The sequence below is a fragment of the Oncorhynchus clarkii genome, chromosome 24 (assembly GCF_045791955.1).
Source record: "Oncorhynchus clarkii lewisi isolate Uvic-CL-2024 chromosome 24, UVic_Ocla_1.0, whole genome shotgun sequence".
NCBI classification, from domain to species: Eukaryota; Metazoa; Chordata; class Actinopteri; order Salmoniformes; family Salmonidae; genus Oncorhynchus; species Oncorhynchus clarkii.
The window spans coordinates 41,424,977-41,550,084 of record NC_092170.1 but is presented as its reverse complement, the minus strand read 5'-3'; the positions used below and the strand labels follow the sequence as shown (position 1 = coordinate 41,550,084).

General features: G+C 46.0%; 2 protein-coding genes across 8 annotated transcripts in view; one reads left to right on the top strand and one right to left on the bottom strand.

Moving 5' to 3' along the window:
- The window catches only part of LOC139383137 (small G protein signaling modulator 2-like), a 121,267-nt gene extending 107,356 nt beyond the window's left edge, over window positions 1-13,911 (top strand). The window contains exons 18-25 of the mRNA XM_071127492.1: window positions 699-1,133; window positions 4,356-4,480; window positions 5,212-5,294; window positions 6,273-6,382; window positions 6,806-6,902; window positions 11,715-11,882; window positions 12,786-13,182; window positions 13,457-13,911. Of these exons, the coding sequence (XP_070983593.1) occupies window positions 699-1,133; window positions 4,356-4,480; window positions 5,212-5,294; window positions 6,273-6,382; window positions 6,806-6,902; window positions 11,715-11,882; window positions 12,786-12,874 (1,107 nt within the window). The 3' untranslated portion in view covers window positions 12,875-13,182; window positions 13,457-13,911. The remainder of the gene's footprint in view (window positions 1-698; window positions 1,134-4,355; window positions 4,481-5,211; window positions 5,295-6,272; window positions 6,383-6,805; window positions 6,903-11,714; window positions 11,883-12,785; window positions 13,183-13,456) is intronic.
- A 9,161-nt stretch (window positions 13,912-23,072) lies between these two features.
- On the bottom strand, window positions 23,073-89,608 carry LOC139383133 (protein-tyrosine sulfotransferase 1). Of its 7 annotated transcripts, XR_011628699.1 has the most exons (7): window positions 89,425-89,608; window positions 66,403-67,511; window positions 49,894-50,092; window positions 25,510-25,560; window positions 24,731-24,903; window positions 24,601-24,684; window positions 23,073-24,291 (listed from the first exon to the last, which is right to left on the bottom strand). XR_011628699.1 is itself a non-coding variant. In XM_071127481.1 (6 exons), exons 2-6 carry the CDS (start codon window positions 67,308-67,310, stop codon window positions 24,250-24,252), a joined length of 1,236 nt encoding a protein of 411 aa, XP_070983582.1. In that variant the 5' UTR covers window positions 67,311-67,511; window positions 89,425-89,608; the 3' UTR covers window positions 23,073-24,249. The 7 variants fall into 7 exon arrangements, 6 of the variants coding, with proteins under 6 accessions (XP_070983582.1, XP_070983583.1, XP_070983581.1 ...); XM_071127481.1 differs by lacking the exon at window positions 24,601-24,684 and having other exon boundaries at window positions 24,736-24,771; XM_071127482.1 differs by lacking the exons at window positions 24,601-24,684; window positions 24,731-24,903.
- Between the last annotated feature and the right edge of the window lie 35,500 nt (window positions 89,609-125,108).

Here is a 125,108-nt window from a genome sequence, read left to right as displayed (position 1 = left end):
TTGATTAATTGGTTGGTTTCCTGGTTGGTTGATTAATTGGTTGGTTGATTGGTTAATTGATTGATTAATTGGTTGGTTGATTGATTGATTGATTGGTTGGTTGGTTGATTGATTGATTAATTGGTTGGTTTCCTGGTTGGTTGATTAATTGGTTGGTTGATTGGTTAATTGATTGATTAATTGGTTGGTTGATTGATTGATTGATTGATTGGTTGGTTGGTTGGTTGGTTGATTGATTGATTGATTGGTTGGTTGATTGATTGGTTGAATAAAGTACATTTTTTAAATCATTATAAAAACACGTGCAAACATTACACATAACTAGAAAGGGTAGTTTTCCTGTTTGTTTTAGCTGTTTATAAAACCCCCAACATCTCTACCCCTCTTCCCTCCTCCTCCCCCCTTCTCCGTCCTCCTCAATCCTCCTGCCTTCTCCCTCCCTTTCCTCCCTCCTCCTCGCCCCTTCTTTATCCTCCTGCCTTCTCCCCCCTTATCCTCCCTCCTCGCCCTTTCTCCGTCCTCCTCAAGTCTTCTGCATTCTCCCCCCTTCCTCCCTCCTCCTCCCCCCTTCTCCGTCCTCCTCAAGCCTCCTGCCTTCTCCCTCCTTTTCCTCCCTCCTCCCCCTTCCTCCCTCCTCCTCCGCCCTTCTCCGTCCTCCCCAACCCTCCTGCTTTCTCCTCCCTCCTCCCTCTTGCCAGGTGTTCATGTCAGTGGATGAGCCCGACGCAGGGGCGGGGGGGCAGGAAACCCCAGGAGGGGGAGGGAGAGACACCCCCGGCCACTCTACAGTGATTCTCCCCACAGTCAGTGGGGCACTAGCTCCTGATGAGCGTCCCCTAGTGGAGTTTGACTCCCCTGACTCCGGCCTCCCATCCTCCCGGAACTACTCTGTCACCTCCGGGCACTCTCAGATTCTCTCCTCTATCAACGATGGACAGAGCACGGAGGAGAAAGGGGGAGCAGGGGAGGAGGGGGGAGCAGGGGAGGAGGCTCGGCCACACTCGTGCAGTGTGACGGAGGAGAAGGGGCGACAGGATTGGTTGAGTGAGGAGATGCTGTGCAGTCAGCTGGATAAGTTGATGACCAATGAGAATGGAGGAGCAGAGGGGATGCCTTCACTCTCCTCCTATACGGTAAGTACTGGACACACACACACACACACACACACACACACACACACACACACACACACACACACACACACACACACACACACACACACACACACACAGCGACAGATACTCAATAAAGACTCCCTGCACTCACAGGGAGCATCATTGAATTGCATATCGAAACACACACGTACTGTTCTGAGTACTGTTCTGAGTACTTTTCTGAGTACTGTTCTGAGTACTGTTCTGGGTACTGTTCAGAGTACTGTTCTGAGTACTGTTCTGAGTACTGTTCTGGGTACTGTTCTGGGTACTGTTCTGAGTACTGTTCTGGATGCTGTTCTGAGTACTGTTCTGAGTACTGTTCTGAGTACTGTTCTGGGTACTGTTCTGGGTACTGTTCTGGGTACTGTTCTGAGTACTGTTCTGAGTACTGTTCTGGGTACTGTTCTGGGTACTGTTCTGGGTACTGTTCTGAGTACTGTTCTGAGTACTGTTCTGAGTACTGTTCTGGGTACTGTTCTGGGTACTGTTCTGAGTACTGTTCTGGATGCTGTTCTGAGTACTGTTCTGAGTACTGTTCTGAGTACTGTTCTGGGTACTGTTCTGGGTACTGTTCTGAGTACTGTTCTGAGTACTGTTCTGAGTACTGTTCTGAGTACTGTTCTGGGTACTGTTCTGGGTACTGTTCTGAGTACTGTTCTGAGTACTGTTCTGGGTACTGTTCTGGGTACTGTTCTGGGTACTGTTCTGGATGCTGTTCTGAGTACTGTTCTGGATGCTGTTCTGGGTACTGTTCTGGATGCTGTTCTGGGTACTGTTCTGAGTACTGTTCTGAGTACTGTTCTGTGTACTGTTCTGAGTACTGTTCTGAGTACTGTTCTGGGTGCTGTTCTGAGTACTGTTCTGAGTACTGTTCTGGGTACTGTTCTGGGTACTGTTCTGAGAACTGTTCTGGGTACTGTTCTGAGTACTGTTCTGAGTACTGTTCTGAGTACTGTTCTGGGTACTGTTCTGAGTACTGTTCTGGATGCTGTTCTGGATGCTGTTCTGAGTACTGTTCTGGATGCTGTTCTGGGTACTGTTCTGGGTACTGTTCTGAGTACTCTTCTGGGTACTGTTCTGAGTACTGTTCTGGGTACTGTTCTGAGTACTGTTCTGAGTACTGTTCTGGGTACTGTTCTGGGTACTGTTCTGAGTACTGTTCTGAGTACTGTTCTGGGTACTGTTCTGAGTAATCAAATCAAATCAAATGTATTTATATAGCCCTTCGTACATCAGCTGATATCTCAAAGTGCTGTACAGAAACCCAGCCTAAAACCCCAAACAGCAAGCAATGCAGGTGTAGAAGCACGGTGGCTAGGAAAAACTCCCTAGAAAGGCCAAAACCTAGGAAGAAACCTAGAGAGGAACCAGGCTATGTGGGGTGGCCAGTCCTCTTCTGGCTGTGCCGGGTGGAGATTATAACAAAACATGGTCAAGATGTTCAAATGTTCATAAATGACCAGCATGGTCGAATAATAATAAGGCAGAATAGTTGAAACTGGAGCAGCAGCACAGTCAGGTGGACTGGGGACAGCAAGGAGTCATCATGTCAGGTATTCCTTGGGCATGGTCCTATGGCTCAGGTCAGTTGAAACTGGAGCAGCAGCACAGCCAGGTGGACTGGGGACAGCAAGGAGTCATCATGTCAGGTAGTCCTGGGGCATGGTCCTAGGGCTCAGGTCCTCCGAGAGAGAGAAAGAGAGAAGGAGAGAATTAGAGAACGCACACTTAGATTCACACAGGACACCGAATAGGACAGGAGAAGTACTCCAGATATAACAAACTGACCCTAGCCCCCCGACACATAAACTACTGCAGCATAAATACTGGAGGCTGAGACAGGAGGGGTCAGGAGACACTGTGGCCCCATCCGAGGACACCCCCGGACAGGGCCAAACAGGAAGGATATAACCCCACCCACTTTGCCAAAGCACAGCCCCCACAACACTAGAGGGATATCTTCAACCACCAACTTACCATCCTGAGACAAGGCTGAGTATAGCCCACAAAGACCTCCGCCACGGCACAACCCAAGGGGGGGGGGAGTACTGTTCTGGGTACTGTTCTGAGTACTGTTCTGGATACTGTTCTGGATGCTGTTCTGGATGCTTTTCTGGGTACTGTTCTGGGTGCTGTTCTGGATGCTGTTCTGGATGCTGTTCTGGGTGCTGTTCTGGATGCTGTTCTGGATGCTGTTCTGGGTACTGTTCTGGATGCTGTTCTGGGTACTGTTCTGGGTACTGTTCTGGGTACTGTTCTGAGTACTGTTCTGGGTACTGTTCTGGGTACTGTTCTGGATGCTGTTCTGGATGCTGTTCTGGGTACTGTTCTGGGTACTTTTCTGGGTACTGTTCTGGATGCTGTTCTGAGTACTGTTCTGGGTACTGTTCTGAGTACTATTCTGGGTACTGTTCTGAGTACTGTTCTGAGTACTGTTCTGGATGCGGTTCTGAGTACTGTTCTAAGTACTGTTCTGAGTACTGTTCTGAGTACTGTTCTGAGTACTGTTCTGGGTACTGTTCTGAGTACTGTTCTGAGTACTGTTCTGGGTACTGTTCTGAGTACTGTTCTGAGTACTGTTCTGGGTACTGTTCTCAATACTGTTCTGGATGCTGTTCTGGATGCTGTTCTGGATGCTGTTCTGGATGCTGTTCTGGGTACTGTTCTGAGTACTGTTCTGAGTACTGTTCTGGATGCGGTTCTGATTACTGTTCTGAGTACTGTTCTGAGTACTGTTCTGGGTACTGTTCTGAGTACTGTTCTGAGTACTGTTCTGGATGCTGTTCTGAGTACTGTTCTGGGTACTGTTCTGAGTACTGTTCTGGGTACTGTTCTGGGTACTGTTCTGAGTACTGTTCTGGGTACTGTTCTGAGTACTGTTCTGGATGCTGTTCTGGGTACTGTTCTGGGTACTGTTCTGGGTACTGTTCTGAGTACTGTTCTGAGTACTGTTCTGAGTACTGTTCTGGGTACTGTTCTGAGTACTGTTCTGGGTACTGTGCTGGGTACTGTTCTGAGTACTGTTCTGAGTACTGTTCTGGGTACTGTTCTGAGTACTGTTCTGGGTACTGTTCTGAGTACTGTTCTGAGTACTGTTCTGGGTACTGCTCTGAAGGCAATTTTACTGCATTGATATTTACTCTTTATGTGAACTGAAACAGATCAAATTGAAGCGTGTGTGTATGTGTGTGTGTGCAGATTGAGCTGTTGGACACAGTGGCTCTGAACCTCCACAGGATAAATAAAGATGTTCAACGCTGTGACCGTAACTACTGCTACTTTACGACCGCTAACCTGGAGAAACTACGCAACATCATGTGCAGGTAAACAAACACATGCACGCACACACACTTTTATCTGCTCACTCGATCGCTCATTATTTCACTCTTTTTCAGCGTCTCTTCTTTGTGTTTCCCTCTTCTTTTCCCCCTCTTCCCCCTTCTTCCCCCCCTCTTCTTTTCCCCCTCTTCCCCCTTCTTCCCCCCCTCTTCTTTTCCCCCTCTTCCCCCTTCTTCCCCCCCTCTTCTTTTCCCCCTCTTCCCCCTTCTTCCCCCCTCTTCTTTTCCCCCTCTTCCTCCTTCTTCCTCCACCTCTTTCCCCCCCTCTTCCTCCACCTCTTTCCCCCCCTCTTCCTCCACCTCTTACCCCTCTTCTTTTCCCCCTCTTACCCCTCTTCCTCCCCCCTTTTTCCCCAATCTTCCTCCACCCTCTTCTTTCCCCCCTCTTACCCCTCTTCTTTCCCCCCTCTTACCCCTCTTCTTTCCCCCCTCTTACCCCTCTTCTTTCCCCCCTCTTACCCCTCTTCTTTCCCCCCTCTTACCCCTCTTCTTTACCCCCTCTTACCCCTCTTCTTTACCCCCTCTTACCCCTCTTCTTTCCCCCTCTTACCCCTCTTCTTTCCCCCCTCTTACCCCTCTTCTTTCCCCCCTCTTACCCCTCTTCTTTCCCCCCTCTTATCCCTCTTCTTTCCCCCCTCTTATCCCTCTTCTTTACCCCCTCTTACCCCTCTTCTTTCTCCCCTCTTCCCCCCTTTTGTTTCCCCATCCTGTCCCAGCTATGTGTGGGATCACCTGGAGATGGGTTATGTCCAGGGGATGTGTGACCTGCTGGCTCCTCTCATGGTCATCCTGGACGATGGTAGGAACCTCAGTCAACATGGAACCTCAGTCAACATGGAACCTCAGTCAACATGGAACCTCAGTCAACATGGCTGCCTCCCAAATGGGGCCCTATTCCCTATACTCTGCACCAGGGCCCTATGAAGCCTGTTAGCCATTTGCCGTTAGCTGTTAGCTAGCAATTAGTAATGATACATTAGCAATTATAGCCATTTGCAATTAGCTTTTGCCCATTAGCCGTTGCATTACACAGTGATCAGTGAGTGAAGGGGAATGTATGTGTCTAGACCTTGGTCACAATATACAGAAAACGTACAGTTCCCCCCCAGAGTGTTGACCCTCGCCTCGCCCCCCCCCCCTCCTCCCTCTCCATGCCTTCCTCCCTCTCCCAGAGTATGTGTTGACCCTCGTCTCGCCCTCCTCCTCCTCCTCCCTCTCCCAGAGTATGTGTTGACCCTCGCCTCGCCCTCCTCCTCCTCCTCCCTCTCCCAGAGTATGTGTTGACCCTCGCCTCACCCTCCTCCTCCTCCTCCTCCCTCTCCCAGAGTATGTGTTGACCCTCGCCTCGCCCCGCCCTCCTCCTCCCTCTCCCAGAGTATGTGTTGACCCTCGCCTCGCCCCCCCCTCCTCCTCCCTCTCCCAGAGTATGTGTTGACCCTCGCCTCGCCCTCCTCCTCCTCCTCCCTCTCCCAGAGTATGTGTTGACCCTCGCCTCGCCCTCCTCCTCCTCCTCCCTCTCCCAGAGTATGTGTTGACCCTCGCCTCGCCCCCCCCCTCCTCCCTCTCCATGCCTTCCTCCCTCTCCCAGAGTATATGTTGACCCTCGCCTCGCACCCCCCCCTCCTCCCTCTCCATGCCTTCCTCCCTCCCCCAGAGTATATGTTGACCCTCGCACCCCCCCTCCTCCCTCTCCATGCCTTCCTCCCTCTCCATGCCTTCCTCCCTCCCCCAGAGTATTTGTTGACCCCCCCCTTCCCTTCCCTTCTTCCTCCCCCAGAGTGCCTGGCGTACAGCTGTTTCACCCAGCTGATGAAGAGGATGAGCCAGAACTTCCCCAACGGCGGAGCCATGGACACACACTTCACCAATATGAGGTCCCTCATACAGGTCTGGTGTTTATTTACTTAACCTTGATTTAACCTTTAGTTAACCGTTAGTTAACCTTTAGTTAACCTTTATTTAACCTTTATTTAACCTTTAGTTAACCGTTAGTTAACCTTTAGTTAACCTTTATTTAACCTTTAGTTAACTAGGGCAAGTCAGTTAAGAACAAATTATTATTTTACAATGACGGCCTAGGAACAGTGAGTTAACTGCCTTGTTTTAGGGGCAACAGATTTTTTGACCTTGTCAGCTCAGGGATTCGATTTAGCAACCTTTCGGTTACTGGCCCAACGCTCTAACCACTAGGCTACCTGCCGCCCTGACTGTGTGTGCGTGTGAGTGCGCGCGTGCTCGCTCTAATGATCCTAACGTGACCCCTAACCTGTGGTCCGCTCTGGTGTGGTGTCTGTTTGATGACGTCATCAGATCCTGGACTCGGAGCTGTTTGAGCTGATGCATCAGAATGGAGACTCCACCCACTTCTATTTCTGCTACCGCTGGTTCCTGTTGGAGTTCAAAAGAGGTATGATATTCTTCAGAAACAACACTTTTCATTCATTTAATTACATTTTGTTGAGGGGGATTTTGAAGCTTTTTTGGCGGTCACTCATCAACATTTCAACCAGAAATTTGACTTCCCTGAATTGGATCCTTTTTGTGTGAACTCCCCGAGGCAGTTCCATTCCTCCTGGGGGGGGGGGGGGCTGCTCCAAGATGACGACGCCGGACAAGAGGATGAAGGAGTGGACTTCTAGTCCGACTCAGGAGGCGTGCACACCATCCACCGCTTCCGAGTATATTACTCACTGCTTCATCCTTGGGAGCAATTTCCAAATGCCTGAAGGTACCACGTTCATCTGTACAAACAATAGTACTCAAGTATAAACACCATGTAACCAGGCGTCATACCGCTCAGGAAGGAGACACGTTCTGTCTCCTAGAGATGAATGTACTTTGGTGCGAAAAGTGCAAATCAATCCCAGAACAACAGCAAAGGACCCTGAGAAGATGCTGGAGGAAACAGGTACAAAAGCATCTATATCCACAGTAATACGAGTCCTATATCGACATAAACTGAAAGGTCGCTCAGCAAGGAAGAAGCCACTGCTCCAAAATCTCCATAAAAAAGCCAGACTACAGTTTGCAACTGCACTTGGGGACAAAGATCGTACTTCTTGGAGAAATGTCCTCTGGTCTGATGAATTAAAATGAACTGTTTGGCCATAATGACCATTGTTATGTTTGGAGGATAAAGGGGGAGGCTTGCAAGCCGAAGAACACCATCCCAACCGTGAAGCACGGGGGTGGCAGCATCATGTTATGGGGTGCTTTGCTGCACGAGGGACTGGTGCACTTCACAAAATAGATGGCATCATGAGGCAGGAAAAGTTTGTGGATATATTGAAGCAAAATCAGTCAGGAAGTTAAAGCTTGGTCGCAAATGGGTCTTCCCAATGGATAATGACCTCAAGCATACTTCTAAAGTTTTGGCAAAATGGCTTAAGGACAACAAAGTCAAGGTATTGGAGTCGCCATCACAAAGCCCTGATCTCAATCACGGAGAAAATTTGTGGGCAGAACTGAAAAAGTGTGTGCGAGCAAGGAGGCCTACAAACCTGACTCAGTTACATCAGCTCTGTCAGGAGGAATGGGCCAAAATTCACCCAACTTATTGTGGGAAGCTTGTGGAAGGCTACCCAAAACATTTGACCCAAGAGAACAATTTAAAGGCAATGCTACCAAATACTAATTAAGTGTATGTACACTTCTGACCCACTGGGAATGTGATGAAAGAAATAAAAGCTGAAATTAAATAAATTACAATTATCTACATAATCTACAATTATTCTGACATTTCACATTCTTAAAATAAAGTGGTGATCCTAACTGACCTAAAACAGGGACTTTTTACTAGGATTAAATGTCAGGAATTGTGAAAAACTTGAGTTTAAATGTATTTGGCTAAGGTGTATATAAACTTCTGACTACAACTGTATGTGAAGTGCCATGCGTTTTACCAACCTTAGTTCTGTCTTCAGTAGGGAGTTTTCTATGATATGAGCCAGGAGTTTTACCAACCTTGGTTCTGTCTTCAGTAGGGAGTTTTATATGATATGAGCCAGGAGTTTTACCAACCTTGGTTCCGTCTTCAGTTTTATATGATATGAGCCAGGAGTTTTACCAACCTTGGTTCTGTCTTCAGTAGGGAGTTTTCTATGATATGAGCCAGGAGTTTTACCAACCTTGGTACTGTCTTCAGTAGGGAGTTTTATATGATATGAGCCAGGAGTTTTATACGATATGAGCCAGTGGTTTTATACGATATGAGCCAGTGGTTTTATACGATATGAGCCAGTGGTTTTATACGATATGAGCCAGTGGTTTTATACGATATGAGCCAGTGGTTTTATACGATATGAGCCAGTGGTTTTATATGATATGAGCCAGGAGTTTTACCAACCTTGGTTCTGTCTTCAGTTTTATATGATATGACCCAGGAGTTTTACCAACCTTGGTTCTGTCTTCAGTAGGGAGTTTTATATGAAATGAGCCAGGAGTTTTACCAACCTTGGTTCTGTCTTCAGTAGGGAGTTTTATATGATATGAGCCAGGAGTTTTACCAACCTTGGTTCTGTCTTCAGTAGGGAGTTTTCTATGATATGAGCCAGGAGTTTTACCAACCTTGGTTCTGTCTTCAGTAGGGAGTTTTCTATGATATGAGCCAGGAGTTTTACCAACCTTGGTTCTGTCTTCAGTTTTATATGATATGAGCCAGGAGTTTTACCAACCTTGGTTCTGTCTTCAGTAGGGAGTTTTCTATGATATGAGCCAGGAGTTTTACCAACCTTGGTTCTGTCTTCAGTAGGGAGTTTTCTATGATATGAGCCAGGAGTTTTACCAACCTTGGTTCTGTCTTCAGTTTTATATGATATGAGCCAGGAGTTTTACCAACCTTGGTTCTGTCTTCAGCAGGTAGTTTTATATGATATGAGCCAGGAGTTTTACCAACCTTGGTTCTGTCTTCAGCAGGTAGTTTGATATGATATGAGCCAGGAGTTTTACCAACCTTGGTTCTGTCTTCAGTAGGGAGTTTTATACGATATGAGCCAGGAGTTTTACCAACCTTGGTTCTGTCTTCAGTAGGGAGTTTGATATGATATGAGCCAGTGGTTTTATACGATATGAGCCAGTGGTTTTATACGATATGAGCCAGTGGTTTTATATGATATGAGCCAGTGGTTTTATACGATATGAGCCAGTGGTTTTATACGATATGAGCCAGTGGTTTTATACGATATGAGCCAGTGGTTTTATATGATATGAGCCAGGAGTTTTATACGATATGAGCCAGTGGTTTTATACGATATGAGCCAGTGGTTTTATACGATATGAGCCAGGGGTTTTATACGATATGAGCCAGTGGTTTTATATGATATGAGCCAGGAGTTTTACCAACCTTGGTTCTGTCTTCAGTTTTATATGATATGAGCCAGGAGTTTTACCAACCTTGGTTCTGTCTTCAGCAGGTAGTTTGATATGATATGAGCCAGTGGTTTTATATGATATGAGCCAGTGGTTTTATACGATATGAGCCAGTGGTTTTATATGATATGAGGCAGTGGTTTTATATGATATGAGCCAGTGGTTTTATATGATATGAGCCAGTGGTTTTAAATGATATGAGCCAGTGGTTTTATATGATATGAGCCAGTGGTTTTATATGATATGAGCCAGTGGTTTTATATGATATGAGCCAGTGGTTTTATATGATATGAGCCAGTGGTTTTATACGATATGAGCCAGTGGTTTTATATGATATGAGCCAGTAGTTTTATACGATATGAGCCAGTGGTTTTATACGATATGAGCCAGTGGTTTTATATGATATGAGCCAGTGGTACACTGTATGACATTTCAGATTGGAGTTGAAATACAATGCAAATAACTGTTTGTGTCCTCTGTGTGTGTGTGTGTATGTGTGTGTGTCCTCTCTGTGTGTGTGCGTCTCCTCTGTGTGTGTGTGTCCTATGTGTGTGTGTGTGTGTGTGTCCTCTGTGTGTGTGTGTGTATGTATGTATGTATGTATGTATGTGTGTGTGTGTGTGTGTGTCCTCTGTGTGTGTGTGTCCTGTCTGTGTGTGTCCTCTGTGTGTGTGTCCTCTGTGTGTGTGTGTCCTCTGTGTGTGTGTGTGTGTGCCCTCTGTGTGTGTGTGTGTGTCCTCTGTGTGTGTGTGTGTGTGTGTGTGTCCTCTGTGTGTGTGTGTGTTTCCTCTGTGTGTGTGTGTGTGTTTCCTCTGTGTGTGTGTGTGTGTGTGTGTGTGTGTGTGTGTGTGTCTCCTCTGTGTGTGTGTGTGTGTGTGTCTCCTCTGTGTGTGTGTCCTGTGTGTCCTCTGTGTGTCCTGTGTCTCCTCTGTGTGTGTGTCTCCTCTGTGTGTGTGTCCTCTGTGTGTGTGTGTGTGTCCTCTGTGTGTGTGTGTGTGTCCTCTGTCTGTGTGTGTCCTCTGTCTGTGTGTGTCCTCTGTGTGTGTGTGTGTGTGTGTGTCCTGTGTGTGTGTGTGTGTGTCCTGTGTGTGTGTGTCCTCTGTGTGTGTATGTTTCCTCTGTGTGTGTGTGTGTGTGTGTGTCTCTTCTGTGTGTGTGTGTGTGTGTGTGTATCCTCTGTGTGTGTGTCCTGTGTGTCCTCTGTGTGTCCTGTGTCTCCTCTGTGTGTGTGTCTCCTCTGTGTGTGTGTTCTCTGTGTGTGTGTGTGTGTCCTCTGTGTGTGTGTGTGTCCTCTGTGTGTGTGTGTGTGTGTCCTCTGTGTGTGTGTGTGTGTGTGTCTTCTGTGTGTGTGTGTGTGTGTCCTCTGTCTGTGTGTGTCCTCTGTCTGTGTGTGTCCTCTGTCTGTGTGTGTCCTCTGTGTGTGTGTGTGTGTGTGTGTGTGTGTGTCCTCTGTGTGTGTGTGTGTCCTCTGTGTGTGTGTGTGTTTCCTGTGTGTGTGTGTGTGTTTCCTCTGTGTGTGTGTGTGTGTGTGTGTCTCCTCTGTGTCTCCTCTGTGTGTGTGTGTGTGTCTCCTCTGTGTGTGTCCTCTGTGTGTGTGCCTCCTCTGTGTGTGTGTGTGTCCTCTGTGTGTGTGTGTGTGTGTGTGTGTCTCTTCTGTGTGTGTGTGTGTGTGTGTCTCCTCTGTGTGTGTGTCCTGTGTGTCCTCTGTGTGTCCTGTGTCTCCTCTGTGTGTGTGTCTCCTCTGTGTGTGTGTCCTCTGTGTGTGTGTGTGTGTCCTCTGTGTGTGTGTGTGTCCTCTGTGTGTGTGTCTCCTCTGTGTGTGTTTGTGGGTGTGTGTGTCTCTCCCCTCCAGAGCTGCTGTACCAGGATGTGTTCTCAGTATGGGAGGTGATCTGGGTGGCCCCTCACATCTCCTCTCAGCACTTCATCCTGTTCCTGGCCCTGGCTCTGGTAGAGGTCTACAGAGAGATCATCAGAGACAATACCATGGACTTCACTGACATCATCACCTTCTTCAACGGTGACTGACTGACAGAGACAGAGACAGAGACAGAGACAGAGACAGAGACAGACAGACAGACAGACAGACAGACAGACAGACAGACAGACAGACAGACAGAGCACTACTTTAGACCAGGGCCCTATAGAACCCTATTCCCTATATATAGTGCACTACTTTAGACCAGGACCCTATAGAACCCTATTCCCTATATATAGTGCACTACTTTAGACCAGGGCCCCATAGAACCCTATTCCCTATATAGTGCACTACTTTAGACCAGGGCCCTATAGAACCCTATTCCCTATATATAGTGCACTACTTTAGACCAGGGCCCTATAGAACCCTATTCCCTATATATAGTGCACTACTTTAGACCAGGGCCCTATAGAACCCTATTCCCTATATAGTGCACTACTTTAGACCAAGTGAAATGTGTTGGGATGGGCCCTATGGCTCTGGTCAAAAGTAGTGCAATATGTAATGATAAAATAAAAACATTTAATTTAACAAGGCAAGTCAGTTTAAGAACAAACTCTTATTTACAATGACGGCCTACACCAGGCCAAACCCGGACGACGCTGGGTCAATTGTGCGCCGTCTCCCACTCACGACCGGTTGTGATACAGCCTGGATACGAACCAGGGTCTGTAGTGACGCCTCTAGCACTGAGATGCAGTGCCTTAGACCGCTGCACCAATCAGGAGCCTCCAACTAGAACATGGTGAAATGTGTTGGGATGGAGCACAAAGGTGGAGGCAAACTGTGTTCACTACAGATATATAGTGTAGAAAACCAGCTCCCTGACTTCCTGTGTGTGTGTGTGTGTGTGTGTGTGTGTGTGTGTGTGTGTGTGTGTGTGTGTGTGTGTGTGTATAAAACCATATCGCTGACTTCCTCTGTGTGTGTGTGTGTGTGTAACAGAGAGGGCAGAACGTCATGACGTGCAGCACATCCTTCAGATCGCCAGAGACCTGGTGCACAAGGTCCAGTCTCTCATCGAGAACAAGTGATGAAGAGGAGGATGAACAGGGCAGGAGGAAGAGGAGAGGTAGAGAGGAGCCAGATACCACCACTCCACCCCTCCACCTGCCCATCCATCCTCTGCATCCAGCACAGCTCACTCCCTCTCTTACCCCTCTTTACACCTCTCAAACCTGTGGAAGAGAGGGAGACGTGGGCCCTCTATCCCTCCAGCCGGACCAGTGAAGGGCGAAGGCTCCAGGTTGACCATCCTGGCCTGGATGAAGGCTCCAGGTTGACCATCCTGGCCTGGATGAAGGCTCCAGGTTGACCATCCTGGCCTGGATGAAGGCTCCAGGTTGACCATCCTGGCCAGGATGAAGGCTCCAGGTTGACCATCCTGGCCAGGATGAAGGCTCCAGGTTGACCATCCTATCCAGGATGAAGGCTCCAGGTTGACCATCCTGGCCTGGATGAAGGCTCCAGGTTGACCATCCTGGCCAGGATGACGGCTCCAGGTTGACCATCCTGGCCAGGATGAAGGCTCCAGGTTGACCATCCTATCCAGGATGAAGGCTCCAGGTTGACCATCCTGGCCAGGATGAAGGCTCCAGGTTGACCATCCTGGCCAGGATGAAGGCTCCAGGTTGACCATCCTGTCCAGGATGAAGGCTCCAGGTTGACCATCCTAGCCTGGATGAAGGAGAGAACAGGGGAAAAGGAGAGGGGTGTTGGCTGGGTCCTGGTTCCAGTGCTAGGTCTGGTCCTGGTTCTGGACCTGGTATTTAGATGTTGTTTACAAGCACCCGGTCACAGAATGCCATGGTTGATTGGTTGCTGTCAGACGTTTGGAGCTGTCTTTATGCTCGTTAGTTGGATCACACTGTGACTGCCCGCATTTTATTATTCTCTACTATTCACCACTATTCACCAGGGGTGGCAGGTAGCCTAGTGGTTAGAGGCAGGTAGCCTAGTGGTTAGAGGCAGGTAGCCTAGTGGTTAGAGGCAGGTAGCCTAGTGGTTAGAGGCAGGTAGCCTAGTGGTTAGAGGCAGGTAGCCTAGTGGTTAGAGGCAGGTAGCCTAGTGGTTAGAGGCAGGTAGCCTAGTGGTTTAGAGGGGTGGCAGGTAGCCTAGTGGTTAGAGGCAGGTAGCCTAGTGGTTAGAGGCAGGTAGCCTAGTGGTTAGAGGCAGGTAGCCTAGTGGTTAGAGGCAGGTAGCCTAGTGGTTAGAGGCAGGTAGCCTAGTGGTTAGAGGCAGGTAGCCTAGTGGTTAGAGGCAGGTAGCCTAGTGGTTAGAGGCAGGTAGCCTAGTGGTTAGAGGCAGGTAGCCTAGTGGTTAGAGGCAGGTAGCTTAGTGGTTAGAGGCAGGTAGCTTAGTGGTTAGAGGCAGGTAGCCTAGTGGTTAGAGGCAGGTAGCCTAGTGGTTAGAGCATTAGGCCACTAACTGAAAGGCTGCTAGATCGAATCCCCGAACTGCCAAGGTAAAAATCTGTTGTTCTGCCCCTGAACAAGGTAGTTTAACCCACTGTTCCCTGGGAGGCTGTCATTGTAAATAATTTGTTCTTAACTGACTTGCCTATTTAAATAAAGTTCTTGATGCACCCATCCCGTTAGCGGGATCATTTCTGTCAACCACCGCTGAATTGCAGAGCGCCAAATTCAAATTAAATTACAAAAAAAAATAGTGCAATATAGCACAGTTTAGCTTGTTGTTAATCCACCTGGCATGTCAGATTTCAATCAAGCTTTTTGGCGAAAGCACAACAAGCGTTTATGTAAGGATATCTCTCTCAGTAGACAAAACATTACAAACAGCTAGCAGCCAAGTAGATTGGTCACGAAAGTCAGAAAAGCAATAAATTAAATCGCTTACCTTTGATGATCTTCAGATGTTTGCACTCACGAGACTCCCAGTTACACAATAAATGTTCCTTTTGTTCCGTAAAGATTATTTTTATATCCAAAATACCTCCATTTGTTTGGCACGTTATGTTCAGAAATCCACAGGCTCGAGCTGTCACGACGGGGCAGACGAAAATTCCAAATAGTATCCGTAATCTTCGTAGAAACATTTCAAACGTTTTTTAATCAATCCTCAGGTTGTTTTTACAATATAAATTGATAATATATCAACCGGGACTGTAGCTTCTTCAATAGGAGAGAGAGAGAAAATGGCTGCTCCAAGCTTTTATTGCTCATAAAAAACACTGCTGGCACCCAGCCATACAATGACTCAATGTGATCTTTCTCGCTAATTTTTCAAAATAAAAGCCTGAAACTATGTCTAAAGACTGTTCATACCATGGGGAAGCAATAGGAAAAGGAATCTGGTTGATATCCCTTTAAATGGAGCGAAGGCAGGCTATGGAGCATGTAGCTTTCAAAATAGAAGCCACTTCCGGGTTGGATTTTCCTCAGGTTTTCGCCTGCAATATCAGTTGTGTTATACTCACAGACAATATTTTGACAGTTTTGGAAACTTTAGAGTGTTTTCTATCCTAATCTGACAATTATATGCATATTCTGGGCCTGAGAAATAGGCAGTTTAATTTGGGTATGTTTTTCATCCAAACATCAAAATACTGCCCCCTACACTCGAGGTTAAAAAAAAAGAAAAAAAAGATCAGTACCCTTCTCCATCATAGAGACCAAAGACCCCATGACCTCTCCGTCACAGAGACCCCCTGACCTCTCCGTCACAGAGACCCCCTGACCTCTCCATCACAGAGACCCCCTGACCTTTCCATCACAGAGACCCCCTGACCTCTCCATCACAGAGACCCCCTGACCTCTCCGTCACAGAGACCCCCTGACCTCTCCGTCACAGAGACCCCCTGACCTCTCCATCACAGAGACCCCCTGACCTTTCCATCACAGAGACCCCCTGACCTCTCCGTCACAGAGACCCCCTGACCTCTCCGTCACAGAGACCCCCTGACCTCTCCGTCACAGAGACCCCCTGACCTCTCCATCACAGAGACCCCCTTACCTCTCCATCACAGAGACCCAAGTATTTGATACCAAATAGTGAGATTGAGATTCCTCTGTGTTGAATTGGACTAGGGGTTAAATGATATACAGTGCCTTGCGAAAGTATTCGCCCCCCTTGAACTTTGCGACCTTTTGCCACATTTCAGGCTTCAAACATAAAGATATAAAACTATTTTTTTTGTGAAGAATCAACAACAAAGAATCAACAATCATGAAGTGGAACGACATTTATTGGATATTTCAAACTTTTTTAACAAAGCACAAACTGAAAAATTGGGCGTGCAAAATTATTCAGCCCCCTTAAGTTAATACTTTGTAGCGCCACCTTTTGCTGCGATTACAGCTGTAAGTCGCTTGGGGAATGTCTCTATCAGTTTTGCACATCGAGAGACTGAATTTTTTTCCCATTCCTCCTTGCAAAACAGCTCGAGCTCAGTGAGGTTGGATGGAGAGCATTTGTGAACAGCAGTTTTCAGTTCTTTCCACATATTCTCGATTGGATTCAGGTCTGGACTTTCACTTGGCCATTCTAACACCTGGATATGTTTATTTTTGAACCATTCCATTGTAGATTTTGCTTTATGTTTTGGATCATTGTCTTGTTGGAAGACAAATCTCCGTCCCAGTCTCAGGTCTTTTGCAGACTCCATTAGGTTTTCTTCCAGAATGGTCCTGTATTTGGCTCCATCCATCTTCCCATCAATTTTAACCATCTTCCCTGTCCCTGCTGAAGAAAAGCAGGCCCAAACCATGATGCTGCCACCACCATGTTTGACAGTGGGGATGGTGTGTTCAGGGTGTTGCTTTTACGCCAAACATAACGTTTTGTATTGTTGCCAAAAAGTTCAATTTTGGTTTCATCTGACCAGAGCACCTTCTTCCACATGTTTGGTGTGTCTCCCAGGTGGCTTGTGGCAAACTTTAACCGACACTTTTTGTGGATATCTTTAAGAAATGGCTTTCTTCTTGCCACTCTTCCATAAAGGCCAGATTTGTGCAATATACGACTGATCGTTGTCCTATGGACAGAGTCTCCCACCTCAGCTGTAGATCTCTGCAGTTCATCCAGAGTGATCATGGGCCTCTTGGCTGCATCTCTGATCAGTCTTCTCCTTGTATGAGCTGAAAGTTTAGAGGGACGGCCAGGTCTTGGTAGATTTGCAGTGGTCTGATACTCCTTCCATTTCAATATTATCGCTTGCACAGTGCTCCTTGGGATGTTTAAAGCTTGGGAAATCTTTTTGTATCCAAATCCGGCTTTAAACTTCTTCACAACAGTATCTCGGACCTGCCTGGTGTGTTCTTTGTTCTTCATGATGCTCTCTGCGCTTTTAACGGACCTCTGAGACTATCACAGTGCAGGTGCATTTATACGGAGACTTGATTACACACAGGTGGATTGTATTTATCATCATTAGTCATTTAGGTCAACATTGGATCATTCAGAGATCCTCACTGAACTTCTGGAGAGAGTTTGCTGCACTGAAAGTAAAGGGGCTGAATAATTTTGCACGCCCAATTTTTCAGTTTTTGATTTGTTAAAAAAGTTTGAAATATCCAATAAATGTCGTTCCACTTCATGATTGTGTCCCACTTGTTGTTGATTCTTCACAAAAAAATACAGTTTTATATCTTTATGTTTGAAGCCTGAAATGTGGCAAAAGGTCGCAAAGTTCAAGGGGGGCGAATACTTTCGCAAGGCACTGTACTGTGTGAAGCTTCATCAAGTCTAACTTTGTTTTAGAGTGACACAACGTTAGTGTCAATGACCGAGCAAGTTAGTAGCCAGAGACTGAGTACAGCACATTATACACTCAGTATGCCAGTTTATTAGGTACAGTGAGTCACGTGGTCGTGGCTTCCTATATAAAGCAGGCAGACAGGCATCAAGACATTCAGTTACTGTGTGATTGAACGTTAAAACGTGCTAAATGAGTGACCTAAGCGAATTTGAGCGTGGCATCGTCGGTGCCAGGCTCACCGGTTCCAGTATCTCAGAAACGGCCTCCTGGGCTTTTCACGCACGACAGTGTCTCAATTTACAGAGAACGGTGGGACAAACAAACAAACATTCAGTCAGCAGCAGTCCTGTGGGTAGAAACCAACTCGTTGATTAGAGAGGTCGAAGGAGAATGGAAAGAACCTTGCAAGATAACTGGTGGGTCACAAATACCGACACAGTACGACAGTGGTGTTCACTGTGTTCCTTTCAGATAAAAACAAGAAGAAGAGGCTCCAGTGGCCATCACCATCACCATCACCAACACTGGACAATTGAGGAGTGGAAAAAAATTGTCTGGTCTGACGAATCCCGAGTCAGGATTTGGTGTAAGCGGCATGATTCCATGGACCGGTCCTGCCTGGTGTCAACGGTACAAGGCTTGTGGTGTACTGGTGTGGGGAATGTTTTCCTGGCTCACGTTACTGTAGGTACCTTGATACCAATTGGTCAACGTTTGAACGACACATTGTATCTGAACATTGTTGTTGACCAGGTACTAGATTCCTAATGAACTGTACCTAATAAACTGTCCACTGAGTGTATAATACCAGGGTGTTAGTAACACAGGGACTGGGTACAGTACAGTATATAATACCAGGGTATTCAGTGCACTACCAGCGGAGGCCTCTAGAGGTCACTAGCTTCCCACACAGGATTCCGTTTAGAGAGGAGCAGAAGAGTTGTGACCAACTTTTAGACCTTTTCATTGAGTATTTGTATGACTAATCAGTCTTGAAACTTCTTGCAAACAAACTATAGTTTTGGCAAGTCGGTTAGGACATCTACTTTGTGCATGACACAAGTCATGGTTCCAACAATTGTTTACAGACAGATTATTTCACTTATAATTCACTGTATCACAATTCCAGTGGGTCAGAAGTTTACATACACTAAGTTGACTGTGTCTTTAAACAGCTTGGAAAATTCCAGAAAATGATGTCATGGCTTTAGAAGCTTCTGATCCTTTGAGTCAATTGGAGGTGTATCTGTGGATGTATTTCAAGGCCAACCTTCAAACTCATTGCCTCTTTGCTTGACATCATGGGAAAATCAAAGAAATCAGCCAAGACCTCATAATATAAATTGTAGACCTCCACAAGTCTGGTTCATCCTTGGGAGCAATTTCCAAACGCCTGAAGGTACCACGTTCATCTGTACAAACAATATAAGTATAAACACCATGGGACCACGCAGCCATCATACCGCTCAGGAAGGAGACATGTTCTGTCTCCTAGAGAGGAATGTGCTTTGGTGCGAAAAGTGCAAATCAATCCCAGAACAACAGCAAAGGGCCCTGTGAAGATGCTGGAGGAAACAGGTACAAAAGTATCTATATCCACAATAAAACGAGTCCTATATCGTCAGAATCTGAAAGACCGCTCAGCAAGAAAGAAGCCACTGCTCCAAAACCGCCATTAAAAAGCCAGACTACGGTTTGCAACTGCACATGGCGACAAAGATCATACTTTTTGGAGAAATGTCCTCTGGTCTGATGAAACAAAAATAGAACTGTTTGGCCATAATGACCATCGTTATGTTTGGAGGAAAAAGGGGGACGCTTGCAAGCCGAAGAACACCATCCCAACCGTGAAGCACGGGGGTGGCAGCATCATGTTGTGGGGGTGCTTTGCTGCAGGAGGGACTGGTGCACTTCACAAAATAGATGGCATCATGAGGATGGAAAATTTTGTGGATCTATTGAAGCAACATCTCAAGACATCAGTCAGGAAGTGAAAATTTGTGGGCAGAACTGGAAAAGCATGTGCGAGCCAGGAGGCCGACTAACTTGACTCAGTTACACCAGCTCTGTCAGGAGGAATGAGCCACAATTCACCCAACTTATTGTGGGAAGCTTGTGGAAGGCTACCCAAAACATTTGACCCAAGTTAAGCAATTTTAAAGGCAATGCTACCAAATACTAATTGAGTGTATGTAAACTTCAGACCCACTGGGAATGTGATGAAAGAAATAAAAGCTGAAATAAATCATTCTCTACTATTATTCTGACATTTCACATTCTTAAAATAAAGTTATGATCCTAACTGACCTAAGACAAGGAATTTTTTACTCAGATTAAATGTCAGGAAATTGTGTGAAACTGCAACTGTTTAAATGCATTTGGCTAAGGTGTATGTAAACTTCCGACTTCAACTGTACATCCTTACAGTTGGCTCCCAATAATAACCTGCCCTCTTACTACCAAAATGGCTGCCATGGAGTGATGGGGTCCATAGAAGACCCTGTGATCACACTGCCCAGTCTTCCTCAATCCTGAGAGGTTGTGGAGAAATCAGCGTTTCAGTATGGAGAGTACACATCACAGGCCAATAGTTGGAAGGAAGGTGTTGTAGTGGAATGCTCCCAAATGGCACCCTATTCCCTGTATAGTGCACTACTTTAGACCAGGGCCCTATAGAACCCTATTCCCTATATATAGTGCACTATTTTAGACCAGGGTCCTATAGAACCCTATTCCCTATATATAGTGCACTACTTTAGACCAGGGCCCTATAGAACCCTATTCCCTATATATAGTGCACTATTTTAGACCAGGGTCCTATAGAACCCTATTCCCTATATATAGTGCACTACTTTAGACCAGAGCCCTATAGAACCCTATTCCCTATATATAGTGCACTACTTTAGACCAGAACCCTATAGAACCCTATTCCCTATATATAGGGCACTACTTTAGACCAGGGCCCTATAGAACCCTATCCCCTATATATAGTGCACTATTTTAGACCAGGGTCCTATAGAACCCTATTCCCTATATAGAGTGCACTACTCTTGACAAGGGCCCTATAGAACCCTATTCCCTATATAGTGCACTACTTTATACCATGGCCCTATAGAACCCTATTCCCTATATATAGTGCACTACTCTTGACAAGGGCCCTGGGCAGTGGTTCTCAAAAAGTTTTCCATTACTGTACCACCAAGTACATTTGGTTCTGCCCAGAGTACCACCTTTATATCAGGAAGCCTACAGGCTCATGAGTCTTCACAAGTACACTCTGTGGACAGGCCAAGTATCCCTGGTTGAGAACCACTGATGAAGAGAATAGGGTTCTTTTTGAACACTCATGGTTAAATTAGATATCTCTCATGGTTTAAGTTTAAAAAAAAAATGTAACCTTTATTTAACAAGGCAAGTCAGTTAAGAACAAATTATTGACAATGACGGCCGAACTCTAACCCGGACGACGCTGGGACAATTGTGCGCCGCCGTATGAGACTCTCAATCACAGCCGGTTGTGATACAGCCTGGAATCGAACCAGGGACTGTAGTGACACCTCTAGCACTACATGTGGTAGTTTCTGATTGAAGTGTGGAGGGGGAAAGTTTAGTAGCCTGGAATCCAAAACTGATTCTGTGATGTTTCACCATTGTTACAATGGTGAGCACAGTGTTTCAGTCTGGTTGAACCAGGCTAGATTTCTTCCAATCAAGATAATGAGTACCAAAGACTGGAAACATCCCCGTCTGTGGTAAGATGATGTGCATTTTCATACCGTATCTCAGACTGTTTACTAGGTGTAAAAATGTTTTAAACAAGAAGTTTAAATATAACTACTGTGCAATTTCTGTTGTTTTGAGAATCTCTGAAGTCTAGTAAAGATGTAAATTAAATATAACAAAAATAAAAAAGTCCAATATTTCTAATGAGGACAGTATATCAGGACATACAGTGGGGCAAAAAACGTATTTAGTCAGCCACCAATTGTGTAAGTTCTCCCACTTAAAAAGATGAGAGAGGCCTGTAATTTTCATCATAGGTACACTTCAACTATGACACACAAAATGATATTTTTTTTCTCCAGAAAATCACATTGTAGGATTTTTAATGAATTTATTCCTCATTTTGTCTGTCATAGTTGAAGTGTACCTATGATGAAAATTACAGGCCTCTCTCATCTTTTTAAGTGGGAGAACTTGCACAATTGGTGGCTGACTAAATACTTTTTTTGCCCCACTGTATAGTGGATTTTAATGGGTTTCTTTTTTGACCTTGTTTTTAGAGATATATAACTCAACGTGTGGAACATTTTGTCACACCTAGTTGACTTGTGTTCTCTCACTTCTGATGAATTAGAAAATACAATTTAATTTAAAAATGATGTTTTGAAAAAAAGCCCAACGTTTGAATTGCAGAGTGTATTGTGTGTAAAACGGATGCATCGTTTGCATTGAATGTAATGTATTACTATAAAAAAAAAATTAAAAACATTGTTCCTTATTATTAAAAGATTTTAATTACTGGAGGCGGCTCATTGTAACTCATTTTCAACATTCAGGTTACGTCCCAACCAGCACCCCGTTCCATATATATATATATATATATATTACACTGACCGTACAAAACATTAAGAACGCCTTCTCTTTCCATGACAATCACCTGGTCAGTCTATGAACCCTTATTGATGTCACCTGTTAAATCCACTTCAGTGTAGATGAAAGGGGGAGGAGACGGGGTTAACAAAGGATTTTTAAGTCTTGAGACATGGATTGTTTATGTGTGTGCCATTCAGAGGGTGAATGGGGCAAGACAACATTTTTAAGCGTCTTTGAAACGGGGTACGGTAGTAGGTGCCTGGTGGCGCACCGGGTTTCAACAGGGTACGGTAGTAGGTGCCTGGTGGCGCACCGGGTTTCAACAGGGTATGGTAGTAGGTGCCTGGTGGCGCACCGGGTTTCAACGGGGTACGGTAGTAGGTGCCTGGTGGCGCACCGGTTTTGAGTGTGTCAAGAACTGCAACGCTGCTGGGTTTTTCACACTCAACAGTTTCCTCTGTGGATCAAGAATGGACCTTCAGCCAGCATGGACCTTCAGCCAGCATGGACCTTCAGCCAGCATGGACCAGCATGGACCTTCAGCCAGCATGGACCTTCAGCCAACATGGACCTTCAGCCAGCATGGACCTTCAGCCAGCATGGACCTTCAGCCAGCATGGACCTTCAGCCAACATGGACCTTCTGCCAGCATGGACCTTCTGCCAGCATGGACCTTCTGCCAGCATGGACCTTCTGCCAGCATGGACCTTCTGCCAGCATGGACCTTCAGCCAGCATGGACCTTCAGCCAGCATGGACCTTCAGCCAACATGGACCAGCATGGACCTTCAGCCAACATGGACCAGCATGGACCTTCAGCCAACATGGACCTTCAGCCAGCATGGACCTTCAGCCAACATGGACCAGCATGGACCTTCAGCCAGCATGGACCAGCATCCCTGCGGAACATTTTCAAGTCCATGACCCGAGAGCTCAATATTAGGAAGGTGTTCCTAATGTTTTGTCCTCTGTTTTATAGTGAACTAATTCATGACAAGAGCCATAACTACATGCTCTATGAAGAAGATACGATGAGACGCTGAGTGCTTTCTCATCCCCCTGCTTGAATGAACACGGTTGCACCAATCACGTTATTATTGAGTTCAAGCTAGCTCTGGGCTAAAGTTTAGGTGACGTTTGTAGTGGCTGTTTACAGTAAACTGAAATATGGATTCCATTCTCCCCTGACCCATAGACTACTTTCAATCTGAGGAACAGTCAAGTTGGCAAATTTGGATTTTCTCCCCTGTCTTCCTCAGCTGAAACCCTGTTCGTTTTTTCTCCCTTCATGGCCGTGGTTTACGACCATTACCTACCACCCTCTTTCATAATTCATCATACCATCTCCGTAAAAAAAAAAAAAAAACACGTTACAAAATGCCATCTTTATCACTGTCAATACTTAACTAGGATCTTGTACATCACAGTACCCATGGAATTGCACGATAGAAAAGGCAAAATGACAAAAACAAAATGAAACATTAAAATAGATATAGCATCTTCGAAAAGCTACATTTCATCTATAAATACTGTACTTTTTTTTTTAGATTTACATTTAAAGTCCACTGTAGTTTCTTACAACAGAATCACAGATTTTTTTTTTTTTATATATATAGCCAGAAGAAAATCATAAAAACTACAAATCCAGATGAGCATGGTGTGACAAGAATAGTGTTGCAAAATTCTGCAAACATTTCCTCAAATTTCAAAAAGTTTTCAGGAAATCCTAGTTGTAGCATTACAGATTTCTTGCTGAACTCCGGAATCTTCCAAATGAGATTTCTGGAAAAAATCTAGGAATCTTTTGAAATTTGCCAGAATTTTGCAGCCCTAGACAAGAAAGAAACATAACATAACATCAACATTTTCTGGTCACCATTTTAGTGACAAAACACATCATTAGTTTACAGTACAACATCGAAGGCCAAAAGAGTTCTCCAAGCCAAGGTGGTCCGGTCCCCCACTGACACAGGCCAACGTGTGTGTGTGTGTGTGTGTGTGTGTGTGTGTGTGTGTGTGTGCGTGTGTGTGATGAAAACGGTTATATCAAGTCGTGTCCATGGAAGAGCACGAAGGTCCCCAAAAGATGATGCTGAGTTTATTGGATATCTTCCTCTGTCCATCGCTGCCTAGTCTGGCTCTAAAACACACACAAAACACAGAGTTTAGAAGTCTCACACAGACAGACAATGTATTTCACAAATCAGATGGAAACTACCAGAAAGATTATGAATTCATCCCACGTGGAACCCTATTCCCTATGCCAGCAGCATACCACCCTGCATCCCACTGCTGGCTTGCTTTAAGCAGGGTCGGTCCCTGTATGGGAGACCAGATGCTGCTGGAAGTGGTGTTGGAGGGCCAGTAGGGGGCACTCTTTTCTTCTGGTCAATTTTTTGTTTTACTCAAGGAGAAGTTTAGGAAAAAGTATTTTAAGTAAAGTATCTACGGTGAGGGCTGGATCGATTAAGGGTATCCCCCTAAAAGGCCTGTTTTCTATGTAGTGCATCACTTTAGATCAGGACCCAGGTAGGGAATATGGTGCCATTTGGGACTGAAGATTCAATTGGGTTATGCTACCCACCTGTGGCGGGTTAGGTTTCTCTGGAGTCTTCTGAAGCTGGAGAGAAGAAGAAGAAGATAGACTTGTTAGACTTGTGGGCATTATGGGAATTCTCTGGTCTGGAAAAGAAGGATGGTTCATCTGCTTCTCCCCTAACTGGGGTGTAGGTTTCTCTGGAGTCTTCTGAAGCTAGAGAGAGAAGATGGGCATTATGGGAATTCTCTGGTCTGGGACTGGAGTAGGAGGGATGGTGCATTATGGGACTGTGTGTTGTAAATCAACGTTTGTGTCAAAAAAGTATGAACTGTAGAAAGAAGTCAAATTCATCATGGCTCTGCGCAACAACAACAACACTTCCCAGAATCAGTGTTCACAAGCTGTGTTGCTGGCAGCATGTCGTGTGTGCTTGCTGTCGCACGGTGGCAGTAGAACTCTTCCCCCAAAAAACAACACATCAGTTCAGTGACAAATCAAAAAAAGGACCAACAGGAGACAGACAATGTGGTTATAGCTCACAAACCGCTGAATGTCAGAGGAAGTGTTCCTAAAAACACGAACACAAAAGGTGAGAAATGAGACCGGAGAACAACAGTCTAGACTACAGTACAACAGACAGAAAAACTTAGGTCATAGACAGCATGTCATCATGACCAACAACAACAAAAAACGAGACGAGAAATTCATGGAAAAAGCAGATGTAAAATTGTAACCAGATTTCCAATGAACAGCGGCCACCATTTTGCCACTAATATAGATAGCTGCAGAACATAACTACAGGCAGAATAGTTACTGTACCTGAGATTGTTCTCTTAGAAACTCAGGTAGCTGAAATTCACCTTTAAAGACCTGGAGAAAAAAAGGACTGGGTTTAGAGGCTAGGTAACATTTAAAGGCCTGGGAACACAAAGGACTGGGTTTAGAGGCTATGTAACATTTAAAGGCCTGGGAACACCAAGGACTGGGTTTAGAGGCTAGGTAACATTTAAAGGCCTGGGTTTAGAGGCTATGTAACATTTAAAGGCCTGGGAACACAAAGGACTGGGTTTAGAGGCTAGGTAACATTTAAAGGCCTGGGTTTAGAGGCTAGGTAACATTTAAAGGCCTGGGTTTAGAGGCTAGGTAACATTTAAAGGCCTGGGAACACAAAGGACTGGGTTCAGAGGTAAGTTATGTAAAGGAACACATGGGCAGAAGATTCAGATCTCCAGACCTTCAATCTCTATCCAACTACAGATCTAGTGCAAACCAAAACTAAATATTATGTGACTTAAAACCCTGATGAAACCGAAGGGCTGAAACATGTTGGTTTTGACTTTAAACCACAAAGAAGCATTTTCATCAACTTCCACCGTTCTCCAAGAGTTGCCGAATTTCCTCTTTACCTAAGATGATTCGACTCCACGTGATTCAAACGTTCTCCTGTTATCTTGCAATCAGTTATAACGCAGCCTCGGCTCTAGCGTCAATGTATCAATGTGTCCACTTCCTCTCACTAAGTCCAGCAGGATAAGCTAAGAGCAGGGTAGCTTTAACACTGCTGTTCTGATTGTGTTTTTTTCCATGGCTCAGGACACATTGACAGCCTCCTTCGACAGGTCTGGTTCAGGACACATTGAGTGTCTCTTGAGACAGGTCTTGCTAAGGACACATTGACAGCCTCCTGAGACAGGTCTGGTTCAGGACACATTGAGTGTCTCTTGAGACAGGTCTTGCTAAGGAAACAGTGACAGCCTCCTGCGACAGGTCTGGCTCAGGAAACATTGACAGTCTTCTGAGACAGGTCTTGGCATGTTAGTGACTTAGAAGCTCAGTATTCAGTACACATGTAAGTAAGTCCTTCCCCCCGTCTCAACGATGGGGAGAGTGTTTAACTGGGGACTTGGCACAGTATTCAGAGATGACAATAGAGAGACAAGAGAGAGAGAGGAAGAGAAGAGAGAGCGAGAGAAGAGAAGAGAAGGAGAGCAAGAGAAGAGAGAGAGACAAGAGAGAGGAAGAGAAGCGAGAGAGAAAAGAGTGCGGCGAGGAGTTGGCCAGCACCGAAGCCCAGAACAGCAAAGGCAGGGGGAAGAGAAAGAGGCAGACAGACTAGAGAAAGACAGACAGACAGTATACAGAGAGACAGACTACAGAGAGTGGAGGAGAGTGACAGAGCCACAGAGAGAGGGGGAGATGGAGGGAGAGCATAAGAGTGACAGAGCCACAGAGAGAGGGAGAGGTGGAGGGAGAGCAGGGCATGAATGGGTTACGGTTATCCTGTTCACATACAGTAGGAAGCAGCCAACATGTTGACATCTGGCTGACGGAGCATTTCAAAGTACCGTGTCCACAGACGGACAACATCAGAGAGAGAGGATGCCGATAAGAAGAGAGAGAGGAGGGAGAGAGATATGGAGAGAAGGAGAGAGAGGAGGGGAGAAGGGGAGAGAGGAGAGAGAGGAGGGGAGAAGGGGAGAAGGGAGGGGATAAGGGAAGAGAGGAAAGGAGGGTCAGTGTCCTTAAACAGGGTCAGAGTGACCTCATATCCTGGCTTTCACTACTGGCTTTGCAGTGTGTGTGTGTGCATTGCTATGTCTCGGCTGGTCGCACGGCCTCATTCTAAGATGAAGACTCTCCTGTCTTAGATAAACTCCTGGCCCAGGAGATGAAGACTCTCCTGTCTAGATAAACTCCTGGCCCAGGAGATGAAGACTCTCCTGTCTAGATAAACTCCTGGCCCAGGAGATGAAGACTCTACTGTCTAGATAAACTCCTGGCCCAGGAGATGAAGACTCTCCTGTCTAGATAAACTCCTGGCCCAGGAGATGAAGACTCTCCTGTCCTAGATAAACTCCTGGCCCAGGAGATGAAGACTCTCCTGTCCTAGATAAACTCCTGGCCCAGGAGATGAAGACTCTCCTGTCTTAGATTACACTCCTGGCCCAGGAGATGAAGACTCTCCTGTCTAGATAAACAACTAGCCCAGGAGATGAAGACTCTCCTGTCTTAGATAAACAACTAGCCCAGGAGATGAAGACTCTCCTGTCTAGATAAACTCCTGGCCCAGGAGATGAAGACTCTCCTGTCTAGATAAACTCATGGCCCAGGAGACGAAGGATTCTTATCACTTCTTCATCCAAATACAGTGAGAGGAAGAGGAGGGGTAGTTCTGAGTAGCTAGACATGACAGAGAGGAGGTAGTTCTGAGTAGCTAGACATGACAGAGAGGAGGTAGTTCTGAGTAGCTAAACATGACAGACAGAGAGGAGGTAGTTCTGAGTATCTAGACATGACGGACAGAGAGGAGGTAGTTCTGAGTAGCTAGACACGACAGACAGGAGAGGGTTCTGAGTAGCTAGACACGACAGACAGACATGAGGTAGTTCTGAGTAGCTAGACACGACAGACAGACATGAGGTAGTTCTGAGTAGCTAGACATGACAGAGATGAGGTAGTTCTGAGTAGCTAGACACGACGGACAGGAGGTAGTTCTGAGTAGCTAGACATGACAGAGAGGAGGTAGTTCTGAGTAGCTAGACATGACAGACAGACATGAGGTAGTTCTGAGTAGCTAGACACGACAGACAGACATGAGGTAGTTCTGAGTAGCTAGACACGACAGACAGACATGAGGTAGTTCTGGGTAGCTAGACACGACAGACAGACATGAGGTAGTTCTGAGTAGCTAGACACGACAGACAGAGAGGAGGTAGTTCTGAGTAGCTAGACACGACATACAGAGAGGAGGTAGTTCTGAGTAGCTAGACACGACAGACAGAGAGGAGGTAGTTCTGAGTAGCGAGACACGACAAACAGAGAGGAGGTAGTTCTGATTAGCTAGACACGACAGACAGGGAGGAGGTAGTTCTGAGTAGCTAGACACGACAGAGCGGAAGTAGTTCTGAGTATCTAGACATGACAGACAGAGGAGGTAGTTCTGAGTAGCTAGACATGACAGACAGAGGAGGTAGTTCTGAGTAGCTAGACACGACAGACAGAGAGGAGGTAGTTCTGAGTAGCTAGACACGACAGACATGAGAGGGTTCTGAGTAGCTAGACACGACAGACAGACATGAGGTAGTTCTGAGTAGCTAGACACGACAGACAGACATGAGGTAGTTCTGAGTAGCTACACACGACAGACAGACATGAGGTAGTTCTGAGTAGCTAGACACGACAGACAGACATGAGGTAGTTCTGAGTAGCTAGACACGACAGACAGACATGAGGTAGTTCTGAGTAGCTAGACACGACAGACAGAGAGGAGGTAGTTCTGAGTAGCTAGACACGACAGACAGAGAGGAGGTAGTTCTGAGTAGCTAGACACGACAGACAGAGAGGAGGTAGTTCTGAGTAGCTAGACACGACAGACAGAGGAGGTAGTTCTGATTAGCTAGACACGACAGACAGAGAGGAGGTAGTTCTGAGTAGCTAGACACGACAGAGCGGAAGTAGTTCTGAGTATCTAGACATGACAGACAGAGGAGGTAGTTCTGAGTAGCTAGACATGACAGACAGAGGAGGTAGTTCTGAGTAACTAGACATGACAGACAGAGGAGGTAGTTCTGAGTAGCTAGACACGACAGACAGAGAGGAGGTAGTTCTGAGTAGCTAGACACAACAGACAGAGAGGAGGTAGTTATGAGTAGCTAGACACGACAGACAGAGAGGAGGTAGTTCTGAGTAGCTAGACACGACAGACAGAGAGGAGGTAGTTCTGAGTAGCTAGACACGACAGACAGGGAGCGTTAACAAACTCTTATGAACATGGTTCCAAACTAGAACACAACACTGTCTGCTTTTCCATATGTTCTGGTGTGTTACTGTACCTAACACCAGGGAGGTGTGTTACTGTACCTAACACCAGGGAGGTGTGTTACTGTACCTAACACCAGGGAGGTGTGTTACTGTACCTAACACCAGGGAGGTGTGTTACTGTACCTAACACCAGGGAGGTGTGTGTGTGTTACTGTACTTAACAGAACCCTGCGTCAGGCTGTGACCAGGATGCTCTGAGAGGAGAGGTCATACTTCAGGGAGAGTCACAGAAGAGCTCTACTTCTCAAACCACCACAGGCTTGGCACCAACCTGCTGGATGGATTTCTCTGAGCCAGCCACGAGGCTGGAGCCGCCTGGTGTTGCCCTGCCCTTAGGCTCCCTGTGGGTGTGGCTGCTTGACTGTCTTAGTTGGTGCCTGGTAATGCCCAAATAGCACCCCTATATAGGGAATAGGTTGCCATTTGGGATATATCCTGGAACTGTACCCTGGGTGAGGCTGTGCCACGGTGGAACATCTCTCTCTCTCTCTCCTTCCCTCCCCTTCTCTCTCTCTCCTTCCCTCCCCGTCCCTCTCTCTCTCCCGTCCCTCTCCCTCCCTCTCTATCTCTCTCTCTCCCGTCCCTCCCCCCTCCCCCTCTCCCTCCCTCCTCCCCCCTTCCCCTCTCCCTCCCCCTCTCTCCCCCTCCCTCTTCCCCTTCCCTCCCCCTCCCTCTCTCTCTCTCTCCCTCCCTCTTCCCCTTCCCTCCCCCCTCCCTCTCTCCCTCTCTCTCCTTCCCTCCCCCCTCCCTCTCTCTCTTCCCTCCTCCTCTTCCCTCCCCCCTCCCACACAACCCAGGCGATTTCATCAAACTCTAGTTATCATTCCTGAGAAGTGATGAGGAAAAAGAGGAAAATCCAACCGCTGACTTTACCCTGAGGCCAGTAACCAAGGACTGAGATATTTACCCAGAGGCCAGTAACCAAGGGCTGAGATATTTACCCTGAGGCCAGTAACCAAGGGCTGAGATATTTACCCTGAGGCCAGTAACCAAGGGCTGAGATATTTACCCTGAGGCCAGTAACCAAGGGCTGAGATATTTACCCTGAGGCCAGTAACCAAGGGCTGAGATATTTACCCTGAGGCCAGTAACCAAGGGCTGAGATATTTACCCTGAGGCCAGTAACCAAGGACTGAGATATTTACCCTGAGGCCAGTAACCAAGGGCTGAGATATTTACCCTGAGGCCAGTAACCAAGGGCTGAGATATTTACCCTGAGGCCAGTAACCAAGGGCTGAGATATTTACCCTGAGGCCAGTAACCAAGGGCTGAGATATTTACCCTGAGGCCAGTAACCAAGGGCTGAGATATTTACCCTGAGGCCAGTAACCAAGGGCTGAGATATTTACCCTGAGGCCAGTAACCAAGGGCTGAGATATTTACCCTGAGGCCAGTAACCAAGGGCTGATATATTTACCCAGAGGCCAGTAACCAAGGGCTGAGATATTTACCCTGGGGCCAGTAACCAAGGGCTGAGATATTTACCCTGAGGCCAGTAACCAAGGGCTGAGATATTTACCCTGAGGCCAGTAACCAAGGGCTGAGATATTTACCCTGAGGCCAGTAACCAAGGGCTGAGATATTTACCCTGAGGCCAGTAACCAAGGGCTGAGATATTTACCCTGAGGCCAGTAACCAAGGGCTGAGATATTTACCCTGAGGCCAGTAACCAAGGGCTGAGATATTTACCCTGAGGCCAGTAACCAAGGACTGAGATATTTACCCAGAGGCCAGTAACCAAGGGCTGAGATATTTACCCTGGGGCCAGTAACCAAGGGCTGAGATATTTACCCTGAGGCCAGTAACCAAGGGCTGAGATATTTACCCTGAGGCCAGTAACCAAGGGCTGAGATATTTACCCTGAGGCCAGTAACCAAGGGCTGAGATATTTACCCTGAGGCCAGTAACCAAGGGCTGAGATATTTACCCTGAGGCCAGTAACCACGGGCTGAGATATTTACCCTGAGGCCAGTAACCAAGGGCTGAGATATTTACCCTGAGGCCAGTAACCAAGGACTGAGATATTTACCCTGAGGCCAGTAACCATGGGCTGAGATATTTACCCTGAGGCCAGTAACCATGGGCTGAGATATTTACCCTGAGGCCAGTAACCAAGGGCTGAGATATTTACCCTGGGGCCAGTAACCAAGGGCTGAGATATTTACCCTGAGGCCAGTAACCAAGGACTGAGATATTTACCCTGAGGCCAGTAACCAAGGGCTGAGATATTTACCCTGGGGCCAGTAACCAAGGGCTGAGATATTTACCTTGAGGCCAGTAACCAAGGGCTGAGATATTTACCCTGGGGCCAGTAACCAAGGGCTGAGATATTTACCCTGAGGCCAGTAACCAAGGGCTGAGATATTTACCCTGAGGCCAGTAACCAAGGACTGAGATATTTACCCTGAGGCCAGTAACCATGGGCTGAGATATTTACCCTGAGGCCAGTAACCAAGGGCTGAGATATTTACCCTGGGGCCAGTAACCAAGGGCTGAGATATTTACCCTGAGGCCAGTAACCAAGGACTGAGATATTTACCCTGAGGCCAGTAACCAAGGGCTGAGATATTTACCCTGAGGCCAGTAACCAAGGGCTGAGATATTTACCCTGAGGCCAGTAACCAAGGACTGAGATATTTACCCTGGAGCCAGTAACCAAGGGCTGAGATATTTACCCTGAGGCCAGTAACCAAGGGCTGAGATATTTACCCTGGAGCCAGTAACCAAGGACTGAGATATTTACCCTGGGGCCAGTAACCAAGGGCTGAGATATTTACCCTGAGGCCAGTAACCAAGGGCTGAGATATTTACCCTGGAGCCAGTAACCAAGGGCTGAGATATTTACCCTGAGGCCAGTAACCAAGGGCTGAGATATTTACCCTGGAGCCAGAAACCAAGGGCTGAGATATTTACCCTGAGGCCAGTAACCAAGGGCTGAGATATTGACCCAGAGGCCAGTAACCAAGGGCTGAGATATTTACCCTGAGGCCAGTAACCATGGGCTGAGATATTTATCCTGAGGCCAGTAACCAAGGGCTGAGATATTTACCCTGGGGCCAGTAACCAAGGGCTGAGATATTTACCCTGAGGCCAGTAACCAAGGGCTGAGATATTTACCCTGGAGCCAGTAACCAAGGGCTGAGATATTTACCCTGGAGCCAGTAACCAAGGGCTGAGATATTTACCCTGGAGCCAGTAACCAAGGGCTGAGATATTTACCCTGGAGCCAGTAACCAAGGGCTGAGATATTTACCCTGGGGCCAGTAACCAAGGGCTGAGATATTTACCCTGAGGCCAGTAACCAAGGGCTGAGATATTTACCCTGGGGCCAGTAACCAAGGGCTGAGATATTTACCCTGGGGCCAGTAACCAAGGGCTGAGATATTTACCCTGGAGCCAGTAACCAAGGGCTGAGATATTTACCCTGAGGCCAGTAACCAAGGGCTGAGATATTTACCCTGAGGCCAGTAACCAAGGGCTGAGATATTTACCCTGGGGCCAGTAACCAAGGGCTGAGATATTTACCCTGGAGCCAGTAACCAAGGGCTGAGATATTTACCCTGAGGCCAGTAACCAAGGGCTGAGATATTTACCCTGGAGCCAGTAACCAAGGGCTGAAATATTTACCCTGAGGCCAGTAACCAAGGGCTGAGATATTGACCCTGAGGCCAGTAACCAAGAGCTGAGATATTTACCCAGAGGCCAGTAACCAAGGGCTGAGATATTTACCCTGAGGCCAGTAACCATGGGCTGAGATATTTATCCTGAGGCCAGTAACCAAGGGCTGAGATATTTACCCAGAGGCCAGTAACCAAGGGCTGAGATATTTACCCTGAGGCCAGTAACCAAGGGCTGAGATATTTACCCTGAGGCCAGTAACCAAGGGCTGAGATATTTACCCTGAGGCCAGTAACCAAGGGCTGAGATATTTACCCTGAGGCCAGTAACCAAGGGCTGAGATATTTACCCTGAGGCCAGTAACCAAGGGCTGAGATATTTACCCTGAGGCCAGTAACCAAGGGCTGAGATATTTACCCTGAGGCCAGTAACCAAGGGCTGAGATATTTACCCTGAGGCCAGTAACCAAGGGCTGAGATATAGCTCTGAAGTGAACTATTTACACATGAAACCCTGATGCAAACCAGCTCTGACAAAAACTCCACAAAAAACGTTGACGAACGCTGGCGATTGAACATGTAGAATAGTCAGGAAATTAACAGAAAATGGACATCTGGTGTTCTGTGGTCAGAAGCGTTGCTTTGAATCGTTTCCGGCTGCACCGACGGTTCCAATCACCAAATGGGTCTCTGTGTATTGACAACTGGACACCATAGGTTCATAAGGTTTCTCTCCATTCATTCTCAACCTCATCATTGTGGTCTTCTCAGTGTTGCTTTGGAGCGGGCGGGGAGAGCAGAGAACATATGGATCTCTTTGTCATCATGGATCAGAGACCATGCAAAGCCACTTAAAATATATTGATTGTATTCTTTGGAGCTCATCCAGGAGTCAGTCATTTACATTTAGGAATGGAACGGGACCAGAAGTTACATTTAGGAATGGAACGGGACCAGAAGTTACATTTAGGAACGGAACCAGAAGTTACATTTAGGAATGGAACGGGACCAGAAGTTACATTTAGGAGTGGAACGGGACCAGAAGTTACATTTAGGAGTGGAACGGGACCAGAAGTTACATTTAGGAACGGGACCAGAAGTTACATTTAGGAACGGGACCAGAAGTTACATTTAGGAACGGGACCAGAAGTTACAATTAGGAATGGAACGGGACCAGAAGTTACAATTAGGAATGGAACGGGACCAGAAGTTACATTTAGGAATGGAACGGGACCAGAAGTTACATTTAGGAGTGGAACGGGACCAGAAGTTACATTTAGGAGTGGAACGGGACCAGAAGTTACATTTAGGAGTGGAACGGGACCAGAAGTTACATTTAGGAGTGGAACGGGACCAGAAGTTACATTTAGGAATGGAACGGGACCAGAAGTTACATTTAGGAACGGAACCAGAAGTTACATTTAGGAATGGAACGGGACCAGAAGTTACATTTAGGAACGGAACCAGAAGTTACATTTAGGAGTGGAACGGAACCAGAAGTTACATTTAAGAATGGAACGAGACCAGAAGTTACATTTAAGAATGGAACGGGACCAGAAGTTACATTTAAGAATGGAACGGGACCAGAAGTTACATTTAGGAATGGAACGAGACCAGAAGTTACATTTAGGAATGGAACGGGACCAGAAGTTACATTTAGGAACGGGACCAGAAGTTACATTTAGGAACGGGACCAGAAGTTACATTTAGGAACGGGACCAGAAGTTACATTTAGGAACGGGACCAGAAGTTACATTTAGGAACGGGACCAGAAGTTACATTTAGGAACGGGACCAGAAGTTACATTTAGGAACGGGACCAGAAGTTACATTTAGGAACGGGACCAGAAGTTACATTTAGGAACGGGACCAGAAGTTACATTTAGGAACGGGACCAGAAGTTACATTTAGGAACGGGACCAGAAGTTACATTTAGGAACGGGACCAGAAGTTACATTTAGGAACGGGACCAGAAGTTACATTTAGGAACGGGACCAGAAGTTACATTTAGGAACGGGACCAGAAGTTACATTTAGGAACGGGACCAGAAGTTACATTTAGGAACGGGACCAGAAGTTACATTTAGGAACGGGACCAGAAGTTACATTTAGGAACGGGACCAGAAGTTACATTTAGGAACGGGACCAGAAGTTACATTTAGGAACGGGACCAGAAGTTACATTTAGGAACGGGACCAGAAGTTACATTTAGGAACGGGACCAGAAGTTACATTTAGGAACGGGACCAGAAGTTACATTTAGGAACGGGACCAGAAGTTACATTTAGGAACGGGACCAGAAGTTACATTTAGGAACGGGACCAGAAGTTACATTTAGGAACGGGACCAGAAGTTACATTTAGGAACGGGACCAGAAGTTACATTTAGGAACGGGACCAGAAGTTACATTTAGGAACGGGACCAGAAGTTACATTTAGGAGTGGAACGGGACCAGAAGTTACATTTAGGAGTGGAACGGGACCAGAAGTTACATTTAGGAGTGGAACGGGACCAGAAGTTACATTTAGGAGTGGAACGGGACCAGAAGTTACATTTAGGAGTGGAACGGGACCAGAAGTTACATTTAGGAGTGGAACGGGACCAGAAGTTACATTTAGGAGTGGAACGGGACCAGAAGTTACATTTAGGAGTGGAACGGGACCAGAAGTTACATTTAGGAATGGAACGAGACCAGAAGTTACATTTAGGAGTGGAACGGGACCAGAAGCTACATTTAGGAATGGAACGGGACCAGAAGTTACATTTAGTAGTGGAACGGGACCAGAAGTTACATTTAGGAGCCTGCCCGCTGATTGAGTTTGACACCCCTGGGCTAGCGTATCTATTTATGGAACTAGCTATTTATTTAGCTAAAAACATGGGAGCCTAACATTAGCTAGCTAGCTAGCTAGTTAGCTGCTGGGAGGATGTCATGTCATAGGAGAAGTTGGTAAGTGAATGACTTTTTTCCCCCTCATGTCGTTTTCCGTTGGCTACAGCTAGAGATGCTGCAGGTGTCATTTCGTTAGCTAGCAAGTAATGTGAATCTCTTTGCTAACTAGCTACTTCAAATGACAGTGCAGGGTAGCCTAGTGGTTAGAGCGTTGGACTAGTAACCGGAAGGTTGCGAGTTCAAACCCCCGAGCTGACAAGGTACAAATCTGTCGTTCTGCCCCTGAACAGGCAGTTAACCCACTGTTCCCAGGCCGTCATTGAAAATAAGAATTTGTTCTTAACTGACTTGCCTGGTTAAATAAAGGTAAAATAAAAAATAAAAAAAATATCCACAGTTAGCATCTCTCAAGTTGTCAATCATATGTATTTGGCATCGATCGAAATGGGCGGGCAGGCAGGTTCCCCCATTCAGTTGTCAAAACGTGGGTCGGGACCAGCATGCGTTGCCAGGCGAGCTGCAGAAGGACGAGCAGGCTACTAATTCCTCCATCGTTTATCAGGGCGATTTTGATGGCCAACTAGCTGAAAACGTTTGAGAGGGTTTATCTAAACACTCCCTCGTTAAATTTGAGCACATCTCGCTCTGGCTAACACTAGTTGTTGATTATGTGTACAACTGAGGGAGAGAGAGCCTACCATTTCATGGTTGTTTGATCAATAGGAAAGTTCCCAAATGTAAGAGGACTCCCGTGGTTGACATATTTGCAGACATCCATTCAGGTATATTTTGTGGCTTTTGGTGAATACGTGCCAATGATCTAAAGTCACGCTGTTGCTACTTCCTGTAAACACACAGTCCAGTTCAAAGTGAATGATGACAGGCCCTGCTTCCTGTAAACACACAGTCCAGTTCAAAGTGAATGATGGCAGGTCCTACTGCCTGGAAACACACAGTGCAGTTCAAAGTTTCTATCTCAAAGCCTTCAGACTGTTAAACAGCCATCACTAACATTGAGTGGCTGCTGCCAACACACTGACTCAACTCCAGCCACTTTAATAATGGAAAAATGTATGTAAAAAATGTATCATAAGCCACATTAAACAATGCAACTTTATATAATGTTTACATACCCTACATTATTACTCATCTCATATGTATACACTGTACTCGATACCATCTACTGCATTTTGCCTATGCCGTTCTGTACCATCACTCATTTATATATTTTTATATACATATACTTATTCATTCCTTTACACTTGTGTGTATAAGGTAGTTGTTGTGAAATTGTTAGGTTATATTACTCGTTGGTTATTACTGCATTGTCGGAACTAGAAGCACAAGCATTTTGCTACACTCGCATTAACATCTGCTAACCATGTGTATGTGACAAATAAAATGTGATTTGAAAGTGAATGATGTCAGGCCTGTGTGGTAAATTACTCATTTGCATATGACATTGATATGAAACAGAGGGTGAATATTTGGGATGGGGCTGCCCCCCTAGAGGCTCTGGGCAAGTATTCAAGACCCAGGAAGAAAGAGAGCATTTCCACGTGTGGCCCGGTTCCATCATATGGCGACAGTTAACATCCAGATGCAACATTAACCGAGGGGGGGGAAGAGGCTGTAACTCTACATACCCACCAGTATGGATTCAACAGTCACCTGGTCCTGTAAACCCACCAGTATGGATTCAACAGTCACCTGGTCCTGTAAACCCACCGGTATGGATTCAACAGTCACCTGGTCCTGTAACTCTACATGTAAACCCACCAGTATGGATTCAACAGTCACCTGGTCCTGTAACTCTACATGTAAACCCACCAGTATGGATTCAACAGTCACCTGGTCCTGTGACTCTAAATCAAATGTATTTATATAGCCCTTCGTACATCAGCTGATATCTTAAAGTGCTGTACAGAAACCCAGCCTAAAACCCCAAACAGCAAGCAATGCAGGTGTAGAAGCACGGTGGCTAGGAAAAACCCTAGAAAGGCCAGAGCCTAGGAAGAAACCTAGAGAGGAACCAGGCTATGAGGGGTGGCCAGTCCTCTTCTGGCTGTGCCGGGTGGAGATTAGAAACCTAGAGAGGAACCAGGCTATGAGGGGTGGCCAGTCCTCTTCTGGCTGTGCCGGGTGGAGATTAGAAACCTAGAGAGGAACCAGGCTATGAGGGGTGGCCAGTCCTCTTCTGGCTGTGCCGGGTGGAGATTATAAACCTAGAGAGGAACCAGGCTATGAGGGGTGGCCAGTCCTCTTCTGGCTGTGCCGGGTGGAGATTAGAAACCTAGAGAGGAACCAGGCTCTGAGGGGTGGCCAGTCCTCTTCTGGCTGTGCCGGGTGGAGATTAGAAACCTAGAGAGGAACCAGGCTATGAGGGGTGGCCAGTCCTCTTCTGGCTGTGCCGGGTGGAGATTAGAAACCTAGAGAGGAACCAGGCTATGAGGGGTGGCCTGTCCTCTTCTGGCTGTGCCGGGTGGAGATTAGAAACCTAGAGAGGAACCAGGCTATGAGGGGTGGCCTGTACTCTTCTGGAATGTAAATGTAAACCCACTGCTTGTTCTAGGTCCCAAGAAACAAAGAGATCTTCTGTTGAATCTGACAATTAATCTTGATGATTGTACAGTCGTCTCAAATAAAACTGTGAAGGACCTCGGCGTTACTCTGGACCCTGATCTCTCTTTTGACGAACATATCAAGACTGTTTCAAGGACAGCTTTTTTTTTATTCTACGTAACATTGCAAAAATCCGTAACTTTCTGTCCAAAAATTATGCAGAAAAATTTATCCATGCTTTTGTCACTTCTAGGTTAGACTACTGCAATGCTCTACTTTCCGGCTATAAAGCATTAAATAAACTTCAGTTAGTGCTAAATACGGCTGCTAGAATCCTGACTAGAACCAAAAAATGTGATCATATTACTCCAGTGCTAGCCTCCCTACACTGGCTTCCTGTCAAAGCAAGGGCTGATTTGAAGGTTTTACTGCTAGCCTACAAAACATTACATGGGCTTGCTCCTACCAATCTTTCCGATTTGGTCCTGCTGTACATACACACAAGACGCAGGCCTCCTAATTGTCCCTATAATTTCTAAGCAAACAGCTGGAGGCAGGGCTTTCTCCTATAGAGCTCCATTTTTATGGAATGGTCTGCCTACCCATGTGAGAGACGCAGACTCGGTCTCAACCTTTAAGTCTTTAGTGAAGACTCATCTCTTCAGTGGGTCATATGATTGAGTGTAGTCTGGCCCAGGAGTGTGAAGGTGAACGGAAAGGCTCTGGAGCAACGAACCACCCTTGCTGTCTCTGCCTGGCCGGTTCCCCTCTTTCCACTGGGATTCTCTGCTTCTTACCCTATTACAGGGGCTGAGTCACTGGCTTACTGGTGCTCTTCCATGCCATCCCTAGGAGGGGTGCATCACTTGAGTGGGTTGAGTCACTGACGTGATCTTCCTGTCTGGGTTGGCGCCCCCCCCTTGGGTTGTGCCGTGGCGGAGATCTTTGTGGGCTATACTCGGCCTTGTCTCAGGATGGTAAGTTGGTGGTTGAAGATATCCCTCTAGTGGTGTGGGGGCTGTGCTTTGGCAAAGTGGGTGGGGTTATATCCTTCCTGTTTGGCCCTGTCCGGGGGTATTATCGGATGGGGCCACAGTGTTTCCTGACCCCTCCTGTCTCAGCCTCCAGTATTTATGCTGCAGTAGTTTATGTGTCGGGGGGCTAGGGTCAGTTTGTTATATCTGGAGTACTTCTCCTGTCTTATCCGGTGTCCTGTGTGAATTTAAGTATGCTCTCTCTAATTCTCTCTTTCTTTCTCGCTCTCAGAGGACCTGAGCCCTAGGACATTGCCTCTGCACTACCTGGCATGATGACTCCTTGCTGTCCCCAGGCCACCTGGCCGTGCTGTTGCTCCAGTTCACCGGACGCGCTACCTGTCCCAGACCTGCTGTTTTTAACTCTAGAGACAGCAGGAGTGGTAGAGATACTCTCAATGATCGGCTATGAAAAGCCAACTGACATTTACTCCTGAGGTGCTGACTTGCTGCACCCTCGACAACTACTGTGATTATTATTATTTCATTATTATCATTTATGAACATTGTTCTGGCCATGTTCTGTTATAATCTCCACCCGGCACAGCCAGAATAGGACTGGCCACCCCTCATAGCCTGGTTCCTCTCCACCCGGCACAGCCAGAATAGGACTGGCCACCCCTCATAGCCTGGTTCCTCTCTAGGTTTCTTCCTAGGTTTTGGCCTTTCTAGGGAGTTTTTCCTAGCCACCGTGCTTCTACACCTGCATTGCTTGCTGTATGGGGTTTTAGGCTGGGTTTCTGTACAGCACTTTGAGATATGAGCTGATGTACGAAGGGCTATATAAATACATTTGATTTGGTATGGATTCAACAGTCACCTAGTCCTGTACACTGACTGACATCAGTCGATGATAGGACTTAGACAAGTTGTAAATGCAACAAGTTTTGATATTGTATCATACAATACCGTTCACAGCTTTCCCCCAAAGATGTACGGTTTGTTTACATATATTTTAGAGGCTATTTCTACAGAAAATGTGTATAAAACCCGCATAAACTGTATTTATAATGATATGGCAATATTGTAGGTTGACAGTAATTCTAATAACATCATACTTCTAATATAGTACATCATACTTCTAATATAGTACATCATACTTCTAATATAGAACATCATACTTCTAATATAGAACATCATACTTCTAATATAGAACATCATACTTCTAATATAGAACATCATACTTCTAACATAGAACATCATACTTCTAATATAGAACATCATACTTCTAATATAGAACATCATACTTCTAATATAGAACATCATACTTCTAATATAGTACATCATACATCTAATATACAGTGGGGCAAAAAAGTATTTAGTCAGCCACCAATTGTGCAAGTTCTCCCACTTAAAAAGATGAGAGGCCTCTTCATAGGTACACTTCAACTATGACAGACAAAATGAGGGAAAAAAATCCAGAAAATGACATTGTAGGATTTTTTATGAATTTATTTGCAAATTATGGTGGAAAATAAGTATAGTGTCTGTCTGTGACTACAGCCTGTCTGTCTGTCTGTCTGTCTGTCTGTCTGTCTGTGACTACAGCCTGCCTGTCTGTCTGTGACTACAGCCTGCCTGTCTGTCTGTCTGTGACTACAGCCTGCCTGTCTGTCTGTGACTACAACCTGCTTGTCTGTCTGTGACTATAGCCTGCCTGTCTGTCTGTGACTACAGCCTGTCTGTCTGTGTGTCTGTGACTACAGCCTGCCTGTCTGTGTGTCTGTGACTACAGCCTGCCTGTCTGTCTGTGACTACAGCCTGCCTGTCTGTCTGTGACTACAGCCTGCCTGTCTGTCTGTGACTACAGCCTGCCTGTCTGTCTGTGACTACAGCCTGCCTGTCTGTCTGTGACTACAGCCTGCCTGTCTGTCTGTGACTATAGCCTGCCTGTCTGTCTGTGACTACAGCCTGCCTGTCTGTCTGTCTGTGACAACAGCCTGCCTGTCTCTCTGTGACTACAACCTGCTTGTCTGTCTGTGACTATAGCCTGCCTGTCTGTCTGTGACTATAGCCTGCCTGTCTGTCTGTCTCTCTGTCTGTGACTACAGCCTGTCTGTCTGTCTGTGACTATAGCCTGTCTGTCTGTGACTACAGCCTGTCTGTCTGTCTGTGACTATAGCCTGTCTGTCTGTGACTACAGCCTGTCTGTCTGACTATAGCCTGTCTGTCTGTCTGTCTGTGACTATAGCCTATACTGCTGCGTATTTAATGTGAAGAGCGTCTGTCTAAAGCCTCTTGGAAGAGGAGGATCACTGGTGGCGTCAAGGCGTCGCTAAGGAGAGGGATGACAACATCTCTCTTAAAAAGACATCAGGCTGTGCAGTTATGTCCCGTTACCGTGGCAACACGTTGCCAGAGAACCGCCCACGTCGCCGATACAAGAACAGAGCTAGGAGAACCGTTTCTGGATGGTTCTCAAGGTAACCCAGGATACACATAACACAGTTTCACTCTCTTGAACTACCTGTTATGTTTCTCTAAAACACCCACTAACAGATAGCAGCAGCAGCCCCCCCCCCCCCTCTCTCCTGCGTAACCCCTTGTCTACAGGTCTGAGCTAACAGATCTACGGGGTTAATCCACATAGTGTACTGTAGCAGAGCAGGGAGGGAGGAGAGCGGGGAGGGGTGGGGGGAGATGGAGGAGGGGGAGGGAGGAAAGGAGGCGAGGGAAGAGAGGAGAGCAGGGAGGGAAGAGAGGAAAGCAGAAGAGGAAGGAGGAGAGGGAGGAGGGGGAGGGAGGAGAGGGAGGAGGGGGAGGGAGGAAAGGAGGCGAGGGAAGAGAGGAAAGAGGGAGGGGAGGAAAGCAAGAGAGCATTGAGGAGAGTGAGGAGGTGAAAGAGGAGAGTGAGGAGGTGAAAGAGGAGAGTGGGGAGGGGAAAGAGGAGAGTGGGGAAGGGAAAGAGGAGAGTGGGGAGGGGAAAGAGGAGAGTGAGAAGGGGAAAGAGGAGAGTGGGGAGGGGAAAGAGGAGAGTGGGGAGGGGAAAGAGGAGAGTGAGGAGGTGAAAGAGGAGAGTGAGGAGGTGAAAGAGGAGAGTGAGGAGGTGAAAGAGGAGAGTGAGGAGGTGAAAGAGGAGAGTGAGGAGGGGAAAGAGGAGAGTGGGGAGGGGAAAGAGGAGAGTGGGGAGGGGAAAGAGGAGAGTGAGGAGGTGAAAGAGGAGAGTGAGGAGGTGAAAGAGGAGAGTGGGGAGGGGAAAGAGGAGAGTGGGGAGGGGAAAGAGGAGAGTGGGGAGGGGAAAGAGGAGAGTGGGGAGGGGAAAGAGGAGAGTGAGGAGGGGAAAGAGGAGAGTGGGGAGGGGAAAGAGGAGAGTGGGGAGGGGAAAGAGGAGAGTGAGGAGGTGAAAGAGGAGAGTGAGGAGGGGAAAGAGGAGAGTGAGGAGGGGAAAGAGGAGAGTGGGGAGGGGAAAGAGGAGAGTGAGGAGGGGAAAGAGGAGGAGGGGAAAGACAGAGGAGAGCAGGAAGGGGAGGAAGGAGGGGAAAGAGGAGAGTGAGGAGGGGAAAGAGGAGGAGGGAAAAGACAGAGGAGAGCAGGAAGGGGAGGGAGGAGGGGAAAGAGGAGAGTGAGGAGGGGAAAGAGGAGAGTGAGGAGGGGAAAGAGGAGGAGGGGAAAGACAGAGGAGAGCAGGAAGGGGAGGGAGGAGAGGAGGGTTGGGAGGGGGGGTCATTTAGCAGATGTTCTTATCCAGAGAGACTTACAGTCGTGAGTGCATACGTTTTCGTACTGGTCCCCGGTGGGAATCGAACCCACAACCCTGGTGTTGCAAGCACCATGCTCTACCAACACACACACACACACACACACTATTGTGTGGGAGAGATGGTAACTATAACCATATAGGTGAGACCAGAGACAGAGCGGGGCCTAGGGAATGTGTATGCACACACACTCCGAGACACCAACAAAAACATGTCAACACACTCCCACAGGCTTTTACACATGTCACCGATGATGACATGAATGCACAAACACAGGCTGACATATACAATTGCAGTCTGTGCACACACACACACACACACTTTTGTGGAGACAAAGAGACAGAGGGTTAGTCCTGGAACCAATCATTAACACCCCCTCTTCAATTTGTGAAACGTTAAATTACTTGTGACTGTGTCCAATTTCATCCAAAGCTCTCGAGACCTCTCTCTCTGTCTCCTCTCTCTCTGTCTCCCCCTTTCTCCTCTCTCCATCCCTCTCTCCATCAACCTTTCCATCATATCCCTCCCCTTTTAACCGAGGCGTTCACCCACCACTGGAAATTCCCCCAGAAGTAGCACAATGGTGTTGATCATCCCTGGGGTCGCTCCTCTTTTCAGCCCGCTGCGGCTAGCGACCGACATTTGTGGCTGCTTCGCGCAATGTATTGTTCTCGCTACCTTCTTGCCCTTTGTGCTGTTGTCTGTGCCCAATAACGTACCATGTTGTTGTCGTGTGTTGCTGCCATGTTGTTGTCATGTGTTGCTACCATGTTGTTGTCATGTGTTGCTACCATGTTGTTGTCATGTGTTGCTACCATGTTGTTGTCATGTGTTGCTACCATGTTGCTGCCATGTTGTTGTCATGTGTTGCTGCCATGTTGTTGTCATGTGTTGCTGCCATGTTGTTGTCATGTGTTGCTACCATGTTGTTGCCATGTGTTGCTACCATGTTGTGTTGCTGCTACCATGTTGTTGTCATGTGTTGCTACCATGTTGTGCTGCTGCTACCATGTTGTTGTCATGTGTTGCTACCATGTTGTGCTGCAGCTACCATGTTGTTGTCATGTGTTGCTACCATGTTGTGCTGCTGCTACCATGTTGTTGTCATGTGTTGCTACCATGTTGTTCTGCTGCTACCATGTTGTGCTGCTGCTACCATGTTGTTGCCATGTGTTGCTACCATGTTGTTGCCGTGTGTTGCTACCATGTTGTGTTGCTGCTACCATTTTGTTGTCATGTGATGCTACCATGTTGTGCTGCTGCTACCATGTTGTTGTCATGTGTTGCTGCCATGTTGTTGTCGTGTGTTGCTACCATGTTGTTGTCGTGTGTTGCTACCATGTTGTTGTCGTGTGATGCTACCATGTTGTTGTCGTGTGTTGCTACCATGTTGTCGTGTGTTGCTACCATGTTGTTGTCGTGTGTTGCTACCATGTTGTTGTCGTGTGTTGCTGCCATGTTGTTGTCGTGTGTTGCTGCCATGTTGTTGTCGTAAGTTCCTACCATGTTGTTGCCGTGTGTTGCTGCCATGTTGTTGTCGTGTGTTCCTACCATGATGTTGTCGTGTGTTCCTACCATGTTGTTGCCGTGTGTTGCTACCATGTTGTTGCCGTGTGTTGCTACCATGTTGTTGCCGTGTGTTGCTACCATGTTGTTGCCGTGTGTTGCTACCATGTTGTTGCCGTGTGTTGCTACCATGTTGTTGTCGTGTGTTCCTACCATGTTGTATTCGTGTGTTCCTACCATGTTGTATTCGTGTGTTGCTGCCATGTTGTTGTCGTGTGTTCCTCTCATGTTGTTGTTGTGTGTTGCTGCCATGTTGTTGCCGTGTGTTGCTACCATGTTGTTGCCGTGTTTGCTGCCATGTTGTTGTCGCGTGTTGCTACCATGTTGTTGTCGCGTGTTTCTACCATGTTGTTGTCGTGTGTTGCTACCATGCTGTGTTGTCGTGTGTTGCTACCATGCTGTGTTGTCGCGTGTTGCTACCATGTTGTTGCCGCGTGTTGCTACCATGTTGTTGTCGCGTGTTGCTACCATGTTGTTGTCGCGTGTTGCTACCATGTTGTTGTCATGTGTTGCTGCCATGTTGTTGTGTGTTGCCTCCATGTTGTTGTCATGTGTTGCTACCATGTTGTTGTCGCGTGTTGCTGCCATGTTGTTGTCGTGTGTTGCTGCCATGTTGTTGTCGCTTGTTGCTGCCATGTTGTTGTCGTGTGTTGCTGCCATGTTGTTGTCGCGTGTTGCTACCATGTTGTTGTCGTGTGTTGCTGCCATGTTGTTGTCGTGTGTTGCTACCATGTTGTTGTCGTGTGTTGCTGCCTTGCTGTGTTGTCGTGTGTTGCTACCATGTTGTTGTCGTGTGTTGCTGCCTTGCTGTGTTGTCGTGTGTTGCTACCATGTTGTTGTCGTGTGTTGCTGCCTTGCTGTGTTGTCGTGTGTTGCTGCCTTGCTGTGTTGTCGTGTGTTGCTGTCATGCTGTGTCTCTGTTGTCGTGATGTGTGTTTTGTCCTGTATGTTTGTTTATTTTTAATCCCAGGCCCCCGTCCCCACAGGAGGCCGTCATTGTAAAAAAATAAGTATTTGTTCTTAAACTGACTTGCCTAGTGCAAATAAAAGGTTAAAATAAAACATTTAATATCAATAAAAAAATACACTGGAGGGGCTGTGGTCCAAACTAGGGCACCAAACTAGGGCACCAAACTAGGGCACCAGAATAAAGAGGCTGGTGCTTGGGATGCTGCAGCCGAGGTTAATGAAGGGTAGTTCATCTGCACCATTAGTCAAAATGACAGAGTGCCTCATGCAAAAGGTGAAGGTTTATACTGTAGAGCTCTGCGTGTGCGTGTGCGTGTGTGTGTGTGGTAGATGTTTAGGAAGAAGAATTGGCCCCAGATGAATTGAATATACAGAGAATGAGAACGTTCTAACAGCCAGGTGGTCTGCTATATATCTGCCTCCCTCCAAACATCCCTCCCCAAAACTACCCCCCCCCCACCCATCTCCCTCCAAACATCCCTCCCCAAAACTACCCCCCACCCATCTCCCTCCAAACATCTCTCCCCCAAACTAGCCCCCCAACCCATCTCCCTCGACTAGGGTAGCCTAGTGGTTAGAGCGTTGGACTAGTAACCGGAAGGTTGCAAGTTCAAACCCCCGAGCTGACAAGGTACAAATCTGTCGTTCTGCCCCTGGGCCGTCATTGAAAATAAGAATTTGATCTTAACTGACTTGCCAAGTTAAATAAAGGTAAAATAAAAAATCCCTCCCCAAAACTAACCCCCCAACCATCTCCCTCCAAACATCCCTCCCCCAAACTACCCTCCCCACCCATCTCCCTCCAAACATCCCTCCCCCAAGCATCTCCCTCCAAACATTACAGTGCCTTGCGAAAGTATTCGGCCCTCTTGAACTTTGCGACCTTTTGCCACACTTCAGGCTTCAAACATAAAGACAGAAAACTGTATTTTTTTGTGAAGAATCAACAACAAGTGGGACACAATCATGAAGTGGAACAACATATTTTCTTGTTTAACAAATCAAAAACTGAAAAATTGGGCGTGCAAAATTATTCAGCCCCTTTACTTTCAGTGCAGCAAACTCTCTCCAGAAGTTCAGTGAGAATCTCTGAATGATCCAATGTTGACCTAAATGACTAATGATGATAAATACAATCCACCTGTGTGTAATCAAGTCTCCGTATAAATGCACCTGCACTGTGATAGTCTCAGAGGTCCGTTAAAAGCGCAGAGAGCATCATGAAGAACAAGGAACACACCAGGCAGGTCCGAGATACTGTTGTGAAGAAGTTTAAAGTCGGATTTGGATACAAAAAGATTTCCCAAGCTTTAAACATCCCAAGGAGCACTGTGCAAGCGATAATATTGAAATGGAAGGAGTATCAGACCACTGCAAATCTACCAAGACCTGACCGTCCCTCTAAACTTTCAGCTCATACAAAGAGAAGACTGATCCGAGATGCAGCCAAGAGGCCCATGATCACTCTGGATGAACTGCAGAGATCTACAGCTGAGGTGGGAGACTCTGTCCATAGGACAACAATCAGTCGTATATTGCACAAATCTGGCCTTTATGGAAGTGGCAAGAAGAAAGCCATTTCTTAAAGATATCCATAAAAAGTGTAGTTTAAAGTTTGCCACAAGCCACCTGGGACACACCAAACATGTGGAAGAAGGTGCTCTGGTCAAATGAAACCAAAATTGAACTTTTTGGCAACAATGCAAAACGTTATGTTTGGCGTAAAAGCAACACAGCTCATCACCCTGAACACATTATCCCCACTGTCAAACATGGTGGTGGCAGCATCATGGTTTGGGCCTGCTTTTCTTCAGCAGGGACAGGGAAGATGGTTAAAATTGATGGGAAGATGGATGGAGCCAAATACAGGACCATTCTGGAAGAAAACCTGATGGAGTCTGCAAAAGACCTGAGACTGGGACAGAGATTTGTCTTCCAACAAGACAATGATCCAAAACATAAAGCAAAATCTACAATGGAATGGTTCAAAAATAAACATATCCAGGTGTTAGAATGGCCAAGTCAAAGTCCAGACCTGAATCCAATCGAGAATCTGTGGAAAGAACTGAAAACTGCTGTTCACAAATGCTCTCCATCAAAACCTCACTGAGCTCGAGCTGTTTTGCAAGGAGGAATGGGAAAAAATGTCAGTCTCTCGATGTGCAAAACTAATAGAGACATACCCCAAGCGACTTACAGCTGTAATCGCAGCAAAAGGTGGCGCTACAAAGTATTAACTTAAGGGGGCTGTATAATTTTGCACGCCCAATTTTTCAGTTTTTGATTTGTTAAAAAAGTTTGAAATATCCAATAAATGTCGTTCCACTTCATGATTGTGTCCCACTTGTTTTTGATTCTTCACAAAAAAAATACAGTTTTATATCTTTATGTTTGAAGCCTGAAATGTGGCAAAAGGTCGCAAAGTTCAAGGGGGCCGAATACTTTCGCAAGGCACTGTAGCTAACGTATCATTCCTCTCTGTTGGATAGACTTAGCCAGCTAGCTAACATATCATCCCTCTCTGTTGGATAGCCTTCGCCAGCTAGCTAACATATCATCCCTCTCTGTTGGATAGCCTTAGCCAGCTAGCTAACATATCATCCCTCTCTGTTGGATAGCCTTAGCCAGCTAGCTAACATATCATCCCTCTCTGTTGGTTAGCCTTAGCCAGCTAGCTAACATATATCATCCCTCTCTGTTTGAGCCGGGTGCTTGAGTAGGCTAAACCAGCTAGCTTAGTGAACAACAAATACAACGAAATATAGCTAACTAGCTCTCTCACTTCTCATTCATTTTTAAAGAAATTGATTTGTTCAAAACTGTTCAACTATTGTCTTTGAGTCAACTACTCACCACACTGTATGCACGAGTACGAGACTCATTCTCTGATCCTATGATTGGGTGGACAACATGTCAGTTCACGCTGCAAGAGCTCCGACAGGCTGAAGGACATCCATTGGAAGTTGTCATAATTACTGTGTAAGTCTATGGAAGGGGGTGAGAACCTAGTTGAGGCTACTAGGTTCTGTATTGAAGAGGAAGACGGAAGCTAGCTGTCCTCTGGCTACACCATGGTGCTACCCTACAGAGTGCTGTTGAGGCTACTGTAGAACTTCATTGCAAAACAGTGTGTTTTTAATCAATTATTTGGTGGCGTGAATATATTTAGTATAGTTTTATCTAAAAATAATAATTTGTATTTTTATGACTGAGGAGGATGTTCCTCTCCTTCCTCCTGAGGAGCCTCCACTGATGTACAAATATTTATATTTTAAAAGACAGTATAGAACCTGGAACTGAAGCCAAACAGGGTGGAGGTGAGGATTAGAGATCACATGCGAACCTGTCGACGGAGAGATGCTAATCAGATGAACGTTTACACGAAGCCGCGTTAAGATCACACAACAAATAAAGCTGATCTCTTTTCAACACACACAGGTCAAAGGTCTTCTGGGGCCTACAGTACTGGAATGTATCAGTTTAAATCCTGAACCAGAGAAACAAAAAATAACTGCGAAAGATTGAATATGTGTCACAGGATCAGAGATATGACATCTAGGAGGCTTGAGAGAGGGCTCCTCGTAGAAATAGTATTAATACAACATTCTGCTCCAGAAACAGATGGCCATGTGCTCGTCCAGCACCAATGATGGCTGGCTAGGTGAGTGAGTGTAGCGATGTAGAACGTATTACTTACAATAGAAGTGCAGATACAGGTCCGTCTGATAGACGTGGAGGATGGATTCATTTGGATATGATCACTGAATTCAAACAGATGCTGGGAATTCATTCGTTTGAATACATTAATTAATTCACCGGTAATTTAAATGAGAGTCAGAGATTGGACAGGTCATTTAAATGAGAGTCAGAGATTGGACAGGTCATTTAAATGAGAGTCAGAGATTGGACAGGTAATTTAACTAGAGGACGTTGATTGGACAGGTAATCTAATTAAAGAGAAAGACAGTCCTTAGATCTGTTTTCTGCTTCAGAGGATACTGTGTTTTGGGGTGACGTGTGTCCCTGTCCATATTTTCCCAACTCACCCTCCTGGTGTTGTCAAGGACCTTGGGGTCTGGCCGGCCGTAGTTGGGAGGGTTGGCGTGGGGGTCGTACCCCAGACGGGACAACATGGGGGCGATGACGGGCATGTCTCTCAGTACGTCCGCAGGGATCTTGCCCACCCACTTGGATAAGGCCTCCACGTTGACCGGCTTGATCACCTGGTCTGTAGACCTCTCCACCCTGCAGAGAGAGAGAGAGAGACAGAAAACACCACAGTTAGCATTCCTCTCCCCAGGAGACCATTGACTAGCTAGCATCATTCAAGGCATCCTTGCTTGACATACTGGTACTCGCTTATAATTGGATTAGTGAGAGTAATGAGATGGAAACCCACTTCCCTGATGACCTCTAGCAATATAGGAAGACAGGCTGCTTTTGAAATTGATCAGATGAACACACACCAGCATCCTCTATGGCACTGCTAGTTGAACAGCACCATGGTCAGACACGTGGATGGCATGATGTTAGCATTGTTAAGGAAGGGTTCAACATTATTCCTTGATAGCAACAGTATCTCTATCAACATGTTAAATGTGCAACCAGAGGGAAAACAATTCTAGAGCACTTGTACTCCACACACACAGAGATGCGTACGGAGCTCTCCCTCGCCCTCCATTTGGTAAATCCGACCACAACTCTATCCTCCTGATTAAGGAATGGTTCAACATTATTCCTTGATAGTGTGGTTTTAGCAGTGGACCAGTGACCAGCCCTTGTTACTGCAGGCAGCTAACTGCAAACAGCCTCTCTCCAGCTCCAGGCTTCACAGTTAATGGGTTGAATGAATGGCCCCTCCATAGAGATATGGGTTTGTCTCTCACTGTATCAGATCACGCCCCTGTCCCCATGTATGTCTGTCTCCATGTATCCCATGTGTCCCTTTATATGAGCACGGAGACAAGACATTAGGACATTAGGTCAGCATTACAGAGCTTCGCTGAGTGGTACTGGGCCTTTCCCCAATGACTGACAGATTCGGAGGAGCGATATTAAAAATGAATCAACCATTACCTCAATCTACTCTGGGTTAAATTATTAATCATTTCTGAAATATTTAATAAGCGGGGGAGGGGGGCAAACTGCACGTCTGGATCCCAGTCTTTGTTTTCAGGAAAGTAAGAAAGTTGACCATTTGTGGATGACATGAAGTGCCAAGATGTTTGACCGTTTATGGATGAAGTGCCAAGATGTTTGACCGTTTATGGATGAAGTGCCAAGATGTTTGACCGTTTATAGATGAAGTGCCAAGATGTTTGACCGTTTATAGATGAAGTGCCAAGATGTTTGACCGTTTATAGATGAAGTGCCAAGATGTTTGACCGTTTATGGATGAAGTGCCAAGATGTTTGACCGTTTATGGATGAAGTGCCAAGATGTTTGACCGTTTATGGATGAAGTGCCAAGATGTTTGACCGTTTATGGATGAAGTGCCAAGATGTTTGACCGTTTATGGATGAAGTGCCAAGATGTTTGACCGTTTATGGATGAAGTGCCAAGATGTTTGACCGTTTATAGATGAAGTGCCAAGATGTTTGACCGTTTATGGATGAAGCGCCAAGATGTTTGACCGTTTATGGATGAAGTGCCAAGATGTTTGACCGTTTATGGATGAAGTGCCAAGATGTTTGACCGTTTATGGATGAAGTGCCAAGATGTTTGACCGTTTATAGCTGAAGTGTTAAGATGTTTGACCGTTTATGGATGACGTGCCAAGATGTTTGACCGTTTATAGACGACGTGAAGAGATGAAGTGCCAAGATGTTTGACCGTTTATGGATGAAGTGTTAAGATGTTTGACCGTTTATAGACGACGTGAAGAGACGAAGTGTTAAGATGTTCACATTGAAGAGGAAAAGGGAGCGGCCACTCCACCATGAGCATCACTGATTTGTCACACCTGTGGATGACGCAGCAGGTATAAGCAGTCGTCAGTATTACAGACAGACAAGTACATAGCCCATCTATAATTTAGCCCAAACATCTACCTCTTCCCCTACTGTATTTATTTATTTATTTTGCTCCCCATTATTTTTATTTCCACTTTGCACGTTCTTCCACTGCAAATCTACCATTCTAGTGTTTTACTTGCTATATTGTATTTACTTTGCCACCATGGCCTTTTTTGTCTTTACCTCCCTAATCTCACCTCATTTGCTCACATCGTATATAGACTTATTTTTCTACTGTATTATTGACTGTATGTTTGTTTTACTCCATGTGTAACTCTGTGTCGTTGTATTGTGTCGAACTGCTTTGCTTTATCTTGGCCAGGTCGCAGTTATAAAAGAGAACTTGTTCTCAACTGGCCTCCCTTTTTAAATAAAGGAGAAAATAAATAAAAATAAAATAAACAAGCCTTGAAGCATTGAGCTTTAACTGTAGAGGCACAACAAAAGAGTTGCCATCAATTTAGGCCAGTCGTTCATTCAGCGACGTAATCCATCAATTGACAGAAATACGTCATTTTTTCATAATTTGCTTTACTTTTATAAATGATCTGAAATAAAAATGACTATTTGAGTCGTTTTTGTAGCAGCTGTTTGCCTGTTTAAAAAGGTCAACATTAGAATGGGCATATAAGCTGAATAGAGAGCGTGTACAGTATATTCCCATGGATCAGCATGTCAGCCATGTTGGCCACCAGAGACTGAAAACATCTATAGAAATAGAGACTTGTTAGTTGAGGAGTTGAGCGAGTTTAGTGGGGAGGAGAGGGCCAAATTCTGAGGGTAAGGAACCCTGCTTGAACGCATTACACAAACACGGTAACAAAAAAGCAAACAACACAAAACACACACTCGTACAAGAATGACGCAGCGTTTTAACACGTTTACGTGTCAGACCTGTTGTTGGAGCCAGGCATATCTCTAGAAACCACAGCTTGTGACAGCCTCCCCCCTGCTCCTCTTTAGAACAGACAGAGTTCATATGGAGAACAGATTACAGCAACAGCTGAGTTCTGTGTTCAGTTGACCCGGCACACAGGATCAGTGTCCCATATGGCACTCTATTCCCTATATAGTGCACTACTTTAGACCAGAGCTCTATAGAACCCTATTCTCTATATAGTGCACTACTTTAGACCAGAGCCATATAGAACCCTATTCCCTATATAGTGCACTACTTTAGACCAGAGCCCCATGGGCCTTATTGGGTGCCATTGGAGACATTGGAGGCTCCTAGCTGAACCCGGCCAGGGGGAGCTGAACCCGGCCAGGGGGAGCTGAGCCCGGCCAGGGGGAGCGTGCTCGAATACGCCCTTAAAAAAACAAGAAAATAAATCAATAAACAAAAACGGCAATAGTACAGTTTGTCCATTTTGTGATGCCATACTGTATACCCTATATAGGGTATACCCTACCTGGCCTGTATACACTTCCTCAAAATAGTCAGCATTTATCTAAGATAACTCTGTCATTACTGTTGACATATTTGTTGAGATGTTTGGTGCGGTGTTACTCAATGAAAAATGTTTTGTATTTTTTTAAACGAGTCCTCTCTCGTTGAATGACAACAAAGACTTTATTGCAGAATCCCTACTGTTGACCAATCACTGACAAAGGGGCGTAGACTTCAGCTCTGAACTTTGGCTTGCCTCTAGAAAAAAATAAAAGTGTGTGTTGTGCTCGAACAGCCGGGTCTCTCTCTGTCTCTCTCTGTCTCTCTCTCTCTGTCTCTCTCTCTCTGTCTCTCTCTCTGTCTCTCGCTCTCTGTCTCTCGCTCTCTGTCTCTCGCTCTCTGTCTCTCTGTCTCTCTCTCTCTCTCTGTCTCTCTCTCTGTCTCTCTCTCTGTCTCTCGCTCTCTGTCTCTCGCTCTCTGTCTCTCTCTCTCTGTCTCTCTCTCTCTGTCTCTCTCTCTCTGTCTCTCTCTCTCTGTCTCTCTCTCTCTGTCTCTCTCTCTCTGTCTCTCTCTCTCTGTCTCTCTCTCTCTGTCTCTCTCTCTCTGTCTCTCTCTCTCTGTCTCTCTCTCTCTGTCTCTCTCTCTGTCTCTCTCTGTGTGTGTGCAAGAAGTCTTCCCAAACGGTTTGGGTTGGGAAGCACGCGGACGCCTTTAGAGTAGGGTAGGGAGAGATGGAAAGAGGTCTCCACCGTTAAGCATATATATCTGTCTCTCTCTGTCTCTCTGTGTGTGTGTGTGGAAGATGAATCTGCCACCAACACAATGTCCTTCCTGCCAGCAGCGGGGAGAGATTCATACAAATACCAAGAGAGCAGAGAGCCAACCTTAGCCTTGATTCATATCAGCAGGAGAGCCAACCCTAGCCTTGATTCATATCAGCAGGAGAGCCAACCCTAGCCTTGATTCATATCAGCAGGAGAGCCAACCCTAGCCTTGATTCATATCTGCAGGAGAGCCAACCCTAGCCTTGATTCATATCAGCAGTAGAGCGGAGAGCCAACCCTAGCCTTGATTCATATCAGCAGGAGAGCAGAGAGCCAACCCTAGCCTTGATTCATATCAGCAGGAGAGCCAACCCTAGCCTTGATTCATATCTGCAGGAGAGCCAACCCTAGCCTTGATTCATATCATCAGGAGAGCAGAGAGCCAACCCTAGCCTTGATTCATATCAGCAGGAGAGCGGAGAGCCAACCCTAGCCTTGATTCAAATCAGCAGGAGAGCAGAGAGCCAACCCTAGCCTTGATTCATATCAGCAGGAGAGCTAACCCTAGCCTTGATTCATATCAGCAGGAGAGCCAACCCTAGCCTTGATTCAAATCAGCAGGAGAGCCAACCCTAGCCTTGATTCATATCAGCAGGAGAGCCAACCCTAGCCTTGATTCATATCAGCAGGAGAGCGGAGAGCCAACCCTAGCCTTGATTCATATCAGCAGGAGAGCGGAGAGCCAACCCTAGCCTTGATTCATATCAGCAGGAGAGCGGAGAGCCAACCCTAGCCTTGATTCATATCAGCAGGAGAGCCAATCCTAGCCTTGATTCATATCAGCAGGAGAGCGGAGAGCCAACCCTAGCCTTGATTCATATCAGCAGGAGAGCGGAGAGCCAACCCTAGCCTTGATTCATATCAGCAGGAGAGCCAATCCTAGCCTTGATTCAAATCAGCAGGAGAGCAGAGAGCCAACCCTAGCCTTGATTCATATCAGCAGGAGAGCGGAGAGCCAACCCTAGCCTTGATTCATATCAGCAGGAGAGCCAATCCTAGCCTTGATTCAAATCAGCAGGAGAGCAGAGAGCCAACCCTAGCCTTGATTCATATCAGCAGGAGAGCGGAGAGCCAACCCTAGCCTTGATTCAAATCAGCAGGAGAGCCAATCCTAGCCTTGATTCAAATCAGCAGGAGAGCAGAGAGCCAACCCTAGCCTTGATTCATATCAGCAGGAGAGCCAATCCTAGCCTTGATTCATATCTGCAGGAGAGCGGAGAGCCAACCCTAGCCTTGATTCATATCAGCAGGAGAGCCAACCCTAGCCTTGATTCATATCTGCAGGAGAGCGGAGAGCCAACCCTAGCCTTGATTCATATCAGCAGGAGAGCCAACCCTAGCCTTGATTCATATCAGCAGGAGAGCCAATCCTAGCCTTGATTCATATCAGCAGGAGAGCGGAGAGCCAATCCTAGCCTTGATTCATATCAGCACCATGGTATTGTGAATAAAGCTTATTTTCTCAAAATGTGTCCTAAATGAAACACTATTCCCTATGTGGTGCACTACTTTTGAGAGATCTCACTCACACACACAGTCCATTAACTTCTGACTTCCCTCAGGTCTCTCTGCATTCCAGTCCTGCACTACTACAATACACCTCGATAATGCCTGACAACTCACTTCACAAATCCATTTACTTTGGGAATGCAATCTTTACCACTGTAGAACTAGGGTATGTCTCAAATGGCGACCTATCCCCTCCCCTTATATATATATATATATATATATATATATATATATATAGTGCTCTGGTCCAATGTAGTCCACTATATAGGGATCCATTTAGAGCACAGGGTCTACAGCATGATTAATAGACAACTGCTTTTGTTCATCTCTAGAGGAAGGAGGGAGGACTATATCACTGGTTCTGAAAGAGAGAGAGAGAAACCATAGTTAGCAAAGGAGTTAGCATCGTAGCGTGTGTCCCCAGAAGACCATTAACTAGCTAGCATCATTCCAAGGCATCCAAAACTGAGCCTTCCTTTTTCCCTTGCTTGAGGTGCTAAGGGAGGCTGAAGTCGAAAACCCTCGTGTGGGCAGGAGAGAGCGAGTGTGGGGGGGGGGGGGGGGGGGTGTTGACCCGGACAGGGAGTGTTGAACGATGAATGTTTAGAGGTCCACAGCATAAACAGATACAAACAGGCTGTGAGAAACAGAACGTGACTCATTCTGACCAGAGAGAGAAAAGACATCTGTTTGTACTTGGTATCTCCAGTAGAGGCTCATGGGTAAAAGCACTAAGGGGAAGCCAATCCAGGAACAAAAATGCTATATTACAACCTGTGTAGTGATACTTGTGTTGTTTTGTTCTATAACATGTTAGTTCACATGTGTCTTGACAACGTGATATAAAAGGCCGAGCCAATAAGAAGACACAGCGGCGGAATAAATTCAACGACACCTTTTTTGTTTGGTCACAAAACCGGACAGCAACATTTGTCCGGTGAAGACCGCAAAGCAAATAAACAAAAACATGTTACATGACTGACAGCATGGTCAAGTTTCCCACATGTTCAGACCACTAAACAACTATTGATACAGAACAACAGAGAGTTTAATCGCAAGTCTCAAAGAAAACAGGAAGCTGCCTCCACTATTCCAGCACCACTTCATCATGATCAAATCCCGTACGCTTAGTTTAGAATAGAGTGACAACTAAAACACACCAAAAAAACGATTTGGTCCAATCAATGTAAGCTAAATATGAAGTGGCTGTCCATGTTACTGATTTGTGTGTGTGTGTTTGCTTGCAAGTAGAAGAAAAAAAAACACCCTACTGGTAGAGAAACACCAATGCCATCCTCCTCCTCTTTCACGTTGACTAAACAGTCTATGACTGTGTCATACAGTACACACTGTTAGTTGTTGTTGTCCCTGGCTGAAATACCTGCTCGCTAGCCTGCTCGCTAGCCTTACTTCCATTCATTGGCAACGTTAGCTAGTTAACATTAGCCTTCTACATCTAGCTACATATTTAACTTCCATCCTCTCAGGTCAGGGGTACAGGGGTATGAATTAATGGTTGGATTAGAATCACCGTTATAATCATTGGCCAGTATGGACAATTAAGTAAAACCACAAGTCCAAATCCCTATCTCCATCCGTGGCTACATTACGAAAGGCTAATAGCTAGTTAGTCAGTCACTGGGAGGACAACACAACGAGATGCAGCCATTCAAGTTGTTTCTGTCAATTCCATATTTCTCTTGATGCGATAGGAGTGAAGATCAAATCCAAACGGGCTTCCCTTGACACTTTTTTGATGTGCCCAGACCAATCATGGTTGAGCTCACTCAGATTAGCTCAACGCTGATTGGCTATTGTTTTATACTTTTCTTTACCAAGGGAGGCCAAATGCTCGCTGGCTTCCATTGACACTTTTTTGATGTGCCCAGACCAATCATGGTTGAGCTCACTCAGATTAGCTCAACGCTGATTGGCTATTGTTTTATACTTTTCTTTACCAAGGGAGGCCAAATGCTCGCTGGCTTCCATTGCACTCAATGCTACGGGCGGCAACAATGTCATACTCTGTTTGACCAGACAGCATCAGATAGATGGGCTACACATACGGAGACAGAGGGGCGCTGTTTCGTTCACTCTGAATGCTTTGAGAATTGAAGGAAAATCATTTTACCGTTATTTAACTAGGCAAGTCAGTTAAGAACAAATTCTTATTTTACAATGACAGCCTCCCGGGGAACAGTGGGTTAACTGCCTTGTTCAGGGGCAGAACGGCAGATTTGTACCTTGTCAGCTCGGGGATTCGATCTTAGCAACCTTCCGATTACTAGTCCAACGCTCTAACCACTAGGCTACCCTCACTGGGTATCTCATGAACAGATTGGAGAAAGGAAACCCCAACTAATCAATAAATTGTGAAAAAAAATGCCAGAGATCAAAGAAAAAAGAGTCCCTGCCTCATCTCCTTAGTAATGTCAGCTCCACTGTCACGACAACTTCACTGTATGTCACGAACAGATTAACCAAATAAATACATTTTGAGAAATGACAATGGAAGGAGAGTCTCTTCCCCTTCTCTCCTCGGTGATGTCAGTTAGCTACACTGTTAAGATGACCACAACAATTCTGCATGCATTCTGAGAAATGACAAGGAAAGGAGAGTCTCTTCCCCTTCTCTCCTCGGTGATGTCAGTTAGCTACACTGTTAAGATGACCACAACAATTCTGCATGCATTCTGAGATATGACAAGGAAAGGAGAGTCTCTTCCCCTTCTCTCCTCGGTGATGTCAGTTAGCTACACTGTTAAGATGACCACAACAATTCTGCATGCATTCTGAGATATGACAAGGAAAGGAGAGTCTCTTCCCCTTCTCTCCTCGGTGATGTCAGTTAGCTACACTGTTAAGATGACCGCAACAATTCTGCATGCATTCTGAGATATGACAAGGAAAGGAGAGTCTCTTCCCCTTCTCTCCTCGGTGATGTCAGTTAGCTACACTGTTAAGATGACCACAACAATTCGGCATGCATTCTGAGAAATGACGAGGAAAGGAGAGTCTCTTCCCCTTCTCTCCTCGGTGATGTCAGTTAGCTACACTGTTAAGATGACCACAACAATGCTGCATGCATTCTGAGAAATGACAAGGAAAGGAGAGTCTCTTCCCCTTCTCTCCTCGGTGATGTCAGTTAGCTACACTGTTAAGATGACCACAACAATTCTGCATGCATTCTGAGAAATGACAAAGGAAAGGAGAGAAGAAAAGAGTCTCTGCTGCATGAGGCCTACTTCTGGTTGTTGCCACGGCCACAAAACTGGGGAGGAGCTACTGCTTATCCTGTATGTTGACAGTGCAGTCTGGCCTCCTGTGTGTGCGCACGCACACACACACACACAAAATATATAAATAAATAATATATATAATATGATGTATTATATATTTTACACACACACACACACACACACACACAGTGTACTAGTGAAAAGTTTAGACAACTACTCATTCAAGGTATTATTTTTTTTTTAAATAATGTAGTAACCGAAAAAGTATTACACAAATCAAAATTTGACATTTTAGACTCTTCCAAGTAACTACCCTTCGCCTTGATGACAGGTTTGCACATTCTTGGCCTTCTCTCAACCAGCTTCCTGAGAAATATTTTCCAACCGTCTTGAACAAGTAGTTCCCACATATGCTGAGTACTTGTTGGTGCTTTTCCTTCACTCTGCGGTCCAACTCATCCCAAACCATCTCAAATGGGTTGAGGTCAGGTGATTGTGGAGGCCAGGTCATCTGATGCAGCATTCAATCACTCTCCTCGGTCAAATAGCCCTTACACAGCCTGGAAGTGTGTTTTGGGTCATTGTCCTGCTGAAAAACAAATGATAGTCCCACTAAGCGCAAAACCAGCTGGGATGGCATATCGCTGCAGAATGCTGTGGTAGGTAGCCATGCTGGTTAAGTGTGCCTTGAAATCTAAACAAATCACTGACAGTGTCACCAGCAAATCACCCCCACACCTCCTTTATGCTTCACGGTGGGAACCACACATGTGGAGATCATCCATTCACCTACTCTGCGTTTCACAAAGACATGGCGGTTGGAACCAAATATCTCTCATTTGGACTCCAAGGACAGATTTCCACCGGTCTAATGTGTTTCTTCCATTTCTTTGCAGCAATTCGACCATGAAGGCCTGATTCACGCAGTTTCCTCTGAACAGTTGATGTTGAGATGTGTCTGTTACTTGAACTCTGAAGCATTTATTTGTGCTGCAATTTATGAGGCTGTTAACTCTGGGGCTCTGCAGCAGAGGTAACTCTGGGACTTCCTTTCCTGTGGCGGTCCTCATGAGAGCCAGTTTCATCATAGCGCTTGATGGTTTTGAAGAAACTTTCAAAAGTTCTTGACATTATCCGGATTGACTGACCTTCATGTCTTAAAGTAATGATGGACAGTCATTTCTCTTTGCTTATTTGAGCTGTTCTTGCCATAACATGGACTTGGTCTTTTACCAAATAGGGCTATCTTCTGTATACCACCCTTACCATGTCTCACCACAACTGATTGGCTCAAATGTATTAAAGGAAAGAAATTCCACAAATTAACTTTTAACAAGGCACACCTGTTAATTGAAATTACATTCCTCATGAAGGTGGTTGAGAGAATGCCAAGAGTGTGCAAAGCTGTCATCAAGGCAAAAGGTGGTTACTTTGAAGAATCTCAAATATATTTAGATTTGTTTAACACTTGTTTGGTTATTACATGATTCCATATGTGTTATTTAATAATGTTGATGTCTCGACAATGTAGAAAATAGTAAAAATAAAGAAAAACCTTGGAATGAATAGGTGTCCAAACTTTTGACTGGTACTGAGTATTTAATATATGCATGAATATTGAACAATACATAAACATTCTTCAAGGTGGCATAATGATGGCATCAGAGCGAGAGAAAAGCATGAATATTGAACAGTAAATCAACAATCTTCAAGGTGGCATCTGCAGCTGCTCCAAATTGAAAAGAAAAAAAAAGAACTGAAAAAAGTATTTCAGCCTCAACGACCTCCAAGATGAACAAGGTGGTGTGTAAAAGAGAGGAAAAGTATAGATGCGTGTTTTGTTTGTCACTGTTGTTGTCATAAACTAACATTTCACCTCCTCCCCCCTCGTCCTGCTTCACCTCCTCCCCCCTCGTCTAGGCTGAGTAACGCCGAGTATGTAAATCAGTAGGCTGGTTAACCGAGTATGTAAATCAGTAGGCTGGTTAACAGAGTATGTAAATCAGTAGGCTGATTAACCGAGTATGTTTATCAGTAGGCTGGTTAACCGAGTATGTAAATCAGTAGGCTGGTTAACCGAGTATGTAAATCAGTAGGCTGGTTAACAGAGTATGTAAATCAGTAGGCTGGTTAACCGAGTATGTAAATCAGTAGGCTGGTTAACAGAGTATGTAAATCAGTAGGCTGGTTAACCGAGTATGTTTATCAGTAGGCTGGTTAACCGAGTATGTAAATCAGTAGGCTGGTTAACAGAGTATGTAAATCAGTAGGCTGGTTAACAGAGTATGTAAATCAGTAGGCTGGTTAACCGAGTATGTAAATCAGTAGGCTGGTTAACAGAGTATGTAAATCAGTAGGCTGGTTAACCGAGTATGTAAATCAGTAGGCTGGTTAACCGAGTATGTAAATCAGTAGGCTGGTTAACCGAGTATGTTTATCAGTAGGCTGGTTAACCGAGTATGTAAATTAGTAGGCTGGTTAACCGAGTATGTAAATCAGTAGGCTGGTTAACCGAGTATGTTTATCAGTAGGCTGGTTAACCGAGTATGTAAATCAGTAGGCTGGTTAACCGAGTATGTAAATCAGTAGGCTGGTTAACAGAGTATGTAAATCAGTAGGCTGGTTAACCGAGTATGTAAATCAGTAGGCTGGTTAACAGAGTATGTAAATCAGTAGGCTGGTTAACCGAGTATGTAAATCAGTAGGCTGGTTAACCGAGTATGTTTATCAGTAGACTGGTTAACCGAGTATGTAAATTAGTAGGCTGGTTAACAGAGTATGTAAATCAGTAGGCTGGTTAACAGAGTATGTAAATCAGTAGGCTGGTTAACAGAGTATGTAAATCAGTAGGCTGGTTAACCGAGTATGTAAATCAGTAGGCTGGTTAACAGAGTATGTAAATCAGTAGGCTGGTTAACCGAGTATGTTTATCAGTAGGCTGGTTAACCGAGTATGTAAATTAGTAGGCTGGTTAACCGAGTATGTAAATTAGTAGGCTGGTTAACAGAGTATGTAAATCAGTAGGCTGGTTAACCGAGTATGTAAATCAGTAGGCTGGTTAACAGAGTATGTAAATCAGTAGGCTGGTTAACCGAGTATGTAAATCAGTAGGCTGGTTAACAGAGTATGTAAATCAGTAGGCTGGTTAACCGAGTATGTAAATCAGTAGGCTGGTTAACCGAGTATGTAAATTAGTAGGCTGGTTAACCGAGTATGTAAATTAGTAGGCTGGTTAACCGAGTATGTAAATTAGTAGGCTGGTTAACCGAGTATGTAAATTAGTAGGCTGGTTAACAGAGTATGTAAATTAGTAGGCTGGTTAACCGAGTATGTAAATTAGTAGGCTGGTTAACAGAGTATGTAAATCAGTAGGCTGGTTAACCGAGTATGTTTATCAGTAGGCTGGTTAACCGAGTATGTAAATTAGTAGGCTGGTTAACAGAGTATGTAAATTAGTAGGCTGGTTAACAGAGTATGTAAATTAGTAGGCTGGTTAACAGAGTATGTAAATTAGTAGGCTGGTTAACAGAGTATGTAAATTAGTAGGCTGGTTAACAGAGTATGTAAATTAGTAGGCTGGTTAACCGAGTATGTAAATTAGTAGGCTGGTTAACAGAGTATGTAAATTAGTAGGCTGGTTAACAGAGTATGTAAATTAGTAGGCTGGTTAACCGAGTATGTAAATTAGTAGGCTGGTTAACAGAGTATGTAAATTAGTAGGCTGGTTAACCGAGTATGTAAATTAGTAGGCTGGTTAACCGAGTATGTAAATTAGTAGGCTGGTTAACAGAGTATGTAAATTAGTAGGCTGGTTAACCGAGTATGTAAATCAGTAGGCTGGTTAACAGAGTATGTAAATTAGTAGGCTGGTTAACAGAGTATGTAAATCAGTAGGCTGGTTAACAGAGTATGTAAATCAGTAGGCTGGTTAACAGAGTATGTAAATTAGTAGGCTGGTTAACAGAGTATGAGAAAAGCTTCATTGTTGTTGTTTTCCTGTTTGCGTGAAGCAAAGTAAGAGCCGGGGAACGTTCAGAACCGTTTTTGTTGTTGTTGTTGGATGCAAATCACACAGCATTTAGACATCTCCGCTAAAGCCCAGCAACAATTAAAGTCCAACAAGCATAAATTAAACCTCAAGACAGACAGAAATTCAATCAATTTCCATTGAAATGTGAACAGTGAGGATCGTTGTTTTGAGGTACAATACTAGACGATACCCACCTTTGGTAGCGCAAATATAATATGATTTGTCGTCCTTACTAAAGGACTCACCAGAAAATGCCTAGTTTGTCCTGGTACAGCAAAGCTGGCTTCTCAGTCGTTTTCTAAGCTCAGGGCAAAGATACTAATCCTGTTGAGACTTGTGCTGTTTACTGAAAGCCCTATTCTTCATATTTCACAGTCCCGGTTTCTCCTCTATGGCCACATGGCTGTGTATGTTATCTCGTCTCTGCTGTGTCTTCAGCTGTGTCCAGAGGGCTCTGGTTAAGGTCTCCTTTTATTCATACTTGATGGTAATCAATGTGCTGAGGGGTGGTGCGTGTGCAGTGGGAGGCTGTCTGTCTGGCTCTTTGACAGAGACAAACAGACTGAGACAAACAGACAGACAAACAGACAGAGAGCCACGACAGGCAGACAGAGGGCCCGCCAGACCGAGACAGACAGACAAACAGACTGAGAGACACAGACAGAGAGCCCCGACAGGCAGACAGAGGGCCCACCAGACAGAGGGCCCGACACAGCTCTTTGTCTTTCCATCCCTCTTTGTGGGTTACTGTCTCTCCAGGGCCCGTGTTGTACTTGTAACAGGGGAAGGGTCAAGAGTACACAGCTCACAATCTCTCTCCCCACAATAAAAAAAACTGACTACACCGTGTCTGTCTATCTACATTGCTACAGTGCCCAGAGAGCATTCCTAAGAGATATGGAGAGGAGGGCTTAACAAAGACATTTGGCCTCTTCTGGAACACTCCAGAACACTCTAGAGCCCCTTACAGTTTGGTAAAGAGGTGGAACTCCTCACTGTGCCTTCATGTAGCAGCTAACCCCTTCAGATGATCCATGGCTGGAGGTTGAAGGGTACTCCTGTATCTCCCATAGTGGAACAGCTATATTAGGACCAGGGTTAGCAACCACTACAACATGGGCACTTTGATTGGGTGGGGGGGGCACAAAACATTTGAAATCATCATGAGGGGCAGCAGTGAGTCTGCTACTCATATATGCAGTCAGAGTTGGCCATATTGTTTTGGGGGCCCTGAGTAAAAACATGTTGGGCTACCCGAAACAATTGCAATTTTACGACTCATTTCATTGCCATTCTTCATCTTTTGTCACAGGGTGGAGAGAAATGTCTGCAGTTTTTAAATATGATATCCGAGTAACAGTACAATGAGGACAATAGTTGAACCAAGTGAAGTATTGTATGATGTTGTATTTGTTACAGAGGACCACAACATTGGGGAATCTCTCTCGTTTCAACCTCAAGTCTGTTTTTTGAGAAGTGCAACAGATGTTTGAGTCTGGCCCTGATTGGGACGATCACTTCAGTGCCGTCTCAGAGAGGGGTCAACATGGAGGCAACCAGGAAGTCAGGCAGACACCCGAGGTAAACGATGGAGGGATGAGAAGAGAAATCAAATGCAACATAGAACACATCCGATCCCTTCTATCTACATATCTTACACAGCATGTTGGTTCTCTAGAAAATATTCTGGGCCCGCTTTAAACACATGACCTTACCTTGGGTGACCCGTCTAGTGTAGAGTGGTGGAGGAGGGTGACCAGTCTAGTGTAGAGTGGTGGAGGGGGAGGGTTACCCATCTAGTGTAGAGTGGTGGTGGAGGGTTACCCGTCTAGTGTAGAGTGGTGGTGGGGGTTACCTGCCCTGCTAGAGCTTCCCCGGTCAACTGTAAGTGCTGTTATTGTGAAGTGGAAACTTCTAGGAGCAACAATGTCTCACCCGTGAAGTGGTAGGCCACACAAGCTCACGGAACGGGACCGCCAAGTGCTGAAGCGCATAGCGTGTAAACACCGTCTGTCCTCGGTTGCAACACTCACTACCGAGTTCCAAACTACCTCTGGAAGCAAAGTCAGTACAAGAACTGTTCGTCGGGAGCTTCATGACATGGGTTTCCATGGCCGAGTATGAATCACACAAGCCTAAGATCACCATGTTCAATGCCAAGTTTCGGGTGGAGTGGTGTAAAGCTCACCGTTATTGGACTCTGGAGCAGTGGAAACGCGTTCTCTGGAGTGATGAATCACACTTCACCATCTGGCATGTCCGACGGACGAATCTGGGTTTGGCGGATACCAGAAGAACGTTACCTGCCCCAATGCATAGTGCCAACTGTAAAGTTTGGTGGAGGAGGAATAATGGTCTGAAGTTGCTTTCATGGTTCGGGCTAGGCCTCTTAATTACAGTGAAGGGAAATCTTAGGACATTCTAGACAAATCTGTGCTTCCAACTTTGTGGCAACGGTTTGGTTTGTAGAAGGCCCTTTCCTGTTTCAGCATGACAATGCCCCCATGCACAAAGCGAGGTTCATACAAAAACACCTTTGGGATGAATTGGAACAGCGAGAGCGAGAGATGTGGACCAGTCCTGACTTGTCTCACTGCACCAGGAAGGGAATGTTTTAACCAGAGCCTGATCAGTTCACCACTTAGACCTTGTCAGTCTGGTGATGAATGGTGCTTGCTCACCATAACGCTGTGCTAGGAGTGTGTGTCAAATGGCTCCCTGTCCTATGGGATGCAGCCTACGATTCAACCACAGCATTGAGCCATTTTCCTAGATGAGCAACATAGTGAATGAGGAGACAGTATCTTGTAAACAGGAAACAACCCCAGGGATAACTGCTTGTTATTTGGCGCCATAAGAGTCAACAGGAATGTATTAGTTATCAGCAGCTTGTTGTGAAAGCAGAACAGAACAGAGCACACAGCTTTCAGAACCAGAAGCTAACAGAGGCCTGTGTTCTAGAGCCAGAAGCTAACAGAGGCCTGTGTTCTAGAACCAGAAGCGAACAACAGAGGCCTGTGTTCTAGAACCAGAACCTAACAACAGAGGCCTGTGTTCTAGAACCAGAAGCTAACAACAGAGGGGTGTGTTCTAGAACCAGAACCTAAATGGCTTGCTGAGCTTCACTGAGAATGAGGGGTGGGAGAGCCACTGTGACCCAGATAGCTCCGTGAGTTGATGCATGGAGGTTCTGCCTGGCTGCGTCCTCATTTTCAGCCCTTTGTCCTAGTTTTGTAAAAAAAAAACTTGAAGACTCTGGCTGCCCAAACTTCATCTCTCCACTAAATCACGGGAAGCATTACAGAGTGTGTGTGGCTTTTTGTTACTTCAAGTTGTCTGGTTTTTGTTATCTAACGTCACAAAGCCTTGTTTCACCCTTAATTGACTACAAGGTCACTGACCCCTGATTTACAAGCTAATTGAGTTTCAAGTTTACTCACTTTAGACACTGACAGAAATGAACAGGGAGGGAGACAGGCATGCCTGAAGTTCAGCAACATGCAGGCTCATGGTACATAAAACACACACACTCCCAACACCACTACTTACTTGGAGAGGGAAACACCACCTGCTTTCCCTATGAGTTCCTCATGGTGAAGCACCGCCTCGTTCCAGGGAATGTCCAGGAATTTGAGCAGCGTCCTCATCCACTTCTCTGGATGGAGCACCAGCTGTTCATAATGCACAGGCAGGCACTTTTCTGAGGCATCCAGGCACTGAGTGTACATGGTCTCTATGGCCCTGTTCCACTTGGTCAGGCAGTCTCTGTAGCTGCCCAGGTCAAAGCCAGCGATCGTCACCTTACGCGAGATCATCGAATGGACCGAGGCGCGTCCGTCCCGGATCATGAGCACAAACTTGGCGTGCGGGAAGATCTTAGCCAGGTAGGAGAGGGACTTCAGAGCGAAGGGGTCCTTGTTACAGAGGAAGTTGGCGGGCTCGCCGTGCTTCACGATGATCTCCAGGAGGAAGGCCTGCATGGCGGCGTCCAGGACCTCGTCCGTCACCCCGGCCTCGTCCAGACGCATCTTCTCCCTCCCCGACCGCGACCACATCTGTTTCATGGCCAGGATACGTGGAATAACCCTGGTCTCCTCTCCACAACGAACCTCGGGGTGAGCGTCCAGCATGGCTCTCATCAACGTGGTCCCACTCCTGGGAACCCCTCCAATGAACACTAGGGGCATGTCCTTGTTGTAGACGAATGGAGCGGAGAGGTTATGGCCCCCGGGTCTGGAGCCCCGCAGGATGGCGGAGGAGCCCAGCGAGCCGCCCAGGAGGACCCCTCCCGGCCCCTGAAGGCCCCCCAGAACCCCTTGGTCCCCAGGCTGGCTGCTGCGCTCCTCGATGTGGTGGTGACACTCCATGGCATGACGACCCAAGTAGAAGACTGTGACTGAGCTGATGACCAGACAGGCCACCAGCAGGTTCTGCTTCAGCTTCCCCATCATCACCATCTCAGGACCACGGAGGGGTGAGGATGGAGGTGTATCAGAGGAGGTAATGTTGGAGTAGAGGAGGAGGAGGAGGGGAGAAGGGAAGGGGATAGGGGGGGGGAGAAGCAGAGGGTCCCTCCCTTCAAGGTTGGCAGTGGGGGGCAGAGTGCGGTGGGTGTTCCTCAGTGGTCAGCGCTCGTCGAGTGCCCAGCTCCATCAGGCCTGGGGAAGGACAGAACAGAACAAAATGTATTATTATAGAATATAATCCAGTGAGTGAATAGAGTCGGAACAGTAGAACATGGCAACTTTAAAAACAGATCTTGCTCCAGATCATGGAATCCTAAATAATTTGTACACTGCTGGAAGAAATGATGCTATTCGGGCTAGAACCTAAAAGGGTTCAATGGATCAGTTCATATATGGTCCAAAACAACAACAACAAAAAGGCTGTTCAGAACTGAAAAACATCCTTAGAGTCAGCATTACACTGTACTGACCCATCTCCAAAGAGCACAGTCAAATGAAATGTATTATATCCAATGTAGGAATTACCCTCAATATAAAATGAGAAATCCCTTCAGAGGCTACAGAAGAGAATCTCCACTTTTGAACTTGGAAAAACCAGTAAAGATCACATTTCCTTTGTCTAACAAGGATATGCATCTCATGCCAAAACCACTATTCTGTAATAAAAACAAGGCTCACAGTACAACTACGGTGTATAAAAAAACAAGGCTAAGGCCGACACCATGAAATTGTCCAGAAAACCAACAAAAACAAAAAAACAGTTTCAGACACAATCAAGGCCCCCAGTTGACAACCTCAGAGGAATGTATTTATTTAACTAGGCAAGTAAGTTAAGAACAAGTTCTTATTTACAACGACGGCCCTAACCCAGGCAACACTGGGCCAATGTCCCTATGTACTCAAGATCAGGGCTGGTTGTGATACAGCCCGGGATCGAACCAGGGTCTGTAGTGACACAATTTAAAAAAAATTGTACCCTTATTTTACCAGATAAGTTAACTGAGAACACATTCTGATTTACAGCAACGACCTGGTGAATGTCACTGAGATGCTTTAGACCGCAGCGCCACTCAGGAATGAGGATGAGGATCTCAGGAATGAGGATGAGGATCTCAGGAATGAGGATGAGGATCTCAGGAATGAGGATCTCAGGAATGAGGATGAGGATCTCAGGAATGAGGATGAGGATCTCAGGAATGAGGATGAGGATCTCAGGAATGAGGATGAGGATCTCAGGAATGAGGATGAGGATCTCAGGAATGAGGAATGCCACATCAAGTGAAAACAAAAGAGAGAGACAAGAGACAGACAAAAAAAAAAAAAAGTAGTAGCTCCAGTATTCAGCACTCGGTTTAAAAAGGCATAAGCATATAGGACTTCCCCGGGGACACATTTAGCGAAAAAAAAAATAAACAAAAAACAACAAGACCCTAAGATTATATTATATACCTCAGAGGGAAAAATATTTCCCCCCCACTATTTTCTTCTATTTTTCAATTATTGTTGTCTTCTTCTTTTTTTTAATTTTAGTTTTTTTACTCGTCTCCCAGTCTTCAGTTTGTTTCTTGGGCTGAGAGAGACGATCCCAGCCAGGAACAAGACGTCTAACCTTTTGGTCTCTAATTTGGCCCCGGAGCAGTTACACTGTTTTACAGAGTGGGCGGTGTGACACACCAACGGCATGCAGAGCTTCCACCACATCACACTGGGTAATTGCCATGGAAAAACGACCCATGAGTACCAGCATGTGAAGTTTATAGGAGCACATAAAATTGTGTCAAATGAAAGCTAAGAGAAAAAATAAAATGTATCCTTGGGAGCAATTTCCAAAATGCCTGAAGGTACAACGTTCATCTGTACAAACAATAGTACGCAAGTATAAACACCATGGGATCACGCAGCCGTCATACCGCTCAGGAAGGAGACGCTTTCTGCCTCCTAGAGATGAACGTACTTTGGTGAGAAAAGTGCAAATCAATCCCAGAACAACAGCAAAGGACCTTGTGAAGATGCTGTAGGAAACAGGTACAAACGTATCTATATCCTCAGTAAAAACGAGTCCTATATCGACATAACCTGAAAGGCTGCTCAGCAAGGAAGAAGCCACTGCTCCAAAACCCCCATAAAAAAAAGCCAGACTACGGTTTCTAACTGCACATGGGGACAAAGATCGTACTTTTTGGAGAAATATCCTCTGGTCTGATGAAACAAAAATAGAACTGTTTGGCCATAATGACCATCATTATGCTTGGTGGAAAAAGGGGGAGGCTTGCAAGCCGAAGAACACCATCCCAACCGTGAAGCACGGGGGTGGAAGCATCATGTTGTGGGGGTGCTTTGGTACAGGAGGGACTGGTGCACTTCACAAAATAGATGTCATCATGAGGCAGGAAAAGTTTGTGGATATATTGAAGCAAAATCAGTCAGGAAGTTAAAGCTTGGTCGCAAATGGGTCTTCCAAATGGACAATGACCCCAAGCATACTTCCAAAGTTGTGGCAAAATGGCTTAAGGACAACAAAGTCAAGGTATTGGAGTAGCCATCACAAAGCCCTGACCTCAATCCCATAGAACATTTGTGGGCAGAACTGTAAAAGTGTGTGGGAGCAAGGAGGCCAACAAACCTGACTCAGTTACACCAGCTCTGTCAGGAGGAATGGGCCAAAATTCACCCAACTTATTGTGGGAGGCTTGTGGAAAGCTACCTTAAATGTTTGACCCAATTTAAGCAATTTAAAAAAGGCAATGCTACCAAATACCAATTGAGTGTATGTAAATCTCTGACCCACTGGGAATGTGATGAAAGAAATAAAAGCTTAAATAAATAATTCTCTCTACTATAATTCTGACATTTCACATTCTTAAAATAAAGTGGTGATCCTAACAGACCTAAGACAAGGAATTTTTACTTGGATTAAATGTTTAAAAAAATATATATAATATATTTTACCTTTATTTAACTAGGCAATTCAGTTAAGAACAAATTCTTATTTTCAATGACGGCCTAGTGGGCAGAACGACAGATTTGTACCTTGTCAGCTTGGGGATTTGAACTTGCAACCTTTCGGTTACTAGTCCAACACTCTAACCACTAGGCTACCCTGCCACCCCAAATGTCAGGATTTGTGGAAAACAGTAAGCCTGTAGTGGGGCAAAATACTTATTTTCCACCATAATTTGCATATAAATTCATTAAAAATCCAACAATGTGATTTTCTGGATTTTTTTTCTCATTTTGTCTGTCATAGTTGAAGTGTACCTATGATGAAAATTACAGGCCTCTCTCATCTTTTTAAGTGGGAGAACTTGCACAATTGGTAGCTGACTAAATACTTTTTTGCCCCACTGTAGTAGTAGGATCTGGATGTTTCCCTCCTCTCCTTGGTAGAGCAACATGCTCAATGCCTGGATTGCTTTCATTTTCTCCGAACCCTTGGTGGTGTACTTATTAGTGCAAAAGACAGTTGCGTTGTTTCTTTCTTCTTTGGTTGAGTTTTTGGGTAATTCCTCTCTTGGTTTCTGAGATATTTTCATCAATGCAGCACCAAGAGTTTTGTAGCCTCTCATTTTGAATTGCTCTGTCATTTTTTTTGTTAGTACTGCTGTCAAAGTCTGACTGGTGGCCACAGATTCTTTTAACCCTGCATAACTGGCTATATGGTAGGACCATTCCTGAGGGGAAGGGGACGCGTACTATCCTTCATGTAAAGGCACTGGGGACTGTGGGCCTTGTGTAGAAGTCTGTGTGTAATGCATCATTCTCTTTGATGATCCGTCCGTCCAGGTAATGTATTTCTCTCTCATCAGTCTGCATGGTGAATTGGAGGTATTCAGATCTCTCGTTTAGTTTTGAATTCATTTAGTTCCTGCTGACAAAGACATCATCTATGTATCTCTTCCATTGGAGGATTTTAGAAAGTAAAGGGGTGTGTCTCTGTCTTGTAAAGGAGTGCTTCCTCAAAATTGTTTTGCATAGTAGGGGGGGGGGGGGGGGACCATGGCTATACCCCGAAAGAAAAAGGAAAAAGTCTGACTCAAAGACAAAAGTAGTTATGGGATAATACCAGTTCAGTGAGTTGTAAGATGCGATCATTGGATGGAACAAGGGTAGTGTCTCTCTGCTGAAGGACGTGTTGCAGCGCCTGCAAGCCTCCAGTGTGTGGGATGTTAGTGTACAAGCTCTCCACATCAAAAGTGGCCAGCAGGGAGCCCTCTGGTATCCTTCCTGAGCCCTCTATCAATGAGATCATGTGATTAGTGTCTTTGACATAAGATGGGAGATTCTCAACAATCGGTTCAATGTGGTAATCCACAAATGTTGGATGTCACAGAGTCGATTGCTGCTACAATGGGTCTACCTGGGAGGAGGAGACAATGGGTCTACCTGGGAGGAGGAGACAATGGGTCTACCTGGGAGGAGGAGACAATGGGTCTACCTGGGAGGAGGAGACAATGGGTCTACCTGGGAGGAGGAGACAATGGGTCTACCTGGGAGGAGGAGACAATGGGTCTACCTGGGAGGAGGAGACAATGGGTCTACCTGGGAGGAGGAGACAATGGGTCTACCTGGGAGGAGGAGACAATGGGTCTACCTGGGAGGAGGAGACAATGGGTCTACCTGGGAGGAGGAGACAATGGGTCTACCTGGGGAGCGGAGACAATGGGTCTACCTGGGGAGCGGAGACAATGGGTCTACCTGGGGAGCGGAGACAATGGGTCTACCTGGGGAGAGGAGACAATGGGTCTACCTGGGGGTCGGAGACAATGGGTCTACCTGGGGGTCGGAGACAATGGGTCTACCTGGGGGTCGGAGACAATGGGTCTACCTGGGGGTCGGAGACAATGGGTCTACCTGGGGGTCGGAGACAATGGGTCTACCCGGGGGTCGGAGACAATGGGTCTACCCGGGGGTCGGAGACAATGGGTCTACCCGGGGGTCGGAGACAATGGGTCTACCCGGGGGTCGGAGACAATGGGTCTACCCGGGGTGAGGAGACAATGGGTCTACCCGGGGTGAGGAGACAATGGGTCTACCCGGGGGGAGGAGACAATGGGTCTACCCGGGGAGAGGAGACAATGGGTCTACCCGGGGAGAGGAGACAATGGGTCTACCCGGGGGGAGGAGACAATGGGTCTACCCGGGGGGAGGAGACAATGGGTCTACCCGGGGGGAGGAGACAATGGGTCTACCCGGGGGGAGGAGACAATGGGTCTACCCGGGGGGAGGAGACAATGGGTCTACCCGGGGGGAGGAGACAATGGGTCTACCCGGGGGGAGGAGACAATGGGTCTACCCGGGGGGAGGAGACAATGGGTCTACCTGGAGGAGGAGACAATGGGTATACCTGGGAGGAGGAGACAATGGGTCTACCTTTGGGTCTACCTTTGGGTCTACCTTAAGGCATCATTCATCTGCTCCGACGCTGCTCAACAAGGCATCATTCATCTGCTCTGACGCTGCTCAACAAGGCATCATTCATCTGCTCTGACCACTGACTGATGCCGCTCTACAAGCTTGAGCAGAGAATGTAAAATAACAAAGACACCCACGCATGGTGACGCACAGTGACACCAGTCACAACGCACACCTTATGAAACAGTACTGAATGCACAGCACACGAGCACCAAAAACCACACGTTATCTGTGATGCGGACGCACATTAAAAGCATTGAAAAGAGCACGAACCACACACACCACACAAACACACACGTACGTTCAGGTAGGCCTTCACGCTACAAGCTAAGCTCCATATTAGAGAAGTCCTTATTACCGTTTCCATACTGTGCCTCTGCACCATACAGACAAGTGTGTGGCATCTACCCGCTAGCAACAACTGATAAGATGGAGGGAAAAGACAAAAGAGAGAGGAAATCACCAAGGTCTTCTCCTCCACAGACAGACAGACGAGATGTGCTATGTTTAGAGAGAGAGAGGAAACGCAGGCTCACGTCAACAAGCAGAGTCTTTGCCCTTCGTCTGGAGCGGCTGCGGTGTGATCTCCGGTGGAACGTGACGATTCCCCAACTTACTGTCTCTCAGAAAACACCTACAGTCCCCATCATAAAGTATTCAACCCCCCCTTGGATAATTTTATTGTGTTCAAGTGGGATTCAAATTGATGTCTTTTTTGTGTCAACAATGTATACAAACAAAATTAAAAAATAAAATCTGTAAAATGTCAAAGTAAAGAAAAATCTTTTTAAAAAGATGAACAATAAAAACACTACTATACCTGGTTTAGATAAGGATTCACCACAGAGGCAATACATGTTAGAATCACATTTGGCAGCGATTACAGCTGTGAGTCTAATTAGGTCTGGCTCTAAGAGCTTTCCACACCTGGATTGTACATTATCTGCCCTTTATTCTTGTCAACATTCTTCAAGCTCTGCCAAGATGTTGGGGATCATGGCTAGACAGCCATTCTTTAAGTCAAAAATTGTAACTTGGCCACTCAGGAACATTCACTCTCTTCTTTGGTTAGTAACATCGTAGTAGATTTCTCCTTGTGTTGTAGGTTATTGTCATGCTGGAAAGGTGAATTCGTCGCCCAGTGTCTGGTGTAAAGCAGACAGTTTTTCTCTCTAGGATTTTGCCAGTCCTTAGCTCCATTCTGATGATCTGTATCCTGAAAAACTCCCCAGTGCTTGCCGATGTCAAGCATACCCTTTTTCCTGGAGTCCATGATCAGCTCCTTTGTCTTGCTCACGTTGAGGTAGAGGTTGTCCTGACGCCACACTGCCAGGTCTCTGACCTCCTCCCAAAAAGTCTGTCTCATCGTTGTCGGTACTCAGGCCTACCACTGTTGTGTCGTCAGAAAACGTAATGATGGTGTTGGAGTCGTGCTTGGCCATGCAGTCATGGGTGAACATGGAGTACAGGAGGGGACTGAGCACCTACCCCTGAGGGGCACAATCCCTCGGATCTCAAGCAAGCACCCATTTTTTTATTTTTTACATTATGTATTTGGTGTAGATAAAAATAAAAATAAAATTATATGCATTTTAATCCCATTTTGTAACAAAACAATGTGAAAAAAACCCACTTAGGATACCCACTGTACCAGCGGATACGTAGTACAAGGACTTGTACAAACACTACAGTGATGCATCCTTCCTTCCTGCCTTCAGATTGATTTGGTGGAACGAACACTAGAACTGCTAGGCTTCCAGGGACCCGCCCCCCTTTAACTTCTTGATTCTACTTGAGACGCATATGTCTCAAGTAGGCACCTGGAAATGCAAATGCGCTACGCTAAATGCTAAATGTACTCGTTAAAACTCAAACCTTGATCAAAATTCACAAGCAGGGTATTGAATTAAAGCTACACTCGTTGTGAACCTAGCCAACAAGTCAGATTTTTAAAATGCTTTTCGGCGAAAGCATGAGAAGGTATTATCTGATAGCATGCTAATGAGCTGTCATTCTGACTGCAACATTCTAACAGTGTCATTAAAACACATTTCATACATGTCATTGCAAAAAAAAAAAAAAAAAATAAATTGGTTAAGTTAAACAGAATAAGATTATTTCATTTCAAATAACAATAACATTTTTCACTAGTTTATGTTACTGTAGGCTATATGTAATTTATGTTAATTTATGTTACTGTATATGTATATATATATATATATATATGTAAAATCACAGAAACATTCAAGTGTTCAATACAGTGCCTTCAGAACACGGTAACAAATTAATTTTTTTGAACGACAAAATAAAAATAAAAGAAAACAAGGAAGACACGCGGTCAGGAAGACATGTGGTCAGGAAGACATGTGGTCAGGAAGACATGTGGTCAGGAAGACATGTGGTCAGGAAGACACGTGGTCAGGAAGACACGTGGTCAGGAAGACATGTGGTCAGGAAGACATGTGGTCAGGAAGACACGTGGTCAGGAAGACACGTGGTCAGGAAGACACGCGGTCAGGAAGACACGTGGTCAGGAAGACACGCGGTCAGGAAGACATGTGGTCAGGAAGACACGCGGTCAGGAAGACATGTGGTCAGGAAGACACGCGGTCAGGAAGACATGTGGTCAGGAAGACATGTGGTCAGGAAGACATGCGGTCAGGAAGACATGTGGTCAGGAAGACATGTGGTCAGGAAGACATGTGGTCAGGAAGACATGTGGTCAGGAAACCGCGTGGTCAGGAAGACATGTGGTCAGGAAGACATGTGGTCAGGAAGACATGTGGTCAGGAAGACATGCGGTCAGGAAACCGCGTGGTCAAATGACGAAAACATCAGTAGCCTAAACATCACTATAAATAGTGAAATTCAGGACAGAAGCAATGATGGAATAACAATGAAATTAAGTGTCGATATGATAGCAGTCAAAACGTTTATTATTTATACCCAAGATACCATGTACATACAGTACCGGCCTTTATTTTTACTATTTTCTACATTGTAGAATAATAGCGAAGACATCAAAACTACGAAATAACACAAATGGAATTATGTAGTAACCAAAATAAAATGTTAAATCAAAATATATTTTATATTTGAGATTCTTCAAAGTAGCCACCCTTTGCCTTGATGACAGCTTTGCACACCCTGGGCATTCTCTCAACCAGCTTCGTGAGGTAGTCACCTGGAATGCATTTCAATTAAACAGGTGTGCCTAGTTAAAAAAGTTAATTTGTGGAATTTCTTTCCTTCTTAATGCATTTGAGCCAATCAGTTGTCTTGTGACAAGGTAGGGGTGGTATACAGAAGATAGCCCTATTTGGCTAAAGACCAAGTCCATATTATGGCAAGAACAGCTAAAATAAGCAAAGAGAAACAACAGTCCATCGTTACATTAAGGCATGAAGGTCAGTTAATACAGAAAATTAAGAACTTTGAAAGTGCAATCGCAAAACCTATCAAGCGATATGATGAAACTAGCGCTCATGAGGATCGCCACAGGAATGGAAGACCCAGAGTTACCTCTGCTGCAGAGGATAAGTTCATTAGAGTTACCAGCCTCAGACAAATGCTTCACAGAGTTCAAGTAAGAGACAAATCTCAACATCAACTGTTCAGAGGAGACTGTGTGAATCAGGCCTTCATGGCCGAATTGCTGCAAAGAAACCACTACTTAAAGGCCACCAATAAGAAGAGACTTGCTTGGGCCAAGAAACACGAGCAATGGACATTAGACTGGTGGAAACTTGTCCTTTGGTCGGGAGTCCAAATTAAAGATTTTTGGTTCCAACCGCCGTGTCTTTGTGAGAAGCGGTGTGGGTGAACGGATGATCTCTGCATGTATTTCCCACCGTAAAGCATGGAGGAGGAGGTGTGATGGTGTGGGCGTGCTATGCTGTTGACACTGTTAGTGATTTATTTAGAATTCAATGCACACTTAACCAGCATGGCTACCACAGCATTCTGCAGCGATACGCCATCCCATCTGGTTTGGGCTTAGTGGGACTATAATTTGTTTTTCAACAGGACAATGACCCAACACACCTCCAGGCTGTGTAAGGGCTATTTTACCAAGGAGGAGAGTGATGGAGTGCTGCATCATATGATCTGTCCTCCACAATCCCTCAACCTCAACCCAATTGAGATGGTTTGGAATGAGTCGGACCAGTGAAAGAAAATCAGCCAACAAGTGCTCAGCATATGTGGGAACTCCTTCAAGACTGTTGGAAAAGCATTCAGGTGAAGCTGGTTGAGAGAATGCCAAGACTGTGCAAAGATGTCATCAAGGCAAAAGGTGGCTATTTGAAGAATAGAATAGAAGGCCGACGTCTGTTTTTTTATGGCATTCCAGTCTCACCGCTCTCCTTTCCCACGGTAGGCTTGTCTAAAGTTCTCTTCCGGCCCAGAATAGGTGCTGTATGTCCCAAACGGCACCTTATTCCCTAGACAGTGACCTACGTCTGGTCAAAAGTTGTGTACTAAATATAAAAGGAATAGGGTGCCACTTGAGACGCAGCCATGGAAAAAAAATCTGACTGTCAACCATTCCTCGACTTCGAGGAGAAGGAGGTTGGAACAATTCTGAAAGCTCAAAGTCACTGGTCTGAATTACAACTACAGCGGTCGAGCTTCAGCAGCAGGCAGACTGGTTTCCGGTTTCACCTGGCTGAGACCGAGCTGAAGCAAGGAATGAGGCTTTTTCCTGTTATAGATACTGTATCCTCCTATGGAGTTCTCTTTGATCTGTGAACAAGGGTTGACATTCTCTACGGGACCATGTGGAAACCAGACCACCACTTCAACACTTAATAACAAGGGAGGAGGTCTCTGTGTGTGTGTGTGTGTGTGTGTGTGTAACAAGGTTGGAGCCTCCAACACTGAGGCCCTGCCATGATCTACCTTGATGGACAAGAACTGAACTTAAAAAGGGTCTTCTTTGCCCAATGGGGAGGAACGGATGAGGGGGAGGGATGAAGAGGGGGGGAATGAAGAAAAGCATTGTTGGACTGGGAGAGGCTTGCTCTCACGGTCCACTGCTTGGCTATTCATCATGCGTTACTACTCAGGTCTGTCACTGAAGGCTTGATATGAACATGGTACATGGTTTTCCTTTGTTTTGTTTTTTTTCTTCAATGATTAATGGGGTGAATGTGCTCCTTCCTGCCAGTAGTTCATAATACAGGAATTCAGAGATGGAGAAACACAAATCTAACAGGAAAAGCTGCTCCGTGTTTTTTTTTAATTCGAAGGGGAATTAGGAAAGATGAACCCATTCAACAGATCAGTTTGATCTGAAACAGGTAACAAAATAAATACTAAATGAACCCAAACTGTTAGTGAAAACACACGGTCATGATTTCTCTCTGAAGTACCATATTCTAAACTCAATAAAGATCCTGTTGGGGCCGCCACGGCACCCTCGACTAGGCCGCCACGGAAACCTCCGACTAGGCCGCCACGGAAACCTCCGACTAGGCCGCCACGGAAACCTCCGACTAGGCCGCCACGGAAACCTCCGACTAGGCCGCCACGGAAACCTCCGACTAGGCCGCCACGGAAACCTCCGACTAGGCCGCCACGGGCACCCTCCGACTAGGCCGCCACGGGCACCCTCCGACTAGGCCGCCACGGGCACCCTCCGACTAGGCCGCCACGGGCACCCTCCGACTAGGCCGCCACGGGCACCCTCCGACTAGGCCGCCACGGAAACCTCCGACTAGGCCGCCACGGAAACCTCCGACTAGGCCGCCACGGAAACCTCCGACTAGGCCGCCACGGAAACCCCCGACAGGGGGTTTCCGTTAGGGCCCTATTCCCTATATAGTGCACTACTTTAGACCAGGGCCCTATTCCCTATATAGTGCACTACTTTAGACCAGGGCCCTATTCCCTATATAGTGCACTACTTTAGACCAGGGCCCTATTCCCTATATAGTGCACTACTTTAGACCAGGGCCCTATTCCCTATATAGTGCACTACTTTAGACCAGGGCCCTATTCCCTATATAGTGCACTACTTTAGACCAGAGCCCTATTCCCTATATAGTGCACTACTTTAGACCAGGGCCCTATTCCCTATATAGTGCACTACTTTAGACCAGGGCCCTATTCCCTATATAGTGCACTACTTTAGACCAGGGCCCTATTCCCTATATAGTGCACTACTTTAGACCAGAGCCCTATTCCCTATATAGTGCACTACTTTAGACCAGAGCCCTATTCCCTATATAGTACACTACTTTAGACCAGAGCCCTATTCCCTATATAGTGCACTACTTTAGACCAGGGCCCTATAGAACTCTATTCCCTAAATCAAATCATATTTATTTATATAGCCCTTCGTACATCAGCTGAAATCTCAAAGTGCTGTACAGAAACCCAGCCTAAAACCCCAAACAATGCAGGTGTAGTGCACTACTTTAGACCAGGGCCCTATTCCCTATATATAGTGCACTACTTTAGACCAGGGCCCTATTCCCTATATATAGTGCACTACTTTAGACCAGGGCCCTATTCCCTATATATAGTGGACTACTTTAGACCAGAACCCTATATAGTGCACTACTTTAGACCAGAGCCCTATAGAACCCTATTCCCTATATAGTGCACTACGACCAGGGCCCTATTCCCTAAATAGTGCACTACTTTAGACCAGAGCCCTATTCCCTAGATAGTGCACTACTTTAGACCAGGACCCTATTCCTATATAGTGCACTACTTTAGACCAGAGCCCTATAGAACCCTATTCCCTATATAGTGCACTACTTTAGACCAGGGCCCTATTCCCTATATAGTGCACTACTTTAGACCAGGGCCCTATTCCCTATATAGTGCACTACTTTAGACCAGGGCCCTATTCCCTATATATAGTGCACTACTTTAGACCAGAGCCCTATTCCCTATATAGTGCACTACTTTAGACCAGAGCCCTATATAGTGCACTACTTTAGACCAGAGCCCTATTCCTATATAGTGCACTACTTTAGACCAGAGCCCTATAGAACCCTATTCCCTATATAGTGCACTACTTTAGACCAGGACCCTATTCCTATATAGTGCACTACTTTAGACCAGAGCCCTATAGAACCCTATTCCCTATATAGTGCACTACTTTAGACCAGGACCCTATTCCCTATATAGTGCACTACTTTAGACCAGGGCCCTATTCCCTATATAGTGCACTACTTTAGACCAGGGCCCTATTCCCTATATAGTGCACTACTATAGACCAGAGCCCTATTCCCTATATAGTGCACTACTTTAGACCAGAGCCCTATTCCCTATATAGTGCACTACTTTAGACCAGAGCCCTATTCCCTATATAGTGCACTACTTTAGACCAGAGCCCTATTCCCTATATAGTGCACTACTTTAGACCAGAGCCCTATTCCCTATATAGTGCGCTACTTTAGACCAGGACCCTATTCCCTATATAGTGCACTACTTTATAGGGGAAAAACATGCCATTTGAGACCATAGCCCTATTCAAAGCACCCGACGTCACAGGAAGGCCAAAAAGATCATCAAGGACATCAACCACCCGAGCCACTGCCTGTTCACCCCGCTATCATCCAGAAGGCGAGGTCAGTACAGGTGCATCAAAGCTGGGGACCGAGGGACTGAAAAACAGCTTCTATCTCAAGGCCATCAGACTGTTAAAAAGCTGTCACTAACACAGAGAGGCAGGCTGCTGTCTACATTGAGACTCACTAGTCACTTTAAACAATGCCACTTCATATAATGCATCTTACAGTGTATACATATGAGATGAGTAATGTATCTTATAGCATCTTGCCTATGCCGCTCGGTCATCGCTCATCCATATATTTATATATTCTTAATCCATCCCTTTAGATGCGTGTGTGTATTAGGTAGTTGTTTGGGAATTGTTAGATTACTTGTTAGATATTACTGCACTGTTGGGAACTAGAAGCACAAGCATTTTACTACACTCACATTAACATCTGCATGTGACCTTGAACATTCGATTTGAGGTCAGTTTCTAGTATTAATATTTGGTTTTTCAACATAATTCCAGTCAACGGTCTTTCCCAGACAACTTGTTCTCCGATTGGTTACATTTAAACTCAGTTCCGCATAATCCCAGTCAACGGTCTTTCCCAGACAACTTGTTCTCCGATTGGTTACATTTAAACTCAGTTCCGCATAATTCTAGTCAACGGTCTTTCCCAGACAACTTGTTCTCCGATTGGTTACATTTAAACTCAGTTCCGCATAATTCCAGTCAACGGCTTTGGGACGTTTTGGTTGACATTTAAGCTTTACACTAGAAGCTGCAAATGACCCCGTAGTTACGGTTTAAAAGATGTGAAATGTCATCTTGGCCCCTTGCGTCTCTCCCAGGGACCTGGAAGGCTGTAACATACATGGCATTCAGGGATCATTTTACAAACCATTTCCATTTATTTTTTTTATTTTTATTTTTTAAATGGAGGCAATAGCATCAGGCCTGCCATCTCCCGGGAAAGGTCAGTCAGTCCTCCAGTAGAAACCATTACTGGAAGAAGAAGTGGTGCCATGACAACAACTTTCCTCTCTATTCCAACTGACTGAGTGATGCGGAGGGCGAGAGGAAGGCCCAATTTCAGAAACCAACTCAAAACCCAAGAGACACTTGAACTGTGGAATATAGAGATGTTTCTCAAACTCCACTAACACTTGTACTGATGGAAACTTCCACATCATGTGGGTAGATCAGCCTACACTGACTATAAAGACTACACAGCCTATCGTGGGTAGATCACCCTACACTGACTATAAAGACTACACAGCCTAGCGTGGGTAGATCAGCCTACACTGACTATAAAGACTACACAGCCTAGCGTGGGTAGATCAGCCTACACTGACTATAAAGACTACACTACCTAGCGTAGGTAGAGATCATGTGGGTAGATAACCCTACACCTAGCAGCTACCAGCCAGTCTGGGTCATTCCTAATCAACCACAAGAGCAGAGCCAACGGGTACCGAACAACATCCCACGATGCACCCTGCTCGGCTACACACTATTCATTAGCATGTAAACGTACAAATTAATTGGTGCTTCGCTCTCTAGTGCGCTCTTCTCTCTCCGCAACTGTCACACCAACAACATTAATCATCATCACTTTCATTTAGGTATCCTGGATAGGGAGAGAGAGCGATGCTGCACCATTCAAACAGGATGATCAGTCAGTCAGCAGCTGAGAGGGAGGAAGACCGCATGCTGTTTAAAGCCTCCCTGTGTGTTGTGCAGTTTTCTAACCTGGGAACTGATTAGCTGAACTCTTTCGGTGTTTATCATGCTGCTGGGTTGAAAGTCCAGGGTTTAAAACACTCTGACATCACTGGTAAATGATAGAGAAGAGAAAGAGAGAGAGAGGGGGATGGACATTGAAAGGGAGAGAGAGAGAGAGGGGAGGGGTGGAAATTGAGAGAGAGAGAGGGATGGATATTGAGAGAGAGCGAGAGATCAATACGGTATTGCCACATCATCCACAAGTCCATCCGGGACACAGCTGCCTGGGAGGCCATCCATTCTGTTCCATCTAAAAACAGGGCCTCATTTCCATGCCAATCAATAGCCAGACCATAGGAAGAGGAGGAGCCACCTAAAATTTGGTCCCTGAAGAGGAAAATTCCGAACTGACACTCATGTTACAACAGTCTCTCTTTTATCAAGATGGAAGAGGATATTAACATCTAACCAGACACAACATTCACCAGCTAGGGGAAACTAAACTTAGCGGGTGCATCCCAATAATATCTCCTCTCTCCTGAAATGTACACTTGTTCATTACTTCAACACCAATGTAAAAGTATTAGACTGGTAGAGGCAGGGGCTAGCTAGAGGGAGTTTCCACTATATGTGGAATGTGTACCAGTCATTTCCTTTCAAAAAAATCAGAGAAGGGAACCAGTTCACTCTTAGGGAGGACGGAGCCATGGCCTAAAGCTTTAGCCTAGTCTGAGATTCAGCTGCTTTCAATTCTACAGTATCAGCACGATAATGAAGAGTGTATATGGTATAAATCACATGTATACCTTCTAGATATGTTGTTTCCTCTTCCTCTATAACAGAGTCCAGAGCCAACTTGCCCTCCTTTCGTCACAACCACGCAGGCAGGCAGGCTGGCAGACCGACAGGCTGGCAGACCGACAGGCAGGCAGGCAGACCGGCAGACCGAAAGCCAGCCAGGCAGACCGAAAGCCAGCCAGGCAGACCGAAAGCCAGCCAGGCAGACCGAAAGCCAGCCAGGCAGACCGAAAGCCAGCCAGGCAGACCGGCAGACCGAAAGCCAGCCAGGCAGGCCGGCAGACCCAGCTGGTCCTGACACAATAGCAGAAAAAAAAGCAGGGAGGGCTGCTTGACTTGAGATGGATAATTTCACAAGGACATCCCTCCCTGGCCAGTGGCATGTTGTCACCTTAACTGGGCATTACAGAGGTAACTGGTTGGACTATAGGTGCAAGAAGGCCGACTCTGGTCTAAAGTAGTACACTTAAAAAAGGGGACCATTTGGGACTCAACCAAGCCCGACGGGGCTCAGCCAGGGAGTCAACCAAGCCCGACGGGGCTCAGCCAGGGAGTCAACCAAGCCCGACGGGGCTCAGCCAGGGAGTCAACCAAGCCCGACGGGGCTCAGCCAGGGAGTCAACCAAGCCCGACGGGGCTCAGCCAGGGAGTCAACCAAGCCCGACGGGGCTCAGCCAGGGAGTCAACCAAGCCCGTCGGGGCTCAGCCAGGGAGTCAACCAAGACCGTCAGTTTAAAACTCAATGAGGTGGCAGAGAACATATAGGAGTTGGACGCGTTTAGATACACTACATGGCCAAAAGACACCTGCTCGTCTTGGGCATTAATATGGAGTTGGTCCCCCATTGCTGCTATAACAGCCTCCACTCTTCTGGGAAGGCTTTCCACTAGATGTTGGAACATTGCTGCTATAACAGCCTCTACTCTTCTGGGAAGGCTTTCCACTAGATGTTGGAACATTGCTGCTACAACAGCCTCCACTCTTCTGGGAAGGCTTTCCACTAGATGTTGGAACATTGCTGCTATAACATCCCCCACTCTTCTGAGAAGGCTTTCCACTAGGTGTTGGAACATTGCTGCTATAACAGCCTCCACTCTTCTGGAAAGGCTTTCCACTAGGTGTTGGGACATTGCTGCTATAATAGCCTCCACTATTCTGGGAAGGCTTTCCACTAGATGTTGGAACATTGCTGCTATAATAGCCTCCACTCTTCTGGGAAGGCTTTCCACTAGATGTAGGAACATTGCTGCTATAACAGCCTCCACTCTTCTGGGAAGGCTTTCCACTAGATGTAGGACCATTGCTGCTATAACAGCCTCCACTCATCTGGGAAGGCTTTCCACTAGATGTTGGAACATTGCTGTGGGGACTTGCTTCCATTCAGCCACAAGAGCATTAGTGAAGTCGGGCTGATGTTGGGTGATTAGGCCCTGGCTCGCAGTCGTGTGTTCCAATTCATCCCAAAGGTGTTCGATGGGGTTGAGGTCAGGGCTCTGTGCAGGCCAGTCAAGTTCTTACACACCGATCTCAACAAACCATTTTGTATGGACCTCGCTTTGTGCACGGAGGCATTGTCATGCTGAAACAGGAAAGGGCCTTCCCTAAACTGTTGCCCCAAAGTTGAAAGCACAGAATCGTCTAGAATGTCCTTGTATGCTGTAGCGTTAAGATTTCCCTTCACTTGAACTAAGGGGCCTAGCCCGAACCATGAAAACAACTCCAAACCATTATTCCTCCTCCACCAAACTTTAGAGTTGGCACTATGCATTTAGGCAGGTAGTGTTCTCCTAGCATCCACCAAACCCAGATTAGTCCGTCGGACTGCCAGATGGTGATGCGTGATAGCCTTTCCACTGCTTTACACCACTCCAGCTGACGCTTGGCTATTGCGCATGGTGATCTTAGGCTTGTGTGAGGCTGCTCGGCCACGGAAACCCATTTCATTAAGCTCCCGACTAACAGTTATTGTGCCGATGTTCCTTCCAGATGCAGTTTGGAACTCTGTAGTGAGTGTTGCAACCGAGGACAGACCATTTGTTACGTTCTACAGGCTTTAGCACTCGGCGGTCCGGTTCTGTGAGCTTGTGTGGCCTACCACTTCACGGCTGAGCCGTTGTTGCTCCATTTCACAATAACAGCACCAGTTGACCTGGGCAGCTCTAGTAGGGCAGAAATTTTGACAAACTGACTTGTTGGAAAGTTAGCGTCCTATGACGGTGCCACGTTGAATTTTTAAAAGAAATTCACTGAGCTCCTCAGTTAAGGCCATTCAATCTTACATCAGCTGACGTCACAAAGTGCTATACAGAAGCCCAGCCTAAAACCCCAAACAGCAAGCCATGCAGGTGTAGAAGCACAGTGGCTAGTAAAAACTCCCTAGAAAAAAGGCCAGAACCTAGGAAGAAACCTAGAGGCTCTACTGCCAATGTTTGTCTATGGAGATTGCATGGCTGTGTGCTCGGATTTTATACACCTGTCAGCAACAGGTGTGGCTGAAATAACTGAATCCACTCATGTGAAGGTCTGTCCGCATGCTGCACCTTCCCTGAGCAATAAAAAGGTAGACAACGCAACAACACATCACACTCTGAGCCTGGGGAATAATCACAGCATAGAACTGATCTACGGTCTGTGAATCACAATGCATTAGCCTACATAACAAAACCTACAAATCAGTAAAAACTAAATGGCTTGAATACATGAGAGTACAACAGACATGATATAAAACCTGCCAATGAACAGGAGGATGATGCACGGTCAGCCTGGATGCATCAGCGTGGGCGGACATCATAAGGCACATTAGTGATGTTAGCCAACTAACAGGATGAACACACAGCCGTGGGCAGGTAGCTAAGAGAAGGTATTTACCTAAACGGTGTACAAAATAAACATGACCATATCATCTGTTAGCAGCAAAAGGGGTGATACGGACTTCCCAAACCAGGAAATGAGAAAAACCAAAGACTTCTGCGTTCCAAATGGCACCCAATTTGGTGCGCTACTTCCTGGTCATGGTTTTTCTAGGGGTGCGCTACTTCCTGGTCATGGTTTTTCTAGCGGTGCGCTACTTCCTGGTCAATACTAGCGGTGCGCTACTTCCTGGTCAATACTAGCGGTGCGCTACTTCCTGGTCAATACTAGCGGTGCGCTACTTCCTGGTCAATACTAGCGGTGCGCTACTTCCTGGTCAATACTAGCGGTGCGCTACTTCCTGGTCAATACTAGCGGTGCGCTACTTCCTGGTCAATACTAGCGGTGCGCTACTTCCTGGTCAATACTAGCGGTGCGCTACTTCCTGGTCAATACTAGCGGTGCGCTACTTCCTGGTCAATACTAGCGGTGCGCTACTTCCTGGTCAATACTAGCGGTGCGCTACTTCCTGGTCAATACTAGCGGTGCGCTACTTCCTGGTCAATACTAGCGGTGCGCTACTTCCTGGTCAATATTAGCGGTGCGCTACTTCCTGGTCAATACTAGCGGTGCGCTACTTCCTGGTCAATACTAGCAGTGCGCTACTTCCTGGTCAATACTAGCGGTGCGCTACTTCCTGGTCAATATTAGCAGTGCGCTACTTCCTGGTCAATACTAGCGGTGCGCTACTTCCTGGTCAATATTAGCAGTGCGCTACTTCCTGGTCAATACTAGCGGTGCGCTACTTCCTGGTCAATATTAGCGGTGCGCTACTTCCTGGTCAATACTAGCAGTGCGCTACTTCCTGGTCAATACTAGCGGTGCGCTACTTCCTGGTCAATATTAGCAGTGCGCTACTTCCTGGTCAATATTAGCGGTGCCCTACTTCCTGGTCAATACTAGCGATGCGCTACTTCTTGGTCAATGCTAGTGCAGGGAAGAATTGTAGTACTCTGGTGGGGGTTTATATTTGTCAATAATTTACATTGGAAATGTATTTATTTTGCATATCCCAACTCTCCCTGAGACACAGCCAGGCCCTGCCATTATCAATCACCCCCTGCAGCTGCGGAAGCAGAGTAGCACAGAGCTCAGACAGACAGCCACAGGAAAACAACTGAGGGTGCATCCTAAAAAAGGTCAGTGCTTGACATGAGCCGACTTGAGCCGGAGCTGGGCCTATAATTCACATTTTTGGGGACCTGCGTACCCGGCTCCTCTATATAACAAAGTGGCCTATCACCGGCCCGGATTCACACACAGCGTCAAAGGTTAAACAAAGCTAGATCTGCACTGAATAGCAGAGTGGGCACTCACGTCCTGATTCCGCTTCGTTCTACTTTAGTTGTCACAAGTCTGTGAATCCGGTGTACGAGGAGACTGTTCCAGTTTGAAAAGGCGCATATTGAAATGTTAAATGGGAGTTCTTACAGTCATGAAATCCCTGGAAAAGTCCTGGAATTTTTTTATATTGTGTTATAAAATATATGATCAATCACTTAAAAAAGGGTGGGCTAGACTATATAGCCAAATCGAAAGCATAGCTCGTAATCTCGCTCCACCGGCTCTGTTTAGAAATACATTACACAGGAAAGCTGACATTCCTCTCTAGTAAACAGTAGTCTAGCACGGTCATTTCGCCAATGCAACAAAACAAATTCTAATAGACATAACTTCCATGCTGTGCATAGATCTCCCCTGAAATATGCAATAGTTTAGCCATATTAAAAACATGTCCTAGCACTTTGTTTTTTGAAGTAATCTACCTTATCCATTTATATCCCAGATTCATTGAATGAGAGAATAAATTGTATATTGAAAGTATTTGGTTGTAACGTTGCAATATTTTATATTAAAGGGTGGCCAACCGTCCCTCCACCCCACCCCCCCCCCGCCTAAACACAACACACATCTGTTGCTCAACAGGACATTGATAAAAACGGACACACCCATCTCTCTCCAGATGGGACGGTTGACCACATGGGGTTTATACAGTAGCCTAACAGTGTTGTTATTCTACTTTGAGGGAGGTTATGTGCCTTGATCAAGGGCACAACGGCAGGAGATAGTAGGCTACATGGGGTCAGAGACTAGCAGCAATACCACATTTAACCAGACTTCCCCCCCCCATGTAAGGCTATTTCAACTGCATTTACACAGGGAGACCAATTCTGATATTTGTTGTTTCACTAATTGGTCCTTTGACCAATCAGATAAACTCTGGAAAAATATATTCTGTGAAAAGATCTGATGTGATTGGTCAAAAGCATAATTAGTGGAAAACAATATCAGAATTGGGCTGCTTGACTAAACACAGACATAGAGATCAATTATTGGTCTTGGATATTTGGTTAAAAGTCATACATTTCCATTTGACAAAATGTGAATAAACCCTTAACAGTGAATAATCAGAGGTCTCTTATAGCGTAACGTAATTTGGGAATTTCTGTGAACAAAGTCTAATGGACCGTGGGCGGGCTGTGGCGGGACTGTGGGCACCGAGTCACCAGAATATGAATAAACACACATCACTATAACAGCCAGGGGGTTCGAAACATTATGTCATATTACTAATATATATTCTATACCAGACAAAGACATAGATAGATAGATACGTAGATAATAGATAGCCAAAGACAGAAATAGATAGATAGCCATACCATCATCCTATCTATCTATTTCTGTCTTTGGCTATTGCCAATAAAGAGAAAACTGAAGGAGCCTTTGATGCATAAATAACCTGTCATCACAATTTACAATAAGCCAAATAACCTGTCTTTATTATTATTTTTTTTAAATGTATTTAAGTGTTAGACCCATTCCCCTTCAGTTGTGGTTTACTGCAAGTAGCTCATTGCAAAACATCTGGGAGGTAGACCTACCTCATGGCTGGTTGCCGAGATTCATCATATTGTCTTGATTAATTAAGCTACATAATAAATCCCAGAAGACAAAGTGTAGGAGGCTTCCTTTCGGGAACACGTTTACACATTGTGACGTTTGCATAATTCCGTCCAATATTTCCTATGCTGTGCTGACCAGTAGGTATTCCACATCAATAGTCTACAGACAGGATGTCATCTGATGTGGAAATATCAATAAGGTAAAAAGACTGACGACGTGAATTTAATGTCAGTTTTCTGTCGACAAAAAAAAAAACTCCGCTACAGATACATAGGAGATGCCAATAATCAACAACGACGTGTGTTGTTTTAGTTGTGCGCACATCAACAGTTACTGTTCATTTCAATGTAAAAAAAAAAGCATTACTGATAGGCTGCAGAAGAAAAATGTATCTGGTGAAAACACGAGAACATAACTGCCAATACGGAGACACAACACTCGATTCATTTAGTTGTCTATTTGAAAATGGGCTTTTGACCGATCATGATTATTGTTGTGCCAAGATGCATGATACATGTTCTGCCTTCATACACCGGGTGGCACGTGCCAAAAACATTCTACAACCGTGCCAAAAACATTCTACAACGATGCCAAGCTTTCAGCGCATTTCACAGATTCACCAACTATTAAAACATGTCGGAGCTAAAAACGGACATAGACGGGCGGCTTTTCTTTAAGACCTCCGAATGGGTAATGCTCAAAATGAGTAGTGGTTAAACCTACTAGGTAGAGCGAGACAGTCGCGGTTAGCGCCGCTAAAGCTGGAAGAGAAGTGGGAAAAGAGAAGGGCATTGCTATGCTACACTGTCGGAATCTTTCACTTGATACAATATAACCACCCACCTAATGTAGCGGATCCAGCGCCGGAGACAGTTGATCAAGCTGCTGATCTAATAGTTCAACACCGTTGCTGGTACATTCCTTCCGTTCTATTTGCTCGCTGTTGTTCCACTGATCCGACGCACGATAATACTTGGTACTGCTTTCTCTTCAGTTGTATCGCTGCAAACGCGTATCCCCTGCTTTACGAGACGTTGGTGTAATCATTCGTCCACACAGTTGTAAAACAGTTGCGTTTTTACAACGAAAACGAGAGTTTCTATTGGACTAATTCAGTTAGGTTCTTCCTCGTTTTCGTTCAGTTTGCTTCCGTTTAAGAAACATTTTGCAACAAAATTAGGATAATGAATGGTGCCCTGTAATTGAAAGCCGGTTTGCGATTGGACCGCCTGCAGAAGACAAATCATAATGTCTCATGGCAGAGGGTTGGTTAAAAGCTTTGAAGGGCGGGACTAGAATCTACCAATGTTTTTAAAGAGACAGGAACTCCATTTGAAATATTTGCGCAACAGCTCACAGCAAAATATTGTAGCGTTATAAAAGCTGACAGTATTTTGATCAATACAAATTGATTTACTCTTCCAATGAAGAGTACTTTGTATCTGTCAGTCTCATTATAGGCTACAGATGTCCACACATTTGCTTCCTGGCAAATAAGCACGTTTGCATATTCACACAATAGAATCTGAGATAATTTTGAGTTTTAATCCATTTGGACACTTTAATCAAGTGAATGAAATAGGTAATCCACCACAGTGTATAATAGGATACATCTCAACACAGTTGATTGATTTACCAGGTTTAGGTATCCAGTTCAAATCGAATCAAATCACATTTTATTGGTCACATGGTTAGCAGATGTTAATGCGAGTGTAGCGAAATGCTTGTGCTTCTAGTTCCGACTATGCAGTAATATCTAACAAGTAATCTAACAAATTCACAACAACTACCTAATACACACAAACACACACAAATGTAAAGGGTGAATAAGAATCTGTACATATAAATATATGGATGAGCGATGGCCGTGCGGCATAGGCAAGATGCAGTAGATGGTATAGAATACAGTATATACATATGAGATGAGTAATGCAGGGTATGTGAACCTTATTAAAGTGCGTTATTTAAAGTGACTAGTGATACCTCTATGTAAACATTATTACAGTGACATTATTTAAAGTGACTAGTGATACCTCTATGTAAACATTATTACAGTGGCGTTATTTAAAGTGACTAGTGATACCTCTATGTAAACATTATTACAGTGACATTATTTAAAGTGACTAGTGATACCTCTATGTAAACATTATTACAGTGACATTATTTAAAGTGACTAGTGATACCTCTATGTAAACATTATTACAGTGACATTATTTAAAGTGACTAGTGATACCTCTATGTAAACATGATCAAAGTGGCGTTATTTAAAGTGACTAGTGATCCGTCTAATTCATCTGTTTATTTAAGTGGCCAGAGATTTGAGTCTGTCTGTTGGCAGCAGCCTCTCTAGTTGTACATGACCTTTAGGTTGTGTTTCTCTCTATCTGAAAAACATGGATATAAAAACAGTTAGTAGGAGATCGTGGCACCTCAGCATCCCTGGAGTCGCCTCTTCACTGTTGACATTGAGACTGGACAGAGGAACTCTGCCTCGAAGGCCAGCATCCCTGGAGTCTCCTCTTCACTGTTGACATCGAGACTGGACAGAGGAACTCTGCCTCGAAGGCCAGCATCCCGGTGTCGCCTCTTCACTGTTGACGTTGAGACTGGTGTTTTGCGGGTACTATTTAATGAAGCTGCCAGTTGAGGACTTGTGAGGCATCGGTTTCTCAAACTAGACACTCCAATGTACTTGTCCTCTTGCTCAGTTGTGCCCCGGGGCCTCCCACTCCTCTTTCTATTCTGGTTAGGGCCAGTTTGCTCTGTTCTGTGAAGGGAGTAGTACACAGCGTTGTACGAGATCTTCAGTTTCTTGGAAATTTCTCACATGGGAATAACCTTCATTTCTCAGAACAAGAATAGACTGACGAGTTTCAAAATAAAGGTCTTTGTTTCTGGCCATTTTGAGCCTGTAATCGAACCCACAAATGTTGATGCTCCAGATACTCAACTAGTCTAAAGATGGCCAGTTTTATTGCTTCTTTAATCAGAACAACAGTTTTCAGCAGTGCTAACATAATTGCAAAAGGGTTTTCTAATCATCAATTAGCCTTTTAAAATGATGAACTTGGATTAGCTAACACAACGTGCCGTTGGAACACAGGAGTGATGGTTGCTGATAATGGGCCTCTGTACGCCTATGTAGATATTCTATTAAAAATCAGCCATTTCCAGCTACAATAGTCATTAACAATGTCTACACTGTATTTCTGATCAATTTTATGTTATTTTAATGGACAAAAAATGTGCTTTTCTTTCAAAAACAAGGACATTTCTAAGTGACCCTAAACTTTTGAACGCTAGTGTACATATTACCAAAGCTTGCTTTGGAGATTTACAATATTAACATAATTAATAATAACAATCAATATTGTCAACAGGACAACAGTAACAACAATAACCAAGGGTAAAAATAACCATACATTGAACAATAAGCATAGAGGACATTTACAGGTTGGTTGGTCTGTCAGACACTGTCCCTCATCTTATGGCAGGCAGCAATGTAGTGCGCTGCCAACCCACAGCTCTCTGCGTCCTCCCCCAACAGGACGGGTAGCCTACTCTCATTAGAGAGGTCTTTGAAAACGGTTTCAAATGGTTTTCTATTTTTTATATTTTGTCAGGAATGTCTCGGTGCTGTTGTGAAGTGGTTGCACAGCCTTTCGTCTACAGGGAGCCAGGTTTTCCTGTGTCTACCCTTCTCAATGGCAAGGCTGTGCTCACTGAGCTTGTACTTTGTCAAGGTCTTTCTAAAATGTTGATCAGTAACCATGGTCAAAGAGTTAGCCACGGTGTACTGTCCATTTAGGGCCAGATAGCACTGCATTTTGTTTTGTGTTTGTGCTTCCCGATAAGTAATGTAGTTTTGTTTTGACTGTGTTGTAATTTGGTTTATTCTGATTGATTGGATGTTCTGGTTCTGAGGTCTACAGTGTTGTAATGATGTGCAAATAGTTGAAGTACAACAGGGAAAATAAAAAAAAACATAAATGCTGTTTGTTCTTCACTGGTTGCCCTTTTCTCGTGGCAACAGGTCACAAATCTTGCTGCTGTGATGTCACACTGTGGTATTTCACCCAGTAGATATGGGAGTTTATCAAAATTGGATTTGTTTTCAAATTCTTTGTGGATCTGTGCAATCTGAGGGAAATATGTGTCTCTAATATGGTCATACATTTGACAGGAGGTTAAGAAGTGCAGCTCAGTATCCACCTCATTTTGTGGGCAGTGTGCACATAGCCTGTCTTCTCTTCTCCTCTCTTCGATTCTCTTCTCTCTCTCTCCTTCTCCCTCTCTATCTCTGTCTCTCTTGCTCTCTCTCTGTCTCACCATCTTTCTTCTCTTGAGAGCCAGGTCTGCCTAAAGCTCTCTTCCTTTCTCTTTCTCTCTCTCGTCCTCTCTCTTCCTCTCTCTCTCGCTCTCTCTCTCTCTCCCTCCCTCTTCCTTTCTCTGTCTCTTTCACTCTCTGCCTCTCTCTGCCTATGCCTCTCTCTCTCTCTCTGTCTCTCTCTCTCTCTCTGTCTCTCTCTCTCTCTCTCTGTCTCTCTCTCTCTCTCTCTGTCTCTCGCTCTCTCTCTCTCTGAAGAGGATGTGTAGTGGGCTGTGTGGATTCCCTGGTGCATCCAAAATGGCACCCTATTTCCTTTATAGTGCTTTATAGGGTTTGGTCAACAGCACTGTGTCATTCGGGGCTCGTCAGCTCGATGCCAACCGGTAAGTCTAACTCTAACGACAAAGCGAGGGCGGTCATTCAAGCAGCAATAATCATTGTTTTGGTAACTGCTTTCAGCATAGCTCTGCCACCTCCAATAAAGATCATGGTGTCTCATGAAATACAAGGTGGGATGGAAGCAGCTAGGAGCAGGACCAAACAGTACTGGAATCTAGTCACATTGTCTTCCTGTATTCACATAATATTATAACATTCGATATACACTATAACATCACACATCCCGTACTTCTCTTTCTCTCTGGAGTTGAGCTTTATTTGAGAGAGAGGAGAGAGAGAGAAAGAGAGAGAATGAAAAAGAGAGAGAGAGAATGAGAGAAAGAGCGAGAATGAGAGAGAGAGAGAGAATGAGAGAGAGAGAGAGAATGGGAGAGAGAGAGAAAGAAAGAAAGAGCGAGATAGAGAGCGAGAGAGAGAGCGAGAGAAAGAGAGAGAGAAAGAGAGAGAGCGAGAGAGAGAGAGACAGAGAGAGAGCGAGAGAGAGAGAGCGAGAGAAAGAGAGAGAGAGAGACAGAGAGATAGCGAGAGAGAGAGAGAGAGAGGGAGAGAGCGAGAGAGAGAGCGAGAGAGAGAGAGAGAGACAGAGAGATAGCGAGAGAGAGAGAGAGAGGGAGAGAGAGAGCGAGAGCGAGAGAGAGAGCGAGAGCGAGAGCGAGAGAAAGAGAGAGAGACAGAGAGAGAGAGAGAGAGAGAGAGAGAGAGACAGAGAGACAGACAGAGAGAGAGAGAGAGAGAGAGAGAGAGAGAGAGAGAGCAAGAGAGAGAGAACAGCCCTTCATACGGGAACAATAAAAGTACCAATCAGCCCTTAGAGGACAGAGATGAGATGACACATCTAGGCTGCATCCCAAATGTTACATAGTGCATTATGTTTGAAAGGCTAGAGGATGCCATTTGGAAATACCCCTTTGTCTTCTATGGTAAACAGATCACTTTCTCTCAGTCACGGACGTTTTGTTTTGCATGGCAGATGTCCTTTGAACAGACTGCTCTATGAGATGGAACAAGGCTATCGTTTGCTCTGTGTGGTCTGATGGAACAAGGCTATTGTTTGCTCTGTGTGGTCTGATGGAACAAGGCCATCGTTTGCTCTGTGTGGTCTGATGGAACAAGGCTATCGTTTGCTCTGTGAGATGGAACAAGGCTATCGTTTGCTCTGTGAGATGGAACAAGGCTATCGTTTGCTCTGTGAGATGGAACAAGGCTATCGTTTGCTCTGTGAGATGGAACAAGGCTATCGTTTGCTCTGTGTGGTCTGATGGAACAAGGCTATCGTTTGCTCTGTGTGGTCTGATGGAACAAGGCTATCGTTTGCTCTGTGTGGTCTGATGGAACAAGGCTATCGTTTGCTCTGTGAGATGGAACAAGGCTATCGTTTGCTCTGTGGTCTGATGGAACAAGGCTATCGTTTGCTCTGTGTGGACTGATGGAACAAGGCTATCGTTTGCTCTGTGAGATGGAACAAGGCTATTGTTTGCTCTGTGTGGTCTGATGGAACAAGGCTATCGTTTGCTCTGTGTGGTCTGATGGAACAAGGCTATCGTTTGCTCTGTGAGATGGAACAAGGCTATCGTTTGCTCTGTGAGATGGAACAAGGCTATCGTTTGCTCTGTGAGATGGAACAAGGCTATCGTTTGCTCTGTGTGGTCTGATGGAACAAGGCTATCGTTTGCTCTGTGAGATGGAACAAGGTTATCGTTTGCTCTGTGAGATGGAACAAGGCTATCGTTTGCTCTGTGAGATGGAACAAGGCTATCGTTTGCTCTGTGAGATGGAACAAGGCTATTGTTTGCTCTGTGAGATGGAACAAGGCTATCGTTTGCTCTGTGAGATGGAACAAGGCTATCGTTTGCTCTGTGTGGTCTGATGGAACAAGGCTATCGTTTGCTCTGTGAGATGGAACAAGGTTATCGTTTGCTCTGTGAGATGGAACAAGGCTTTCGTTTGCTCTGTGAGATGGAACAAGGCTATCGTTTGCTCTGTGGGGTCTGATGGAACACAGCGCTGTCTCACTCAAGGCTTTGTGATGTATCTCTCTGTCTGATGGTCACAGGGCTGTTCGGTATCTATCCAGTACACTCGTTTAGGTTCCTTACAGAACCAAAAAGGATTCAACACTTCATATAGAACCCGTTTATAAGGTTCTTTGATCAGAACCCTAGAGGTTCTTCTTCGTTGGACCAAAATGGTTCCATATCGATCCCTGCATGCTGCCATTTATGAATTATGGATACTTCTACTAAATATGATTTTTTTGTTTGTTGCTGAGAATATAATTCACTAAACAATTTTAAATAAATAGACATAAGAAAACCAACATAGTTTTAAAAATGTATTGTCATTATAATTGTCATTATACGTAGTTTGTACACTGCTGCTACTCACTGTTTGTCTGTTAACTATGCTTAGTCTCCCGGGTGGTGCAGTGGTTAAGGGCGCTGTACTGGGGCGCTGTAAAGTGCCATCAGAGACCCTGGGTTCGCGCCCAGGCTCTGTCGTAACTGGCCGCGACCGGGAGGTCCGTGGGGCGACGCACAATTGGCCTAGCGTCGCCCGGGTTAGGGAGGGCTTGGCCGGTAGGGAAGTCCTTGTCTCATCGCGCACCAGCGACTCCTGTGGCGGGCCGGGCGCAGTGCGCGCTAACCAAGGTTGCCAGGTGCACAGTGTTTCCTCCGACACATTGGTGTGGCTGGCTTCCGGGTTGGATGCGCGCTGTGTTAAGAAGCAGTGCGGCTTGGTTGGGTTGTGTATCGGAGGACGCATTACTTTTTACCATCGTCTGTCCTGAACCCGTACGGGAGTTGTAGCGATGAGACAAGATAGTAGCTACTAAAACACAATTGGATACCACAAAATTGGGGAGAAAAAGGGGTAAAATTCAAAACCAAAAAATGTTAAAAAAATGCTTAGTCACTTTGCCCCCCCACCTGTACAGATTACCTCAACTAACCTGTACCCCCGCACAATGACTCTGTAGGTGATAGGAGAATTATGTTCTCCAGGTGCAATTTAATTATATTGCTCTGTCTGCAAACCAGAATGTGTAGGATTCTGGTCGAATGAAACAGACGGAGGCCCAGCTAAATGGTCAAAAAGGTTTATTCACGGAACGTTCTGAAGTCAAGAATATAAAACAATTCAATTTATACTGACTTCTTTACGCCCACACTTACACAAACACATACGCACACACATACACGCAAACATACGCACACACATACATACGCACACACATGTCCTGCTACGCACACACTGTCTGTCTCACTTACCAGCCGACAGAGATAGTGACCTCGTCCTCGAGACGTACTCCCCGTTCTCTCCCAAATCTCTAGTCAGGTCGGGAACCAAGCTCAGACAGTCTGTGTTTAAAATACCATAGAGCCATATTGTTTCATCCTTATTCTGACTAGGACTACACGTTTATTGATTATGATTTTATACATTCTAATCAATTCCATACAATTATATGTTTCAGGGCGGAATATTATAATCATTCAATTAACAGACAATTCTCACCTATCACACAGTGCCCCCTGTATTTAGTCTCATTACTAACCTGTACCCCTGTATATAGTCTCATTACTAACCTGTACCCCCTGTATATAGTCTCATTACTAACCTGTACCCCCTGTATATAGTCTCATTACTAACCTGTACCCCCTGTATATAGTCTCATTACTAACCTGTACCCCTGTATATAGTCTCATTACTAACCTGTACCCCCTGTATATAGTCTCATTACTAACCTGTACCCCTGTATATAGTCTCATTACTAACCTGTACCCCCTGTATATAGTCTCATTACTAACCTGTACCCCTGTATATAGCCTCATTACTAACCTGTACCCCCTGTATATAGTCTCATTACTAACCTGTACCCCCTGTATATAGTCTCATTACTAACCTGTACCCCTGTATATAGTCTCATTACTAACCTGTACCCCCTGTATATAGTCTCATTACTAACCTGTACCCCTGTATATAGTCTCATTACTAACCTGTACCCCTGTATATAGTCTCATTACTAACATGTACCCCTGTATATAGTCTCATTACTAACCTGTACCCCTGTATATAGTCTCATTACTAACCTGTACCCCTGTATATATCCTCATTACTAACCTGTACCCCCTGTATATAGTCTCATTACTAACCGGTGCCCCCTGTATATAGTCTCATTACTAACCTGTACCCCCTGTGTATAGTCTCATTACTAACCTGTACCCCTGTATATAGTCTCATTACTAACCTGTACCCCCTGTATATAGTCTCATTACTGACCTGTACCCCTGTATATAGTCTCATTACTAACCTGTACCCCTTGTATATAGTCTCATTACTAACCTGTACCCCCTGTATATAGTCTCATTACTGACCTGTACCCCTGTATATAGTCTCATTACTAACCTGTACCCCTTGTATATAGTCTCATTACTAACCGGTACCCCCTGTATTTAGTCTCATTACTAACCGGTGCCCCCTGTATTTAGTCTCATTACTAACCTGTACCCCCTGTATATAGCCTCATTACTAACCTGTACCCCCTGTATATAGTCTCATTACTAACCTGTACCCCCTTTATATAGTCTCATTACTAACCTGTACCCCCTGTATATAGTCTCATTGCTAACTTGTACCCCCTGTATATAGCCTCATTACTAACCTGTACCCCTGTATATAGTCTCATTACTAACCTGTACCCCCTGTATATAGTCTCATTACTAACCTGTACCCCGCACATTGACTCTGTACTGGTACCCCCTGTATTACTCATTACTAACCTGTACCCCTGCACATTGACTCTGTCCTGATACCCCCTGTATTACTCATTACTAACCTGTACCCCTGCACATTGACTCTGTCCTGGTACCCCCTGTATTACTCATTACTAACCTGTACCCCTGCACATTGACTCTGTCCTGGTACCCCCTGTATTACTCATTACTAACCTGTACCCCTGCACATTGACTCTGTCCTGGTACCCCCTGTATTACTCATTACTAACCTGTACCCTGCACATTGACTCTGTACTGGTACCCCCTGTATTACTCATTACTAACCTGTACCCCTGCACATTGACTCTGTCCTCGTACCCCCTGTATATAGCCTCCACATTGACTCTGTCCTGGTACCCCCTGTATTACTCATTACTAACCTGTAACCCTGCACATTGACTCTGTCCTGGTACCCCCTGTATTACTCATTACTAACCTGTACCCCTGCACATTGACTCTGTCCTGGTACCCCCTGTATTACTCATTACTAACCTGTACCCCTGCACATTGACTCTGTCCTGGTACCCCTGTATTACTCATTACTAACCTGTACCCCTGCACATTGACTCTGTACTGGTACCCCCTGTATATAGCCTCCACATTGACTCTGTCCTGGTACCCCCTGTATTACTCATTACTAACATGTACCCCTGCACATTGACTCTGTACTGGTACCCCCTGTATTACTCATTAATAACCTGTACCCCTGCACATTGACTCTGTCCTGGTACCCCCTGTATATAGCCTCCACATTGACTCTCTCCTGGTACCCCCTGTATATAGCCTCCACATTGACTCTGTCCTGGTACCCCCTGTATATAGCCTCCACATTGACTCTGTCCTTGTACCCCCTGTATATAGCCTCCACATTGACTCTGTCCTGGTACCCCCTGTATATAGCCTCCACATTGACTCTGTCCTGGTACCCCCTGTATATAGCCTCCACATTGACTCTGTCCTGGTACCCCCTGTATATAGCCTCCACATTGACTCTGTCCTGGTACCCCCTGTATATAGCCTCCACATTGACTCTGTCCTGGTACCCCCTGTATATAGCCTCCACATTGACTCTGTCCTGGTACCCTCTGTATATAGCCTCCACATTGACTCTGTCCTGGTACCCCCTGTATATAGCCTCCACATTGACTCTGTCCTGGTACCCCCTGTATATAGCCTCCACATTGACTCTGTCCTGGTACCCCCTGTATATAGCCTCCACATTGACTCTGTCCTGGTACACCCTGTATATAGCCTCCACATTGACTCTGTCCTGTTACCCCCTGTATATAGCCTCCACATTGACTCTGTCCTGGTACCCCCTGTATATAGCCTCCACATTGACTCTGTACCGTAACACCCTGTATATAGTCTCCTCATTGACTCTGTCCCGGTACCCCCTGTATATAGCCTCCACATTGACTCTGTCCTGGTACCCCCTGTATGAAGCCTCCACACTGACTCTGTCCTGGTACCCCCTGTATATAGCCTCCACACTGACTCTGTCCTGGTACCCCCTGTATATAGCCTCCACATTGACTCTGTACCGTAACACACTGTATATAGTCTCCTCATTGACTCTGTCCCGGTACCCCCTGTATATAGCCTCCACATTGACTCTGTCCTGGTACCCCCTGTATATAGCCTCCACATTGACTCTGTCCCGGTACCCCTGTATATAGCCTCCACATTGACTCTGTCCTGGTACCCCCTGTATATAGCCTCCACATTGACTCTGTCCTGGTACCCCCTGTATATAGCCTCCACATTGACTCTGTCCTGGTACCCCCTGTATATAGCCTCCACATTGACTCTGTACCGGTACCCCCTGTATATAGCCTCCACATTGACTCTGTCCTGGTACCCCCTGTATATAGCCTCCAAATTGACTCTGTCCTGGTACCCCCTGTATGAAGCCTCCACACTGACTCTGTCCTGGTACCCCCTGTATATAGCCTCCACACTGACTCTGTCCTGGTACCCCCTGTATATAGCCTCCACATTGACTCTGTACCGGTACCCCATGTATATAGCCTCCACATTGACTCTGTACCGTAATACCCTGTATATAGCCTCCACATTGACTCTGTCCTGGTACCCCCTGTATATAGCCTCCACATTGACTCTGTCCTGGTACCCCCTGTATATAGCCTCCACATTGACTCTGTACCGTAATACCCTGTATATAGCCTCCACATTGACTCTGTACCGTAATACCCTGTATATAGCCTCCACATTGACTCTGTCCTGGTACCCCCTGTATATAGCCTCCACATTGACTCTGTCCTGGTACCCCCTGTATATAGCCTCCACACTGACTCTGTCCTGGTACCCCCTGTATATAGCCTCCACATTGACTCTGTACCGTAATACCCTGTATATAGCCTCCACATTGACTCTGTACCGTAATACCCTGTATATAGCCTCCACATTGACTCTGTCCTGGTACCCCCTGTATATAGTCTCCACATTGACTCTGTCCTGGTACCCCCTGTATATAGCCTCCACATTGACTCTGTCCTGGTACCCCCTGTATATAGCCTCCACATTGACTCTGTCCTGGTACCCCCTGTATATAGCCTCCACATTGACTCTGTCCTGGTACCCCCTGTATATAGCCTCCACATTGACTCTGTCCTGGTACCCCTGTATATAGCCTCCACATTGACTCTGTCCTGGTACCCGCTGTATATAGCCTCCACATTGACTCTGTCCTGGTACCCCCTGTATATAGCCTCCACATTGACTCTGTCCTGGTACCCCCTGTATATAGCCTCCACATTGACTCTGTACCGTAACACCCTGTATATAGCCTCCACATTGACTCTGTCCTGGTACCCCCTGTATATAGCCTCCACATTGACTCTGTACCGTAACACCCTGTATATAGCCTCCACACTGACTCTGTCCTGGTACCCCCTGTATATAGCCTCCACACTGACTCTGTCCTGGTACCCCCTGTATATAGCCTCCACATTGACTCTGTCCTGGTACCCCCTGTATATAGCCTCCACATTGACTCTGTCCTGGTACCCCCTGTATATAGCCTCCACATTGACTCTGTCCTGGTACCCCCTGTATATAGCCTCCACACTGACTCTGTCCTGGTACCCCCTGTATATAGCCTCCACATTGACTCTGTCCTGGTACCCCCTGTATATAGCCTCCACATTGACTCTGTCCTGGTACCCCCTGTATATAGCCTCCACATTGACTCTGTCTTGGTACCCCCTGTATATAGCCTCCACACTGACTCTGTCCTGGTACCCCCTGTATATAGCCTCCACATTGACTCTGTCCTGGTACCCCTTGTATATAGCCTCCACATTGACTCTATCCTGGTACCCCGTGTATATAGCCTCCACATTGACTCTGTCCTGGTACCTCCTGTATATAGCCTCCACATTGACTCTGTACCGTAATACCCTGTATATAGCCTCCACATTGACTCTGTACCGGAACACCCTGTATATAGCCTCCACATTGACTCTGTACCGTAATACCCTGTATATAGCCTCCACATTGACTCTGTACCGTAATACCCTGTATATAGCCTCCACATTGACTCTGTACCGTAACACCCTGTATATAGTCTCCACATTGACTCTGTACCGTAATACCCTGTATATAGCCTCCACATTGACTCTGTACCGTAATACCCTGTATATAGCCTCCATATTGACTCTGTACCGTAATACCCTGTATATAGCCTCCACATTGACTCTCTACCGTAATACCCTGTATATAGCCTCCACATTGACTCTGTACCGTAATACCCTGTATATAGCCTCCACATTGACTCTGTACCGTAATACCCTGTATATAGCCTCCATATTGACTCTGTACCGTAATACCCTGTATATAGCCTCCACATTGACTCTCTACCGTAATACCCTGTATATAGCCTCCACATTGACTCTCTACCGTAATACCCTGTATATAGCCTCCACATTGACTCTGTACCGTAATACCCTGTATATAGCCTCCACATTGACTCTGTACCGGTACCCCCTGTATATAGCCTCCACATTGACTCTGTCCTGGTAGCCCATGTATATAGCCTCCACATTGACTCTCTACCGTAATACCCTGTATGAAGCCTCGTTATTCTTATTATGTTACATTTTACCTTTTATTTTAGTCGACTTGGTAAATATTTTCTTCTTCTTGAACTGCGCTGTCGGTTTGTAAATAAGCATTTCACCTTAAATTCTACACTTGTTGCATGTTTCAAATAAAGTTGGATTTGATTTCCACTGCAGGCCAGGGATGCATGTCTGTGCTTAAATGTTGTCCCACGTCAACTCTGGCTGACTCCTTGACAATACAACTTTATCGATTAGTTACAGTGCAGCACAAAAAATGTGTTCTGCTCAGTTGTCAACCCCCACCCAAACAGCAGACTGAATACATCTGTTGTCTCCCCCCCCCCCCCCCCCCCCCCCCCGCTCCCTCCCCCCACCTAACAGCAGACTAATAGCGGACTGTTCACCCCACTATCATCCAGAAGGCGAGGTCAGTACAGGTGCATCAAAGCTGGGACAGAGAGACTGAAAAACAGCTTCTATCTCAAGGCCATCAGACTGTTAAACAGCCACCACTAACATTGAGTGGCTGCTGCCAACATACTGACTCAACTCCAGCCACTTTAATAATGGGAATTGATGCAAATTGATGTAAAATATATCACTAGCCACTTTAAACAATGCTACCTTATATAATGTTACTTACCCTACATTATTCATCTCATATGTATACGTATATACTGTACTCTATATCATCTACTGCATCTTTATGTAATACATGTATCACTAGCCACTTTAACTATGCCACTTTGTTTACATACTCATTTCATATGTATATACTGTACTCGATACCATCTACTGTATCTTGCCCATCCCGCTCTGTACCATCACTCACTCATATATCTTTATGTACATATTCTTTATCCCTTTACACTTGTGTGTATAAGGTAGTAGTGGTTCCAGAGAAGAAGAACAAAGAAGCTAAAAACACGAGTTAATCTGACAAAAATGATAACGAAATGCTACTCAGACATATAACTGGGGATGATTAGGTGACCGTGATGGTTTGAGGGCCAGATTGGGAATTTAGCCAAGACACCAGGGGTTAACACCCCTACTCTTACGATAAGTGCCATGGGATCTTTAATGACCCATACCTCCTTATAGCCAGCAACAGTCTTCAAATGGTTTAATGCAACATAGCACACCCCCCCCCCCCCCTCCCCTCATCAATTGACTCCACACTGAAACATTTAGCTAATTGCCATTGTCAGACTGGGTCTGTAGTACTATTTGACATATCCCATAATACTAAATAATGTCATGTTATTTCGTCTTGCGTCGAGCTGACATTTAGTTTGCAACATCACAACTTTGCCCCGTGGGGAAAACAACCCATGTTACCCCATTGGCTCACAGCAAAAAACTTTACCTTTTTTAAATGCAAATTTTGTTGTCTGCCTGTTTTAGTCAATTACAAAACGAAAAAGATGACATTTCAACATCGACTGCTCCGAAGCAGAAAAAAAGTTATGTTGTAGAGCTTTCCTAATGCCCCTGTTCGTCTGGTGCTAACGTTAGCCACGTGAGCTAGCAACGGTACCAACCAGAACATTAAACTAGCCAAGACCAACAACACAAACAGATTATAAAGCTACAAGTAGTGAGTGGAGTTACAAACGGACTGTACTAAACGAGTTTAAATGTCTTAACTGTGATGAAATGTTTTCCACACACGTAGTTTTCCACACACTCTGTAATTGCAGAGGAACAATGGATCAACTGCCTTGGCAGGTAGCCTAGCGGTTAGAGCGTAGGGACGGCAGGTAGCCTAGTGGTTAGAGTGTAGGGACGGCAGGTAGCCTAGTGGTTAGAGTGTAGGGGCGGCAGGTAGCCTAGTGGTTAGAGTGTAGGGACGGCAGGTAGACTAGTGGTTAGAGTGTAGGTACGGCAGGTAGACTAGTGGTTAGAGTGTAGGGACGGCAGGTAGCCTAGTGGTTAGAGTGTAGGGACGGCAGGTAGCCTAGTGGTTAGAGTGTAGGGACGGCAGGTAGACTAGTGGTTAGAGTGTAGGTACGGCAGGTAGCCTAGTGGTTAGAGCGTAGGGACGGCAGGTAGCCTAGTGGTTAGAGTGTAGGTACGGCAGGTAGCCAAGTGGTTAGAGTGTAGGTACGGCAGGTAGCCAAGCGGTTAGAGTGTAGGGACGGCAGGTAGCCTAGCGGTTAGAGTGTAGGGACGGCAGGTAGCCTAGTGGTTAGAGTGTAGGGACGGCAGGTAGCCTAGTGGTTAGAGTGTAGGGACGGCAGGTAGCCAAGTGGTTAGAGTGTAGGGACGGCAGGTAGCCTAGTGGTTAGAGTGTCGGTACGGCAGGTAGCCTAGTGGTTAGTGTAGGTACGGCAGGTAGCCAAGTGGTTAGAGTGTAGGGACGGCAGGTAGCCTAGCGGTTAGAGTGTAGGGACGGCAGGTAGCCTAGTGGTTAGAGTGTAGGGACGGCAGGTAGCCTAGTGGTTAGAGTGTAGGGACGGCAGGTAGCCTAGTGGTTAGAGTGTAGGTACGGCAGGTAGCCTAGTGGTTAGAGCCTTGGACTAGTAACAGAAAGGTTGGTAGATCAAATCCACGAGCTGACAAGGTAAAAATCTGTCATTCTGCCCCTGAACAAGGCAGTTAACCCACTGTTCCCCTGAACAAGGCAGTTAACCCACTGTTCCCCTGAACAAGGCCGTTAACCCACTGTTCCCCTGAACAAGGCAGTTAACCCACTGTTCCCCTGAACAAGGCCGTTAACCCACTGTTCCCCTGAACAAGGCAGTTAACCCACTGTTCCCCTGAACAAGGCCGTTAACCCACTGTTCCCCTGAACAAGGCAGTTAGCCCACTGTTCCCCTGAACAAGGCAGTTAACCCACTGTTCCCCTGAACAAGGCAGTTAACCCACTGTTCCCCTGAACAAGGCAGTTAACCCACTGTTCCCCTGAACAAGGCAGTTAACCCACTGTTCCCCTGAACAAGGCAGTTAACCCACTGTTCCCCTGAACAAGGCAGTTAACCCACTGTTCCCCTGAACAAGGCAGTTAACCCACTGTTCCCCTGAACAAGGCAGTTAACCCACTGTTCCCCTGAACAAGGCAGTTAACCCACTGTTCCCCTGAACAAGGCAGTTAACCCACTGTTCCCCTGAACAAGGCAGTTAACCCACTGTTCCCCTGAACAAGGCAGTTAACCCACTGTTCCCCTGAACAAGGCAGTTAACCCACTGTTCCCCTGAACAAGGCAGTTAACCCACTGTTCCCCTGAACAAGGCAGTTAACCCACTGTTCCCCTGAACAAGGCAGTTAACCCACTGTTCCCCTGAACAAGGCCGTTAACCCACTGTTCCCCTGAACAAGGCAGTTAGCCCACTGTTCCCCTGAACAAGGCAGTTAACCCACTGTTCCCCTGAACAAGGCAGTTAACCCACTGTTCCCCTGAACAAGGCAGTTAACCCACTGTTCCCCTGAACAAGGCAGTTAACCCACTGTTCACCTGAACAAGGCAGTTAACCCACTGTTCCCCTGAACAAGGCAGTTAGCCCACTGTTCCCCTGAACAAGGCAGTTAACCCACTGTTCCCCTGAACAAGGCAGTTAACCCACTGTTCCCCTGAACAAGGCAGTTAACCCACTGTTCCCCTGAACAAGGCAGTTAACCCACTGTTCCCCTGAACAAGGCAGTTAACCCACTCTTCCCCGGTAGGCTGTCATTGTAAATAAGAATTTGTTCTTAATTTACTTGCCAAGTAAAAAAAAATAACAAATAAATAAAAAGCTATATGTAGCCTACTTGGGCACCACAATTAACCACACCAAATACCCTGAAATCAAATCAACTCAAATGTATTTATAAAGCACTACGTACATCAGCTGATGTCTCAAAGTGCTGTACAGAAACCCAGCCTAAAACCCCAAACAGCAAGCAATGCAGCTGAAGCCACACGGCTCTCCTCGCAGGCTCTATTTTGCTACCTGTGAGAATTGTGAACCGTAGTTTGGGATTTGTTACCTGGTTACATGTACATTGAACAACACAGCAGCATTTATTAAAGCATGTTTTGTTATTTCTGTTTAACAAAAAAAAAATATGACGAAGTTGGCTCTTTTACAATGGGGGTCAATGGGAAATAATGTTTTGTTTTCAGGGGCCAGTGCTGCAGTGGTCTAAGGCACTGTATCTCAGTGCTAGAGGTGTCACTACAGACCTGGTTCGATCCCGGGCTGTATCACAACCGACCGTGATCGGGAGTCCCATAGGGCAGTGCACAATTGGCCCAGCGTCGTCCGGGTTAGGGTTTGGCCAGGGTAGGGCCGTCATTGTAAATAATTTGTTCTTAACTGACTTGCCTAGTTAAATAAAGGTTAAATAAATGAATAAAAGTAGGCTCATTTTGCAGGGCTCTACAGTGAGAGCATTACATTGGCATTCACAGAAAGAAAAATAACTGTGAGTGTAATGTTCGTGTTGTGATTAATTAGAAAATTAAAGAGAGCCGAACACTCTAGGAGCTCAGATGCAAAAATGTAATTACCACCGTTTCGACAGCCAAGCTGTCTTCATCAGGGTATAATCACACGCGTTGTGATTTATAGCAGAAAAATGCCGCAGTAGCTGTTTTCAAAGTATTTCTGACGTTTTGTTTCATAGCTGCTAATAGCACACAGGAATAGGAATCTATAACCCATCTCGCGCAGCAACACAGCCTAGCTAGGGAGCATTGTGTTGATGATAGACTGGACATGCAGCAACACAGCCTAGCTAGGGAGCATTGTGTTGATGATAGACTGGACATGCAGCAACATAGCCTAGCTAGGGAGCATTGTGTTGATGATAGATTGGACATGCAGCAACACAGCCTAGCTAGGGAGCATTGTGTTGATGATAGACTGGGCATGCAGCAACACAGCCTAGCTAGGGAGCATTGTGCTGATGATAGACTGGACATGCAGCAACACAGCCTAGCTAGGGAGCATTGTGTTGATGATAGACTGGACATGCAGCAACACAGCCTAGCTAGGGAGCATTGTGCTGATGATAGACTGGACATGCAGCAACACAGCCTAGCTAGGGAGCATTGTGTTGATGATAGACTGGACATGCAGCAACACAGCCTAGCTAGGGAGCATTGTGTTGATGATAGACTGGACATGCAGCAACACAGCCTAGCTAGGGAGCATTGTGCTGATGATAGACTGGACATGCAGCAACACAGCCTAGCTAGGGAGCATTGTGTCGATGATAGACTGGACATGCAGCAACACAGCCATAAAAGCTAATTTACACTAAAAACTTTACAAAGTGAGACTTTGTTCTTGTGTTTCTTGGCTATTTCCATTGTTTCGTTCACACGGTCGGTTGTTTTTCAGTGTTAGTTTGAGTCTGCTGCTTCTCCTGATAGCGTAGAGATGCTGTCCCACTACTAGTCAGATCGCACTGATTCACAAATGCCACCCAATTCCCCATAAGTGCACTGCTTTTGACCAGACTTAGTGACGTGACACTCTATTGTGCTGCTGCCTGTGGGTTTTGTTGTTGCAAGACCGGTAGTTTGGTATCTGCAAACTCTCAATGCCCTTTTAAAGCTCTGAGTACTGGACCGGTAGTTTGGTATCTGCAAGCTCTCAATGCCCTTTTAAATCTGCTTTGTGTACTGGACCCGTAGTTTGGTATCTGGGCCAAGCGACTCCTTGTCTCTCTCTCTCTTTCTTTTTGCTTGTTTTTGCTGGCAGGAGTTGAAAAGCTGTTGACTAATCAGCCCAGATGCTCTGCTGCTAATTGGGGAGAAAAAAGGAACAAGGCAGGCAGAAAGAGAGGCAGGCAGGAAGAGAGGCAGGGAGAGAGGCAGGCAGGGAGAGAGGCAGGCAGGGAGAGAGGCAGGCAGGAAGAGAGGCAGGCAGGAAGAGAGGCAGGGAGAGAGGCAGGCAGAGAGGCAGGGAGAGAGGCAGGCAGGAAGAGAGGCAGGCAGGAAGAGAGGCAGGCAGGGAGAGAGGCAGGCAGGAAGAGAGGCAGGCAGGAAGAGAGGCAGGGAGAGAGGCAGGGAGAGAGGCAGGCAGGAAGAGAGGCAGGCAGGAAGAGAGGCAGGCAGGGAGAGAGGCAGGCAGGGAGAGAGGCAGGCAGGGAGAGAGGCAGGCAGGGAGAGAGGCAGGCAGGGAGAGAGGCAGGCAGGGAGAGAGGCAGGCAGGAAGAGAGGCAGGCAGAAAGAGAGACAGGGAGAGAGGCAGGCAGGGAGAGAGGCAGGCAGGAAGAGAGGCAGGGAGAGGCAGGAAGGGACAGCAGCAGGCAGGGTGAGAGGCAGGGAGAGAGGCATGCAGGGAGAGAGGCAGGGAGAGAGGCATGCAGAAAAAGAGACAGGCAGAAAGAGAGGCAGGCAGGCAGAAAGAGAGGCAGGCAGGAAGAGAGGCAGGCAGAGAGGCAGGCAGGAAGAGAGGCAGGCAGAAAGAGAGGCAGGCAGAAAGAGAGGCAGGCAGGGAGAGAGGCAGGCAGAAAGAGAGGCAGGCAGAAAGAGAGGCAGGCAGGAAGAGAGGCAGGCAGGAAGAGAGGCAGGGAGAGAGGCAGGCAGGGAGAGAGGCAGACAACTTTAACTAGTAGTTTAACTAGTTAAAGAACACACATTTCAGATGAGAAAAAAAGTTATCTTGTCATTGAGGAAAAATGTTTTAATACCATAAATTACTGTTATTCTTCATGACCACGACAATAATGTATCTGTGTAGGGAATAGGGTTCTAAGGGCCCTGGTTTAAAGTAGAGCAACATATAGGGAATAGGGTTCTATAGGGCCCTGGTTTAAAGTAGAGCAACATATATAGGGAATAGGGTTCTATAGGGCCCTGGTCTAAAGTAGTGCACTATGTAGGGAATAGGTTGCCATCTGGGATACAACCCACTACTCACATCTCAGTTCCTTCTCATTAGTTATACATGTAACTAACTTCTCCTTGAACGGTGCCACTTGTGATTTATTTAAAATACACAACTTCCTACACCCCCATCTTTCTCTCTCATTAATAAAAACCCCCTCAGTGGATGGAGCTGGCAGAGCAGAGCGGACAGAATGACCCTGATGATGATTACCACTCAGAAAGGGCAGAAAGAAAGAATTTATTCAATTATCTTAAAATGTTGTTGACGATGGAACAGAACAGCAGTGGTATTATCAAGCTTGTGTGTTAATAGGGTTATGACTCAGGTTTAGCAGGGAAAGTGAAGTTCAGTCTGCCAAGGAAGTGAACGATTAATTATGTTATCACGTTTGTTTACGTCATCAAATCAAATTTGATTGGTCACATGCACATATGTAGCAGATGTTATTGGTCACATGCACATATTTAGCAGATGTTATTGGTCACATGCACATATGTAGCAGATGTTATTGCGGGTGTAGAGAAATGCTTGTGTTCCTAGCGCCAACAGTGCAGTAATATCTAACAATACACAAAAATACACAACTCTAAAAGTAAAATAATGGAATTAAGAATTATATAAACATTAGATCGAGCAATATAGGAGTGACATTGACTAAATACAGTAGAATAGAATACATACATGAGATGAGTAAAGCAGTATGTAAACATAAATCAGTGTTCCATTATTATAGAGACCAGTGTTCCATTATTATAGTGACCAGTGTTCCATTATTATAGAGACCAGTGTTCCATTATTATAGTGACCAGTGTTTCATTATTATAGTGACCAGTGTTCCATTATTATAGTGACCAGTGTTCCATTATTATAGTGACCAGTGTTCCATTATTAGTGACCAGTGTTCCATTATTAAGTGACCAGTGTTCCATTATTATAGTGACCAGTGTTCCATTATTATAGTGACCAGTGTTCCATTATTATAGTGACCAGTGTTCCATTATTATAGTGACCAGTGTTCCATTATTATAGTGACCAGTGTTCCATTATTAAAGGGACCAGTGTTCCATTATTAAAGTGACCAGTGTTCCATTATTAAAGTGACCAGTGTTCCATTATTATAGTGACCAGTGTTCTGTTATTATAGTGACCAGTGTTCTGTTATTAAAGGGACCAGTGTTCCATTATTAAAGTGACCAGTGTTCCATTATTAAAGGGACCAGTGTTCCATTATTAAAGGGACCAGTGTTCCATTATTATTAGTGACCAGTGTTCCATTATTAGTGACCAGTGTTCCATTATTAGTGACCAGTGTTCCATTATTAAGTGACCAGTGTTCCATTATTAAAGTGACCAGTGTTCCATTATTAAAGTGACCAGTGTTCCATTATTAGTGACCAGTGTTCCATTATTATAGTGACCAGTGTTCCATTATTATAGTGACCAGTGTTCCATTATTAAAGTGACCAGTGTTCCATTATTAAAGTGACCAGTGTTCCATTATTAAAGTGACCAGTGTTCCATGTCTATGTATATAGGGCAGCAGCCTCTAAGGTGCAGGGTTGAGTAACTGGGTGGTAGCTGGCTAGTGATGACTGTTTAACATTATTATGGCCTTGAGATATAAGCTGTTTTTCAGTCTCTCGGTCCCAGCTTTGATGCACCTGTACTGACCTCACCTTCTGGATGATAGCGGGGTGAACAGGCAGTGGCTCGAGTGGTTGGCGTCCTTGATGATATTTTTGGCCTTCCTGTGACATCGGATGCTGTAGGTGTTCTGAAGGGCAGGTAGTTGAAAAAAATGTTTATTTAACCTTTATTTAACCAGGAAAAGCCCATTGACAAAGGGGGACCTGGACATTACATAACTAAAACATACAACATGAACCAGCCTAAAAAAAAAGCATTTTACACTACTCTGTAACAGAGTCTCCCGTCTATATTTTAATGAATTGTAGATTACTCCATGCGTCTGGTGCACAAGAAGAGAATGCAGTCTCGCCTAATACTGTGAATGTCCTGGGGACTTTAAGTAGCAACCACCTAGCAGACCGGGTCTGGTAACTGGTGGTGGTGAAGGAGACCAGACTACAGAGGTAAAGAGGGAGTTTACCTGCTGGTGGTGAAGGAGACCAGACTACAGAGGTAAAGAGGGAGTTTACCTGCTGGTGGTGAAGGAGACCAGACTACAGAGGTAAAGAGGGAGTTTACCTGCTGGTGGTGAAGGAGAACCAGACTACAGAGGTAAAGAGGGAGTTTACCTGCTGGTGGTGAAGGAGACCAGACTACAGAGGTAAAGAGGGAGTTTACCTGCTGGTGGTGAAGGAGACCAGACTACAGAGGGAGTTTACCTGCTGGTGGTGAAGGAGACCAGACTACAGAGGTAAAGAGGGAGTTTACCTGCTGGTGGTGAAGGAGACCAGACTACAGAGGGAGTTTACCTGCTGGTGGGGAAGGAGACCAGACTACAGAGGTAAAGAGGGAGTTTACCTGCTGGTGGTGAAGGAGACCAGACTACAGAGGGAGTTTACCTGCTGGTGGTGAAGGAGACCAGACTACAGAGGGAGTTTACCTGCTGGTGGTGAAGGAGACCAGACTACAGAGGTAAAGAGGGAGTTTACCTGCTGGTGGTGAAGGAGACCAGACTACAGAGGTAAAGAGGGAGTTTACCTGCTGGTGGTGAAGGAGACCAGACTACAGAGGGAGTTTACCTGCTGGTGGTGAAGGAGACCAGACTACAGAGGTAAAGAGGGAGTTTACCTGCTGGTGGTGAAGGAGACCAGACTACAGAGGTAAAGAGGGAGTTTACCTGCTGGTGGTGAAGGAGACCAGACTACAGAGGTAAAGAGGGAGTTTACCTGCTGGTGGTGAAGGAGACCAGACTACAGAGGTAAAGAGGAAGTTTACCTGCTGGTGGTGAAGGAGACCAGACTACAGAGGTAAAGAGGGAGTTTACCTGCTGGTGGTGAAGGAGACCAGACTACAGAGGGAGTTTACCTGCTGGTGGTGAAAGAGACCAGACTACAGAGGTAAAGAGGGAGTTTACCTGCTGGTGGTGAAGGTGCCCAGACTACAGAGGGAGTTTACCTGCTGGTGGTGAAGGAGACCAGACTACAGAGGGAGTTTACCTGCTGGTGGTGAAGGAGACCAGACTACAGAGGTAAAGAGGGAGTTTACCTGCTGGTGGTGAAGGAGACCAGACTACAGAGGGAGTTTACCTGCTGGTGGTGAAGGAGACCAGACTACAGAGGTAAAGAGGGAGTTTACCTGCTGGTGGTGAAGGAGACCAGACTACAGAGGGAGTTTACCTGCTGGTGGGGAAGGAGACCAGACTACAGAGGTAAAGAGGGAGTTTACCTGCTGGTGGTGAAGGAGACCAGACTACAGAGGGAGTTTACCTGCTGGTGGTGAAGGAGACCAGACTACAGAGGGAGTTTACCTGCTGGTGGTGAAGGAGACCAGACTACAGAGGTAAAGAGGGAGTTTACCTGCTGGTGGTGAAGGAGACCAGACTACAGAGGTAAAGAGGGAGTTTACCTGCTGGTGGTGAAGGAGACCAGACTACAGAGGGAGTTTACCTGCTGGTGGTGAAGGAGACCAGACTACAGAGGTAAAGAGGGAGTTTACCTGCTGGTGGTGAAGGAGACCAGACTACAGAGGTAAAGAGGGAGTTTACCTGCTGGTGGTGAAGGAGACCAGACTACAGAGGTAAAGAGGGAGTTTACCTGCTGGTGGTGAAGGAGACCAGACTACAGAGGTAAAGAGGGAGTTTACCTGCTGGTGGTGAAGGAGACCAGACTACAGAGGTAAAGAGGGAGTTTACCTGCTGGTGGTGAAGGAGACCAGACTACAGAGGGAGTTTACCTGCTGGTGGTGAAAGAGACCAGACTACAGAGGTAAAGAGGGAGTTTACCTGCTGGTGGTGAAGGTGCCCAGACTACAGAGGGAGTTTACCTGCTGGTGGTGAAGGAGACCAGACTACAGAGGTAAAGAGGGAGTTAACCTGCTGGTGGTGAAGGAGACCAGACTACAGAGGTAAAGAGGGAGTTTACCTGCTGGTGGTGAAGGAGACCAGACTACAGAGGTAAAGAGGGAGTTTACCTGCTGGTGGTGAAGGAGACCAGACTACAGAGGGAAAGAGGGAGTTTACCTGCTGGTGGTGAAGGAGACCAGACTACAGAGGGAGTTTACCTGCTGGTGGTGAAGGAGACCAGACTACAGAGGGAGTTTACCTGCTGGTGGTGAAGGAGCCAGACTACAGAGGTAAAGATGGAGTTTACCTGCTGGTGGTGAAGGAGACCAGACTACAGAGGTAAAGAGGGAGTTTACCTGCTGGTGGTGAAGGAGACCAGACTACAGAGGTAAAGAGGGAGTTTACCTGCTGGTGGTGAAGGAGACCAGACTACAGAGGTAAAGAGGGAGTTTACCTGCTGGTGGTGAAGGAGACCAGACTACAGAGGTAAAGAGGGAGTTTACCTGCTGGTGGTGAAGGAGACCAGACTACAGATGTAAAGAGGGAGTTTACCTGCTGGTGGTGAAGGAGACCAGACTACAGAGGTAAAGAGGGAGTTTACCTGCTGGTGGTGAAGGAGACCAGACTACAGAGGGAGTTTACCTGCTGGTGGTGAAGGAGACCCGACTACAGAGGTAAAGAGGGAGTTTACCTGCTGGTGGTGAAGGAGACCAGACTACAGAGGGAGTTTACCTGCTGGTGGTGAAGGAGACCAGACTACAGAGGTAAAGAGGGAGTTTACCTGCTGGTGGTGAAGGAGACCAGACTACAGAGGTAAAGAGGGAGTTTACCTGCTGGTGGTGAAGGAGACCAGACTACAGAGGTAAAGAGGGAGTTTAACTGCTGGTGGTGAAGGAGACCAGACTACAGAGGTAAAGAGGGAGTTTACCTGCTGGTGGTGAAGGAGACCAGACTACAGAGGTAAAGAGGGAGTTTACCTGCTGGTGGTGAAGGAGACCAGACTACAGAGGTAAAGAGGGAGTTTACCTGCTGGTGGTGAAGGAGACCAGACTACAGATGTAAAGAGGGAGTTTACCTGCTGGTGGTGAAGGAGACCAGACTACAGAGGTAAAGAGGGAGTTTACCTGCTGGTGGTGAAGGAGACCAGACTACAGAGGTAAAGAGGGAGTTTACCTGCTGGTGGTGAAGGAGACCAGACTACAGAGGGAGTTTACCTGCTGGTGGTGAAGGAGACCCGACTACAGAGGTAAAGAGGGAGTTTACCTGCTGGTGATGAAGGAGACCAGACTACAGAGGTAAAGAGGGAGTTTACCTGCTGGTGGTGAAGGAGACCAGACTACAGAGGGAGTTTACCTGCTGGTGGTGAAGGAGACCCGACTACAGAGGTAAAGAGGGAGTTTACCTGCTGGTGATGAAGGAGACCAGACTACAGAGGGAGTTTACCTGCTGGTGGGGAAGGAGACCAGACTACAGAGGTAAAGAGGGAGTTTACCTGCTGGTGATGAAGGAGACCAGACTACAGAGGGAGTTTACCTGCTGGTGGGGAAGGAGACCAGACTACAGAGGTAAAGAGGGAGTTTACCTGCTGGTGGTGAAGGAGACCAGACTACAGAGGGAGTTTACCTGCTGGTGGTGAAGGAGACCAGACTACAGAGGTAAAGAGGGAGTTTACCTGCTGGTGGTGAAGGAGACCAGACTACAGAGGTGAAGAGGGAGTTTACCTGCTGGTGGTGAAGGAGACCAGACTACAGAGGTAAAGAGGGAGTTTACCTGCTGGTGGTGAAGGAGACCAGACTACAGAGGTAAAGAGGGAGTTTACCTGCTGGTGGTGAAGGAGACCAGACTACAGAGGTAAAGAGGGAGTTTACCTGCTGGTGGTGAAGGAGACCAGACTACAGAGGGAGTTTACCTGCTAATGGTGAAAGAGACCAGACTACAGAGGTAAAGAGGGAGTTTACCTGCTGGTGGTGAAGGAGACCAGACTACAGAGGGAGTTTACCTGCTGGTGGTGAAGGAGACCAGACTACAGAGGTAAAGAGGGAGTTTACCTGCTGGTGGTGAAGGAGACCAGACTACAGAGGTAAAGAGGGAGTTTACCTGCTGGTGGTGAAGGAGACCAGACTACAGAGGTAAATAGGGAGTTTACCTGCTGGTGGTGAAGGAGACCAGACTACAGAGGTAAAGAGGGAGTTTATCTGCTGGTGGTGAAGGAGACCAGACTACAGAGGTAAAGAGGGAGTTTACCTGCTGGTGGTAAAGGAGACCAGACTACAGAGGTAAAGAGGGAGTTTACCTGCTGGTGGTGAAGGAGACCAGACTACAGAGGGAGTTTACCTGCTGGTGGTGAAGGAGACCAGACTACAGAGGTAAAGAGGGAGTTTACCTGCTGGTGATGAAGGAGACCAGACTACAGAGGGAGTTTACCTGCTGGTGGGGAAGGAGACCAGACTACAGAGGTAAAGAGGGAGTTTACCTGCTGGTGATGAAGGAGACCAGACTACAGAGGGAGTTTACCTGCTGGTGGGGAAGGAGACCAGACTACAGAGGTAAAGAGGGAGTTTACCTGCTGGTGGTGAAGGAGACCAGACTACAGAGGGAGTTTACCTGCTGGTGGTGAAGGAGACCAGACTACAGAGGTAAAGAGGGAGTTTACCTGCTGGTGGTGAAGGAGACCAGACTACAGAGGGAGTTTACCTGCTGGTGATGAAGGAGACCAGACTACAGAGGTAAAGAGGGAGTTTACCTGCTGGTGGTGAAGGAGACCAGACTACAGAGGGAGTTTACCTGCTGGTGGTGAAGGAGACCAGACTACAGAGGTAAAGAGGGAGTTTACCTGCTGGTGGTGAAGGAGACCAGACTACAGAGGGAGTTTACCTGCTGGTGGTGAAGAAGACCAGACTACAGAGGTAAAGAGGGAGTTTACCTGCTGGTGGTGAAGGAGACCAGACTACAGAGGTAAAGAGGGAGTTTACCTGCTGGTGGTAAAGGAGACCAGACTACAGAGGTAAAGAGGGAGTTTACCTGCTGGTGGTGAAGGAGACTAGACTACAGAGGGAGTTTACCTGCTGGTGGTGAAGGAGACCAGACTACAGAGGTAAAGAGGGAGTTTACCTGCTGGTGATGAAGGAGACCAGACTACAGAGGGAGTTTACCTGCTGGTGGGGAAGGAGACCAGACTACAGAGGTAAAGAGGGAGTTTACCTGCTGGTGATGAAGGAGACCAGACTACAGAGGGAGTTTACCTGCTGGTGGGGAAGGAGACCAGACTACAGAGGTAAAGAGGGAGTTTACCTGCTGGTGGTGAAGGAGACCAGACTACAGAGGGAGTTTACCTGCTGGTGGTGAAGGAGACCAGACTACAGAGGTAAAGAGGGAGTTTACCTGCTGGTGGTGAAGGAGACCAGACTACAGAGGGAGTTTACCTGCTGGTGATGAAGGAGACCAGACTACAGAGGTAAAGAGGGAGTTTACCTGCTGGTGGTGAAGGAGACCAGACTACAGAGGTAAAGAGGGAGTTTACCTGCTGGTGATGAAGGAGACCAGACTACAGAGGGAGTTTACCTGCTGGTGGTGAAGGAGACCAGACTACAGAGGGAGTTTACCTGCTGGTGATGAAGGAGACCAGACTACAGAGGTAAAGAGGGAGTTTACCTGCTGGTGGGGAAGGAGACCAGACTACAGAGGTAAAGAGGGAGTTTACCTGCTGGTGATGAAGGAGACCAGACTACAGAGGGAGTTTACCTGCTGGTGGGGAAGGAGACCAGACTACAGAGGTAAAGAGGGAGTTTACCTGCTGGTGGTGAAGGAGACCAGACTACAGAGGGAGTTTACCTGCTGGTGGTGAAGGAGACCAGACTACAGAGGTAAAGAGGGAGTTTACCTGCTGGTGGTGAAGGAGACCAGACTACAGAGGGAGTTTACCTGCTGGTGGTGAAGGAGACCAGACTACAGAGGTAAAGAGGGAGTTTACCTGCTGGTGGTGAAGGAGACCAGACTACAGAGGGAGTTTACCTGCTGGTGATGAAGGAGACCAGACTACAGAGGTAAAGAGGGAGTTTACCTGCTGGTGGTGAAGAAGACCAGACTACAGAGGTAAAAGAGAGAGTTTACCCAAAAGGGCTTTGTAGATGAACACATACAAATGTATCTTTCTGCACATATAAAGTGAGGTCCAACCTTCCATTTGGTACAAGGTGCAATGGTGGGTGAGTGACTTGGCAAATAAATTGTAATAAAGCGCAAGGAAGCATGATAACCGGAGTCCAGTCTCTGTAAGACGAGGGAGGTTGCATGCATATACAACAAGTCACCATAATCAATTACAGAGCGAAAAGTGGCAAGTGAACAAGCTTCTTTCTAGCGAGCCTTAAATAAAAACCCCATTTCAATTTAAGCTTTGTCACAAGATTATCCACATGAACTTTAAAAGGACAACTTGTCATCCAACCAAATACCTAGGTGTTTGTAGGATGACACTTTTTCAATGGATAAACCATGTTCCATCGTGACAATACTAACCTTCAATTGCAGCCCTGCGGTTGAGGGCGGAGCAATTGCCATATCAGGCGGTGATACAGCCTGACACGATGCTCTCAATTGTGCATCTGTAAAAGTTTGTGAGGGTTGAAGGGGCCAGGAGCCTGAGGTTGAGAGGCACTGTTGCGGCTTCTTCACAACACTGTCTGTGTAGGTGGGCCATTTCAGATTGTTAGTGATGTGTACGACGAGGAACTTGAAGCTCTCCACCTTCTCCACTGCTGTCCCGCGATGTGGATAGGGGGGTGCTCCCTCTGCGGTTTCCTGAAGTCCATGATCAGCTCCTTTGTTGAAGTTGAGTGAGAGGTTATTTTCCTGGCACAACTCTCCCAGGGCTCTCACCTCCTCCCTGTAGGCTGTCTCGTCATTGTTGGTAATCAGGCCTACCACTATTGTGTCGTCTGCAAACTTGATAATTGAGTTGGAGGCGTGTGTGGCCAAGCAGTCATGGGTGAACAGGGAGTACAGGAGGGGGCTGAGCACGCACCCTTGTGGGGCTCCTGTGTTGAGGATCATGCTCTGAGGACCCGGCTAGGGATGCCATCTGGGTCGGCAGCCATGCAAGGGTTAACACGCTTAAATGTTTTACTCACGTCGGCCACGGAGAAGGAGAGCCCACAGTCCTTGGTAGTGGGCCGTATCAGTGGCACTGTGTTATTCTCAAAGAAGGTGAAGAAGGTGTTTAGTTTGTCCGGAAGCAAGACGTCGGTGTACGTGACGTGGCTGGTTTTCCCTTTGTAATCCATAATTGTCTGTAGACCACATAAATATTTGGACATTGACCAAGTTATTATTATTTCAGCTGTCTACCACAGCAGACTTTCAGCTTTAATTTTAGGGTATTTACATCCAAATCGGGTGAACGGTGCAGGAATTACAGCACTTTTTAAATGTGGTCCCCCCACCCATTTTTAAGGGACCAAAAGTAATTGGACAATTGGCTGCTCAGCTGTTCCATGGCCAGGTGTGTGTTATTCCCTAATTAGTTAATGTACAGGTAAGCAGATTAAAGTTCTTTAGCTGAATTAAAGTGTGGCATTTACATTTGGAATCTGTTTCTGTTAACCCTGTAATATGAAGTCCAAAGAGCTATCATTGCCAGTTAAGCAAGCCATCCATCATTAGGCTGAACAATCTAAACAAACCCATCATTGAGATAGCTAAAAACATTAGGTGTGGCCAAATCAACTATTTGGTACATCCTTAAAAAGAAAGAACACACTGGTGAGCTCAGGAACACCAAAAGGCCCGGAAGACCACGGAAAACAACTGTGGTGGATGACAGAATAATTATTTCCCTGGTGAAGGAAAAACCCCTTCACAACAGTCGGCCAGATCAAGGATGTAGGCGCATCTGTATGTCACGCCCTGATCTGTTTCACCTGTTCTTGTGATTGTCTCCACCCCCTCCAGGTGTCGCTTATTTTCCCCAGTGTATTTATCCCTGTGTTTCCTGTATCTCTGTGCCAGTTCGTCTTGTATGTTAGTAAAGTCAACCAGCGTGTTGTTCCCGTTCTCCTTTTGCTATTCTCTTTTTGATAGTCTTCCCGGTTTTGACCCCTGCCTGACTCTGAACTACTTTCCCACCTGCCTGATCATCCTGCCTGACCTTGAGTCTGCCTGCCCTTCGGTACCTTTTGGACTCTGAACTGCTTTGGACCTTTTTGCCTGTCCACAACCATTCTCTTGCCTTACCCTACTGGATTAATAAATATTGTAAGACTCCAACCATCTGCCTCCTGTGTCTGTGTCTGGGTCTCGCCTTGTGTCATGATACTGTATCAAAGTCAACCAAGAGAAGACTTCACCACAGTAAATACAGAGGGTTTACAACAAGATGTAAACCATTGGTTAAAAAACAGGACAACCAGATTAGGGCCAAAAATGCCTCAAAACCCATTGGATGGCGTTTCACAGTGCAGATGGACAATGACTTTTTTTAAGGCAAAGAAGTGGAATGTTCTGCAATGGCCAAGTCAATCACCTGACCCGAATTCAATTGAGCATTTAGCATTTCACTTGCTGAAGGCAAAAGGCCCCAAGAACAAGCAGGAAATGAAGGCCGCTACAGTAAAGGCTTGGCAGAGCATCACCAGGGAAGAAACCCAGCATCTGGTGATGTCTATGGGTTCCAGACTTCAGGCAGTCATCGACTGCAAAGGACTTGCAACAAAGTATTAAAACTCACAATTTTATTTATGATTGTGTTAGTTTGCCCAATTACTTTTGAGCCCCTAAAATTGGGGGGCTATTTATAAAAATGGTTGTAATTCCTACACTGTATGAACCGTGTAGGAATTAAAGATGAAAGTCATCAAATTAAAGATGAAAGTTTATTCTTAAAGCACATCTAGATTGTTTCCTTTCAAATCCATTGTGGCGGCGTACAGAGACAAAATTATGCAAATTGTGTCACTGTCCAAATACTTATGGACCTGACTGTACGTCTCGTGTCTGAGCCGTTGAATTGCGACTCCATTTTGTCTCTGTACTGGTGACTGGGAATATGGCCGAATACAAACAGTATACAGTGTAGTTATTCCCTCAGTAAGGCAATCAAACAGGCAAAACGCCTGTTTGATTGCCTTACTGAGGGAATAACTACACTGTTTGTATTCGGCCATATTCCCAGTCACCTTGCCATGGTTAAATGCGGTGGTTCGCACTTTCAGTTTTACACAAATGCTGCCATCTATCCACGGTTTCTGGTTTGGGTAGATTTTAATAGACACAGTGGGTACAATATTTCCTATACACTTCCTGATTAACTCAGTCACCGTATCTGTGTATTCGTCAATGTTATTCTCAGAGGCTACCCGGAACGTATCCAAGTCCGCGTGATCAAAACCGATCTGACCGATTGGTCAGACCAGCATTTAATAGACCTTAGCATGGGCTCTTCCTGTTTGAGTTAGAACCTCCATAGCTTTTTCCTCAAATTGGCATTGTTAAAATCCCCAGCTACAATAAATGCGGCCTCAGGATATGTGGTTTCCAGTTTGCATAAAGTCCACTGTGGTTCTTTGAGAGCCGTCGTGGTATTGGCATGAGGAGGAATATACATGGCTGTGACTATAACCGACGAGATTTCTCTTGGGAGGTAATACGTTCGGCATTTGATTGTGAGGCATTCTAGGTCGGGTGAACAAAAGGACTTGAGTTCCTGTATGTTATCACATTCACACCATGAGTAGTTAATCATGAAACATACACCCCCTTCTTCTTCCCGGAGAGTTATTTATTCCTGTCTGCGCGATGCACTGAGAACCCAGCTGGCTGTACGGATGGGGGCAGTATATCTCGAGAGAGCCAGAATTCTGTGAAACAGAGTATGTTACAGTCCCCGATGTCTCTCTGGAAGGAGATCCTCGCCCTGAGCTCGTCTACATTTATTGTCCAGGGACTGAACATTAGCGAGTAATATACTCGGAAGCGGTGGGCGGTGGGCACGCCTCCTGAGTCGGATTAGTCCACTCCGAATACCTCTTCTCCCCCAGCTGTGTTTTGGAGCAACCTCTGGGATAAGTTATAATGCCCTGAGGGGTACGAACAAAGGATCCAATTTGGGAAAGTTGTATTCCTGGTCGTAATGCTGGTGATTTATCACCACTCTGATATCCAAATGTTATTTCATGGCTGTATTTAATAACACAAAACATTTTCTGGGACAATAATGTAAGAAAAGCACATAAAGAAATGAAATACTGCGAAGTTGCTTAGGAGCAGAACTGACACATATGTTGGCGCCATCTATTCAGCTCTACGTAGAACACGTAGTTACCACGTAGTTACCACGCTCCAGAGGAGGACACGTAGTTACCACGTAGTTACCACGTAGTTACCACGTAGTTACCACGCTCCAGAGGAGGACACGTAGTTACCACGTAGTTACCACGCTCCAGAGGAGGACACGTAGTTACCACGTAGTTACCACGCTCCAGAGGAGGACACGTAGTTACCACGTAGTTACCACGTAGTTACCACGTAGTTACCACGCTCCAGAGGAGGACACGTAGTTACCACGTAGTTACCACGTAGTTACCACGCTCCAGAGGAGGACACGTAGTTACCACGTAGTTACCACGCTCCAGAGGAGGACACGTAGTTACCACGTAGTTACCACGTAGTTACCACGTAGTTACCACGCTCCAGAGGAGGACACGTAGTTACCACGTAGTTACCACGCTCCAGAGGAGGACACGTAGTTACCACGTAGTTACCACGTAGTTACCACGCTCCAGAGGAGGACACGTAGTTACCACGTAGTTACCACGCTCCAGAGGAGGACACGTAGTTACCACGTAGTTACCACGTAGTTACCAAGCTCCAGAGGAGGACACGTAGTTACCACGTAGTTACCACAGAGGAGGACGGGAGTAAGAGGGATGATTGACACGACGCACGCACGCACGCACGCACGCACACACGCACACACGCACACACACACACACACACACAGCGGCAGGTTGGCAGGCGTGAGAGGACTCTTTTGATCAGTAGACTATGTGTCATTCAGAATCAGAATCACCTTCATTAGCCTAGTACATTAACACACACTCAGGGTTTTACACGGTGATTTCCTTAGGAAAGAGAGTTATTGTGAAGGAGCCTGTTGATAACCAGCTGGGGTGCTGCCTGAGACAAAGTGCCAAGAGGAGTCCAACTGGGAAAGAATAAATCAAATGATGTGTGTCACGAGATCCCTAATCTCTTCCATTTGGAAAACTCTCTTCTGCTTTTTGACAGAAAGAAAGGCCCTGGTATCACTTGCCATGTGTAATGAAGTGATTTGTTATAGAATGAATAATGGCCCTTTCCTAATGGAAGAGAACAAAAAGGGAACCAAATACAAGCTCTTAGCTGTTTTAGTGTTTCACAATGGCTGTACCCTGTAGGGCTCTGGTCAGAAGTAGTGCACTATATAGGGAATAGGGCTCCGTAGTGCACTATATATAGGGAATAGGGCTCTGGTCAGAAGTAGTGCACTGTATAGGGAATAGGGCTCTGGTCAGAAGTAGTGCACTATATAGGGAATAGGGCTCCGTAGTGCACTATATAGGGAATAGGGCTCTGGTCAGAAGTAGTGCACTATATAGGGAATAGGGCTCCGTAGTGCACTATATAGGGAATAGGGCTCTGGTCAGAAGTAGTGCACTATATAGGGAATAGGGCTCTGGTCAGAAGTAGTGCACTATATAGGGAATAGGGCTCCGTAGTGCACTATATAGGGAATAGGGCTCTGGTCAGAAGTAGTGCACTATATAGGGAATAGGGCTCCGTAGTGCACTATATAGGGAATAGGGCTCTGGTCAGAAGTAGTGCACTATATAGGGAATAGGGCTCCGTAGTGCACTATATAGGGAATAGGGCTCTGGTCAGAAGTAGTGCACTGTATAGGGAATAGGGCTCTGGTCAGAAGTAGTGCACTATATAGGGAATAGGGCTCCGTAGTGCACTATATAGGGAATAGGGCTCTGGTCAGAAGTAGTGCACTATATAGGGAATAGGGCTCCGTAGTGCACTATATAGGGAATAGGGCTCTGGTCAGAAGTAGTGCACTATATAGGGAATAGGGCTCCGTAGTGCACTATATAGGGAATAGGGCTCTGGTCAGAAGTAGTGCACTATATAGGGAATAGGGCTCTGGTCAGAAGTAGTGCACTATATGGGGAATAGGGCTCCGTAGTGCACTATATAGGGAATAGGGCTCTGGTCAGAAGTAGTGCACTATATAGGGAATAGGGCTCCGTAGTGCACTATATAGGGAATAGGGCTCTGGTCAGAAGTAGTGCACTATATAGGGAATAGGGCTCTGGTCAGAAGTAGTGCACTATATAGGGAATAGGGCTCCGTAGTGCACTATATAGGGAATAGGGCTCTGGTCAGAAGTAGTGCACTATATAGGGAATAGGGCTCCGTAGTGCACTATATAGGGAATAGGGCTCTGGTCAGAAGTAGTGCACTATATAGGGAATAGGGCTCTGGTCAGAAGTAGTGCACTATATAGGGAATAGGGCTCCGTAGTGCACTATATAGGGAATAGGGCTCTGGTCTAAAGTAGTGCACTGTATATCGAATAGGGCTCTGGTCAGAAGTAGTGCACTGTATAGGGAATAGGGCTCTGGTCAGAAGTAGTGCACTATATAGGGAATAGGGCTCTGGTCAGAAGTAGTGCACTATATAGGGAATAGGGCTCTGGTCAGAAGTAGTGCACTGTATAGGGAATAGGGCTCTGCTCAGAAGTAGTGCACTATATAGGGAATAGGGCTCTGGTCAGAAGTAGTGCACTATATAGGGAATAGGGCTCTGGTCTAAAGTAGTGCACTGTATAGGGAATAGGGCTCTGGTCAGAAGTAGTGCACTATATAGGGAATAGGGCTCTGGTCAGAAGTAGTGCACTATATAGGGAATAGGGCTCCGTAGTGCACTATATAGGGAATAGGGCTCTGGTCAGAAGTAGTGCACTATATAGGGAATAGGGCTCCGTAGTGCACTATATAGGGAATAGGGCTCTGGTCAGAAGTAGTGCACTATATAGGGAATAGGGCTCCGTAGTGCACTATATAGGGAATAGGGCTCTGGTCAGAAGTAGTGCACTATATAGGGAATAGGGCTCTGGTCAGAAGTAGTGCACTATATAGGGAATAGGGCTCCGTAGTGCACTATATAGGGAATAGGGCTCTGGTCTAAAGTAGTGCACTGTATAGGGAATAGGGCTCTGGTCAGAAGTAGTGCACTATATAGGGAATAGGGCTCTGGTCAGAAGTAGTGCACTATATAGGGAATAGGGCTCTGGTCAGAAGTAGTGCACTATATAGGGAATAGGGCTCCGTAGTGCACTATATAGGGAATAGGGCTCTGGTCAGAAGTAGTGCACTATATAGGGAATAGGGCTCCGTAGTGCACTATATAGGGAATAGGGCTCTGGTCAGAAGTAGTGCACTATATAGGGAATAGGGCTCTGGTCAGAAGTAGTGCACTATATAGGGAATAGGGCTCCGTAGTGCACTATATAGGGAATAGGGCTCTGGTCAGAAGTAGTGCACTATATAGGGAATAGGGCTCCGTAGTGCACTATATAGGGAATAGGGCTCTGGTCAGAAGTAGTGCACTATATAGGGAATAGGGCTCTGGTCAGAAGTAGTGCACTATATAGGGAATAGGGCTCCGTAGTGCACTATATAGGGAATAGGGCTCTGGTCTAAAGTAGTGCACTGTATAGGGAATAGGGCTCTGGTCAGAAGTAGTGCACTATATAGGGAATAGGGCTCTGGTCAGAAGTAGTGCACTATATAGGGAATAGGGCTCTGGTCAGAAGTAGTGCACTATATAGGGAATAGGGCTCTGGTCAGAAGTAGTGCACTGTATAGGGAATAGGGCTCTGGTCAGAAGTAGTGCACTATATAGGGAATAGGGCTCTGGTCAGAAGTAGTGCACTATATAGGGAATAGGGCTCTGGTCTAAAGTAGTGCACTGTATAGGGAATAGGGCTCTGGTCAGAAGTAGTGCACTATATAGGGAATAGGGCTCTGGTCAGAAGTAGTGCACTATATAGGAATAGGGCTCTGGTCAGAAGTAGTGCACTATATAGGGAATAGGGCTCT

What these genes read in the sequence shown, in the direction of transcription:
- LOC139383133 (XM_071127480.1), bottom strand. Translation starts at nt 67,310, where the DNA reads ATGGTGATGATGGGGAAGCTGAAGCAGAACCTGCTGGTGGCCTGTCTG. An exon ending in TCCTTGACAACACCAGGAGG is followed by an intron (nt 24,904 to 49,893) that starts GTGAGTTGGGAA and finishes TTCTCTCTCTAG; the next exon opens with CTTCAGAAGACTCCAGAGAA. An exon ending in AGAAACCTAACCCGCCACAG is followed by an intron (nt 24,292 to 24,735) that starts GTGGGTAGCATA and finishes TGTGTGTTTTAG; the next exon opens with AGCCAGACTAGGCAGCGATG.